Source organism: Trachurus trachurus (genome assembly GCF_905171665.1).
Source record: "Trachurus trachurus genome assembly, chromosome: 3".
In the NCBI taxonomy this organism is placed as follows: Eukaryota; Metazoa; Chordata; class Actinopteri; order Carangiformes; family Carangidae; genus Trachurus; species Trachurus trachurus.
Window position 1 is genome coordinate 5,913,624 of NC_139893.1, and position 144,179 is coordinate 6,057,802.

Sequence of the window (144,179 nt, forward strand, 5' to 3'; positions counted from 1 at the left end):
CAAACAACCCAGAGACAGCGATGTAGCATGGGCCAAGTTAAAACGAATGTAGACACTGGAGGATCTAGAATATTGCATCGACAATGAAGTGCCTCGGCAGCATGTAAGGCGGGGGGCGAGGGGCGGTGTCTCCAATATTCCTATAATTAAAACTTCCTGTAGTGGCGAGTGTGTGCATAGTGTATTCTTATGTGTGCCTCTATGTGCATTTAAAATGTGTGTTGCACAGACAGACTTGATAAATCAAAGCTGAAGTCCATATTCCCCAGTCGACCCTTGGCTGCTTCCCCAGGCTCTTGTCCCTCCTACATTCACACCCCTCCTTGGGGTACTTCTGACATGGGAGCCTCTTTTGTTGTGGGGTTGACAGGAACCCATATCATCCCCATCTGAGCCGGCACGAGTCTAGGTCTCTCATCACAAAACTGCTTGTCTGACAGCTCATCCATTCAGCCCAGCCCCACCAGGCTTTGCTCCAGTGCTCGTTGCCTCAACTGGGCCTCTATAACAAACCTCTTCAGTCTGTTGACTGTGGAAAGGAGGAAAAAAAATTTGGGGGGCATTGGAGCTGGAGCTGGAGCTGGCCAGTCTGTACTGTATGGTGCTTTGGCCTCGGGGGCTGAGCGTCGGTTCAGATGGAGAAGGGTTGGTGAGGAGTGAGGGGGCTAAGGGAGCGAGGCAGGGAAAATGAAGTAAGGCACAATGAAGAGAGATGTTACAGTCAATAAGTAACCTAATACCGCAGTGGTGGGCAGAGAAGGCATTCCTCTTCCCGGTCCCTCGTGGTTTTGCACGGCGAGCCATTTTTCAAGTTAAAAGAAGGATTTGGGTTAGATGTGGAGGCCCATGAGAGTTAATGTGGCATTTGCACCATGCACTATAGCTACCTGCTGGAAAAAAGAAAGAAAGAGAAGACAGCATGCTGAAGGGCGAATAATAAATTATCACTGTTACAGCAGGTGGATGCATAGATCCAGGGATGTCTTAATGAGTTTTAAATGTATCTGTAATTGGCTGGGAATCCAATTCAATCTGTCTTTAACACTTCATATATCATGGATATGTTGTTGGAGTAAAACAGAGTAATTAACACCTGAAGAGTTTTGCTTTAAACACGTTTAAAACTTGAATATAAAAGCTTTATTAGATGTTCAAATAAAAAAAAATAAAAAAAACATTCTTTCTATAATTGAAAATTTCTCCGTGTGTCAGTTTTGTTCAGGAGAAAGTGAGAGGATCCAACAACAATATAAATACACTTTCATTGAGAAGAATATGGGCACAGGACACCGTCTTAATCACTTAGACCTAGATACTGAGGAGCTCAACCAAAATAGCTCTGAGTTCCGCCCCGCTTATTCCCTCACGTCTGAGTGGGTGCACCGTCGCCGAATAACCTCCTCCACACTCTCATGGTGGCCAGCTACTAATACAGATGGAGGGAAATTGGATGGATAGAAAAAGAAATAGAAATAGGACAAGCTAGGCCTGAAGCAAATAAAACAGAAGTGGGAATCAATTTTGTCATCCAATTATCATTTTGGCCTGACCCCTGTGCACTCAATATCACTAGTTTCAATAATAGATTTTAAAAGAGCTTTCCCTACATCCTAATTAGAATTACTGCATATATACATAGACATAGAGATGGACATCTTATTAAATCACGAAACATTAAGTGGCATGTGTATAGAATATGGGCTGTGAAATCAGACGTACACATTTGCACAGATTCGTGTCAATTAACATTAAATTAACCCGATGTGAGTTTTTTTTCTTTTTTATTCTCGCTGAATGCACACACCCTGTTGCTTCAAAATAAGAAAACAGACTCAATATGAAGCCCACCAGTGAATTAGCATGATTAATCATAGCATGCTGGGAAATTGTTCCGCTGTAGGAAGCGTCACATGAGTGAGAATTATTCCCTCGGATGGAAAAGCTCAGCATAGTGGAAGAAAAAGTCATTTTGTCTGAATTTGCAGACAATCTGGTGCCAGAAGAGTTATGCTGATATGATCCTCAGACACTATCTGCATGATTGTATGTTAGATTAAAAGCCACCTAACATCACAGCGCATCAGAGGCCGATTTGACTTATTTTAATCTGCAGATGCAAGAAGTATTTCGGGAGGGAAACGTAGGGGAGCATTCATCAAACTGTCAGCGAATCAAACTTTCCAAAAAAACAAATCCTTTGCAGAAGTGCTGGCACAGCGTAACAGGTCGCACAGGAATTAATTGTACAGCTATAACTAATGCGATGTGTGGCGCCGGTACTCGGCATAAGTTACATGAAATGATATCACATTTTTCAGGTTTACATCAAACAGGTAACAAAACAGTATTTTATGCATATCTCCCTGTTATCTGGTATGAAAACTCACACATTAGAAGACCTGCACTTTTATTATTATTATTATTAACACTTTCCTCCAGTCTGGAGTGAGTTGGCAGCTACAGCCCTGGAATGTTAATCTTGGCTTTTTTAGAAATACAGTCACTGGATCACAGTTATTTAACATGTAAATGACTCAGAATTTATTATTCTTAATGATGCAAAAATTTTCACACTAATTTTTCACAGTATGCTGCTGCTTGGCAGTGGTTTACTGCCAGCCACCACTGGTAAACACAGAGTTGTTTGTTGGCGACATTGGATTCAGAATAAACAGATTCCCACAGTTTTTAAACTATAACAGTAAAGTGAGTTAAAATTACACAGAAACTAACCAAAACTTAAAGTTTAAAGATACTTTATACACCACAACAAACTAATAGTTATTGTAATTGGTGATTTCTGGGAGACAGAGGCAGGACTGTGAAAAACATAATCATACAAATGCATTCAGGCACAACAGGCCGAGAAAACATTGATTTATTGCATGTGAAAGCATTCCCTTTCGCTGTAGTGCAATGTGCCGACACCAGGCATGTTTGTCGAGTATCAGAGGTCGCTGACCTAAAGCCCCGGTGAACTATCAGTGACCCGTGTAGGCCTGTTTTCGTGCCCTGTGCCTCTGCTTCTACTGGACTCTGCTGAGGCAGCCAAAGACGACCTCTGCCAGCACGTTACGCAGCTCTGAGCCGCTCTCAGGATAATGGACAATTTATGCAAGGAGCCGGGCAAATACAATGGACTCACAGGCTCCTTCTTAACTCCCTCTTCCTCCCCTTCCTTTCGGACACAGACAAAAATTGATTTCCCCGTGGTCAAATCTATAACGGTCATGCATAATCTAAATTGGAGACTTGCATTTTGATTCAATAAACACGGGGACCTTTTGAAGGGTGAACTCAATTCCTCAAGGCTGTAATCCCTCGACCCTGTGACCTCTGAAACATGGAAGGCAAAGCTTGGTCATCATGCAATCACAACAGCAAAAAACAACTTCATTTCTACCACCCACTCCATCAGAAGAAGAAAGAAAGGCAGAAAGAAACCTGCCACGACAACTTTCCTCTTTCAGTAACCCGAAGGGACTCCTATACGTTCTGCCACAGCACCATTCCTCTCCAGAAAATGATGTGATTTCATGTTTCATGAAGGTTATATATCCAACTCTGCATTTTCCACCAATATCAGAAGTGTCTGTGTTGTCGTCCTCATAGCTATGCACAGTGCTCACAGTTTTACATGACGTGCATGACAATAAGTGTTTGAGTTTAGCTTTGAGGCTGTACCAAAGCAGAACAAACAGCCTGACCTTTAGCACGCTAGAATATTCAGCATTTACACTGAATATGGCTGTAGAGGTGGGGAGGTGTGTGGAGCCAAAACTTCAAACTCAAAGCAACACATCAAGCATAACTAAACATCAATGTATTTGATTCAACGAAAATCCATTTTTTTGGTTCCTTTTAAAGCTGAATTTAAGGTCTGTCTATCCAGATTTGCATGTATAATGGCATACACTGTCTAGTTTAGGATTTAATAATACACCAATAACCTTTACTGTAGTTACAACCACACATTAGTCAGTTAATGTCTTTGAAGGAAAAAAGGGCTGACCTAAATGTTGGTCTGGAGACTGTTGGTTTATTGATTATCAGGAACAAACAGCTTCATCTCACACAAATGGTAAAATACTCGGTCCTTTGTTAGTTTATTATTCTTTATTTATGTATTTGGATTCATCATTTCCGATGTCCTTGAGTATCGACGAGGACCCTCGTCAACTTATTTGTCTTCAGAGGGGGTGGGATGTGTTACATCTGCCGGGGTTGGATGGTTGCAATTCCACTACTAGAATTGATGTAATTATTTTAAGTGTGCCGGGGGAGACACTGTGCTCAGATGCAGGGCCAGGACAATGTGGCTGGGGTTAGTAATAAAACTCAAAGTAATTGTAACCGTTTCCGTAGAGACTGGTAGTAATCCATATGGGAACTTTGCACAGATTAAAGCTTTTGACCTCGGTGTGGACCCGTGTAGGGAGTCAGGACCAGCAAAGTTTCATTTAGCTGGATAAATGACAGAGGAGGGGGGGAAACACCGATTCAACTGAAAGCGATGACTTAAATTTTTATTCTTCTGCCTCTCAGAGGAAAAACGAATCCATTGCTTTTTTTTTTTTTTTTTGTCTTTTTAACAATAACGTAAAATATTTCTCTTCTGTTTCATCATACATTATTCCAACGGCTAAGAGCAGAGGGAACTCCAATTACAACCTGGAGCAGCTTATTTCCGTTTGTTATAGTAAATTATGTCAGGTTACTCCATATATGGCACAAAACTGTGCTCATACATCAACACATGAATATGAACCCCTGTAGTGTCTGACAGAGGAGGGGGTGGGGGGTTTACATACTTCAGGCGAAACGAAGGATAATAACTTATTTCCTTGACCAGAGCTTCATAATGAACCACATGTGCCTGAAATTGCTGATAAATTGCCTCAGAGACCGTTTAAAATAAAAAGAAAGAGAGAGAGAGAGAAACTCTGTGTAAATATTTAACCACTGAGCTGTTGCCTGCTTGTTTTACATGTTGACAAAAATTCAATAACTTATTTATTTCTTGTTTATTTTCCTTTTCTTTCTTTTTTTTAAAGAAAAAAACAAAAAACAAATAATTTATCCAATATAATAATGACTTTTTGTTTCACTTTAAAACACCACTTCAGTGTCTTTGTCTACTAAAGTTGTGATTATAAAAAAAGAAAAAAGTCCTAAATGTTAATTACAGATAATCTAATTGATCATGTAAGGCAACAAGACTCCATTAGTGAAATTAGCTTCACACCTGGGCCGGGCTCACACACATGATGAAGGCAGGCTGACCTACATGTTGATAAATTGGCTGTGTGTGTGTGTGTGTGTCTGCTCTTTTTTTTCTTAATTTTGTGGGACAACAACATAACTCATCCCTTCTGTTACACGTCTTTCTCTCTGGTTTTCACACTCACACGTACTTACTAGAGTTTTCTAACACTTTCATATCTTGCATGCACAGTGTGTGTGTGTGTGTTCTTGTACTTACTACGTTGTGAGGACCGGGAAGGGTTTTTAACCAACAGAGTGAGGACATTTTTTGGAAGTGAGGACGTTTTGCCCAGTCCTCACTTTTTCCAAGGGCTGCTTGAGGGTTAAGACTTTAGGTTATAATTAGGTTTAAGTTAGGTTAAGAGTAATGGTTAAGGTTAGGCATTTGTTTTGGATGGTTAAGGTTAGGGTAAGGGGCTAGGGAATACATTATGTTAATGAGTGTCCCCACAAAGATAGCATTACAAGGGTGTGTGTGTGTGTGTGTGTGTGTGTGTGTGTGTGTGTGTGTGTGTGTGTGTGTGTGTGTGTGTGTGTGTGTGTGTGTGAGACAGACAAGCTTTTGCTACATGCACTTAGCACTTGGACACAGTCAGTGGATCGGGTCAGGATTTGTTTAGTGATTATTTTATGAAGTACATCTGTGTGAAAATGTGTGAAAAATACCAGATCAGCTCATCTGGCAAAACATCTGGCACATGAAAGCCCCAGAAAGTGGACAGCTCAAAGAAAGCCAAAATGCAAACAGGCTGAGGGATAGAGAGAGGGAGAGAAGTGGATTCTGCATTTATCACCTCAGACAAAGGCTAATCTCTCTCTGATATCTTTGATAACTGAACAAACTCCAGGTGCATAAATATGCAAATGAGTTTGTCCAGCGGTCACGGCTAATACATGACCATGGAAGCAGTTACCGGTAGAGATTACATGTGCCCCACCCACCTCTGTTTTTACACCAATACAAGACACATTTATATTCCATAGCTCTCATTCGTGTTTTATTTGTAGTAATGACAATAATTCTCTTTTCATTTTTGGTCGTTTGTTATTGTCACTTTGTATTGTTACCTTTACTTTGTATGTTAATATCTTTTGTACAGAACCTGGGGGAGCTGAGTTTAGAAATAAACTTTAATAATTTACTGTTATTCCCTCCAATTTGTGCATTATGTGTGACAGAAATGTAAATATTGTGTATGTATTGTGTCTCATCCCCAGATCATTTAAAAACAAGCGGCGCCTGCAACTACAGAAGAAATCCTGCTGTGGTGTAGCGACTCGTACCGACATGCGGTATTCAGAGGAGGATTACATAACGGTGCCATGAGTGCAGATGGATGTACGGAGTAAGTAATTGATATAACAGTGCCACTCAATGACTCCACCGCCAAATCCACGGCTCCATTCTGTTTAAGCCCAAGATGCTGATGTCTGGCAGGAGTGCTCACTACTCACACTCACACCCAGTCTGATATCTCGATGACAAGATCTTCAGTCCCCAAGTATGAAACAAACGCTCCCACGCAGGTTCTGTCTGGAGCTTTGAGACGAGGCCTCGCGAGTAAAAGGGAAATTGTGTATCGTACAATGAGCTTAATAAATATTTAGACAGTGATAAATTTAAGCTTCATGTTGGAAAAAAAAGAAAGAAGAAGCAGCTAATGGGCTAAGTGCACATTTCCTGCTTTAATAAGGAGGCAGATCAACTCATGTTGAGCTGACAGTTAAACAGCTACAGACCCTGTTGGCCTTTACTGGTGACAACGTGTGAGAAGTTTAGTTTGAGATATTCAAAAATGGATAATTATCAAGAGAATGTGGTTTTTGTGTACTGTGTTGCAGAGATAAATACTTAAGTAGCCATGCCAACGGGCCTGTCGTGTCTCGTAGTAACGCTTTGCACCTCAAGAGCCATTAGCGCATCACTGGAGTCATTTAGGTTGCAGGATAGTTGGTCATTTACAAGTGGTTACTTTCTATAATTTGGTTGCAACCCAACTGCAACTGGGCACAGATTGAATAGAATATTAGATTAGAAATACATTATGATCTCATAGAGTTTGATAAGTACAGTAATGACCCATCAGACCAGCTGCTTTTTGTCTTCGCTTTAAAAGCAGCAGACAGCTTTCTAATGGACAGGAAGACGGGTCTATACTGTATAGGCCGGCGTGGTGCAAAAGAAAACTAAACAAACATAAAACAAAGTTACAGTAAAGAATGGTTTACAATGTTTTCTTTTACTTATGTATTTATATTTGTGTTGTATTAACTGGTTACACATTTGCTGCAAATAGTGGAGGAAAATGAAAAAGCAAGTGTTTCACGTATTGACTCATTGTACTGACTAAATGGGCCGATACTGTGTTGTATGCTTTCAGTAACAGAGATCTGTTTCTCTTTTACTCTTAAAATACCAAAGCGAGAGCATTATATCACTTTCCCCGTGCTCAATATCAGGAATTGACAGGAGATCAATAAGACATCCTGTTCTGCTCTCGTGCTGTTTGGAGATGGTGTCAGGATGGAGTGATGAATGACAGAAGAACAGGCTCAGCGGCAGAGAAAAATGAGCTGGACGGGGAACACGGGGGTCAACCAGGTTAATGATTTTGGCCGTGATTATTTGCAGGTGTGAATGATCTATGATTAATCATTTAGGAGCAAAGCCTGACTGACAGGAGGTGAGAAATAGCAAATCAAACCGGCGGAAAACGTTCATGAGCTCCACAAAAACCTCTGCTGAGCAAAAAAGGGGGTAAGAGAGAACGATGCAGTCAGAACAAAAGCAGGAGAATATCAGACTTCGTGGCTGGTGGTTCTGCTACATACATTTGATCCGGTTGGTTCTGGTTCCACTCTGCATTAATATGAGTGCACTAAAGAACTATTTATGACATATAAACACCCTGTCCTCATGTGTCTCCCTACACTTGATATTGGTTGATTTGTAAACAGACGTGCGTCTGACGTAGTAGCATCACCAAAGCTCTGCTAGAATTAGCTCGTTAGCAAAGTAGCGGTCTAGGAACTTAACTCTTTATGTATTTTTTTTTCTTTTCATTTTTTTTCTTTTTAATTCTAACTCTTATTCTTCTGTCTATTACCTGCCAAGGGACTGTGGATGTAAATTAGCAGGCTTGCTAACTCTGAAACGTTTACATTGGTATTTAAATACTGATGTATTGTCCCTTTCAAATACATAAATAAATAATAAAATAGGAAAATCAATTAAAGGGACAATGAGGAGTTTCTATTTGGTTATAAAAAAAAAGTCTCACGTTAATGTGGATGAATCTGCGTTACCCACACTTGTTAATGGGCCCATTTTCGATAAATATATCGTTTTGTCTCTATCGTTATTTTGTTATTATTAGTGGTGGCGGAGATGCTGGTCGAGCCGACCAGCGTTTCTTTACTTTCGGTTTCGTGGCGAGTCATGAGAATAACGCCGCCGAATCTCCGTTTATGGTCGGAACTACGACGGTATGTGATCGTCTTCGAACCTCTGACTTTTATTCTTGATGAATGAAAACATGAGTCTGTCTTGCGCCGGTCAAAGAATTTCATGATGCGCGCGGAGGCTCATGAATGTAGTGTGAAAACGCTTCGCTTTTCCAAAACTCCTCGTTGTCCCTTTAAGTTCGTGGCATTGTGGCAATGATTATTATACTGTTATGGCGTTTCATACCAGCAGCATCAACACCATCAGGCCCAATATGGAGCCTAGTTGGGATTTGGATGAACGTCCTCATCATGCGGAGGCTTTATCTTCACCGGCAGGAAAGGAGAAGACTCTGCTGCGAGTCCTGCATGGCTCCACGTTGGGAGAGAATAGTCAGGTGTTAAGTCTGTACGCTAACATCCTGTTAAAGGTACGAAAGTCCAAACCATCGAAAACAAAACAAGCTTTCACACTGCAAAAGTCTGAACCATGGTTTAGTTTGATCCAGACTAAGACCACCTCTTTTGGTTGGACCGAATTTTGTGTCTTTGGTCTTTGGAGCTTTCACACCGGTGAATTTAGGTGGTCTGGACCGAACAAGGCCGGTGTGAAAGCCCCATCTTCACTTCATACAAGTGCTGATAATTGGTTATTGGTTGTTGTTGAAGAGACATAATTACATTGTGTGTGTTGTACAAACCACACCGGATTAGTTCCCCTGCAAGTGTAAATGAGCAATCTGATTAAGATGCATGTTCTGATGCTTAATTTCCAGAATTACTCTTTAAAACAAAAATCCTCCAGCACAGCAGCCATTATATGGTCCAAAAAACATGTCTACACCATTTTATGTTTAACAAATCAACCGCATGCAAATGATCACTGAAGATACTTAACATGAATATAAAATCATTCCTACACTGAGCTACAGACGTGATTATGAATTAGCTGAACTCCCTGAACAGATGTATCAGCATGAAAATAAAAATTCCCCTGGTCCATTCCTAGGAAACTAAGCAGTGCACTCCCTGTGACATGACGAACATGTTGCACCCGCTTTCCCGTCTTGACCAAAGCAGATTACTCAAGGCCCTGACAAGAAGATGCATATATGTTTTTTTTTAAGACACACTTGAGAGCTCCGGGCAGCAGGTGTTATAGATATAGATTTATTGGCTCTGTTTAAAATGCATCTGCACGTACGTCTAGATCCAGCTGTCTGTGTGGTGCAATCAGCAGCGTATAGTTCAGGGAATACTGGTGTAACAAGGAGAATATGTGGGTACAGTTCCAGAAGGATGGCTCTGACATTGCAGTCTGCATGTGAATATATACATGTGTGTGTGTGTGTGTGTGCATCTCTATCTTTGAGAGGACTTGCGAGACATGCATACATTTGTACGTACTGATAGTATCTCTGTTAAAGACGACACCCTTACACCTGCAGTTTCATCCGACATGGAGGCTTCCTATGCAGCAGGTTGTTAAAGGATAATTACCATTTCCAATCTGGACCTTATTTCTAGCATCAAATACAATCATTTACTCACCCAGATAACTTTGGTGCCATTACAAGTCGTTCCGATGAAATTAGCTCCAGCCGAGAGCCGCGTATATCTGTATAATGTGAGTCTGCAGGGCAGCAGAATGCAGCCTCTAAATAACACATTATCTGCCGCGAAACTCGTTCATTTCACCAATATTTTGTTATGATACGCTAGCGCTATTCCCCTCTGAGTCCGGGGTTAGCTGTTATCAACATCCGGGGCCTGTAGGTTGACCTACTGACCTCTGGCCTGGATTATGTCATCTCCAACCGTGGTGGTGCGCAAATTGTCAGAACAAAATGAGCAGCTGGATGAAGTTCAGCTTCCACAGGCTTCCTCTCCTCAACCTGGACTCACTAAAGCTCCGGCTAGTTGAGATAAAAATGGACCTGAATGCCGAAGTGGAATGATTATTATCAGAATGAGCCGGGCAGCGGTCGGAGATGACATCATCCAGGTCAGAGGTTAGTAGGTCAACCTACAGACGCCGGATGTTGCTAACAGCTAACCCCGGACTCAGAGGGGAATAGCACTAGTGTATCATAACTAAATATTGGTGAAATGAACGAGTTTCGCTGTAGATAATGTGTTATTTAGAGGCTGCATTCTGCTGCCCCGAGTTCTTGCATTATTTGGATATACACGGCTCTTGGCTGGATCAAATTTCGTCGGAACGACTGACACCAAAGTTATCTGGGTGAGTAAATGATCGTATTTTATGCTAGAAATAAGGTCCAGATTGTAAAAAGCGGTAATTATCCTTTAAGATCAAGTGGGGTTAGACTGTGTGGGACGTGTGAGAGAGATGAGAGTTAACTGGCCAGTTACATGTGCACAACTAACCCAAGGACTTAAACCAACCTTGAGATTCTGAAAGTAAAATGATTTCACACACTTTTTTTTTTTTTTTTTTTTCACATGTGCTGACTACAAAAGTTGTCTCTGGAAGGGCAGGGAAGGAATTATCTAACAACTTTACTTCTGACATAATGTGAACAATTCAAATATTGGCAAGGACAAAATAAAATGTAAATACATCCATATTCAAAACGGCACCCTTGCACCAGAGATCAAATGGACTGACCCCCGGCAGGCTGAGCATGAAAGCGTTCTCACTTTTATTGCTGAAGTTTGAATGACATGGCTCCTTTGAACCTCTGAATCAAGGTGAAGAGCTGGATAATGCATTCAGTGGGTGTACCTGGAAGTGTACAGATGCAAACATTTATATGTGTGCAATGAGTGCATTTGAAAAGAAAGAGTGGGAAGAAAGCTGGCGGTTTATGTAAGGACATAAGTACGTGCACTGGACAGTATGTGTATGGTATGCGGCCATCATCTGAGAATGTAGCATTTCCCATGATACTCTTCAAAATGGTGTGGTGACATTTAAAGCAACATCTGGTATTTAATACCATGCAGAGATTATTCATCATTTCGTGGACATATTGTCCATAAGTGTCAAGGGGTAAATATGTAGATCGCTTCAGCAGTAGATGCATCAGGCAACACTCATGGGAACAACGTGATTTGCCACAAGTATTGCACAAGCTGTTTTATTGTGCCGCATTTAAATTCTTGTAATTTTATGATTATGACAAGGTCCATTTTCATAAGCCGCACATTTAATTATGGACGGGAAGGCATGGGTTTTTTCTGCCAGTGGCTCGATGTTGTGGTAAAAGCACACTGCATGAGCCTGCACCTAATCAATGCAGTGACCTCCCACCGAGCTGTTTATGTCATATGCATCTGACACAAAATCAATTGATAAAAGCGGAATTATAAAGTTGAACCAATCAGACGTTTCATTCGGAGTCGCCAGCAATTCATACACGACACGACTTGCATGAATGAGTAGCGTACTTAAAAATGATGGATAGAAAACGGAGGCAGGGAGCAACATGAAAGCCATCCAGTGTGCAGCTGTATACAGGCCAGCAGCAATGGATGATGGGAGATCATTGACTGTATATAACTCAGGTATATCATGCAAAGTTTCAACGGTGAAGCATGAATCCATCACGTCTCAGCACAGATACAGGCCTACTTTTTTTTTATTCCCAGTGGGAACATGGAATTGACTGACGACTTGGAAAACTTCATGTAAGGAATATTATAGGATATTCCTATACAGTTTTAATATGGTAATATCTTGAATTCCAGATGTGATTACAGTTAAAATTTATAGCACAAATCTGCAAAAGGCAAGCCTGTATTTCCTGCTGTTTTGTTTTTTATTTAATACATAACGAAGATTCTTCTAGTTAAAGGTCCAGTGTGTAATAATTGGCCATGTTTATTGGCAAAATCTTTTACTATACTACTACTACTATACTACTACTTACTATAAAATAAAATTTGTTTGGTTTTCGTAGCCTTATAATTCTTCTTTTATATATACATATAGCGAGTGTCGCCATCTTGCTCCGCCATGTTTGTACGGCAGCCCGAACAATAAATCCAGCCAGCCAGAGAGCACGTTTCATATGTTTCGCGTTCATACTGTAAATAGACCAATGAAGAGGAAGAATCTGAACTCTAGATATCACAGTTTTTTACACACTTTTTTACACTTACAATATCAGAGGGCCTTCATGGCAGTTTGAGTCCATCCTTGCCAGTGAATTTGAGTTGCTACAGATTGGATTTTACAGTTCTGTACTTTGAGTTTCTTTGCTAAGTTTGTCTCAAGGAGAAGCCTATCTGGACTCTCCTCTTCATTAAATGGAAGGAGAGGAGCTGATTTAATTGGCTGTGATTGATGACAGCCCCTGCCACACCCAAAGACAATTTATGTCTCTAAATCCAACCCCTTTTACAACTGTGCTGTTGCACCTCTGCCCGAGGATCTGCTGCTCATGAAATTACCCCAAATCTCTCGACATGGCCGAGTGAGCCTTTATTTGCACAGAGAGAGAGAAGGAGAGAGAGATCGTTTCTAATTTTAAAATAGATCCAGGTCTGAAAGGCTGAACTCCCAGAACAAAAAGACATCATCACCCACACACACACACACACCCATAATGAGGTAATGGGCGCTCTCATTAATTTCAGCACAGGTTGCATGTGCTTTGAAACAGTACATCCTTCAGAGGACCTGAGATAATTCAGAGCTGAACTCAGACAAGGTCAACAAGTGAAATAAGGGTTAGACTGGTTTAAATCTGCACCTGCTCTTACAGCCCCATATCTCAGAGCTCTGGACTGTAGCTCAGAATAAACGGTGCACACACGAACATCTAGACTCTGTGTGTGTGTGTGACAATGGGTGGGATTAGGAGGAATACGAAATCAGTGGGCGTGGGACGAGCTGACATCAGCCCTGACCTGTTAATTACCTGTTTTCCTTCCCTGTAACAACACTTAGCATTACAGATGTTTTTCTTAACACATGTAGACAGACCCAGACTGAATATATATACCGCATGTGGTTTATTTGTTTTCATGGTTCAAGGTGATGGCTGGGAAGCTTTGCCCACATTAAAGTGGCACTAATTATTAGCACCAGCCCACTGAACAAGGGGAAGTGAATAAGACTTAGTGCTACAAGGGATTAAAGAAAAGTAAAATTCATAGCAAGGTAAAAAAGAAAAGAAAAACTGCCACATTTTACAGCTAAACCTTGGATATTATACTGTCAGTGTGAGTTTAACACTGGAAAAGGAACAGAAATATGATTCAATCAGTGAGGTCGGGGTGAGTTTCATGACCTCTCTATCAAAAAAGTATATATCAAGGAAGAAAAATGTAAAGGCTGTGACATAATGGTTCTCAAGTAACATCTCACTTCACTAATAAATGAAAAGAAACACATCTTCCTGCAGAGCTCTTCAGATACATCACGTAAACGCATCGTGCTGAGAGAGAGGGACTGTGACATTAGTCGTGATTATAATTGGTCTCATCCTTAAAGATGATTTGACTAATTTATAACAAAACAAAATCACTTTAAACGCACATACACACATACACATACACTCAGACCTTTGAATCAAAGGAGCTGCTGTGGACATTAGTGCTCTCTCATTTTGTTTTTGTTCAGACACCATAAGCACATCAGCAACAACTACTGAGGATATTGGTTATGAAAGAAAGAAAGAAAACACTCCAAACTAAATTGTATATTAACATCCTGAAGGCAAATTCAAAGTGAGAGCAAGGCCAGAATCAAAACGAGATGTTTATACAGCCAGAATAATAAAAACAATAAATGCATGAACATCAGGTTCTTTACTTATTATAAACTGAATTCACACCTCTTAAAATCTGAACCAGTTACCTCATTAAAATGAAAAACAAACTTACTACATGTTGTATTTCTCATTAAATTTGAGAATGACATCAACTCTTTTGACATTCATCGATCAGGCAGAACATTATGAGCACTGACACGTGAGGTGAATAACACTTGATCATCGATGATGTGTTAGAAGCAGGAAAGATGGTTCAAGTGGGAGGATTTGAGCCAGTCTGACAAGGACGACCGGGTCAGAGCATCTCAACAACTGCAGCTCTGGTGGGCTGTTCCCAGTCTGCAGTGGTCCGGATTCAGGATCTATCAAAAGTTGGTCCAAGGAGGGAACAGTGGTGAACCACAGGGCCACAGGGTCATTGAGACACATGGGGAGCAGAGGCTGCATGGTTAGATCCAACAGACCGGCTAATGTTGCTCAAACTGCTGAAGAAGTTCATGCTGGTTCTGATAGAAAAGTGTCACAACACACAGAGCATCACAGTTTGTTGTGTATTTGGCAGCAATAGTTGGAACATAATACTATCACAACTTAAAGGGATAGTTCAACATGTTGGCAAATTGGCCCATAATCCCTATAGTCATAGCAGTAGGTTTGTTACCTTAAAGCGGAAGTAAGCGGAATGTTTGTGTTAATATAAGTCTTAAATAGTTATATCTTCCGACAGCAATCACTTATTTAGAGTGTTTGGTCTGAAACACGGGTCTGTCAGTCACTATGCTTTGCTGTAAGCCAAGGAGAAAACTTTCCTTGTATCCTACAACCTTTATCCAATGAGGAGAGAGAACGGCATAAAGGGGCGGTCCTCCTCCTTTGTGTGTCCAGCCAAGGGATGCACGTGAATGTGGTGACATAGGGACGAGGGCGGGGACTGCTAACTCCATCCGCTGACAGGAAGTTAGCCAAAACGACCGGATCGCTTACTTCTGCTTTAATTGTCGGTGCAAGCTATTTTTAGATCGGCGGAGCAGAGCCGTGAGCTGCTCAGAGCTACGCTATGGAGGCTCATGGGATTTCTTGGTTTCCCTCATTAAACTCATCACATACACAATCCAACAACTCCAAAACGCTCTGGTGGACAAGTTGTGACCTGCACATTCACCACGCTATGAGATAATAACAGAACATTACCAGACAGAGTTGTTGTAGAGGTAAATTCATGCAAAACCGCTGATCCAGTCGGGGGCAGTTTTTCAGCAAGCAGTCTCTATTTACCTCTAAAACAACTCTGTCTGGTAACGTTCTGTTATTATCTCATAGCGTGGTGAATGTGCAGGTCACAACTTGTCCACCAGAGCGTTTTGGAGTTGTTGGATTGTGTATTTGATGAGTTTGATGAGGGAAACTATCCCTTTAACTAACATACCATAAATGTGAATTATTACAGTTTGCTAATTTTACCATTCTTGTACTGTAGGCCATACATTTCCTCAAAGGTCAGTTTTCTGACCCTGAATCTGATCTCTTTTCCGGAGGAGCGTCTTCCTCTTGAACGTGTAAAAATCTCAGGCTGAATTTTTTTTTTTAAAGATAATCTCCATCAAATCATAGGACTGCCTTAAAATGGTGAATGCTGACATATGGTCCCTGTAAGTAGAAATAAACAGTTTTTCTTACACGTTCTTTCATTCAAAGCCTGACTTAAATAGAGAGCAACAAAATCCAAGTTTAACCATCTAACCTCAGAGATGCAGCTTTTTTAAAAAGAGAAGATTCAAGGACATTTTTACAAAGGACAGATACTGAATGTTCCTCAATAGGGTTCTGTATGAATTGCAATAAGGCCAACTGATAGACGTTAAAAAATGTCAGATACAGTGTGCATGAAAATCTCGGGGTCAAGGAAGCTCTGGAGGTAGAATAAAACTTTTTATAAAACACCAACACAATGTTAAATCTTTAAATTCATTCCAGTGGGAAAGCCACGGTTACGGGCAGACTCTGGGTCCTTCCCCTCCCGCTCCTCCTCCTCCTCCTCCTCTCCACTCTAACTAATGAGAAGCTATAAATGAGGAGGCTTGGATAGTGTTTATCTATGCGGCTCTGAGGGGGCCAAGGTGCCCTCACACACAGCAGCGTGTAGAGAGGGTGACTGCTGGGCATAATACTTCACACATCAGCTGCCTCTCACATATGGCCTGTCCTCGCCTGGCCCTGGCTCCTGCCCCATCTGCCTCCCCACCTCAGTCCCCAAAGTTTGTTTTTGTTTTTTTTCTTTCCCATTCCCAACCAGCGATTGGCTGCGTCCGAGTCCTTATTGTGTTGCCACATAAAACCCAGCCAGTGCCCTCGTCCTCATTGTCAACAAATCTGCCCATCTCCACTTAACACAGGCCACAGTCACCCCCTCCCTCCCTTTCCATCTAACCCCAATAACCTTCCCTCCGTCCCTCCATCCCTCCCCCTCCCCTGGATCTCTGGCCCGGTCCCTGCCAAGCTTGGCGCAGGGTCACATCTGGAATGGAGAATTATTGCCGCCCCTTTCCGGCCCTTCCCTCCATCTATTCACAGATGGCCTGTTGATTTTTAAGCCCTCTACTGTAGTACGCTGGTGAACGCAGCCTGTTGGCGTATAGAGGCCGGTTAATGTGTGTGTGTGTGTTTGTGTGTGTGCATGGAGCTCATCAAGTGCTGTAAAGCCCTAAAACTGTTTATAGAAAGCAGATGCAGCGATTATTACAAAAATATTTCACACTTAAGATTTGATATTGAAGGAATGATCTGCTCAGGTGGCTGGATGCTGGGATCATAAACATGCAGCCACATCAGATAACTGAGCTGGACCAGAACTGAGACGACTGATGGAGCGTGAGACTGACGAGACTGACACATTGGCTGCAGATACCTGGTGGGCGGGACGAGGTTAAAGCCCCCGACATATGTTGCTTATTTTCAAATAATGACTTTTCACTGCCGGATATTTGTGAATGTCTGTTTGTTTACTTTTGGTTTTCACACAGCTCACATTCTTTAATGCCTCGCCATATTGAATGTTTATAGTGAAACAGAAACCTCCCTGGCCCATATACCGTGTATTAGTCTCCGCTCAGTATTGATCGCATGTTATGGAAGAAGCACTGTGTACAAATAAATACTCCACCTGCACCGGTAGTATCTGCAAATGAAAGTAAGAAGAAAGTTTTTTTTTTTTTTTTTATCTATCCACAAGTCTTTTTTTCAATTCATATAATTATTATCTTGTATTACATTTGTTTTTGGTGTTGAATTTACGTAAACATTGTTGTATATGATTATTTTCCCCCCCTTATAGAGCCGGGGGTGGTATTTTCCAGCCAATTACGTGCATCAGGGATCTTTGAACAGCTGCTGGAGGCTCTCAGCTGAGGAAGGTGTTGGCGTTTACACCGAGGTGGTACAGTATGCTATGATAATAATAATAATTAAAAAAACAAATACACCAACAACAAAAGCCACAAGTAGCACGCAGCATTACCTTTGTCTTCTGCCTCTTTATTGTGGGGTTCCAGCTGTTAATGGCCACATAGATTCACAGAGTCTCCAGTTTCAACTATAAATGTCTGTGATAGAGTTAATTTACAGGAGTTTAATTTTCTGCACAGCAAAACCAGTTACTTAATATACATGAATGTGATTATGCTCCTGATGACAGTTTGCACTGCTTCAGCTACCAAACCACAAATAAAGTGCAGAAGAAGTGGATAATAGAGGGAAACTAAACACCCAGAGGCAGTGAGACGTACAGTATTATTTTAAAGAATGAAAATGAACAGACTTTTTATGCTTATTAAGTAAATATCCATTTAAACTGTGCTGTTTGTTATCTCTTCCATAAACTATGCCGTACATTTCAGGATGTTGAAATTTTGGCATTGTCTTGCCGCAGCATTTGTCTGCAAATATGAGAGGAATTCACTTTATCACATGCAACACCTGCACCATATGTCCCTGGACCCATCTACAGCCAAAAAACTATTACTTTGAAACTGCTTACAGCGGTTCTTGCTGTAAGCAATTTGGCAAATGCACACTGTCAAAATCAACACAGTGTCTAAAGCCAGAGGGGTGATAGCGCAGCCAAAGAATGACTTCCCAAATTTGGGCAACGTTTCTATCAGCTGCTTATCTTCTTGGCCAACAGAATAAAGGAAGTCTTGTTTATCAGAGGAACCTGCTAACTTCACAAACTGATGGACGATCTCTGAATCTGCAAAATCTACAAACCAAGAGATGCAGTCACTGTTCTGACGCATCCCATACAGAAATGTAACATATGGCAGATAGGCCCCTAAAGTAGGAGTAATGTTATCATGTGTTAGCAATAAGGGGATGTGTCATGATCTATTTATTTATTATTATTATTTATTTAAGTAGAAGTATGGGATGGTAATGTATTGAAACAAAAGCCAACAACAGTGGTGGGTAGCCTATACCACCACAATAATCGCCTTGTTAGAGAACAGCATGTTATGTTATAAGTACTGAAACTCAAACTCAAACTCTGAAACTCAAATTAAGTTCACCTGTAAAGGTTATAGTGCATTTTAACTGCGCCGCCCAATATCCTTAACCTTTTGTGAGTAGTGAACATCACTTCACTTCATCATCTTTCAACCTAATGGATCTCATCTCGCTCTGGTGTGCACTATGAGCTGCAAAGCCTTGTCCAAACCATTGAATTCAACACAGCTGGATTCAAATCCAAGATGTAGAACCATCTCAAAGATGAACAAAAGGAATGGACGGCACCTGAATGACCTACAGTACCTGAATGTCACAGCAAATGGTCTGAATACTTATGTTCACGGGATATTTCAGTTTTTCTTTTTTAATTAATATGCAAAACTTTCTTTGTTTGTGCTGTCATTATGGGGTGCTGAGTGTAGATTGAGGAGGGGAATTTTATATTTTGGATTTTCACGTAAAGCTGCAACACAACAAATGAAAGTGAAAAATTGAAGTGGGTCTGAATACCTTCCATACTGTAAGCATGATGAATATACGTTTTTTATAAGCATATAGTGAAAATGTAAAGGTTATATGAGACATTAACATACCTGTATGTCATTAGTATACTGACTAAATGTCACGCAGCAAATGTATCCAGGTTAACAAGTAAAAAAAAGAAAGAAAGGAATAAGTCTGTTCCAAAACTCAGCTCTTACATCCCAGACGATGCTTACTGTGACTAGACTGGAAGTGAAAATGGTGAATTTGTCAAAACATTTTTAAAGAAGCTGGTTTTGGAGGCAGAAAACATGTCATTTCTCATCATCTGCCTGCGGTTGTCACATTATTTCAGCACAATTTATTTTTTATTTTTTTTACTTAACATAAATATGCTACTTGCAGTGTTTATCCCACAGCGATGTGCAACACGCTGCACACACTGTTAGTGCTGTGGTGTTCTACAACTTTGTACATTCACTCTAAAAGTAGAACATAAGGACACTGGGAATAAGCCTCAGTAACAAAGGGGAAAATACAGATTTGCAGAGGAGACGAGTTGGCTCTCATAAAAAAAACACAGCAAGCTCCATTCACTGTAATAGAAAAATACACCAAGGTTGCAGAGATTGTAAAGAGTCAGACTTTTTAAATGTTTACCATTCAGTAGCCTTTCTGAACTCTGCTCTATTCCGTGTCACTAGGGCATAAATCCACCAAACAGAGGAAGAAGGTCACATATGTCTTCCTCTAAATGAGAAATCCCAAAAATGTGAATCCTCCTCAGTAATCATTCTTGTTGACATGGCTAATTCGTTTCGCGCTTCTTATTTCATGCATGGAGAAAAGGGGGAAACAATCCTGTTATTTTTGTGTACTCCCTCTCCAGACAAAGACACCGCGGCACACAGGAGATACAGTGTATTAATAATAGACTTTTTTAAAAATGCAAGATGTCAAATGAAGGAAAATATTAGAAAATCAGAGGGCAGTTCAGTTTCTCCATTAAGCCCCGTACATACAGTATTTCAGCTTGATTCATCTGCAGCTGACTTTTTTTTGGTGCACTTTAAACCCAAATGTTGGCCTGGGGAATTTCTGTCTGAAATCGCATTTGGCAAGCTTCCCTTAAACACCTCTCTCCCCTGATAGCTCTCTGCTGGTAGATACTGGCAGCACAGGTCTATCTATATTTAGCATCAGTGATTATCTTAGCACTACCGGCAGATGTTTTATGATGCAACGTGTGTAATGTATTCAAAAGATACAAAAATAGAGGATCATTTTTCTAATACTGACTTGTTCTGCCCCCGCAACAGGCTCAGTTATATGCTGTGCAGATGGTGAATGGTGATGAAAATATCACATAGACAAACTGAACTCTGGTCACTAGGTATAATCATGTATGGTTAGTTGAATCTGACATCTGGAGTGGGATACTGTACAGATACATTTCCTCATCTCTATCTAAAGCCATCTCAGTGTTTTTTTTCTTTTTTTTTGCCATATTGCACTGATCTCAAAAAGAAGAAACTCTGTTCCTCAGTTATCCAGACTTCACAGGGAGGTCACAGAGGTTCTGTTATTGAGCGGGCTCAGTGTGGACTACTGGTGTGTTATCTCGCTCAAAGACATTTTAAACAAGTCAGACGCTCCCAGTCACAGGGTCCTGGAGCCAGGCCTTCTATTTGAAGGGTGCTGTCCCTGCTTAAAGTGGCCTCCTGCTTATTTAATGTGATCAAGTGACAGGGGGCGAAGGAAGGAAGGAGGAAGGAAGGAAGGGAAGAAGCTGTGTGTTGAGTTTGTCATGTTAGTGCGACCGCTCCTGACAAGCTGTAGCCTTTTGCCATAGGACATCATAATGCTATAAAAAAAGAAAGAGAGAGGGAGAGAGAGATGGATTCATTAGCCGGGTTAAGGAATGCACCAGGCTGACAGTGATTCCCACACAGTCACTCTGCAGAGTGTTAGCTTGGAAATAATAGGATGATTTTAGGGAAACCCCGCCTATTTTAATCTATAAAAACAATTAAATGATGTTAAGTTATTATTATTATTATTAGCAATTTGCAGCAGACGAGCACGGATCCTTTTGTACCTTGTACCTACCTTTGTTGTAATTTTAATAATCACGGATTTATATGCTTTTTTTTTCAATAGCAGGAAAAACATTGACTTTTAACATCAAGTTAATGTAAAATAAATAAACCTTCATTAATGAATGAAGCCAAAGAATACATATTTTAGTAGTTCACCTGAAGGATGGTGTTAGTATTCTTCTGTTGTTCCATTCTTCTCTCCGTTTTTTTGTATGAAGTATATAGGTACAGTGAGGCGTCCTTGCCTTGTGAGGACCTCGTTTCCTTTCACCTGTTGTGGTTATTGTGTAGGAAAATCTGGCAGACCAATAAAAAAAGAAAGTGTAATAAAATAAGATTTCCGGTGTATTATCTGAGACTGCTTCGTACTTCAGTATATCATTATGTGTGTGTGTCAATATTAACAAGGCCACACGGTCGGTGCTACTGAAACAATGACAAACCACAGTGAGTCCATTGCTGCTTCTAGTGCACTGACAGAGTCGTCTAAGGAAAAGCCACCAATGATACAATAACTCAAGGCAGGATCTGACCAGCATATGCTCACAGCCTATATACAGTATCTAGATCAGTGGCGGTGTGTCATCAGGACAATGCTTGACCGGTTCAATCTAAAAATAGACATTGATTAGGGCGATATAAATATGATACCAAATGTTGTGGCATTGATATTGTTTTCTCCGAGCAGCGTTCAGTCTTCTGGTTGCAGGAGGGTATTTGTTCTAGCGTCACTATGACCTGCTGTATTTCTGTCATTTCAGTGGGCGTGGCCTGATGGTAAAGAGTGGTTTTCTTATCAAGCAGAGGCATCAGAAGCAGAGCATTATGGATTATTCTGACTGATGAAGAGTTGTGGTCAAGCATGTCCGTTTTATGACATGAAACACATTATGAAATGCTCGCATGTGTTGAAAATAAACATGCACACTAAAAAGCTTTCTGCAGCAGTAGCAAGGAAACTGTAGTGAGTTGTCCCACTGATCACTCAGCTCAGTATATAGTAGTAGGACAATGAGGAGAGGAGGCAGGAAAGTACAGGACTGCTGAGTGTCATTATCAGTTCATGGTTTAGATATTTTCCCTCCACGCTGCTCAAGTAATATGTTTACTGTCAGTTCAAAGGAATAATCCTAATGCGAGTTCAGTAAGATGGAGGAGGGAGTCGTTCTTGTGCGGTGCAAAATCACATGGGTTTGGAACTCGGCAGGACAAGCTGAGTTTAACCCTCCTGTTGTCCTCCTGGGTCAAGGAAGGAAGGGAAAGGGGAAGGAAAGATAGAAAGAGGGAGGGAACAAGTTGGGCCAATTGGGTCAAAAAGGAAGGAAAGGGAGGGGAAAAGATTGTGGAAAGAAGGAAGGGAAAAAGAAAGGAAAGAAAGATGGAGGGAGGGAACACTCGTTCAAGGAAGGAAGAAGAAGGAAGGAAGAAGGGAAGGAAAGAGAGATGGTGGGAAGGAACAAATTTGTTCAATGAAGGAAGAGGAAGGGGAAGAAGGGAGGAAAGAAGGAAGGGAAAAGGAAGGAAAGAAAGATGGAGGGAGGGAACAGATCTGGTCAATTGGATCAAAAGAGGAAGAAAGAAGAAGTAAGGACGAAGGAAGGAAAGAAGGAAAAAAAGACGGAAGGATGGAGGAAGGGAACAGATTGGGTCAATTTGATCCAGAAGGACAGGAGGGTAAAGACTGATAAGATCCTAGTATTTGGAGTTACCATTAGTGCAACTGGCTGCACCAGTCCACCCAGCCTTCATTTCATTTAAGTCCATCCATCCCCTTTGTCTCTGGTCTCTGAGAAAACTGACATCTTTTAGTGTATTTTCGCCTTTTATCACTGCAAATTATTTTTGAAAACTCCGGCCAGAGTGGAGATCTGGGAAAACCCCAGTTTCGTGTTTTTGTGTACATACAGGAGGAAAACAAGAGTTTTAGATCCCCGAATGTCTGTGTTGTTCGTGTCGATAAAGATCGTTATGAGAACGATCTGGTTTGTACAATGTTGTTATTGAAAACAGAGGGAGGGAAATATTTGTTTTTATTAATACCTGTGGCTACGTGTGCACATGGCCTTTCTCTCCAGTGTTGGATCTCCACCTTGCATCACATTGTTTCTTCTGTTTAGTTTGGTTTAATTTTCCATTTTGCCGTCCAACACCACCTCTCACACATCTACCCCCCAACATTACTGACTGCCCACTTCATACTGTACATTTGTGCAAACCCCCATGGATTGTAAATTGACAGGACAAGCTGTGAGTTTAAGACTGTTTGGTGACGACTGATATGAAATCTATTGGTTTCATGTTTGTATCAGTAAACAGCTGAATCCACATTGAGCTGGTGGGTTGCTGCATGAGGGGATATCTGGTTCTCCTGTAAAAGTCACTGCACGCCACTCATCTGTAATGATGACGAAACCATTAGTAAGCTACTGATGGGTGAAGCTTGTTCAAGTTCAGTGATTTAAATAGCCCTTCGTCAAAAACAAGACAGTGTGGAGAGGATGTTGCAGTGGGGGAAAAAATAAGAGACAGGAATACAAGCAAAAACAAAAAAAAAGAGTCTAATTAGATCCAATAAAACAACAACAAAGCCGACTAACCATCAGATGTATATTGTCTGGGGTACTCAGCAGCAGCCTGGTGGGTGAGTTAATCTGGCATCACTCAGCGTCTCACTTCTAAACAAAGTGAAACATTTAAAAAACACAAGCTTCGATATTTTTCAGAGGCAAACCCTGGAGGTTAGAGAAACATGCGCTGCCTGGACCGACTACAAACAACATCTCACCCTCAACCGCCACCATCAAAGTTACAGTTGAGCAAGGCACTGAACCGGCAATTGAACCCTGAGAACTGCACGGAGAGAGAGAGTGAGAGTACAGGGTTCTTACGGATCCTTAAAAAGTCTTAAAAAAGGCGTTGAATTCATTAATCTAAAAACAATTAATTGGCATTAAAATGTCTTAAATCAATTTTTCAAAAGTCTTAAAAATGTTAACACATGGTACAGTAAGTGGTATTTTATGGTTGTAATTAGTCTCAAATCTCAAAATAATTGGTAACATTCCGACATAGAGAAGTTAGTGGCGGCCGTCAACGCTAAATTTCTCACCGCCAGCTCCCGAGTCAGTGTTTTTTTTTGGGGGGGGGGACTTTTTATGCATTTATTTTGAAAGGACAGCTGGAAAGAGACACAATCCAATGTTCATGTAGCAGTCACTTTACCTTGGATCGCATGGGAGAGTGGGTAAAATTGTCGCTAACCCTATGTAATTGATGTGGTATTTTTTTTTCTTTTTTCTGCATTTGTGTTTATTATGAAGTCGGTCTTAAATTTAATTTCAAGTGGCTTTAAAAAAGTCTTAAAAAGTCTTAAATTTAACTTGGCTTAAGCTGTAGGAACGCTGGAGTAAAAAAAAACAAAAAAACAACAACACAATATTGTGCTGGGTAAGTGTGAGTGCAACACCCCGAGTGGGTGTCAGACTCTCCAGGTTTGAAGTGCCGGCTGTAGCTGCTGACGTGAGTAAATATATCTCCTACATGGACTCACCTTGTTAAATCAACATTAGCAAACCAGTTGTATTAAAAATAAAAACGAAAAGGAACAAGGAGCAGAACTGAGCTCTTCCTGGAAATCTGTCTCTGAAAATTTACTGGAGCCATGAAAGTAAATTTTATTATTCATAACATCACCTTGCCTCCATTTTTTTTTCTTTCTTTCTTGTATCATTGCGAGCATGGCAGTAGATGCGAGCCGACTACTGATTTACCTTCATTTTGCATTTGAAAGTCACAGCAATTTGTGTTATTACGACGCTGTCAGGCTGATGGAGGCAGGATTGATGGGGCCGCTGAGCTGCTCCCCAACGCTCGCACCAGAGTAGAGGTTACAGTCTTTTTCTCATCAACACCTATGACACTGTGATGAGTGGAGGCTTGTAGATGTGACTGACAACTAAATGCGGAGCCCTGCCACATACTTATATTTGGATAAGAGGCGGCATGTGACTCTAATTTCAGGAAGAAAAAAAAAACAGCGCAATCCACAAAGCGTGTGGCGAGACGTGGAAACAGAGTCGTGTGAAGAGACGAGAGGAGACGTGCTGGGAGAGAGGGAGGAGGGGAACGAGGGAGGGGAATGAGAAGTTAGCAGAAGACTGTGAAGTCAAGAGGAAGAAATAATAATCAAAAGCAGAGTGAAAATATAGGGAGAAAGAATGAAATATAGGATGAGTCTGGAGAACCAGCAGCTGCGTGGCGTGTAACTGGGATGTTCAATTACAAATACAGTTGGACCGGTCGTGTTCAGCAGCTGGTGAGCAGCAGGTACAACACAGATTTTGAAATTGTGTTCACGGATATAATATATAATAGCTCCTTTAGATGAACAACCATCTCGCTTTCGAGGGGGCCCAAGATAAAACACAAATCAAGTACAACACATACAATCTCTCAACCAGTGACGAGTCGACTGCTGGTCTTTCAAGGAGGAGAAGCTCATTTTCTGCCTACATCATAACATTTGTCCATGTATTTAAATACGTGCTGCTTGACTTGCAAAATCCGCAATTGGGACAGAACTTGAAAATCCTCTGGTACCACCACCGTTTGTTTCACAATCGCTGTCAATCAAAAAGGGATTCAGCCTTTAGACAGATCCTCCAATCCTCATCACTTTTATGCAAACTCATATTTTATGCTCTATTCTAATCTAGTTTTTTTATTTTATTATTTATGTCTATTATTTTCTTTTTTTCTTGTACTTTCTTTATTCTTTTTTCTTGCTTTTAATTGTATGTTTAACGTTTTCGGTTTTTACTATTCTGGGTTTCATTTTAATTTTTAAGAATTGTACGTTTTTATGCTATATTATGCTGTTATTTTTATTTATTTTTTCATTTCCATTTCATACTTTTACATTGAGTTGCCCTTTGGTATGAAATGCGCTATATGCCTTGCTTACATCATGCAGCAGCCCAGAGTCCAGGCCCCGCCCACTGCTCCATTCACTCGACACTGACAACATCGCAGCATTTAACCAATGACATCTAGTTTCTCTGCCGCCCCATTCAAGTCCACAGACACTGAGCTTCAACAGGTTTATACACTGAGACATTATGGGAATGTACAGTAGGAGGAGAAAATCGGGTCAGTCGACCTGTGATAAGAAGCTCTTCTGAGAGTTGAATGCATTCAAACACACTTTTAGTCAGTGAAGTGTAAACACAACAGTTCATATTTGACTATTTATTTTTTACACATTTTAGGGAAAGCAGAGCTTCCCATGAAGACCCCACAAACCCCTCTGTCCACCACACACATCCAACAACCATGATATAACATGCTGAATGTTCAATACAACATGACACAACACAACATAACAAAGCACAGACACAATACAGAAATGGATGTTATTGGAAAAATGAATAATATTTCTATAATAATTATTTCTCTTTAAAATGTGCTCACATTTGACACAGACTCATCAAAAAGTGCATAAAAACTATGAGAAAAAGCCTAAAAACGGAGGTAGTGGCAATACTTAACTCCACTTTAGGAATTAAAAGATAAACATGTTGGTCATATCTAAACTGAGCACATCTCCAAAGTGCATTAAAAAAACAAAATAGTTCCCAGTATCAGCAACAACTTGCTTCCTTTATGAATTAAAATAATCATTTTGCTCATGGCGATAAACCCAGGCACATCTCAAAGTGCATAAAGAACAAAATAGTTTCCACGCTCTGTCCTACTGTAGGAATTTCTGAAAGTTCACAAAATGTGTTTTTCTCAGGAATACGAGCCGTGCCGCTATTTGAGTTGGCCTGTCAGCTATTGTAGGACAAAAGCAGTTCAGGCCAAGACAACAAACAAACAAACATGTCCAGAAAAAGTGGGAACAGACAGCACTCATGGTGTCCCAGCAGAGCGCAGACTCCCGATTGACCATGATGAAAAAGACGGTGTAAACAAACTCAGGGGGCAGGAAGAGGTTCTTGTCCCTAAGAACTGAGAAATGATGACGGGTAGAACAGTAAGTACCTGGTGGGGAAGATTGGACTTTAGCTGCACAAAGGGAGAGTCTGATTTGGTCCAAGTAGCAACACAGTCTGAGATAGTTTTTCCATCTTTTTTTCTTCTTTTTTTTTTACACCAAACAACCCAGTCCACAGATAGGAACATAATAATCACTAAAATGGTAGTTAGCCATGGCCTTTTCAATGTCATGTTATTCATCTGCTGCAGCATCTGCTCACCAGACAAAATGCCAGAGAGAGGAGCAAACAGTGGGACTTGTGAGGAGGAGGAGGAGGAGGAGAACTGGTTGATGATGAAGATCGTCCCTCTTTGTCCACCTCCTCCTCTGTTTTGTTTACATGGTGGATTTATGCCGACGTGACCTCTATGGTTTTGGTGCAGTGAGATCTAAGCCAGCTAATCAAAGAGGACAAGCAGAGGTTACACCAGAAGGCCACGAGACATATGGTCATCATGATCCCTGCCATACAGTAGCCTACATTTCTCCCCCTTTTCATCTCTTTTCTTTGCCCCTCTCTCTCTCGCTCTCGTTCAGTCGAGTTTGGGTTGTTGTTGTTGGTTGTTTTGTTGTTGTTCGTATCACAGATCCCAGTTCCTCTGTAAAGCAGACATCAGTTGGCAGTTTATCTAACTCCCCAGCCCTCCTTCATCAAAACAGACCTCCAGCTGTCAAAGCAGACATCCTTCCAGCCGCCACACTGAGGGGAGAAGAGGTTCAGTCCGGCTCGAGTCGCTCGGCTCCTCTCCGACACATCGGGCCCCCCCACGACGAAGGAAACAGGAGCAGAGGGAGCTTTTCCTCTCTCCTGTGGCTCACAATGTGCAAAGCTAGTTATTATCAGTAGGAGGAGGTGAGGGAGCACCTCATGTGGCAAGGAGGCAACAAATGTCTCTATTTCTTCTCTACCTCTACAGCCCCGTTCCCACCGCAGGAACTTCGGGGTAATTTTACAGGGGCCGGGGCAGTTGGCTCACGTCTCCATAGCAGGAACCGCCCCCCCCAAAAGGACAATCTCCTGGAACTCTTACGGGGGCTAAACGAGTCCCTGCCTTCAGTTTCATTTTCAGTTTAGTTTATTTGAAAAGGGACAATGCACATTAAAGGGACAACGAGGAGTTTTGGAAAAGCGAAGCGTTTTCACACTACATTTATGAGCCTCCACGCGCACGACAGACTCATGTTTTCATTCATCAAGAATTAAAGTCAGAGGTTCAAAGACGATCACATACCGTCGTAGTCCCGACCATAAATGGCGATTCGGCTGCGTTATTCTCATGACTCGCCACAAAACCGAAAGTAAAGAAACGCTTGTCGGCTCGACCAGCTTTTCTGCCACCACTAATAATAACAAAATAACGATAGAGACAAAATGATATATTTATCGAAAATGGGCCCATTAACAAGTATGGGTAGCGTAGATTAATCCACATTAACGTGAGACTTTTTTGTAACCAAATAGAAACTCCTCGTTGTCCCTTTAATAAAACATTGTAAAAAAAAAAAAAAAAGACAAAATTAGTTAGCTTAAAAAGCTAGTTTTCATCATTAGTCCCTCTGCCTGATTGTAAAGGGCAACCTTTAAAAAGAGCAACAATTAAATAAAATATCACATAGCAAAGGACACATTCTTTACACATTAATAGATAAATATACATTTGGAAGACAATAACACACATTTGCGATGATACGCAGCAACATAGGCTACTCAAAGTTTACATGGCTTTCAGTGCTCACATCTTTGGGTGTCAACAAGCCAGTTTTTTGCTTTTGCTTGGAAGGAGTGATATGATGGCGATTCTCTGACTGATTGTGGAAGGTACTCTGAGCTACTCCAGACAATCCCTGGGCGGGGCTTGAGGTGTACTCGGGATGTAACGCCAACAGAGGGCGGGATGTTACGGTAACAGAAAGCGCCAAAATTCACTTTTTTTTAACTTCCTTTTTCTACACTGCCAGAAAATAAGAAAAACTGTTGCACATTGATTACGTCGCCTCAAGAGTGGGCCTTATAAAGTTCCTACTCTGCAGTGGAGAGTAGATGCATCAGCCTAGAGTAGTCAGAGTTAGAGGATGTTCCTGGAAAGTTGCCTACCTTCTAACTTTCTTTCAGTGGAAACGGGACTTCTTAGAGTTTTATTTCTCCGTGGCTCTGGATCTCCACGACCTCCTCCTCTCTGCTCCTGCTCCAGGTGAATCCGACTAATGTGACAAATAAACTCTTCTAATCCCAACAAAGCGGCCGCTGCTTTCTCTCGCGCACTCATCTGTGTTAAATCAACGGTTTTATGCAAATAAAAGTTCTTACACTTCATCCAAATAAGCAGCTACAGTATATCATGTTGTAAGCTGGACAGCTTTGAACTCGCTGTGTAAACAAGTGTCAGGCTTCATGCTGAAATGTAAACCTCCCCCAGACATTCACCTGTCAGAAGCCGGCTTTTTACCCCTAAGAGACACCTTTTCTAATGAAGTAACATCTCCTGCGGAGGGGTTTAAGTTTTTAATCAGGTGTGTGATTCACCTGCTCTATTTGAGACTACTGTGACCTTAAAGAGCTTAGCGCACCGTCATCGCTTCCCCCAGCAGAGCCTTATATACTGTACATGCAAAGCTTCACGCTGTCAGGTGTGCAAACCAGATAAATGATGTTGGTAAATGCAGCAGTTCCACGTCAGAAACACGTCAGATTTGCAGGTTCTGGTCGAAACATTTTTTAAACCGCTATCTGCAAAATAAGCCTCACGCTCCCATTTCTCCATCTCCTGCTTTGTGAGGAAGTGCATTACTAGGTTTTTTTTTTATTGGCATGGCAGTAAAAGCATTTAAACATTAACTACAATACATCAGAATATATGGGGCCTGTCAGGGTGTATGCTGTGTACGGCTGTGAAGCACATTGCCAGAGCACAGCTGTCTTGTAAGCGCTGGTAGGTTCAGTGCAGCAGAAAGACAAAGCGTCACCCTGCAGTATTTATGAACAAGTTTTAGAGGGGTGGTGCTGAGTGCTCTCCTTTGTACTCGCCAGTCTACATATCCTGGCCTACATAACCTACGTGTGACAACAAGCGGTCGTCTGTTGAGTGCTGTCGGCTCTCTAAGGGGAAGTCTTGTTTTCCTCACACATTGGCACAACGTTGGCCCTCGCTTTAATGCACCAAACAATTGATTCATTGGACTACAGGTGCTCAGGAAAAAAAAAAAACAACTCATGTCACTTCACCCAAATCACAAATAAACACTCTTTTTTTTCAGGGGTTAACCATGCACATAGTTTTGGTTGTACTTGCCAAGGTTTTGCGATCTCTGCCAGTTGAGTGTTGTGTTGCCATCCGGATACAATGGAGGTGAATGGGATTCTGTTGTGCACAAAGCATTGAGAATCACATCATAAAAAATAAACAACTGCGTCTTTATTCCAGCCGGTGTAGGCAGCAGAGGCTGTGTCAAGCTGTTTACCAACAATAATATCGTTAAAGGTTAGGTTATTCTGACTTATCACTAAATGTTTTCACGGATTAAACCATTGTAACCTAAAAAGAAAAAAAAGGATTCTGCGTTCTTATCCCGTGTCCCAGTGACACGGTCTGGGTTATAGCCTAACAGACGGAGTAACGAGATCACAGACCACATGATCCAACACAAACCTCACACTGTATTTAGGTCAACACATTGGAAAAACATAATTCTAAACGAGTTTAACCCTTTAAAATATTTGGAAATTCAAAATTTCACCCCTGAACCATTATTAGAGGCTATTAGATGAGTTTTCAATGTTTTTTTTTCCCTGCTGCAAATCAAGGTCAGTGAAGTTACCACATATGGTCCTTTACCTTTTCCAAACAGTGTATAAGAAATATTAAAAAACACACAGAATATTTATTAATACATAAAAAAAAGAAAAAGTACTAACTCTGAACTTAAATTCTCAGCTTATAACTTCTTTTGTTATATAATCTATCAAATATGGTCGCTTGGCCAGTAAAGGGTTAAATGTTTAGCACCAAACAGTGATGACAAATAGAGATGCAATATATTTTATCATATATGCATTTATAAAAAACACAAAACATATATACATTTTTTACATGCATATGTCTACTTTTCATATATGATAAAATATGTTGGTAAAATATTGACAAGCTCGATGTGTATGTGTGTGACTACAAACCAGAAAGCGATCATATACAAAGATGCATTGCATATGTACAGTATTTCTTGGCACATTTTGTATTCATATATTCAGAGTCTCTATATTCTCTGTAGGCTCGGGGCTCTTTTAATGACCCTGCCAGTCGTCATCGGGCATCAGCTTGTGGCACAGCGATCCTGGACGATGCCATCAGGAGTGGATGTGGTCTAGATACCACACAGGCCTCACAGTACCACGCCAGATGCAGCTTTGCCACCCGTGGCACCATCTCAACCTTTTGAAATTTAACGGTTCATGTACGTCGGGGCTGAACCATCTGGCCCTGCGATGACTTTTTGCATGTAAAAATGACTTTGCAGGTGATGAAATGGACAAAGGGAAGAAGGGCAGAACATGCATGATGTATCTCTATTTTCCGTTGTCTGTTGATATTTAGTAGTTTGTCTCATTATCTCTTATTTACCACAAGCTAAACAGTTTTCAGAGGTGAGGTGAGGTGAGGTGAGGTGTCTCTTACAAGAGGGAGGTTGTATTGTCACCTGATCGTGTATTTTTACACTATGTGTCTTCTTCATATCCTTCTAAGAAACTAAAGCATGACATTGAAGTTTTAAATCCTCACACCAACACATCAGATCACCGCTGTTTTGTCAGCGCCTTTCCAAAAATAACTGATGTGACTGTTGTGAAATGACTCAGATGAATATCTCGTCTGATCTTCCACATTGAGATGTAAAGATCACGGGATCCATAGTTATGAACAAGAACCAACACTACACTATTGTCGGGAGACAAAAGCTTTAATCCCCAGTGCTCACCAGTTATGGTGCCGATAGCCTGATCTGTTAAGCAGCCAATCAATAAATGGATACAATTAATCAATGAACACTAATGCACGTGCATTTGAGTCATCGGTGCTGAGTCATGTTGCAGAGTTCATGTCCTCCGATTGTGCAGCGTGACACTTTATTACAACGTGGCATCGGGCACATTGTGTCACATGAAGAGCCGATCTGAGGCGGCGCTGTCACTGTCCTTCTGCCACTCAACTGACACTTGAAAACAGGGTGTTCAGATGTTCACTGGGCTGTGTTGTTTTTTCCTTTCTTTTTTTTTAGCTGTAACACTAGCCCCAGATGCACAACACGCACATGCAGCTACACACACTCACTCCCACAGACACACAGATATGTGCACACGCTCATGTCACTGGCTGTGCTAGTCTGGGTGGTCTGGAGGAAGAGGGAGACAAAGGGAGGCAGAGAAAGAGCAGTATATCTGACGGGGGGGAAACATTAGAAGGGCATCTCTTATGTTTTCCATTAAGGTAACGGAGATGTGATGGCAGGGATGTTGGACCAGATAAGAACAGAAAGAGACATAAATGGAAATGGAGCGCTGTTTTTTTTCTTTTTTCTTCCAGATAACCTCGGGCTAGCATGATTTCACTCTGAATCCAAATGCTCATCTTGTAGCAGTGCATCAGTGTTACGCTGCCTCCTTCTTACTAAAGTTGCTGCATTTACTTTCCCATATAAGTATAATATAACGTGCTGCACATTCTCATTGAGTATATGTTGTGAGTGCAGCTTTGTGTGGTTACTCCCAGAGTCTTAATTTAAAAATGATTTTGAAATAATCTTATAAATATTTCCTTTGCTTTTATACTATATTTGCCTTGTGTATACGTACTGTACATGTCCTGTACTTACTTTGATGGACTCTATCTCTATCTCAACAACTCCACAACGCTCTGGTGGACAAGTTGTGACCTGCACATTCACCACGCTATGAGATAATAACAGAACGTTACGAGACAGAGTTGTTTTCGAGGCAAACGCAGAGACTGCTTGATGAAAAACTGCCCCAGACGGGACGCATATCAGCGGTTTTGCATGAGTCTCGTAACATTCTGTTATTATCTCATAGCATGGTGAATGTGCAGGTCACAACTTGTCCACCAGAGCGTTTTGGAGTTGTATGTATTGTGTATTTGATGAGTTTGATGAGGGAAACCAAGAATTAGCCTCCGTAGCAGCTCACGGCTCTGCTCTGCCGTTCTAAAAATAGCTTGCACCGACAATTAAAGGTAATGAACCTACTGCTATGACTATAGGGATTATGGCAATGGGCCAGTTTGCCAAAATTTTGAACTATCCCTTAAAGATTCTCCCCCTTTCCACACCGTAACATTACCTGATGAAGGTCTCAGCGACTTAAACGCTGTAACTCTTATTAAATATCAAATGCAAGCAAAGACAGTGTGCGGGAGTTTTGCTCTGTTTGTTGGCCGTTCTGGTCTCTCCTACACACCTGTCTGCCTCTGGAGATTTTTAGTGTGTGTGGTGACCCCCCCCCCCCCCCCAAGATGGAGAGAGACACAGACAGACAGACAGAGGCCAGAGCCATTGTTTGGCCAAATGAGAATTCCTTAAAGATATTTTCCTTCAGCTGTTTAAGTAAATGTCAGATAAAATTCAAACAAATCAAACACCCCAAACCGGGGACTCTTTGTGTTATGTGGCACACGTCTCTGGGGGACTGCCTGTTATTTACACCCTCTTATCCTGTCTAGGTTGGTGCTGTGTGGATGCATCGCATTCTCACTTTGTTGTGGATCAGCTTCAGACTGCTTTAACTGTCAGCCGCAGCCTTTAAATCCCTCAAGGCCCATTCTATTTGCACTAGCCATTAGCCGAGGAACAGACCTCTGTCTGTCGCTCAGCTTATTTAGCGACTCTTTGTTTGTTTTTCCCTCGCTGATTCCTATTTGATCGTTCACTCCTCATTGATGTGGACCATGTATTCATTTTTTTTTCCCCCGCTAGTGGTTCAATGTATAAGTTTGGGATGTAGTCAGGGGTTCAAAGCTCTAAAGGACGGTCTAATCGTATGCAGGCTGCACTGTCAGAGGCTTTAATTGCCTTTGCCAGCCGTGCCTCTGAGTTCAGAGAGGGGCCGACGTCCCTGTGTTCGTACTGGAGATACATAAACTTTGAAAACAAAGGGAGGAAGGCAGAGGCACGGGGCTTTGATCCGACTGAAAGTTGCCAGCTTCTGTTGTTGTACATCATCTATACTGTACCGTAGAAAAGCCTGCGGTCCAGCCAAGGCAGAGGCTTTGAAAAGGTGCCAGCAGACAAATGTCTCACAGGTTTTCACTGTGGCCAATTGACTCTCAAGGTCAAAGTGTAAGTCTTTAGTCGTCAATGTGAAGTATTGTCCTGGTGCAGGCATCTGTACAATAATACACTTCACCGCTGTCAAAAATGAACTTGAACTTAAAGATCGTCTTCCTGCCAAAACCTCCTCTTCAGTTTTTTTTATGTGGAATAAGAAAATATGTTTTTTTTTCTGATTATTGAGATCACAAAACATACAGATACTGCTTCCCAACATGGATTTACTCTAACTTCCTGTACTTACCTTGTTTTAAAGGTCAAAAATGGCCCACATCCACTAAGCTCTAAAACAAAGCAGCTTAATTGTATTTTAAACCCAAAATCTATTTTGCATTAAGCAACAACCTGTTATTCATCACACACTTTTTATGAATGCTTTGTGTTTTCCCTGTTCACACTGCGGAAAGACTCCACACCACTCACCACCACTGTTTCCTTGACCAAATTTGGGGTTATTTTTTATTATTATCACCATTCTTATATTTTGTGTGTTTGTCTTTGTGATTTACTTTTAATATGATTATTTTTACTTTTTCTATCTTTCTAGGAAAAATCATCAAATTTTAAGTTCAAGTTAGTCTTTTTTCCCCTCTGCTGTTAAATGTGATGATAGGATCATTTCTGACCCTACGACGACACAAGCTTGTGTTTGTGATGTGTGTTTGGACACAACCTGTCTGAGGACAATGGAGCTAAAGATGAGAAACACTAAACTAAAGTGGCGACACCGAATCACGTAATTGCTTGGAAATGTCATTTGTGTTCTTATTTTAACAAAGAGAGTCAATATGGCAGATAAAGAGCACGAGCTATTAAGGTAAATTTAATTATCTGCCGCACTAATTTATTTTTCCTATCATGAGATTTATCATGCAGCAAAAAGTAATTGGTGAGGGGGTGAACACGCCTGTCTGAGTGTCTGTGTATGTGTGTGTGTGTGTTTGCATGTTTCATCATGTGTTTAGATTGAACTCAGAACTGTTTATTCTGTTTACTGAGTTGCACTGACCTCACACTGGATAATGAGTCTAGAAGGATTTAAATAAGAGATTTTATCATGCTCGGATTTCTACCTCCTGTTTTCAGCCGTCAGTTCTTCAAGCTTCTGTTTAAATATAGAGAAGAAGGAGTCAAACTCAGGAGCAGCTCAGGAAATATGCCAAGGAACACTGTCAAAATGACATTGTGGAAAAACTCAGTTAATGATGGCAGAGCTAATTGATATTAGAGCGAGGGATCAATGCAGCCAAAGAGGAGAGCAGCTTCAGGAGTAAGACGTTCGTCCCCAAGGTCATATTCTGTTACTGGGATATTGACCTTCCTGTTCCCCTCTGACATTCTGTCCAAATCACATCCTGTTGTTATCACCGTGCAGCCGTTTAGACTTCTGTCTTCTTCTCTTTCAGCCAGAACATCCTCTCTGTGTGTGTGTGTGTGTGTGAGATGGCCTCGGTGGCAACTTGTCAAAGTCTAACAATAAAATCACTTGAGCAGTGACTGTCAAAGTAACTGATCCGAGCATATTACACTTGGCAACGTTACAAAATATGATGCAATAATATTGATGTTGATTGTGGTTTCTGGTGCCGTGCATGACTAATACGTGCAGTACTGTAATATGTGACCTTGATGGAGCGGCGCATTTCTGAAGAGACGGTATCCAATTTGAGTTAAAACACCAAGAGTGAAAAATGACAACAGACTAGAGACAGAATCGGTGGATAAATCTGGTTAAAAGTCCAAGTGACATTTAGTGAAAGGTCCTTTTAGCTCTTGAGTGTCTTACACACCAGACATTGGATATTTATGAATTGATTCAGCAGTGTCAGTCAGTCCTGCACTTTGCCAGGGGCACTAATCCATGTGATGGAATTCATATGTCTACTTCATATTAAGTTTCCCGTGTTGCTTATTGACCTTTTCATCTAGCATTTTCCCTTCACTGATGGTAGCTGGGCCTTTTCACAGAAACTGTCTGGAGCCATTATTCCGCTGCTTTCCATTCAGCTCCGGGTGAGAAACACTCGAACACTTAACGCTGCTGCTTCTCTCCGAGTGGAGGTGACTGTGGAAGGAAGGAGGGAGGGAAGGAGGGAGGGAGAGCGACTGAATGTGAAAGAGGTGCCGGGTACAAACAGCCACACTGCCGCCAAGTTTCCTGAATGTAAGAAACATTTGTTAATTGCTCCGTCTGTGTGTGTGTCTTCATTCATACTGGATCTATTTTTTGAGAAACAAAAGAAAAACTGTTTCTCAGGTTTCTGGTTCCTATTGACCTGGGGCCAGAGTGATATTTACAGATTTTTAATTAAACAGTATATGAGATTACAGGACGAGGTGGGGGAGGGGAGATGCCCAGCAGGGGTGATATACTCATTATTAGCATTGTAAGTGTCACAGCATGTTGTTTATCACATACTGTATGTATAGCATTAGCAACCAATATATAGTACATGCAGTGTGAAAAAAAACTTCACCAAAGCACAAAGATACGGAAGCGTATTGCATTCACTTGGGTAATTTATTTTTTGGTTTGTTTTTCAGCGTAATCATTTCTGTTTTTCTGACTATTTTTTTCTGTTTTTCGGGGTAATTTTTTTCTGACTTAAAGCCCCAGTATGTAACTTATTTGGCTTTTTATTAGCAAAAATCAAATATGTCTTTCATAAATACGTATTTCACTGAAGCCGAATCACACCCGCATACAAATGAAAGCTTTCTCGTACCTTAGAATGAGTTGTTACAAGTCGTTACAAATACACCGAACCGAGGCGGCCATGTTGCATCGCCATTTTTTACATTCAGTGGCAGCGTGACCGTAGGTAACCATGGAAACTCACCGGAGCTGTCGGTTTTCCAGGTAGCGCCTGTTAAAACTGTCACCACTGTGTAGTGTGAGGAAGGACGGAGGCACTGGTGTTGCATTCAGGTGCAGTCAGGCAGACGGCCGTCGGCAAACCAACCGGATGTCATTTTACTCCACGAGAGAAAGACGGTAAAACGTGGGTCAGGTAAACAATACGACATCACCATGACAACATATTGTCAGACCACTTGTTTACATAGACGCTTGTTTATCCTGTTACATGCAGCGTCTGTTGTCTGTCTGACGTCTGCCCGATTTCACGTGAATGCAACATCAAGAATACGTTCCGATATGCAACCGCACCGCTAGATGGGGGGAATTCCTACATATTATACCTTAACAAGATTTCAAAATCCTGCGAGAAGCTTCCACCTGCAAGTAACGTTTAACCGCTGCAGTCAAAGCTCCACTTCATCACGGATCAATGACATCTCAGATCCATGAGATACACTGATAGGGATTTTTATTCAAACTCCACTTTGGTACAGGTTTCACCATTGCTTTTTTTCATGACTGATGGCTCGAACACAAGCATCAATAAACTTTTCCCGGGGCATTTATTTTTGAAATCAGTCCTTACGTTACTTGGAGGTGAGCGTTTCATGGGATTTTGAAATCTCATTAAGACAGAAAAAAATTACCACGACAAACAGATTACTCAAGTGAATTGCAATACACTTCCATACGAAGTCACATTTTCATGGAAAAACAAAAACCTTCATCACCGTGTGATTGATCATTGTATTGTGTCATACATTGTTATTTGAGCGTGATGAATCGTGTGTGTGCATAACTTCCTCCTCTGTTTGCTGAGCAGTGATTCTTCCAGCCTAAAACACCCACTCAGGTGTCACCGTGGCCACAGATACACCGATTTTGAGTGTTTTTTTTCATCAGTGTCAGTGGCTTCAAATCAAAGTGGCCACGCATCGCTGAGTCTCCCTGATGTGAGACGTACATTCAAATTTACACCCTCAGTGTTTCTCATGTCTCATTTATACAACCACACACACACACACACACACACACACACACACACACACACACACACACACACTGGCCTTCTCTCTCTCACACACACATACACAGATTTCAATTTGCGCCTCCTACTTGAGCTCCACCACAAATGAAAGGAGGACCCTTGTCCTTTAACAATACAATATGATGAATACCTCCCCTTCTTCATGTTGAAAAGACCTCCTCTCCATTTGCCTTTTCAGCTGAGCTCGCTGCAGAGCTGCACTTGATTAAATCCTGTTAGCACAGATATGTGAATCAAGGACCTGGATTAAAATGCAGAACAAAGATTTCTTTTTTCTGTCTCCACCTCAGTTTGATAATTTCACATTGAGTTTCCCAATTTGTTGCATGTATCTGTTATTAAATGTGATAACATACTATTGCATTGCCAGGTTCTTATTATGCCTTTGCTGTGTGTTTGCTGCAGACTGTAAATAAAGGTGACAGATTTCGGAGGAGGATTTCCAGCAGGGTGTCGCCATCTTGTCGCCACCTGACTCCGCCGCTGAACTCCTGGTATGTTTACATTTTATATTTGTAGCAGCTCTTTGCACCAGTAGTACAATTAACGGTCCACACACAAGTTGCAAGACTACGACTGAGTGTGATTGACATGTACAAGAGGACAGGCTGTTATTTGCTTGAAGGTGCGTTGTCAGAAAACTCTTATACCACTGGGCCAAATGAGACGGTGCTGAACGAAGCCGCAGCGGTCCAAGAAATTGTGTTTTTTTTTCTTTTTTTTTTAAGAGAGAGTAACTCTTGTATCTTTTTAATTAATATCTGCCTTGAGGCAACTCGTTAGATACAAACAGAAAAAAAAGCCTTGTGCATACCAATAGTCTGCAAATCCAGTGCAGGGTAAAACACTCCCTCTGTGGTCAAAATGAAAATTAATTTGATCTTATTCCTCTTCAAATAATGAATAATTCTACCAATAATTTATCCTGATGTGTCTGAATGAGTTCTTTTTGGCATGGAATATGGATACTCTATTAAAATCTCAGTTGTATTTTATTTTTATTTTTTTAAATCCAGGTATTAAGATGGATCTGGAGATCAATCTTAATGAACTACAGACATGAGTCATCCATCAAATGAGTTATATTTTGACTTTTTATATAAATATAAAAAAAGGTTTTCTAAAGTTTAATCTCTTCTCAGCTCCAACAGTGGATTATGTGGAGACACAGTGCAGTTACTGATAGTCCTGAGTGAGCATTAAGAAAAAAAAAGTGCAGTCTGGGAAATGACTAACTTTAATCCTTAGACAGCAGTATGGCTGATTGATGCGTGAAGTCACCAAGGCACGCAGCCATATGTACTTCTACAATTAAACAGTGATGATGGAATAGTTTACTGAGATAAACGTAATGGTGTATCATTAGTTTCCATGCTCTGTCATTCTGTATCGGGAAGAAAAAAAAACAGTGTAAAAAAGGGGACATTAAAAAGCCATTTCAAAGCAAAGCGCTAATACGTTAAGTAACAGTCAGCTCTTTAAAGTTTGGGGAACTATTCCTCATGAAGAACCAAAAAACAATGTGAGGGAGGTCACATCTGCTGCTATCAGTGTACGTTCCACCAACAAATAGCCATAAATTAGGAATTCAACAACCCAGATCTGGACTGAGCGAGCAGGAAGCAAACAGAATATCTGTCTAACCACAGGCCGCTGCTGAAGAGACTTCAAATTGGCCCGTGAATGCGAATCTAGCTGAAGGCTGGAGTGCTACATCTTATCTGAGGAAAATTAGTATACATAATTTCAAGCACCAATTTATTTGCCTGTGAGCCATTAGAGGGGGGAGAAGAAAAAGAAAAAACCCAGAGCATGAACAGTGATCCTTTGTGTGGTGGAAATATGAACTAATGTGATGAAGAATCCTTTTTGCCTGAAGCAAGAAAATCTGAAGTCAGGGTGTGTGTGTGTTTATATGTGTGTGTGTGTGTGTGCTTGAGTTTGAGGTGCATGCATATGTGTATTTAACACCGGGGAGGGCAATTGAAAAAAAGCCCATTTCTATCTTTTTCCCCCCCAAAGTAAGCTGGCACAGGGAAAGTAAACAATACAATCCTATTTGACAAGGCAAAAATTGGCTGTGCAGATGCTGGAGAGGACACAAAATACCGGGTGTGCAGGGTTATCTCCTGGGATATGAGAAATCAAATCAAATCCATGACTGGCTTATTCCTCAACCAACTCAACAAAAAAAAAAAAGGACAAGAGCAAACGTTATTAGTAATTGTTTTTTTTTTTTTTTTATTATTATTATTATTTTATCTTTTCATCTTTTTTCAGATAGATCACAATGAACACAGCCTTTAGACAATAGCAGTTGAAATAATCCATACAAATGAATGTCCCTGGTCTTTTTCACCAGTTGCCCGTTGTAGCGTGGAGCCCTATGTTATCAGTGTGGGCTGGAGGGAGGGGGCCGGGGCGGGGGTGGGAGGTGGTAGGGTGGGGCGACACTGACAAAACATTGGGTGCTTGTTTTAACTAACCAAAATGCCATGTTGTCTCAATATGTGTGTGTGTGTGTGTGTGTGTGAAGCAGTGCTGCCCTACAAAGGCAAAGTGCAGTATCCAATCAAAAGTGGCCGAAATGGCATATTCTCTTCAATCTGGTAGAATTTGATATTGGTACTGCTAAAATTTCTTGAGTTATTGGACTTTTTATTTTGCTGTCCATCCAAAAAAGCACTGTGAAACCAAGGCAAAGTGCAGTATCTGCAAAGAGTACTCCTACGTACATCCTATAATTTACTCTATAATTCCATTGGAGTAAAACCAAGACAAAGTGCCTTACAGTATCTGCAGCTAATACCAAGCCAAAGTGCAGCATCTGCCATAAAACGGTCAACATTAATTTTTTGTCAGAAAGACAAACTACAAAATGCATTTAATTCAGTCCATCTTTATCTAATCAATTATAGACTTGGTAGTTATTCATGATTTGATGCTTAAACCTGACAATGAAAAACACAGAAAGCTGTTGTTCTCAGTTCTGCAGATACTGCACTTTGCCTTTGTAGGACAGAGTGGCTGTCTTGAGTCTGTGTGTGTGTGTACACCTGCATCCGTGTGAGTCAGAGACCAGAGGCGGTTTCTCCACATTCAGAGCGGCCCGCGGGTCGTAATCACTTGGTTTTTAAAAAACTCAACCGGTCTCAAGTGGGCGCAAAGAAAATAACCCACTCTAGATCTGAGTAATGCACTGCCAACAGTGTGTGATGCCAACAGTGTTTAATTAGACAATAATGAGAGGCTTTACATTATTATGCTCAATCTCCAGCTACAGTATGTGTTGACCTCAGCAGCAGCAGCAGCAGCAGCAGCGGCAGCGGCCTTAAACAGCAAATAGCCTGAGAGGGGGGGTGGGTGGTGGGACGGAGGGTAGTTGGGGGGGTTGGGGTTGGGTTGGGGGGGGGCATGGCTTTAAAGAACACCTTCCATCCACTGGACCCACAGCTCGTTTCCTGCCCAACAGTATGTGAGTGTGCAGTCGACAGTGTGGGGGCCAGTGGAGGACCAATCAGAGGGGACAGCACTTTAAAAAGGTGCCTCAATCCTGGGGGGGGGGGGGGGGGACCTCTGCTCTTTGTTTTAATTAATGGCTGAATGAAAGAGAGAAAGAGAGAGAGAGAGAGTAAGAGAAGGATAGAGAGAAGGATAGAGAGGGAAGCAGCACAGCAACGGAGCTTTAAAGTGAGTTGGGATTGAATCTATTGTACACATGTAATAGAAATTAGATAAGAAGAAAGGAATTGTTTTGTCAAACAATGAGGCCATGAAAGCGAATCAAGCACATGCAAACACGCGCACGGTGAAGAGAGGAGGCTTGATCCGCCATGAAGACTGAGCACAATGAGATAAAAAGAAAATAAACCATGAAGACGAGTGTGAAAGTGTCACATTTGTCTGGGTAGTATTTTTGCCCTCTCTCTCTCTCCCTCTCTGTCTCTGTCTCTCAGCCTTTACTTCACCTTTAAGAGGCGATGCGTTTAAATAAAAAGGCAGTGTGTTGCTGAAGTGCCTGGGTGTTTTTTTTTCTTCCTGTGTGCACATGTATAAGCTTTTTATTTTATTTTTCCTAAGGATCACAGTTGCAGCGCACACTTTGAACGGCACATTTTTTAACTGTTTGTACTTTTTGTGTGATGTGAATGTCACACCTGCTTGATTTATCCAGATATTTAGAGAGAGATAACAACAACAGCAGGAAAAAAAAAGAAGAAGAAGAAATCTAATTTAAAAATAACCATAAATATTTTCCTTTTCCTTTCTGTCAAATCCTCCCAGCTCTCTCTCTCTTTCTCTGTCTCTCTCTGTCTCTATAAAAACAGCCTCTGCCATCTCCCAGGAAAAGAGCATGGGTAAACTGAAACCAAATTCTTTTACAGACGAAAAGAGCGGAGAAAAGGCAACAGTTACTTTGCTCCTCAGAGGCGGAAAAAGCAAACAGCCGGAGAGCAGGAAAAGAAAGCAAATGAATAGTGATATTAAAAAAAAATAAAAAAGCAGGTAAGAGGAACCACAGAGTGAGGAAATGACAGCAGGACATCTGAGCATGTAACTCAATCACTGAAACACATCAGCAGAATAGTAACAATAATGATAATAAAATGTTTTATACGCTCAGATCCACTTTATACAGTAAATACAGCATGTGTATGTAAGTCACTGTTCCCTCTCATGGCTGCATCTCACATAGATTTGGTGATTGTGGTCACATTTTATTTTCCAAAACACACCTCGGTCTAGTAGAGCCTACGTACTGTCCTGCACTTTTTTTTTTCTTTTTCTTTTTTAACCGTCCAGAGAGTATTAGAAAAAGCACCTCCCGTTATTATTATTATTATTTCAGTAGTGGCCGAAATGTGCCAAAATTTTCAAAAATAAATGTCTATCATTTTCTTTTTTTCTTAAGAAAGCCTGAATGTGAAGACACTTGGTTATATAAACCGTCTACCTAAACAGCTAACACATCAAATCCAAAGGAACTTCAGATAGAATTTCAGATGTCAAGTTTCCCACCCGCAAAGTATGAAGAGTACTAACACGTATCGAGAAGGAAAGAAGGAAGGAAGGAAGAAGGGAAGGAAGGAAGGAAGGAAGGAAGGAGTACATACAGAAACAACACAGACTGCTGAGAAAGAACCTCTTTTTGGTCCTTTATAGAAAATGCACATTCTGGTGGACCAGGGCTTTAGAAGCAGTCACAAGCTCCACAGATACAACAAGCTCTCCGCAGAGACAGTAAGGCAGTTTTATGATCACCAAGGAAACCACTCTTATGTTCCATATGGCAGGTTTCTTTTTTTTTGGAAAGAAAGTAAAAACATAATAATGAACACAAAGTACGCATACTAGTTATTGTTAAAGAAAATAGCTGCCCTGTAAAAATCTGCTCAGTAAAAATATTTCAAACTGTTTTTTTTTTCCGTGTGGTTGTTGCTTTTTGTCGTCGGGTTTTGAATTGTATTCTCGATCAGCTGGCTCATTAAGCTTTCATCAGTTATTGTTTGCGATCCAGCTGGATCTCTGGGTAAAAAGAGGCGACATCTCAAAAGCACTGAAGCCAGCCTGCAAAGATGCAGAATAGAGAGGAGAAGAACAAAAAAAAGACCAACCAAAAAACCCAAACTAAAGCAAACTCACAGAGTTCGACAGCTACTAAGGCAACTTTTGCCAAATACAATATAAGCCCATGTATATTGCAACACAACTATATATTAATTTAATAAAATACACAATATAGCTTTTGTACACATAACAATTTGGCTCAAATGCACAGAAATTGCAGTAAAATCAATAAAAATATGTCAATTTTTTGATGTAAACACATCTAAATTGGATACATTTACACATATAATGATATTATGTATAGTGATAATGTGAAGGGACATTTTCTTGTTTATTCATATTTTTGGATATTTGTCTTCGAAACAATGGCGACGGTGTCCTGCTCTTCACCTTCCACTCCAGGACACCGTCCGCTGAGATTCCTCATTTCTTCTTTTTTTCTTATAAAATGTATAAATATTTTGTTAATATTTGGACACTATACATGGATTCATACATATAGTCATCTATATCATCATATAGATATCATCTTTTCACAGTTGAGGAAAAATGTCCCTTTTTATACAACTTGTGATTGCCTTAAGGCAGAGTCACACACATGATAAATCACTGTACACAAGGGACTGAAAGCTGATGATGTACATGTAAGACAATTACACAGATGGCCAGTTGTGTGTAAGCATTAGTGTGTGTGTGTGTGTGTGTGTGTTTGCATGTGAGCGTGTCAGCATGTGTATGCGTAAAAGTGTAGTGCACGTGTCTAAACGCGGTGCGTGCAGCTACACTGTTCAGCAATATGAACATTTAAATAGAGGTGTGAGAGAGACACAACTTACACATGTGGCTACATATGACAGGTGAAAACATGGTTACACTGTTCAGTAATTCTCCTTCAGCGAAACTCCCCCCCAACCCGCTGGCCCCCCCGCCCGCCACAGTCCAGGATCAACCCCTGTGAACATAGCCCTGATTAACCATCTCTCTTCATGTTCAACCACATGATCCGTCACACGTCCAACTCCCACAGTAAAGTCAGAAAAGATAAGGTTGTTTTGTGTATTTTGGTCTTCCACTGTCCCGAATAGATTAGAATTTGTTTCTGTTTTCCGCAATCGATTGTCATGTCTGACCATGAGTAGTCCTTTTTCATTCAGTTTCTATGGCCGTCACACACAACAGAAATCCATCTACACACACGTAGGATATGTAGGATTTCACAAGAGACCATGAACGACACACTTATGAGCTGGTGGGCACTTAGATAATAGCTTGCGAGGTTGCCAGCGGCATAAGCCTCTGCAATTTGCTTAAGAATCCAAAACAAAAAGGAGTTTATAAATTCTGCAGAATTCAGATGTTTGTTACACAGTTTCTTTTTTTTCGTTGGTAGGGATCTCAGCACCCAAACCGGTGCCAAATGACGGACATATTAAATGTTCCCATCGTCCGTCCGTGTCGGTGCTTCTCAACAACAAGTAGAGTGAAAAGAGCTCCTGTCGGACTCAGGAGAGCCGTTCGTTCAACTTTGTTTTGTTTTGGTGACAGTTTTGGTACGAGAGTTGATGGAGCAGCCTCCTGTTCCTCTCTCTACCTTCCCTACTGATTTGTGTGTCTGTCCTCCGTGTCACTTCCTGAGCGTGCCGGTGGCCTCACTTCCTCTGCAGTCCTGCAATAGTTTGTCGATGTCTCTCACCACCTGGTCGGCGTCCATCCCGTCGCGGCTCCCGTCGGGCTCCACCTGCTCCAGGACACACTCCATTTCACCTGTTGCCTCTTGGCTGATCCTGGACCGGGCCTCGGCCAGCACCTTGGCCACCGGGTCGCAGGGAGGCAGCGGCGGGTAGCAGCCCCCCTGCTCTCTGCTCTGTTTGGTGGGCGACAGGTACTGGCCGTCGGGAGGCCCGTAGTGGCCGGAGCAGGTGGCGGGAGGGGGTTTGCCCTCGGCTCCGTCGGCCGGACTTTTGACAGCGGAGCACGGGGACGAGGTGGAGCAGCCCTTGGTGGGGCTGCCGGAGGCCGAGGGAACCTCCTGCAGCAGCGGGCTGAGGGCGCGCTTGGCCTTCAGGTAGGGCTTGACGTTGGCCACCAGGATGGTGTGGTCGCGCCTCTCTTTGCCGAACGTGCAGAACGTCTTCTTGCCGTTGGGGTTGACGGTCTCGTAGGTCTCCGTCTCGGGCACCGTCTCCATCCCCGCCGGCACGAACATGTTGTTGCGGTAGTCGATGCCCTCCGCCTGGTTTCCTCCAGCGGGGAACTGGGGCATCCAGCAGCGGTCGGAGTGGCCCAGGACTCGGCACTCCTCCGTGCAGTTCACGCAATCCTCATCTGCAGACGGAGAGAAAAGGAGAAGAAAGCGATATGCATGTCAGTTGTGTGCACAGAACAGAGTTCAGAGTTCAAAGTTCTTTTTATTGTCCCTGTTGGGAAATTGATTTGCAGCCAGGAGGTCCAAAACACATAAAAACATCCAATACCCATAAATACACATAAAACACACACAGAACAATCAGCATCTGTTACGAACAACAGCACATACAGCAGCACATAGTGGGCAGAGTAATTCATTTTCAAGTGCATTCAAGACAGCTGTCAGTTATCTCATTATTTAACACTATTCAACATTATAATAGCAGAAGGAACAAATGAAGCCCTATATATCTATTTGTCCTGATAGAAGGCACCCTTAACCTCTGACCTGAAGGTAACAGTTCAACCTCGGTCTGAAGGGGGTTAGGGTTATTATCTACGCACTCCTGAATGGACGTGGCCTTTTTGATCACCTGCCTTTTATAAAGGTCTATGAGATGGGCTGATGCCTCCTCCCAGAAATCTTACTGGCCACGTTGATGAGGCTACCCAGCCTGTTTTTGTTAGCTACAGTCAAATTTCCAAACCAGGCAATGATGCAAAATGTTAAAACAGATTCAATAAAACTTCTATAAAATAGAGTCATCATCTCAGCGGACACATTAAAAGAGCTAATTTTCCTCAGAAAATAAAGACGTTGTTGAACTTTTTTTTATTGTTGGTCAAAACAGAGCTTCTTATCAAGAACCACTCAAAAATATTTATAGCTGTCCACAATCTCTGTACCATTGATGCTGGTGAGGAGAGTACAGGACTTTCTGAAGCTGATTAACATATCTTTAGTCTTAGTCACATTCAGCTGTAGAAAAGACTCATCACACCAGCAAACAACATCATCAACCACACACAGGTCCATGTTGAAGGAGTAAAAGGAGGATAACACAATCATGGTACTATTATGAAAATGAACTGTACAAAGAGTTGGGGCCCAAAGTTAGAGAAGTGGAGCCAAGTGAGACGAAGGAGGGGAAGAGCCAGCGCAGGATGTCCCGCTCCAAAACACACGTAAAAATACATGCACGCATGCACGCACGCATAGACACGAGCACAAGCGCACACCTTTCCAAAGGGACTGGGGGACACCTGCTAGCATTTTCCAAAGCTCTGATCAAGGGGATGGCAGAGCATACAGAAGGGATGGAGAGGGAGCGAGAGAAAAACAACAACAGTTGAGGTTTGGCAAAGGCACAGTGCCGTTATCATAAATTCATGTCAGTGGGCTTTGAAGCCCTCCCTAGACAGAGAGGCTGTGCCAAATGGCTTGTGCTTCTTCCCTGTGTGTTTGTGCCTGTTTATTTGCAGGCTCCTTGTTGTTGTGTGTGCACGCATGTGTGTATAAGTGTGAATGTGATTGTGAGTGTGTGTGTTCCCCCTCTTTCATCTCTATTCAGAAGGATGCACACTCTGGCTGATTATGGGAGTACTCATGCCTGTGTCAAATGGATCCAGAACTTGGTTAAAAAAAAAAAAAAAAATCATAAAATAAATAAAAAAAGAGGAGCACTTTTTTTTTCTTCCTCTTGGGCGTGAAGTGAAGTATAAAAAAAACAAAAAAACAGCATCTGTTGTCCCACAAATGGAATTTTTCCATTGGTCGCGTGGGATGAAACCAAGTAGACAAACACAATCCTGACTGTAGAGACGACACAAAAGATTTCATTGTTCAATTGACAGAGCAAATATATATAGGTGCATCTGACTTAATTAGAATATCACGGAAAGCTAATTTATTTCAGTAGTTCAATTCAAATAGGGAAACTCATACAGTATATTATATAGAGATTCATTACACACAGACGGAAATATTATACTGTATGTCTTTATATCTTGTAATTATAATGATTAGGCCTATGGATTACATTTGATGAAAACCTAAAATTCTGTATCTCAACAGTTAGAAGATTGTGGAAAAGTTCAGTATTGTAACTTAATGGTGTCACACTCAAACCAACTAATTAACTCAAAGGTTTCCTGAGCCTTCACATGGTCTTTTTTAAAAATCTTTTTGCACATCAGTGACGCTGACAGTCCACATTACATATTTTAAGTGATCAGATTCAGTCTACGTGTTTCCATAATGCATGTATCTTATCCAGAATCGCATTTAAAACCACCTCCATATGTGGTTTGAATCAAGTTTGTAAAACTCAGATCTGATCTCAGGTTTCTGGCTGTTCAGACTGTCAAAAAATCTAGATACAATCTGGATTTGCTAAAAATCCCATTAGGAGTGGCAGTGTGGACGAGGCCTTAGTCTGGTCCAGTAGGTTGCACTATCATGGGGGAAGACCGCTGACCTCCATGATATTCTAATTTATGGAGCTGCACCTGTATATATAGATAGATACACTGGATATAGGCTCATATCAACTTAAAAACACAGATTTAGTTTCCTGACTTTTATTTTTTACGACTGCAAAATGGTCTGAAATGTCTGATTTGCACATGACACATCTCCATCTGCTGCCTTCACCTCCTTCCATCAATCACTTCATTTGTCAGGGAGAAGTGTAACCTTCCCCAGGCGCAGGTTAGACAAACTCATGAATGCACAACACAGGAGACCCCTCCCCACCCCCACCCCTCCCTCGCCGCCCCACCAGTAGAATCCAAAGGTCGCTGGCACAGGCCTCTAAACAAATGCAGCAGCTAAGGCTGATTTGCATATTGGTTTTTGGAGACGTGTGATGCATCTCAGTCTGCCTGTGGAGCCCAACGCTGCAGACGAACGCCACGCTTCCTATTTCCTACGGAAGACTTTGCTGGTTAGCAGAAATAGACAAACAGTCACAGAACTGAGGCGGCTTTCTTTGTTAAGAGGAATTAGGCGAGTCTATTCATAGGAGCTTAATTTCTGCTGTATTGATGTTTTTGTGTAGCCCAATGCAAAGTGTCAGTAACACAAGTGGCGCACGGTAATATTTGAACGGAGCAGTCAAATCCATACTTTTATAATTAACAGGAGAAAACAGCTCGTTGGTACCTTCCAGTGTTAATGGTTTAAAAAGCTTCATTCCTCATGATGAATCCTCGTCGTCCTCGTCGTATATTGAGCACGGGATGAAAAACACATTTTAAATCAGGGTAATTTATCTTTCCTGTGACAAGCCCCCTGTGGTTTGAAGTCTGAAACCAAAGTCAGTAGGTGGTAATTTAGAGAAAAATTGTTAACACGGGGATTGAAAATGTTCTCTCGTTTTTTTTTAAAAAAAGCCAGCGATTAGAAGGAGAACGAGGCCACAGAGAGCTCGACTTTCTACCATCGTTCTCAACCAAATGTGAGAAGACAACAACATTACTGTTAGGAGCTGTAAAGCCCACCCCATCAATTCCATTATGGGATGCGTGGACTTTTACAGCAGCGGCCAGAGTGCTGCTTTAAAGACCACAAACTTGGGACTAATACAATCTTTTCGTTGATGCGAACGAGCCGAGCAGAGTGGATGTGCTTGAGTGCACTTGGCCAGGCTGCCTCTGCACCGGGCTGCGGGTCAACAGCAGCAACAACAGCAGCCGACACTCCGGAGAGACCGTCCTCCTAAGCTGGAGAGATGAGCTTTAAAATGTTTGAAGAAGACTAAACAGACGCTGGCAAACAACTATAGAGTCTGGCTGAGGAAGTGGAGGGAGGCCAGTCCTGCTTTTAACTGGCGTGAGAACCGACCGACGCGCGGGACGACACGTCAGAGCGCCGAGATCGATGATTTGGTCGAGGATGTCGTGCATAAATAATACAAACCTGAATACGGTTTCCAACCAGAACATGCTATTACTGTAATCCATCACCGAGCCACACAAAAAAAAAAACGTCCTGTATGTAACTGAGCTTTAACAGCCAGACAACCGCTGCCTTTCACACACAGCCAGCCCTTTAGCATGCGTTCCAGACACACACACAATTAACTTGGCCCCTACAACGTCTTCATGCTCTCAGAGGTGATTGTCCATTCGCCGCCGCGTGCATATTAAAGCATAAATAATCCATGCAGACATATTTCCCTCTATTTAGTCGGAGGAAACCTGTGATAGATTATTCATGTCTCAGCCGCACGTTCAACCTTGAGGCGCTCTCCTAATATCTATGGCTAACAATATGACATATGAGAGCAAGGGTGACATTCATATCTCTCTCTCTCCCTCCCTCTCCAGCTCTCTTATGGGATGGGCAACAGAAACCTCCACCAAGGACACATTTGCCTGCGATGATTTGGCTACTGTGGGTCGGCTCAGGCGCTTCCTCTCTCAGCGTGTGCACGGTCCAGGATAAATTACACTGATAGATGCACTAACAACCACTCCTCACATGTTGATTCATCTCATACGGAGCAACAACAACTCTCTCTAATAATCTGCCTTTAGGGGAGACACTACAGGTGAATACGGTAAAAAATTTAAATAACAGATATCACCATGAAACTTCCCAAGTTTATCACTTACATTAAGGCAAATATTTTTTGTATTACAAGTTGGGTCAAATTGTATGTTTAAATATGTAAATGAGGCAATATCTGATGAAATATGCGCTAATTTGTAATATATAAATCATATGTTTACGATTTGGTTGCAGATACAATGGAAATGACCATTTTTGGAGCCTACATAATAGTTCAGGAGAAAGAGAGCTTTACAATGATACCTGACATCACATGGGTCAGATAATAGGCACAGCACAGTACTGTATGTCACAGTAGCATGCTAACTTTTGGCGAATTTAGGAAAAATCTACCAACGAAAGAGACAAAATGAAGTAAAATAACCACCTTAATGTGGATGTTCTACCATTTATTTTGACTTTACTGCGAGAATACATGTTAAGGAATAAAAATAGCCCCAAATCTCATTGATCAGTGCATGAAAAAACTGTGTTTTTGCCTGTAGTGTCTCGCCTTTATTCATTATTTGTGGACACACGGTGAATCAATAAGTAAAAAGAATCATGTTTCCAAACTATATGTTGTCAATTTACTCATAAGGTGCATGGGATTATTTTTATTTTCAGACATCTTTGCAACATCGGTGCTTTTATGAAAATCAAATCCTCATGATATCTTGTACTTTAAGATATCAATCTGTGTTTGCAACAGGGACAACCTTTTTTATCTCGCCGTGTTCACTCTTCTATCACGTTTGCATCTCAAGTGCTGATACTGTAAAAAATTCTCCTTAAATCTAATCTTATACGCGGATCTTGTGAAGAGGACAGTGTGTGTTTTTATAACCACCACGGTCCCGAACCAAATGGGAACAAATAGAAAAAGGCAGGAAAATGAGGCGATGATATGCAGCGAGCGCTTTAGATTACCCGACATAAAGCATGACGGAAACATCGCAGATATCAGAGCGAAAAGAATAGATTCAGATTCAGTAACAAGTCTCTGTGAACTCTGCTCTGACTCAGCTGATGTCGGCTGTGGGTGTGAACCTGCTCGTCACCTCTTTTGTTATGGGAACCAACAGCAACCTCTGACATCTTGCAACCTACAGTATTTGGATTGTGCAGTCACGTTGCTGCTGACATACATTTGCTTTTTACATTTAAAACACAGTCTCCAGACTCTTCTCCAGCGCTCACACTCAGCTCTGTGGATGTAGCTCTGTTCAATGCACGGCGACTATCCATACTCTGCCCAGTATGGATGGAGGCGCTGTTCCTGTTTGTGTCTTCGCAGCCCTCCCTGTTGCAGACACTTGACTTAAATCCCATCTGATTGAAATCAGATGTTGATTACACATCTATTTCCAACAAAAAAGTTTAATTAACTCTGCACACTCTTTTGTACTTGTGAGGGCTTTTCTTAACAGTGCGCAGCCGGAGCCTATCTTATACCTCTGGCAGGGTTAATTGCCTTGCTTTAGGGCAGAATAGCATGACTGGGTAACAATGAGCTAGATAGGACAGCTATGTAGCTGCCAGTTATCTTAAGTGCTAAGAGCACTTGAAACAGATATAAAAGTATCAAAGCTGCTCTAAGAAACCCTTTGAGCAACAGCAAAAGGACACACAGAGTCACAGCAACGTTTATCATTTCAGAAAGATCCTTAATTCAGAAACGCTGCGAGAAAGAAGTGACTGATCCCAGTTCAGTGTGTTGTATATTATATATATTGACAGCAGCCGGGGTGAGTCAGGTCAGTGGAGGTGAGGAGATGCGCGGGGGTCTAACCGTTTGCCTATTCACTTCAATGGGGACAGTGAGACGTTTGTTAATTACTGTCTAAGCCAATGGGGTGAGCTTATCTAAAACCCAGTCCCTAAACGTGACTCTGAGACGTTTTTAGAGGCAGTCCTTGCAGATTAAATTATGAATCATTTGAATGAATAATTTCAATGATGAATTCTATTTAAAAACAGACGAGTGTTGAAAACACACCGTGTAATGACTGATGATTCAAAAAAAGCGACAGAGGAACTCGATTCAAACTCTACAAACGTATACATATGTGTTTATTTATGCTTGGCAGTTAATATGCTTGGATGAGTTCATTCATATTATGAACCTTTTAACCAACGACTGAAAAAGAGCAGCTTTAACAGCGACGAACTGCAAATTCATCAACGAGGCGAGCGCACAATAAAAAAAAAAGAACAAACAGCTCTTGAGGACGTAGCGCACTGAGCCATTGTTGTGCAGATTAAACTATTATTGGCATCTCGTTTCTCTAACTACGCTCCACCATGCAACTGCAGACGCAGGAGAAAATACACAAACAAAGCATTGTGGGTAGTGGTGCCACATACCTGCACACACACAATATCCAGTATCACACCTTTTTGCCTCAGATGATTAACAGCCCAGTGTCCACTGTAAAATGTCAAGATGGAATGAGGTTGATATTAAAAAACTCCAATAACCCGAAGAGGTCAGAAATAAATGTTCAAGGGAAAAAAAAAAAGCCATGGCGCAGTAAAACCCAGTGGACGACTAAATTGTGTGTTCTGCTGTCATTTAGCAGCTGACCATAAACAGACACGTTTTATCGCCACATCAGTATCATGAACATGGGGAGTGTTTCTTCTTCTTCTTTTTCCACTGAGCCAAAAAATGAGATTATAGAAAAATGCCCCTCTGTTCTGCCTCCAGGAGAAAACTCCGTACTTTACTAAGTGAACACTATAAAGCCCCAGTGTGTAACTTATTTGGCTTTTTATTAGCAAAAATCAAATATTGCTTTCATAAATACGTATATATCAGTGAAGTCGAATACATAAGTGGGCGACGCACCGAACCGAGGCGGCCATGTTGCATCACCGTTTTTTATACGTTCAGTGTCAACGTGACCGTAGGTAACCACGGAAACTCACCGGAGCTGTCGGCTCGGGGAGAAAGTTTTCCAGGTAGCGCCTGTTAAAACTGTCACCACTGTGTAGTGTGAGGAAGGACGGCGGCACTGGTGTTGCATTCAGGTGCAGTCGGGCAGACGGCCGACCAAGGATGTCATTTTACTCGAGAAAGACGGCAAAATGTGGGTCGGGTAAACAATATGACATCACCATGACAACATATTGTCACGCCTGTATTGTTTTGCCTCGTGCTGACGGACCACTTGTTTATCCTGTTACATGCAGCGTATGTTGTCTGTCTGACGTCTGCCCGATTTCAGGTGAATGCAACTTAAAAACACAGATTTTCTTGCATCAAGAATACGTTCCGATATGCAACCGCACCGCTAGCTGGGGGTAATTCCTACACATTATACCTTTAATAAATGGGGGCAACAGGCCACAAGCCACATGAAGTCAGGCCCATACCTCCCTCACCAAACACACACAGTCTAATAAAAAGTAAACTGCGAGTTGTTTTTGCTCCACTCCTCAATTTTAATGTTTCAAAACTTCCATGGTGGAGAGCTCTCGTTGTGGTGCGTGAACGAATGACGACGCGCACCGAAACCTGGGAGTGTAAAAAGTGTGTCTGTGTATCAGTGTGTGTCATAAAGCATGGTGTGATTTCCCTAAACACCCTTTTCTCCCTCCAGACACCTGCCCCCCCTGGCCCTACATGCCCATCCCTCCTCGCTTTATTACCCAGCCCTGTGATTAATGTCCCTCTGTCACACACTGTGCTTCCTGGGTGAGGAGGGAGGGGGAGGAACTGCACACACACACACGCACACACATGCACATATATACACACATACATACGCACACATGGTCCTGATAGCAAAGCAACAGCAGTGCTCCAAAAATAAAATTCAAGAAAGTAAAAAGCTTCAGACAACAGAACAATTTAGCAGCGATGGTGAATGGCTTTACCCTGCTGCACACCTGGGTAGTGATTAGACGGCTCTATGAGCAACTACAAGCTGCTAGAGAATGAGTGGAGATAATGTGTGTGTGTCTGTGTGTGTGTTGAGGTTGTGTTGTGGCGAGTATCTCCCCCTACCCACCCAAGGTGGACAGGAGGAATGGCAGCTGACAAATTGTGCAGAGCATCTGTGACAGACCATGACTGCACCTGTTCACCTGAGGGAGCTCTCAGTGTGTGTTTATATCTGTGTGCGTGTGTGTGTGTGCGTTACTGTGTTTTTTAATCTCCTCGCCTACTGTTGTCTCACCCAGCTGATCCATGCACAAACCCCCCCCTCCTCCTCCTCCTCCTCCTCCCCTCCCCACGCCGCCGACACTCTCAGCCAATCAGGGTGACTAAATATTTGAACTGCGCAGATGAGAGAGTCTCCACTGTGGCTGAGCCTAATGTTTAGTAAATATCTCCTGACTTCTCAGGTTGCCCCTGTCTCTGACAAACAACTGCAGCTCCAGATAGGATTTCTGAAACTTTCAGGGAGCTTTCAGAAAGTCTTCAGGAATCAGTTTCCAGGGTCAATATGGAGGCTAATTTAACTTGACTTCTCTTGTGTTTGGGTCACCAGTGAGCCGTTTTCAGGTTTTGAATGCATAAAAGTACCACATCGATTTGTTTATTGCATCAAGGCTTTTTGACTTTGTCAGGAACCTCTATTTGAACAAAATAAAACCAAAAATGTTTTTTCACAAAACTCTAAAATGCTCTGGTTGTAACGATAACTGCAGATAACAATAATGAGAGTTAAAACTGAAATCATAAGTGCAAAACCAACCTTTTCATGGATAAGGAGGCCGAACAACGTAACCAAAAGATGAGAAACAAATGGGATGATAAATAATTGTTTTAGTGTGTTTTACAGCTGATTTGAGACTCGGGTCAAAACCGACCCTAACACCATAGATGGTAGCAGAAAGCTGACAAGAGGAAGGTTCAATTGAAGCCAAGGGGTATACTGACAAAAAAAGGCCCAGAGGCCCACACCAACAATATTAAAACCAATATTTGCATGGATAATGAAGCCTAATAATGTAACCAAGAGAAGAAAAACAAATTGGATGAAAAAAAAAAAGTTTTTGTGCTGATTTAAAACACCATAGATGGTAGCAGAAAGCTGACACAACATGAAAGATATACAAAAAAAAGTGAATATGGTATCAATTGCTGAGATGGATCAGATCAAGGTCCACTGCAGAGTTCAGGGTGTTATATTAAATCAATCATTTCAGATAAAGATCCAGTCAGTTTCTATCCCTTTCTCCTTACACTGCATTGTTATGGTGGAAATGACCGCATAACTCAAGCGTGCACATAGTGCTGCAGCCGATACTGTAACGGCTCTAAAACAGAGAGCGGCGCTGGAAAGCAGGTTGTTGTCAACAGTTGGTCTGTTTTGCCAACATCATTTCAAGAGGCTGTGCAATGCAATAGTATTTCCACAAAACTGCTGTTTTGGTTTAGTCATCACAGTTTGCTGTGGGACCTGCATTTTATACCGGCCCGCTGTTCCGCTTGAAGCCGAACAGTAAAAACGGCCTCGGTGAGGGGGGATTTTAAAGGGTAATTCAGCGTAAACTCACAATTTAAATACAGGTAATACCCGAGTCATGAGAGGGCTGCAACCTCTATAAAAATATATAAATAATGTAACATCATGAAAAATGATTTAATGATATTATTCTCCGGCTCTATTGTGAGCATGTTTGTGTGTTGAGGGAGTAGATTGGCATTGTTTTGTGCGGTTGGTGGCTTAGCACAAGGAGAAGGATATTTTTTTCCCCCCAGTGTTAATAGCTTTTATCACAGTGGGAGGCAAAAAGAATATCGACGCGTAGCAGGCGAAGCTTGGCAGCGGCGGCGGAGCTGCCTGGTGGCTGGAGATGCCGACGCTGAATCAAGGACGTATATCTCAGGATCAAACACGTCCTCTCTTCAGGCGTCCCTTCACAAAACTGCAGGCCCCCTTCTGTCAGCTAATGCCCGAGCTAAGTTGTTCAAAGAAGACCCAGAGGAGAGAGTATTTATGCATAGGAGAGACAGAGAGAGGGGGGATAAAAACCCAGGAGGAGGAGGAGGAGGAAGAGGTGTATAAGCTCATATTCAAACAAACACACAAAGCCTGATCAATGAGGAGCAAAAAGGAGGGGTTGTGCAACGGCACAGCGCTGTGGGTGGGTGGGTAGAAAGGTCTGTGGGCTGTGGAGACGAGGGGCATCTCCAGCGCCAGGTTGATGTCCTCAAACAGCTCTTTGCCTTTAACACAAAGCCGCGCTGAGGGCCCTGAAGAGCGCCGTGTGGTCCTTATAAATACAAATTTGTTTGCGACTGACCTATCTGGTTATATAAAGGCTGCAGCATGTGAGTGCATGTTTGTGTGTTTGCTTGTTCGTGTCTGAATGCAGCAGAAAGGAATGTGCACTTAGGCTCTGGCAGTGTCAGTGTGTCTGCAACTTGAGGGCGTATTGATTGTTTTTTAATGAACCTCATTTAAAGATCCTCCATTAAAATATGGATAGCTTTTCCTCGGCTTCTGTGTGTGTTTTTGCATTGCGCGACGCATGCAGACTCGCCATTCAACAGCTGTTGCCGGCGTGCTATAATCTGACTCATCACAAGGTTCCCGTGAGCTTCAATTGGCAGTCAAGGTCTCCAAGGCCTTGAGACAACTGTCAGGAAAAAGAAAGAAATAAAAGACAACAGGGGCAAAAAAAATCTCACCGTTTCTCTGTTATCTGTTGACGATCAGAATGAACTCAGAGTCAGGAGAAAAAAAAACAGAAAAAAAAACACACGCACAACCTCTACAAACAGGTTCAACAGTGATCAACGGCCATGGGAACGTTTCCAAGGCCAAAAAGTGCTGAGAACAGGCAAAGTGATGTTTATCTGTAACTCCATCTGTGATGTGTGACAACAGAAACAAAAATTCCCAGTGCTGCTGCTTCTGAGCAACCTTTTCAAGCCGGTTCCTCACTGAGGTGCAGACACAGAAGAAACAGAGAGGAGGAAAAAAACAAAAACCCAATATCAGACTAAACTATTTTTACATTCTTTTCTTTCTGTTGGTGTGAGAACGTATAGTATAGCAGCTCGGAGCTGTGGCTCGGTTCACAGAGGCACTCAATAAATATTGCAAGGTCAGCCGAGGAGGATCCTATCAAAAGACCCGAGCCTGTTTCCCAACCTGTGACTTAAGGCCTTGTATAATTCACATTTCCTGCAGCTATAAGCTCACTCTCCTCGACTCTCTGTGTTCTAAGTGTCTAATGGTGGAGCGATTTTAGCAGAGCAGCCACAGGCGAGCGATTAGATATAGATGTCTGAGAGGAACGGCCCTGATGTCAGCACGCTATTTATACCCATCAAACAATTAACACAGAAAGGCTTTACCTGGGAAGAGAGTATGGTAATGATTACAGTAACAGTAATAATACAACTGATACTCTAGTTTGTGATCTATATTTTACAACTGTTAGGTGAATGTACATTCATTCGCTGCATTTCTATACATATATATGTTGCTGTAAATATATAAAAGCTAAAACCTGCAATAGTACAGATGTATTGTTACATATGATCTCTTAAAGGGACAACGAGGAGTTTTGGAAAAGCGAAGCGTTTTCACACTACATTTATGAGCCGCAGCGCGCACCGTAAAATTCTTTTGACCGGCGCAAGACGGACTCATGTTTTCATTCATCAAGAATTAAAGTCAGAGGTTCAAAGAGGTTCACATACCGTCGTAGTTCCGACCATAAACGGCGATTCAGCTGCGTTATTCTCATGACTCGTTGCGAAACCGAAAGTAAAAAACGCTGGTCGGCTCGACCAGCATCTCCGCCACCACTAATAATAACAAAATAACGATAGAGACAGAACGATATATTTATCGAAAATGGGCCCATTAACAAGTGTGGGTAGCGGAGATTCATCCACATTAACGTGAGACTTTTTTATAACCGAATAGAAACTCCTCGTTGTCCCTTTAAATATTATATTTTTATTTATTATTTACACAAATACTGTACTCTAAGAAATGTACATCTAACACTACAGGGGCTTCACACCAACCTTGTTTGGTCTGGACGTTCAGACTTTTCTGTTTGATCCAAACAAAAAAAGGTGTGAAAGTTGAACTTGAAATTTAGTCTAACCAAAAGAGGTGGTATCGTTTTGGACCAAACTAAACCATGGGTCAAATGTTTTCAGTGTGAAAGTTTTTTTCCCCAATGGTTTGGACTTTGGTACCTTTAATAGGAAGTTGCAGTGATTTGCCTAAACACATTAGCCAGGGCTCGCAGCAAAACTCACAGTCGTCTCGTCGTCTAAAGCCTCCGCATGACGAGGATGTTTATCCGAATCTATAGGCTTGCATATTGGGCAATGTGTTGATGCTGCTGGTTGCAATGACATAACAGTATAATTATCGTTGCCACAATGCCACAAACTTGTTCATTCATTCTCTTAGATCGCTGCTTTGTTAACCAGCTAATCTGAGGAGAGCTCTGGTGACTCACGTCTGTTTACAAACCAATCAATGTCAAATAGGGAGATGCAACATACGTAGGTGATGAGGACAGGATGTCAATATGTCATAAAAAGTTATTTGGTCTGTTCGCTGAGTGAAACCAGAACCAACCGGATCAGATGAGTAGCAAAAACCTGAAAGTTCAACATCTTGGTTTGGACTTTCAGGTGTGAAAACCTTTATCAACTTGTTTTTGTGCATTTACAATGGAAAGTCACATTGCTGATTTGATTGTAGTTTGGAAAATGAAATAAAATAAAATAAGAAAAAACCTCCATATCTGAGATATTGCGTAAAAGCCCCACTTCAGCATTCCCTCTCAGCTTGTCTCTACATGATATGTAAACAATGTTATTTTGCCATAAATAAAACATGATCATTTTCCCGCATTCACTGAGGAATACGTGCTCTCCAGAGATTACAGCCTAAGCTGACCGGTGGAGAAAAAAAAACGAAGAAAATATGCATATTTACCAGTGATAAAGTGGCGCACGGAGACAAACACATACAACCCATACATACAAAACACAGCATGCACATATTGTATAAGTCTTACTGATGCAAACACTGCGCTGCGTCCAAATATTGAACATATAAGAAGAAGGAAGAACAGCAAACACAACAAGTCTGCCGCACAGTCCAATTTTACATTATAGGATTAAACCGTGTTGTCTGAGACACACGTGTGTTGCCACGGGCGACAAAGAGATGCAGAAAAGCCACAGGTCAATAGTATCGTGCTACCTTTACCTGGAGAGAGACATGGAGGGTGGCACAAAGGGTGGCAAGGAGACAAGAAGGGGACTTATTAGAAGATGAGGCGAGAAGCGTGGTGAATCAGTGGCTAATCCTCCGTTTCCTCTAAGCCTGTGTAATTAGGACATGGGGGATTGCACCGTGACAGGGGATGCTTCTGGACCGCCTTGCTTTTTTCTTTTTTTTTTCTTCTTTCCTCTTTCTTTCCCCTCTCTTTTTTCTCTTTTGTTTATTTCTTCCCTCTTTAGCTTTTGGGTTTATGGCAGTTTGTCATCTAAATATAGCGAGCCCCTGTGTGTGTGTGTCTTCTCTTTAGTGTGTGCGCAACGCAGCATGTTCACTCATAAGCAACATAAACAGACACAGCAGGTCTGCAGCCATGTTTTATTCTACTCACTACTACTTACTGTTTGCAGATAGGAGTGAGAGTGCACTTCTTTTTTTGTTTTTTTTTAGGAGGGAAGGTCTTTTTTTTTGCTGCTTTGCTCGCTGCATGAGACTCTTAGATCGTATTTGGGTATATTTGTGGGAATCAAATGGGCTGTGTCAGTAAAACAGCCCCACATGCACACACACCGAAAAAGAAGAAACAGTGTGTTTGAATGGTGCCCCTTACTGATCAGAGCACAGCACGGACCAGACATCAGAGCAGAGACCATGAGAGACTGATCAGCATCCTCCTGTCTGTTAATAGCCTTAATCTAGTTCCTTCCCCACCACAGTCAGCAAAGGAAAACTTGCCTTGGCCCATTTAGAAAGATAGTGAGAAAGAAAGTGAGAAAGAAAGAGAGAGAGAGGCAGAGAGAGAGAGGCAGAGAGAGAGAGAAGGGGGCAGGGAATTAAAGAAAAATTAAGCCGAGAGAATCTATGAGTCACCAGCTCATTACAGAAATCCTGTTTCTATCCACGGAGAAAACAGGTTTAAAACACCCTATTAAAGGAAGAATGAAGGGAAACCTTTTGTTGCTAATTCACAGAGGGTCGTCTTTTGAAGTGCTTCACTCCACCATATTTTTACATTTTAACCATGCTCCTTTTTTAATGATGCTATTTCCAACTCTCTCCATTTGTGGGATCTTTTCTTTTAAAAAAAAAACCTGATTGGATTTCAGAGCCGTGGTCGTTTCTCTCTCCCCCCGCCCCCCTCTTCGCCCCAATAAACTGCTTGAACAACAACGAGGATAAACATGACACATCGTGGAGGCTTTATTCAGAAGTCCATACAATAACAAGACATCACGCAATTCTGTCACATTTTCTGAATTAAATCACGTTCTCTTATTGTCTCCCTCTCTCTGTTTGTCGCTCTGCTTCTGAACAAAGGGATTTGAACAACTCAGGGTGTCATGGCTTTGTGCAACTAATCATTCCCATGTGTACTGCTTTAGCAGGATTAGGGAAAGTGCTTCTGATTCTCCGTCTCCACAGAACCATCACAGTTATACCAACAACAACAACAACACCAGCAGCAACACATAAACACACTATAAACAACAGATATAACTGCTGCACCCAGCGCTCTGTGGTTTCCGAGGTGAGACTCCAGGAAATTAATCAAGGGCGACCGAAATTATCAAATATCACACGAAAAAAGGAAACTTGAGTCAGCGTCACACTGATCCGACAGCTCGCTGCCTCCAACAATACCGTCCTTTCAGCGGCCGAAACACATCAAACTTAATAAAGACGGCGAAGGTGGGTGTCGAGAGGCTTGACATTCAAGCCTAATGCAATAAAGACAAGTGGCCGAGGCCGGGGAGAATGAATTGGTCATGGCTGCGTTATGAGAAATGTTTTCAGATGTCAAAAAGATGACAGACAACATGATAAATGCCTTTTATGAACTCAATGCCTCCAGTCTGCACTCCACACTTTACACTATTATGACAAGTTGCTGCTTGGTTTTTCTATATTTCCCTTTAGGAAAATATTATTTATTATTACAGATACAGAGAACTTTATTTATCCCAGAAGAGCAAATTCAGTTTCCTCAGTCTATTGGCATACAACCATTCACATGACAAATAAGCTCAAAGTGTCAGAGGAAGTGTGATATGGCCTATGAGAACGAGTGCAGTTAAAATAACACAGGAAACAGAGTAAAGGCTAAAATAACTACATGAAATAGGGAAAAATATAAAAATCTTTATTATAGGGTACTTTGTTGCTGTTGTTGAATGACAATAAACTTCCAAAGAAACAATTTAGAAGTCCACATAAGATGCAGGAAGTCAAACAACCACAAACCCTTAAACACAACTGATGCATCATTATTAATGCAGATTCATTTCTGCAGAATAGGATGAGACCACCAACAGGACTTTATGGAGTAAAGCTCTAACCACACACAAGTCTGAGTCTGAGTCTGCTGCTGCTGCTGCTGCTGCTGCTGCTGCTGCTGCTGCTGCTGCTGCTGCTGCTGCTGCTGCTGCTGCTGCTGCTGCGCAACTGATGCAAACTAATCACACAAGTCCAAGAGAAGAGGCTCCTGGCTGCTGGTAATTTCCCGGGGAATCAGTGTGCAGGATCTGTTGTGTTCCTCTCTCCTCTCTTCACATTAATTCAGTGACAGAGCTTAAACACGTTCACCTGATATGACACCAGTCAGATGTTTTCAAACAGCCGGCTCTGACAGGCCCGGCCTGCTTACTAATGTGAGCAACATATTTTCATTTTTCTTTCCTCTTTGGTTCACTAGAGCACGTGGAGTGCAACACTTTGACTGAGGATATTATCATTAATGAGATATTAAAGTTTTTTCTTCGATAAACCGACCGTGTGAATAAACAGGGATATCACTGCTAAGGCACAGTATAAATAGTAGAGTTCAACTATCTTGTGCTGGGATACTATTTTGGAGGATCAAACCATCGAATGAAATATTATCGTGACTCTGTAACAACAGAGTGCTGCTCTCAGCTTCACTGTGGTAAATCTCCCAAAGAAAAGTGAAGACACAACATCTGTAAATCTGATCTGCCGTGCCCCACAGCAGCAGCAGCAGCAGCAGCTTTAAATCCATCTTTCTAGTGCATGTACTCATGAGCAATAAGAAAACTGTACACTTTAGCATGTCGGCATTTGATCAATTGTGCCAATGACCAGCAGTGTACCTCCCCTAAGGATATTGGCAGTTGTTGAACAGAGGCTAAGTGGAAAGGTGGAGGGAGGAAGGTTGAGTCGATGGTGTTGGCTTTCTCAGCCCCAGGGCCTAACACATTTAGAGAGCTAACTGACACACTTTGGATGTATTAGCCACAGTGAGCTCTGCCAACCTCTCCTCCATTTCTTCTGTGCCTCCTCCTCCTCCTCCTCCTGCTGCTTCCTCTTCTTCTTCTCCCTCCAATCGCCGTCTGTCTGTCACTACAATCTCCTCTCCCCCAAGAAGACCCAGGGACATGCCTTGTGTTTCAGCACCATTGCTTTAGCATTGATGTTCCTCTGTGCCCCAGCCAAATTGCTGTTTGCAGTCTAGACACTGGTTGCTCTGCGTCTCCGTGTGGGTAAACACACGCGCACGCCTAACGCTCTCACTCGTCTGTTTATAAGTATGATTAGATTAAAAGAAACTGACGGAAATGCAATAAAGGTCTATTAGTCTACCCGTCGGGGGGGATAATCATTTCAAATAGAAATGTGTTTTCCATCTCACTATCTAATTTATACTTTCTTTGCCTCTCCATCTCTTTCACTCCCGAGACTAGTGGGTTATATGAGCACGAGACTTTAAAATAGGTCGGGTTCAAGTCTAGGCCACTGCAATACAAACACTAATAAATAGAAATATACAAAAACAGATATACCTGGTTCTTCAGAGAGAAAACCCACCGACTAGAGGACCCCGCCTCTCTCTCTCTCACTCTGACAAATGTATGCATTGAATTTGAAGGTGAGAAAAACAACTCTCCTCCATCCATGCTGCCCCATTCGATGTGGTGGTTTAAGATTAGGGTCAAAGATTAGAAAGCTTACACAAGATAAGAATGGGATTAAAAGAGCTCAGAGATGTAAAATTACAGATCAGAGAACTGGTGGAAACACACCTGAATTGTAAACAAACTCATAACAACACAGCAGCCACCTGTCCTGCTGGACAATCCTGGCATCATTGGTGGTGGTGGGGTGTGAAGGAGGGAGAGGGGGAAGGAGGGAAGGAGGGGGGTAGAAAACAAAACAATGCATTCCTGACGAGAGAAAAGGGGAAGTGGATATTATGGAAGCAGCATCCAATATTCCAGAGAGGGATTCAGCTCACATCAAAGGCTGCCTCTGCAGTAAGTCTGTTAGATTTGGGATTAATGGACTCCAGAGGGGCCTGGACACACACACACGCAGGCACAGACACACACTCACAAACACTTAGAAACACACGCACGCACACACACACACACACACACACAAAATCCACTACCACAATTCCGCCTGATAAGATTCACAACCCCGGCTAGCAAAGCACTGCAGTGCAGAGTCTATCTATTCTAGTAACTCTCTACAGTAGAGTCTCTATACTGCAGTATGATGATACAGTGTTACAACATGTTGTAACGTCGGTCGAGGCTGTTTGAGGGATTTCTTCATATTATGGGATGTTTAGGGCGCTTCGACGAACGCTTCGACCGCTCAGGTGCAGGATTTCCATGAATGCAGCGCGGCCTCTTTCTTTCCAGTCATGTCTGCCTCTGATTGTTTAGACAAGTTCTTTATTTTGCTTGTCAAATTACTGAGCACATGCCCACAGACACACGCACGCACACACACATGCACATGCACAGTCACATGCATGCATGCACACAACTGTAAGGTGCCTCCAAGCTCCAACGAGTTCATGCAAATTACAAAAAAAGCCAATTCGGGTGGCGAGGCTCAGCTGTCCTCTGCTGCGTTTTGAGGAAAGCAAACGACAAAACGGTGGAAACTCACAATAAATCTATTTTGTTTAATCTCGACAGACAGAGAGACAGCCTAATCCCAACCCTGGCTGTCTTTCCACCTCAATGCCCCGGACTCTACCCCCACCGCCCCCCCCATCCCCTGCCCCCTGGGCTAAAACCACAGGTGCAGGCAAATGCAAACCACTGGGTGGAAAATGCTCGTTGACAGCATTCTGGTGGGTTTTGCGATTGGTCAGTGAACAATGAGGGAGTTTCCTGAACCACTTGTCGTGCTGATGGAACAGCTGGACACCAACACCAGACACGGATAAGGGTGGGAAGAGACCATGCGGAACAACAGGGAACTTAAAACTAAAATGAGATTCAACAGAGCTTAAGCCCCGCTGTCATTTCACAAACAGTTTGAGAGTCACGAGGCAAAGAAAAAAAAAAAAAAAAAAAAGCACACAAAGATCACAAACAAACCAAATGAATCAAAGCTCTTTGCGAGAAATTACACTTTTCGGATTGAAATGCTTTGATTACATTTCACACTGTAAATGTCTCTTATGGAATGAGCATCAACGGGATCTGTCTAATTTTACAGCCACTTGAAAATTGCTGTATATTAATTCATATTTGAACAGAAGTGGTCATAATTTAGCATCTCAAAGGAGGAAAAAAAAAAAAAAAGAGGAAGATGGTGGCAATCACCTGTTGTTGGATATGTCTTGAATTCTGATGTGGTTGCCTGGATACAGTAACAGCAAGTGTGCATTCTCCATCAGTGTATGTGCACTAATTCGCCGGTTTTGCTCTGCTATTGTCTGCCTCTTCTAGCACTCACAGAAAAGAAATCCCACCAACCAGTCAGTCAGTCAGTCAGTCAGTCAGTGAGCTGCGAGCGCACCCGGACCGCCTTCTCATCCACATGATCATCCTGAGCAGCATTATCACAATCTAGGGAACTAGATTATCCCCAGGCTCAAAAACTTCATCCTCTTTGATCCCCACTTGGGGAGGGATGAGAGGCAGCGCAGCCATGCAGGGGGACCGACCGTCACCCAGATTCCCCCACTTGTTAATCAAGGCAGATTTTGATCACCTTCGGGGACAGATGGACAACTGTTTTCAAAACATCACCACAGAACGGGAATTACTGCTCTCCAGGATCGTTCCTTTCCACAGTAACAACCCCCACAATGTCTATTTCCTCCCGTCGTAATCACTGCAATGTTGATTTCCTAACACGCAGCTGCAGACATTTCAGTTAATTTGTGTAGTATAATTGTATAGTGCCTCACAAAAAAAATGCATATATACAGTACAGTATGGGAGTTAAATGCACAGGCTGATCCACTGAGAGGTTCTCTCCTCCTTCAGAAGCTGTTACTGAGAAACCTACACATCTGCCTCTCCGTGGTCTGAATTCCAATAGTGTGTGTGTATGTGTGTGTGTTTATGTGTGTTTGTGTAAACCAGAAGCGAGGTGCAAATACCCATCAGGACTGTATGAACACCCATCGCATTTAGCTGTTTACACTGCGAGCCTTCTAAATCTCCATAATAGATCTTTGTTGTGGTACGAGGTGGGATGGCGAGGTCAGCTGTTAATTGGCTGCTGGTAATTACAGATGCATCTTAAGCTTGCTGACATTGTCTATGGGACTTTGGAGACCCCGCCTTTGCAACTAATGCACCGCAGAGATTACCGCAATGCACAGGGAAAAAAAAAAAAAATCACACAACTCTCATGCACGCATAATGAAGCAGTGGTTAAGACTTCGACTGTCGGTTTAACTTAATGGGCTTTATATTCTTTGCTATACTGTATAATGCATCAATTTTTTTTGCACATTGTTTCCCCCACTAATGTTCCAGCTCGTCGTTCCTCCAACTCCTCCATCCTTTGCCAGTAGCCATGAGGGTGTTGTTCCCTCCGTGGGGGCTGCTATCCCCAGTGCGCAGGGACAATAGCAGCCACCCAATTAAAGCTGTGTTGGCCTCACAATTCCTCAAGGTATTGCCATGTGACAGTTTAATTAACCAAGCCCCTTATCTTAATTTAGCAGGATCAAAAAGTAACAAACTGAGGTTATCAGAGAAAAACACTCCCAGTCACCATCCGCGCATACTCGCACGCACACACTCGCTCTCTCCCTCTCGCTCTCAATCTCCGTCAGCGCGGGCGAAGCTATATAATACACGGCGCCACAAGTGTAAGCGACATATTTGATGACATTCATACAGCTGTGTGTTGCCATCTGCGCAGATACCGCACCGAGCCCTATTTATGGTGAAAAACGCTCCCACACATATTTATTACAGCTGTGGAGGTCAGATTAATGACGGTCTTTTAATGCCCTCGCAGTGTGTGTGAGTTTGTATCTCAGAGTGTGTGTGTGTGTGCATACATGTGACTGGGTTCAAGCTCGTCTCTCTTTTGAATTTGAACCGGTGTCTCTGTGACTGCAGGGGGCCAGGCACAATGCTACTTAAGCCAATCTCCCATGGAGCCTGCCTGCTGTCCCACCCCTTCATCCATCCATCCATCCATCCGTCCATCCATCCATCCATCCATCCATTCATGAGCTCTTTCTTCTCAACTGGTTGTGGTGTTTCGTCCTGTCTCCGCTGTCTCTTTGATTTTCCCTGTTTTCAATCCACCCCTTTTACATGTATTTCATACATTTAAGCCAAACTGACATGTACCATTTCTTATGTCCTGTTTTTTTTTGTTTGTTTTTTTTCTGCTTTCCCGACATTTCCGATCATCCCATTCACTGTCATCGCATAAACCACATCCCCTCTCTCTTTGTTTTAGTGTTTCCTCTTCTTCAAATACTCCATTATCTGTAGCACTGCAGGCAGTGGATGAAAGGACATTACTAGTTATGGTTGAACAGAGAAGAAGTCCTGATGCCTTGGACAGGCCAGGGCCCATTTATCTCTCTGGTTCCTGATGCAGTGTAACATGGGGAAATAATGCCCCAGGGCACCACAAATATTCATTCACATCAGCCGAGGAAACAGCCTGGACAAAACGGGGGCCCTTCACTTCCATCTAACTGATTCAATGGAAGTCGTGCAGAATTCACCGTCTAGGGAAATGTTTTACAATGCATTTCATTTGCACACAATCAAAGCTGACCAATTTCCCCCCCACACATTTGCTTTGTCGCAGCCCGCACACGATTGATCAAACAATCTGTCACCTCTGTGTTTCTTTTTTTTTTTTGGTAATTAATAACAGAGCTGCATTCAATATAATAAAACTGGCCGCAATCTAAGGCGAAACGTATGAATTAGTGAGCTGATTGTGGCCGTTCCACCAAATCCATACAGAAACATGTCAATATAACTGCATGCTAACTGATGCTATTTGAGATGTTTCTTTAATTTACTGCCACGAGCTCTTGGAAAATGCATTTATTGTGGTCTGAAAGAGATTCACTTCAATGTGGCTTGACTGGACTTTAAGAAACCTGGATCTGTTTTTGAATCTCAGTGCTTTCAAATCCATTATCCAATTATATGTGTCAGTTCTGTTTGATGGGAAATTAAGACATCTTGTTTAAAAGAAGCACTGTTTTTATTCCACTCAGCAGCATAGGCTACTAATCCATAGAGGCTCTAGTGAGCAGAGGAGGTACAGGGCATTCATTAACCCTGCCTGTGCTTTTTACTTGTTCTTTTTTTCCCCCTATTGCTGCAAGGAAAAAATGTCTTAGCTCCTCAGTGGGGGGGTTGTGCTTCTGCTGCTGCTGTAGCTGCAGCTGCAGAAACTCAAGCAAAGACAACACAGTGGAAATAATATTAATTATATTATATCATTCAACAAATATCAACTCAATAAACTGCTGCATGCCCAGTGCGCTCAACACTGCCTGAGGGTAAAATGGTAGCACTGCCAGAGGTTAGAGAAACTGACGGGTCACAGAATCGGGTGCAGCACCAGTGGCAGCTGAGGTGGAGCACATGGGATTCTGTTTTCCGCTGTGCTTAACCTTTAAAGTCGCAAAGATGCCGCTTGTACGAAAGCATTTGTGGACGGAAAAAATGTTCAGCACAGGCTTCCCTCTCAGGTGATCGAAAAATGTTCTCACTGCTCTGATGTGATGGACGGTCGATGTTTATCTATGCAAAGCTCTCGTCAGTGCAATCTTTCTCACACTCACTGCTGCATTTTTGCTGTTGTCTGCTGTGACGTGAGGTTTATTTGTCCAGCGTGTCCCATCATGCACAGTGTGATATGCTTGAATAGGAACTCTTTTTTTCTTTTGAAATTGCCTGAAGCGCCACAAACAAGAAGCAGAAAGAGGGGGAAAAAAAGTACAATTGCGAATTGAAATATTTGATAAAGGAGTTTTGATAAGTTCCCAAAGTGCCTATGATATCAATTTCAGTCTAAAAAAACTATCTCTATAAAGGAGACAACATTATTACTAATGGCAGCGCTGCATTGCCTGCTACAGTACAATACCAACAGAATCTACAAGGACTGCAGAGAGACTGACTCCATTAACTTATCTTTTCTACCAGAAATCAAGTATTTTTTTGCCTTTTAAAGACAGAAAATTGTGACTAATATCAATAAATAAACTAATTCATTCTTATTGGCTGAATTATGACTAAACCAAGCAGCTCTTAAGACTTTATCTCAGTTTGTTTACAGCTTCAAAGCTGTAACTCTTTTACTTGATAAACTGCTTAAACATCATCAACATCTGAAAGTGCTCTTCAGTGAACAGTGCTTAGAGAGATGAGAATGATCATGTGCACGACTGAAAACTGATAGGGAGGAAGTAGAAGAGGCTATCAAAGCATATGTAAAAGAGTGTGGTTAATGTGTAGAATTACATCCGAAGCACGCACGCTCACACACACACACACACACGCACACACACATGGACGCCCCGGCTGTCCACGGGCAGAGGACAGATGGCTGTGGAGTGGCTCTGATCCAGGAAGTGACGATGTTCTGTATCATTATAATCTGCTCCGTAGTATCCTCCCTACTGCTGTGCTGGACAACATGTTTCACCCACTGAGAGCAGATCCTGGAACAGCTCTTCTGCTGCTCTGTCACACATACTCTTAGAGAGACGCTGTGCTGCAAGAGCTCCTTTGTTTAACCTCTTTTTAAAAACTTTGGGGGGGTAACAATGGTCGTTTCACACCGTGCAACTCTGAAGTTCGCATGCATTTTCTTAAAGGGACATTGTGTAACTTCTCCTGTTATCCATGTTTTTATGTTCAGTGGCAGCGTGACGGTAGGAAACCACGGGAACTCAGCGGAGACACCGGAGCTGTCGGCTCAGATCGAGGTGGCGTCTGTGAAAAGTCACCGTGGTAACACAGTGAGGAGGAACGGAGCGTTACACTGATGCTGCATTCACCTGCAGTCGGGCAGACGGCCGTCGCTAACAAACCAGATGTCATTTTAGTCACAGAAGTCGAGAGAAAGCAGGTAAAACGTGGGTCAGGTAAGCAATACGACATCGCCATGACAACATAGTGTTTGTAGCGGCTGTCGTCCATCTGCCGTCTGCCCAATTTCACATGAATGCAGCATGAAAAATACGATTGAGTTGCTTGCGATATACAACTGCAACGCTAGATGGGAGTAATTCCTACACAATGTACCTTTAAAGTAGCAGCAAGGAAATGTACAAAAGTGTGAGAGGAAAGCAGCAGCATGTTCTAAAACACATGCACTCTGCAAGCCCTTTACAAATCAGTCTTGGGGTTGCTCACAGGAGCTATTACTGTCAATCTCCAACACACACACACACACGCACACACAGAGAGAGAGACACACACACACACACAGACACACAGAGAGAGACACAAGGCTGGAAAGCTGTGATTCACCATCCGGCTTGTTTGTTGTTTTCAGCAGAAACTCACATGGTACCACCCATGAGATGAGAAAACAGGAAAAAAAAAAACACTGCAGCCATGTCTCCTCTCTCTGAATCAAGCACCAGATCCATTATCTTAAAAATACATCAGCATCCAAAGATATGATAACAACCTAATTGTATGTACTGTAATCACAAATTTAACTAAGCTTTTCAATGAGAGGCTAATGCCTGGAGGAGAGAAAAAAACAAAACGTCAGAAAAAAAATGTAGGCTGCCCTGCCATGGGGCTCAGCCACAAAATGTTAATTAATTTCATTTATAGCACAGACGCCACATCTACAAGGTTGTTGTTCATGTGATTACAAAGAGAACAACTGGGAGCAGAAACAATCGTCTGCCACGATGATGGAGCTGATAAATGCACCGGATTTTCTCTCTGCTCTTTCTCTGCTGCTGCTGCTGCTGCTGCTGCTGCTTTGGGGGAATATATCTCACATGTGTTTACAGCTAGCGTCTCTGTGCATGTATAAAGTGTAAACATGAAATATGCAAACTAATCAAACCGCCCCGGCTTCAGTTTCTGACTTCTATTGCACACAAATGAGCTATAAAAAAACAAACAAACCCCACTTCATCTGCAGGTGAGGCCTCTGGCAAGAACAATGACAAAGACGTCTGCAGCCAGCCACCATGTTCAGCTTTTACATACCAAACATCTATAAACTCTGCTGTCCGGAGGAAAATTATTCAACAAAAAAGAAATTATAATAATAACATCGCTGAGGTTTCACTGGGCTGGACCGGACTTGACAGTGGATGAAACTTACAATATGGTTGAAGAGCGATTAACTTTAAATCTCCATGACTCTGGACTAATCCTCACACTCAACGCGCCTACATTTTTTAATGGGCCTTGAATAACATTCCCACAGCATTTAATAGCTTTGTGTGTTTTTCACTGTCTAATATGAGAGTGCACACACTTGGATTAATACCCTGTAATGTTCTCATTATGGAGCAGTGTGAGGAGAGTGAGCAGGGCAGCAGGACGAGCACTCTCCATGCAGAAGTTGCGTCCAATCACGTAATGATGAGAGGATTGTAAAAGATGGTGGTGATCTGAGTGAAATAAGAAGTTTTTCTTTCTTTTTTTTTTTTTTTTTTAACTCATTGCTTCCATAAACATGCCATAATTATTCACCGTGGCGACCAGAGTGAGGAGATAATGTCAGAGATTTATGGGCCGAGTGGTAAGAGTTACAGATACTCATCAATCCCCTCCAACGCTGTGGTGCCACAGTGCTTGAGATAGGCTTCACTGGCTGAATGAGGATCAGGGGGGTGAGCCGCCATGCAGGCGAGCAGGGGGGGTTAGAGGTGGAAATCACACACCCCACAGCAAATAAAGCCCGGCCCAACTATCACACACACACACACTCAGGAGAAGAGGAAGAAGAAGGACACAAGAATGGACGTTACCCTTCACGAGGCACAATCATAACAATGGAATTTAATAAAACTTGGTGTATTAAAGAAAATAGACTAATCCCTTTAAATCTTCCATAATGAGAGAGAAGAAATCCTAAGACTGTGATATTTCCCCTCCCTTCACCCCACAAGATTTTAGGCTTTCCACAGGATTCCACTAGCTTAGCCGCAAATCGCCTCACTGCTGTGCAATACTGCCATATCCTCAAAGAATAGGGGTGAACACATGATCTGGCACATGTGTATGGGCACACATGCACACACACACACACACACACACACACACACACATACACATACACACTCCCACAAATCTTATTTGACTTTGAGTGATGCATCCTGGAGAAGTCCAGATTGCTGATGGTTCTCATTTTCCCCACCAGGAAAGTAGCTGGTGATGTTGCCATGAATCAGACTATCAGCCCAGCCAGGGACAGGCCATGGAGAGCTGAGAAGATGAGGAGCAGGGGGGAAGATGAAAGGCTCCGAGACAAATCCTCTCTGTCCGATGGCTCACACAAACAGTGAGAAGAAACATGAGCATCTGGCTGCTGTTTTCAGACGGGTTTTTTTTCTAATCTTCTCCACCTTCCCCGAGGCCACGCGACAGACTCCTGGATAAGTTCTTTAAAGTGCTCTGAGATTAGGACATGGCGTGTGAAGTTTCATAAAGAGAGACTAAAGAAATGATCAATTTAAAAAAAATAAATGATTAACTGACGAAAGTAGTGAATGAGCAACGAGGTGTGGGAGCAAAGAGTAGCTCACACTGATGCTCTGTGGAGTGACACACATGGAAGAACCAGTGTAAACAAACTGTGAAGGCCTCAATTAATCATGTTTAAACAGACAGATGTGATAACATCACATGAAACCATGACTCCTCCATATGCTACCTGTTTAGAGTAATGTTTGTAAACCGACTAATTACAATGCTCATAAATGAAGCTTCTCTCTCCGAGCAGATGTTTGTCCATTAACCTGCAGAACAATTACTCCAGCACCGTGTGAAGAATCACACATTAGCAAAGCTGCGTCTGCACAAGAGGCTTTGTCCTCACAGAGGCTTCAAACATACTTAATAAACATTGTTGCTCATCCATGGAGGAATGAAGATACAATTCTTGATGATTCTATTTTCTTTTAGCATTTTTAAAATCAATAATACGTAAATTTGTTATATATATAAAGGATTGTACTGACCTCTTCTGCACTACTACGTTAATCAGACAGAGACGGGTTTAGGAGTATCCACAAACTGTTTTTTTTTTTGTTTGTTTTTTAACAGTTTATGTGATTAGTTTTGGAACCCTAAAACCATATTTTTTGAAAATGGGGCAATTATACATCTCAAAATGGCACCCTAATGTTTGCATGTAGACAACTAATATGCAGCTTTTGTGAAATGATGATGTCATAGCCTCTCTAACCTATAGCCTGAGCCGCTACAAGACGTCATGTAACAACAACAATAATGGTGGACGACTGAAAAATGATAATCAGCAGTGTGTTTTCTTGCTAAGTTTATGTTTATAAGTCAAAATAAAGGCAGATGTCACAGAAATGTGATTTTATCTACATACAGGGCACCAAAAATACTATTTACAGGAATATGATTCTGCCTTTTGGTCACATGGGACATCTGCTGATGCAATACTGGACATTTCCTCATGGGAATAATAAAGGAATATGTTATTTTTTGTAATGTCATGTTAGCATCACTTGTCTTATCTTAATAGAACATACAACATCACACTTCAGACGGATCTATAGGAGACTTTCTCCTTCCTCATAGCAACAGTTTTGTTTTTATGTTTTCATCCGGAGTGTAAGTGCAGCTGCTTGTCCATAAATCTCTCAGTGGCTTAGGCAACAAAATACTTCTCCCATGTCTTTTACCATATGAACAGTTTTTTGGCCTCTCAGGTCTCAGGATGGTGGTCGTCTGCTGCTGCTAACTGTTCCCTGAGTGTAGAGTGAAACATGGACAAGCAGCTGTTACTTACTGAGCACCGCAGGGATGGAACAAGCTTCCAGTGGATATTAGACGTGTCCCAATTCAAGTCACATTTACATCCAGGTTGGGAACGTTTATCTTTCCTTCGACTGCTCCTTAAATCTCAAAGCAATACATCTTTATTCTCCTGCATTTATGTCTCTGGTCTTGCCTCTTTAATTTCCTCTCTATTGTTTAAATTTGCATTTTGATGTTTTTTTATGTTGTTTTCCTTTTCCTTTAATGTTTTTAATGCATTATGTAAATCACTTAGAGTTACCTTTGTGTATGAAATGTGCTGTCTGCATTACCTCGCCTTCACTTGATGAAATGTCTAAAAGTCAGTGTGTGTCTGTCCACAGGAAGTGGCTGAGTCATGTTTTGGCTCCGTCACATCTCTACTTTGGATAAAACTGCCCAGTGGCGATGTCTCAGAAGAAGTGAGTCTTTCAGGAGCCAGATGATTTTGTGTCGCTTTGTTTATTTGTTTCCAGGATTCAATAGAGTCGTGTCTGAACTCGGTGCTTCTCTCTTCCTCTGTCTCTCTCTCTTTCTTTCTTTCACCGGCTTCAAACTGAAAACTTTACATTGTAAACAATTATTTAGCCCCGAAAAAGGGAACTTGCATGAAAATGACTGTTGTGAAACAATCAAAGATACAAACTTGTGCGTCAGACGGTGATGAACTACCACTAAAACCGTTCACTTACAGGAAGCAGCACTGGGGTTTAGATACTTTCTGTGTTTCCAGTGCACTAATCATAAACTGAAGTGGCTTAGTCTCTTTTTCTGTAAAGCTGCAATCATTTGGCCACAATACAAGCTCAATATTTCATTCAGAGGACTTAAAGGGAATAGTAAATACATGTATCCATACACTCTAAATGGTATAAGCATGGGTTATTTACTGAAACCACCATTGCTGTACAGTAATTGCACCATTTGGCACAAAACTGACATACCATGTTGTCAATAGTGAACTCACAACATGCTGATCGTTCTGTATGTTGAATACAAAACTCAGAAGCAAAAACACATCACACCGATTATATGCATCCAGCCACCACCACGGAAAATGTGTCTGCATTTATCTGTCCATGAAAAATGAATGATGTTGAATGGGATGCCCTTTTCCAACAGTCAGATAAAGGTTTATTGAAGGCCAGAGTGAGCAGGATAGAGGTTGCCATGGCTACAAGTGTGAAAAGGGCATCTGATCTGACTTCTGACCAGTCAATTAATCTTACAATTGCATTTTTTTTTTAATCAAAGGTTCACTCATAATTCAAAATTAACTGTGGTGAATGAAGAGGGGGGAAAGGAAGGGGGAGAGACTGAGATTGTGAAGACTTGTAAGACTTCAGAAAAGTATAATAATGCTTAAGAGTCTTAAGATTAAGACTGCCACCAGGGAGGATGGGTGAATATTTAATACAGATTAAAGTCTGAATATTTAGTTTGTTTGGGCTCGCTGTGGACTAGGAAGGAAAAAAAAGAAGGAAAAAACTATTATTCAGCAAAACAACACATAAAAGACTTAATTTTCTCATGTTTTACAGATGAATAAATGTAAAGTCACGGCCTTGTTTCGCTTGGAAGTGTCACAATAATTCCAGAGAGGACTCGAAAATCCATTACATGGAATTGGTTTTCAAAATATTTATTGTGCAAATTATTTTGGCTACTGTTTTTAATTGGAAATGCTAATGATAAAAAAACAAAAAACAACAATGGTGGTGAAATTCATCAGTGCTTTGTCTTAAAAGGAATAAATGGGCTCTTATGGGCTCTCGTTGTTCCCTGCGGCACATTCACATGAGACACTTAGCGAGGCATCCATGTGATGTCGTCATGTCAACGGGACTTCAGCGGCGGCATATTAGACGTGACACATTCATGCAGGATAAAGGATGTCAGTTATGTGAATAAATACGTAACGGCTAAAATATCAACTTAAGCCGCAGAAAAAAATGAAAGATTAACACTGAAGCATCCTGCAAAATCCTTTAGATCAAAAATACTTCTGACTCTTAATGGCTTTACGTTGAAGATTCATATAGAAACAAGGACTTAAGTCTTTTGTTGTCGTTGTTTTTAGCTTTAAGGATTGTGTTGTGAGTCAAATACATAAACCACACTGTGCCAAAACACGACACAACCTCAGTATACCTCGTTGTGTGGCTCGGGTCTGTTGAGATGGAGATAAACCTCACGTGTAATAATAACTCTCTCTCTCTTTAAAATCTCACATTTGATATATAAAGTGTAGATGCAGCTGCGTTCACGGGACTCAGAGACGCCCTCAGCCTCATAAATTACTGAACACACCAGCAAAAAGGGGGGGGGGGGGGTGAGCTGCATATAAATATAGGGTTGGCGAGCAACAATTAAACACACTGCCGACATCATCATTTATTTGTGTACAGCAAATAAGTGTATGTGTGTATTTAGACAAATGTTTTGGATGTGCCAAGAGTTGTGTCTATGTAGAATCATGTGTGCAAGAGGCGACTGACAAAAGCCAAAGCATGACATTTCCCTTGTTTAAGCTATTCACAAAGCTGGTTGGGGGGGTGAGGGAGAGGGAGGAGGAGAGGGGAGGGGGGAGGGGGGATGTGGGTGAGTGGGTTTCTATCACTCTGCCACAAATAACAGAGAAAAGTCAATTTCATTGTCTTCCAGTGTGCTGTGTGAGAGGAGCGCGGCTCATGCTGTCTCTCCTCCACTGTACCCGAGCTGTCCTTGTAGTATCATACCCACCTCCCACTTACCCCCCCCTACTCCCCCTTCCTCCCCCTCCTCCCACCCTCTGTCCCACTCAGGCCTCGCGCTTTAAAACAAGGCAGGAGGTGGTTTGATTATCACACTCGCGATCGCAGCTAATTAGGATAGGTCAGCTGGTGCAGCCGCACAGTATCCGTCCCACCACGCTCTTCCTCCTCCTCCTCTTCCATCATCCCTCTCTCCCTCTCCCTCTCTCTCTCTTTCTCCCTTCCCTTGGACAGCTCTATCAGTGGGTACCATCTCTCTACACCACTGCTGCCTGTCTGTTCGTGATAGCGACTATGGCATTCGTCTCCACAGAGGCGAGCGATGTGCTGCCAGCCACTCCGCCGGAGCCAGACAAGCCGGTATCAGCGTCTGCTGCAGGCGCATTGGAGCATCAATTAATCGCCTTTTTAAAACTGGCAAAAAAAGAAAAGAAAAAAAAAAAGCATTTGATATACTTAAGCTTAATTAATACATTGCTACCAATTTTCCAGGCCTAATTAATCAATTTGCGTCTGGTCCCTGGTGCGAAGATGTCCAGATTATGTCTAGAAGGAAACTGAACCGAACATCAGAGGAGAAGATGAATAACATCCATGGAAATAAGGAGCTGCATGTTTGTTCTACCGACGAGAGAATTAATAAAGAAACCGCGCGGAAAATAGAGTAGTAAAAGGGAAAAGAGGGAGCAAAAAAAACATGGCGGTACAAATCTGAAACAAATCAGAGAGAGACACTCACTTGTGTCGACACTGTGGGCTACAACCTAGTGGCTATAAAGGCCAAGAACTGAAACAGGGTCGAGGATTGATTGGGACTTGAACTACATGCTTTGTGCACTTGTAGTTCTGTTTATACTGAGCCAGTGAATGAGGCCGCAGTGTCCTGGCAGGAAAGCAGAGAGCTACAGAGAGTAATTGGGAGGGCTATGCTTGGAGAGGAACAGAGGACTTAAGATGGGATGAAGGAGGGAAACAGGGAGGGGGGAGGGAGGGTGTTGAGAGAGAGACCTATGAAGTAGATGCTAAGTGCTGAGATGTGAAGAAAATAAGCCTGGAGGAAAACGACCCCCAGGGACACTGACCAATGACGAGCTCCATTTTCTTTTCTTTTTCTTTTCTTTTTTTCATTTGATAAAAGACGTACCTGTGTGCTTTGTTGTTGCACAGGGACCTTCAGATGTCTGGATGCCATGCTGCACATCACAGTTTTGTCTATTCATGTTGTTTTTCTCTTCTTGAAAAAGGCAGTAGACTAGAGTGCAGACCATAATATTGTTATCTAATGTAAACATCAGCTCAACCTGAGGCACATGCTTCCTGCTGGGATATTGGGATATATATATATTTTAAAAGTTAATAAAGATGCCCGCTGGAAGAGTGCCAGAGCGATGTTCACCACGCCTCGCTCCTCATCGCTGCTCCTGCACCATGCCTTGGCCTCCTGCCCCCGACCCCTCCCCCCTCTGCTCAGCTCAGACCACATGTTATTGGCTAAACACAGCCAGCTGCAGCCGGTTAACTGTCTAATCTCACATCAATCGATTTCCCCCCTCCAAACAAGGGTAAGGTGGAGAAGTGGAACGAAAGTCATAGAGAAACACAGCAGAGTGAGAGTGTGATGGGAGTGAACGGGAGGACAGCGATAAGTGGAGGGGGGAGGAAGAGGGGAGGAACGTGGGCAGGTTATAGCCTTTCTCTGAGTTTCCAGAGTCTGTGCAAGTGTGTGTGTGTGTGTGTTTGTCTGTGGGTGCTACCTCTTATTGAAGGTCATCAGATGGACAGGAACTGATGAGAAACAAAGGTGTAACTAGGGATCTTATCTTTGGGTGGGCATTTGGATTATTTGGGTGGGTAACAACAAAAATGTTGAGGGGGGGTGGGGTAAAATTTAGATATATATTTTATGATGAGCATTAGTATGATGAACTACAGTAGAGAGGAAAACCCTTCGCCAAATTTTGCAAACTACAGTGACTAGCAACAAATCAGCTGGCTAGCTAGCTGACAAGTCGATAAACCAACAGCCACCAAATGAGCTGGAAACTTAAAAAAGAACCACACAGTTTGCAGAACGTGCAAACTCCACTGTCAAACTAAATAAAACTACTAATACAGCCTATAAGAACCAGATAAAAGAATGAAGGTATTAACAGTTTAATTGGATTGACAAGAGCAGCTAGCTACAGATAGGCATGTAATTCACTAAACCGTGTTGGCGAAGTGTGTGAAGAAGTGTTGTGGTTTGGTGATAATGTAAAGGAGTAGCACATCCACACCTCTAAAATGGCTAATAGGAAAGCAGTGCATATTTTGATGACAACACTGTGATGAAAAGTGTGACAGAAAGTGTGACTGCACAGTAAAGTGAAATTTGAAGTGTGCAGATATCTTACATCTGGCCAATGAAACCCTTGTTTCTCCAGCACCTCACTAATCCTGAGCTGGATTGAGCAGAAGTCTCACCAGAAAGAAAGAAATAGAAAAAAAAGCTATAATGGTGATTTATGAGTGAGTTTTTATTGGATGGGCAAGGCCCCTCCCAGCCCACCTGTAGACACGCCCCTGAGTAGAAGACGCTACACAACAGGTTTCATTGTAGCAGGTCACATCCCAAAAACCACTGCTACCCCGAGACGCTGCCACTGCGAGCTCCTCCCTGATCTCATGTGTGTTGTGAGTATAAATGTGATTCTTTCTTCCAGTCCCTCATGGACAATTAAATGGGAACATTTTCAAAATGAGAAACATATGGAGCTTTTTAATTGGCCAATTTCTCTTGCCAACGTGTGTGGCTGTTTTTCATTCTAAAAACCAATGGAAAGGAAAAAAAAAAGCTATCTAGTCACACATGCATATTACAGCACAGAGTGTTGCACAAATTGTCATTGTCCTTCCGCGTGGAGTAAAACAGCCCTTCTGTTCCCGGGATTAATAGCATCATTACAAAGAATCCATGTTCTGTACACAGCGCTGTACTTCTGGATCCACTCACTGAGATACATACATCTCAGTGTCTGTGTTTCTGTTTCGTCACGCAGGTAATGGCCCCTCACCAGGATAACACGACTGGTTAAAGCTGCACCACACCTGCTTTTTTCCCCCGTTTACTTTTCTCCATATACCTATGTGTAATCTTTTACTTCCTTGCCTTTCCCTTACCCTGCACTAATCATGGGAGGTGGCAAGGGGTAAAGGAGGGAGGACTGCAACAACTCACATCTGGGGAGTTATTGTTCTACACATGTCATGTGTAATCTGCCCGACCCACAGCGCTTAGAATAATTATTCATATTTAATCACCACAGTACGAAGCTACATCGCCTGCCGCTCACTAAGTCATTTTCCATGTTCCATTATCAAAGTTTCAGAGACGGGTGCTCAGGGAAGGGGGACTAAATGGAGAGGCTGAAGTAGTTGGGCTTATAAAAACATAATGGGCTTGTCTGCTTTGATAAACTGAGGACGTGTATAGAATGCACACTCACTCACACCCTCACACACACACACACACACATACACCACACACACTTTAAATGTGAAAAGTGCAAAGGGAACAAAGCAGAAGACGGGGGGGTGAAGTAGCCAAGTATAAGTTTGGATTGCGTGTTTCAGGGAAGAGAGGAGCTCGATCCTTAATACAAACAACTGCAGCAGAGAAAACAGCTTGATGGTGTGTTGGTTTGCATGTAGCAAATATTGGCTGCTGTTTCATGCCTCTTTTTTTTAGGTATTTAAATGTCCCAGCGAGGACTCACCTTGCTCCAGAGGCGGCGGCTTCACGCCCGTGGCCTTCAGCTTGAGGGCCTCTTTTGCAGACATATCACAGCAGGAGCCTTTGTTGGTGTCCTGGTCACTGTCGGCCTGATCGCTGTCGCCATGACCACTGTCTCTGAGGCTCGCTCGCTCCGGGTCTTTAAAAGTGGAACTGCTACAGAAAGACACAAAAAAAAACAAAAAAAAAAAAACAAAGCATGGCTGAGAATTTGAAGGAGGCTTTCATTTTATTTTATTTGTAGTGGAATTTCAAAGACAGAATCAAAACATCGATGTGCCACAAAGAGAGAGACTCCTGTGTGTGAATCTATGTCATGCACTATGGAAAATACTGTAAGTGACCATTTAAAACCCAATTAAACGTACACGGCCTTCAGCCTCTCAGGCAACGACTCAGTACACTTAATTGTCAGTTTAGTTACTATTGGTGCAGCATTGTGTCGGAGCTATTGGAGAAACGAAAACAAAGGTCTGAGATGTAGTGACGGTTATAGATCCGAAGCTCTTACCTTTGAACAAACTGTTGTCTGCTACCCATATAATTAGGCTCAGTGGGGAAATTGTCCGTCTGCGGAGAGGAGAGAGAGAAAGAGAAAAAAAAAGTATGTAGCGAGCTTTACAGAAATGAGTCCTGCTGTGAAACAAGATCTCCTTGTGACATATGATTAATTATGCAAGAAAAAAGAGATGAGGTGAAGGAGGGAGTACGAGCACAGCACAACACAACACAACACAACACCGGGGGGATGTGAGTTCTATATTGTTTAGGGTAGAGCATTTCATCAAGCACATAAAGCAGTCTAATTAGCCTTTCGGGGGTAAACTGCAGAGCTGAACATCAAATCCAGGCGGACGGCACATAATCAATAACGGCTGGGACAATAGTCTTAGCATTGGAAAACTTTGCAGTTATCGTATTGTGGTGTCAACGGAAACATGCAGTAACCCAATTTACCACAACACATGTTACAGAAATTAAAATACAATTTAGAGGAAATCGTCTCTGACACTTCCTTTTTCCATTTTTAGATGCACGGGAGAAATCGTTTGAGTGGAACCGGAGCTTTGTATATGTGTGTTGTTGAACTATCTGCTGTTTATTTGCTGTGCAGCTACCTGATCATACACAGGGGGGCTTCATGCTACGTGGATCAATACTCTCTCACACACAGACACACTAACACGGTACAGTCCTGCATGCAGGCACGCAAACAAAGAGTATGGCACACATGACAAAAGACAGTATATAATGGAAGAGTGGTATAAGGGTATAAATCCCTGTGCTTTATAAACTGCACACACACTCATCAGTCATCAGTATTGTATGCAGCAGTGCATTACACACCGGATCAATCACATTGGCAATGCAAAAGTACTCTGTCTCCCTCCCTCCCTCCCAGTCTGTCTGGCTGTTGTTAATTATATCAAAGTATGGTATATGAGCGTTTTTAATCAGTGGGATAAAAAGGTCACCGTGATCCCAGAATGCTTTGTGGCATTTACAGAAATACCTGCCAACCTTAAAGGTATAATGTGTAGGAATTACCCCCATCTAGCAGTGCGGTTGCATATCGGAACGTATTCTTGATGTTGCATTCACGTGAAATCGGGCAGATGTCAGACAGACAACAGACGCTGCATGTAACAGGATAAACAAGCGTCTATGTAAACAAGTGGTCCGCCAGCACGAGGCAAAACAATACAGGCGTTGTCATGGTGATGTCGTATTGTTTACCTGACCCATGTTTTACAGTCTTTCTCTCGTCAAGTAAAATGACATCCGGTTGGTTTGCCGACGGCCGTCTGCCTGACTGCACCTGAATGCAACATCAGTGCCTCCGTCCTTCCTCACACTAGCTCCGGTGAGTTTCCGTGGTTACCTACGGTCACGCTGCCACTCAACGTAAAAAATGGCGATGCAACATGGCCGCCTCGGTTCGGTGCGTCGCCCACTTATGTATTTGTAACGACTTGTAACAACTCATTCTAAGGTACCAGAAAGCTTTCATTTGTATGCGGATGTGATTCCACTTCAGTGAAATACGTATTTATGAAAGCAATGTTTAATTTTTGCTAATAAAAAGCCAAAATAAGTTACATACTGGGGCTTTAATTATATCAAAGTATGGTATATGAGGGTTTTTAATCAGCGGGATAAAAAGGTCACCCTGATCCCAGAATGATTTGTGGCATTTACAGAAATACCTGCCAAACTTAACTCAGAACGAACACAAGTAAAGGTAAGAAGTGATCAAAATGTACCGACGCCGGGAACACAGGAGAAGAAACCTGACTGAAAATTTATATACAAGAAAGAATATCTCAAAGTCCCAGTCAGACGGAGCCGGAGACGGGCTTGGAAACAAAATACCTTCATGAGAAATAGCTTTCATACCGCGTTTGAGGTATTCATCATAGTAACACAAATAATTACCCTATGTAGTGCACAACTCTGTCTTGAATCGAGAGCAGTAAAATGTCATGCTTAGTGAGTAATGTCTCCTTGTGCCAGGGTTTTTCACATGCACAGCTTGACTCGCAGTCAATAGAGTATTTCAATGTCATCCGTGCTCCGCGGTGGCTCGCTATGAAAAAGGGTGTGTGTGAAGGTCAGACAGGCCACCTCAGTTCTCTGACCTTCCATGCTTTTGCCAACACCTTTATCTCTACCTAAACATTGTATTCCACCTCAGCCCTCACCAAGATTAAAAGAAAACACCCACAGAATATATCAAAGGCTGGAATCTGTCCACAGAGCAAGAGAAGAATGAATGTTTGAAAGCGTTTGGCATTGAAATGATAACAGCCAGAGTTTTTCAAAAAAAAAAAAAAAAAAAAAAGGGGGCGGAAGATGGAAGTCTTTATATTGATGTGCCCCTTCTGTACTTTTATGACCAGGGACTCATCCTTGGACATGCTATTCAATCAACTCGGCCCCATCAGCATTGAATGTGATCAGGATGAAAAGACATTAGCCTACCAGAGAATGATTTTCTTAGCTTGTTATATTGGCTGTGTATATACTTTCTGCAGCTATGTGCACATGGAGCATACATCTGAATACCGAATCCTTGTGAGCAGGGCCCCTTTCTATATTACAACAGACTGAAAAAAGTTCATCTTTTGTGTACGGTCTTCTTCATATTGATTAAATAAAGTAAGAAACTGTGGCGACGGTCTGCTGTGCTTTAGGGTGAAACATTTCTTTGCTTTGATCGAGTGTTAAAATGTAAAGAAACTACCGAATCCCATAAAATAGTATTTGTGATGGTAGGTTTTTCTTTCACCACAAAAGGGAAAAATAAAACATGTCACACTTAAAGTAGCATGTGCTCCCCCTCCCTCCTTCCCCCTTCTCCTCGATGCCAATAAAAAGCACATTACACCACTTCATAGAAACCTCTTTCCTGCCAATTAAGAGTTCAGGCTGATCTTAAGCCTGCATCTCTTCCTGTCTGTCTATACCACCCAGCCCTTTCACTACAATGGGCCACTTTCCAATTAATGGATCGATAACGGCCAGTGAGCTGCTTTGTACTCAGCCAGTCAGACCCAGCAATGAATACAGGATAATTTGGGAGGGGGGGCGGGGGGGATGTTAAATATTGGATAGATGTCCAGTAATTCTATTATAATAATTATTACACACTGTATTCTACAGTACATAAATTCATTTAGCATCATCATCAAGTATCATTGAGTATTTCATGTTGCATGCTGGTACTAGTTGTCCACCCACTATAAAGAAGCTTCATTTATCTTTTATTATAAACCAAATTCATTCATAGACAATCTTTATTTTAGTATTCTTACATAAAAAAAATGATGTATTTTCTCTTCCTGTGAAACAAATTCAGATGTTTGATGACTCATCCTGATTTTCTAATCTATCTAATTAGAATCAGTTTCTCGAATTGTTACGTTCCTCCTCAAACTATGAATTCTGACAGTGGCAACCTTGATGTTGGACCTGCTAGCTATAGTTTGAGAGTTTGGGCTGTAGCTGGATTTTCTGCCCCATCATTGTTCACTGTGGACTCATGAGCCTGTGTCCCTCCCCTCCCTCCCCTGCTAGCATCACTGCTACCTTCAGCTAGAGGCTCAAACATACAGAAACTTCTTCATCATCCATATCATCATCATCATCATCTTCCTCCGTTTCATCCTCCACCAGACTCATCTGTTTCCTACTGTCCAATCCCACAAGTGGTTAGTTTCCACACACTGTATTGGCTACAAGAAGTCAATCAATAGTCCCTATACCGTACCAGTTTGTTTCTAATGGACATGTGTGTGTGATCATGTGGAACTGACTGGCTTCATTCAGAGAGACGTTTCATGATGTCTCTAAGTGAACTGAAGTGAAGTGAACTCTTCTGTAACGTTTGTACATTTGACCTTTAAGCTTTATTGACCTAAAATACGAGTCTTTGACCTTAAAGGTTCAGATGAAACCACTGAGCACACACAGTGAATACGAGATGAATCCAAAAAGGTTCAGCGGATGTTTAGTTTGGATTTGTTACAGTTTACACGTGGTTGAATTGTGCTGAATGATCCGTTGTATGTGATCCATGCAGCAAGGCCACAGAGGTCAGAGGGACAGCGTGCACAGTGAGGCTGAGTAAGTGTAAAAAGCTGCACACTATTGTGTATTCCCATTGAGGAGCTCAGACTGACTGAGCAGACAGGCGGCCGATTGAGACAAATGGGACAAGCGTATTGGAGTGCTGTTCTACTCTCAGGTCTTGTTGGTGCCTTTTGGGGCGCTGTTTATTTCTGTGGTGGCTATGAGTGTGTGTATTTGAGGCTTTCTGAGTGTGTGTGTGTGTGTCTGATGTCTTGGGTAGGGGTAGCGAACGAGGACAAATTGCAGCTTCTCTTTCACACATCATTGGACAACTCTCTTTTATTCACAGGAACAACAGTACACCCCCCCCCTCCCCTTCTCCCTCCTTCCCTCTACCTACCCTGCTAGGTATGATACATGCATTTGTCCTTTACTGTCTTCCAAAAATACACATAGCGCATTTGTGCGTGTCTGCGTGAGCGCTTTGTGTTTCGTCACGTCAGAGAGGATGTGTGTGAGTCAGTCCAAACCCGCCATCTTTTTGTGCGCAAGCCAAAAAGATCTGGAATGTAATTTTTAATTTGATAAACTATGTCTGTGTTGTGTGCTTTAATGTGTGTGTATCTGTGTTGTGTGTGTGTGTGTGAGATGGGACGTCAGCACCGAGGGAACGCTGGTTTACTCCTCTTGGAAAACTGTCAAAGTAGCTCAGCAACAGCCAAGTGGGAAGAGCGGGTAAAGGATAAAACAGAGAGAAATTGAGGTTACGGGAAAGAAAACACAGCGGTGAAGGAGGATGCGGAAAAAAAAAAAAAAAAAAAAGAGGCAGCAACTGAAGCTGAGAACAGAGAAAGGAAGAGAGTGAGAGTACGATAAAGAAAGTAAGGGGAAAAGGGGTGGAGAGCCTAAACAATAATTAGACAGTATCGATTACCTAGTGGCTGTGGAGCAATTGTAAGTGATCAAATCTAATTAGCCGGCCCTATACATCTTCCTGGAGATAACAGACCAATCAATCAATGGGCTTAAGTGAACTTAAAGCCATCAAAGTCTCCTGCTCGCTAAATATCTCGCAGTATCTTCCAAATAACTTGGGAGAGGTCTGGTCCAAATGAAATTTAGACGAGTAAGGAAGTGCCACTGATGGTCGTAAAAGGAGACGAGACAGATCTCGTCCACGCCGAGGTCTTATCGGCCCATCTGAAGACATGTTTCTGGATTTCAAGGTGACACGGTAGCGCTTTATTAGGGACACTACACTAATACTTTTGGATCAGGGCTGTTTACAATTACTAATTGAGATGGGCCAGATTTTCAAACTAAGACATTTATCTGGGATGGACATGTTCAGCGGCTGGTAATGTTTAATTTGGTCACATTTGACAAAACAAAAAAAATATGAGAAGCAACTGAATGTAATTGTTCAAATCATTGACCTGACGAAAAGCCAGTGGCTCTTTTATGTAGCCCTTGAATAAATATATTTTCTATTTCGGGAAAAGACAGTGTTGCAACGAGTTCTCTTTTTTGCCACTTTTGACACAGGCTCATCAAAAAGTGCATGATAAAAAGCTTTAACCGAACAGAGGCAATACTTAACTCCACTTTTGAAATAAAAAATGAACATGTTGGTCATATCTAAACCTAGGCAAAGTGCATGAAAACACAAAATAGTGCTCAGTATTAGCAAAAACTTGCTTCCCTTATGAATTACAATAAACATTTTGCTCATATCTAAACCCAGGCACACCTCAAAGTGCATGAAGAACATAACATATTATGGTCTGTACAACGATATAATGTGGTTTTCTCTGCTTTTCTTGCAGGACCACGGACCCGGCCACTCCAAGGTCACCAGTTCTGGTCCCTTTGCTCTCGACGCAGCTTCAGTGTTTCTGTTTCATGACATTGACGAGATACTGGAAATCTTTCTGAGACTCTGATGACACGACTTCATCACATAAGGTAGCCGCCAATCTCCTGTGTTGCCTCATCACATCTCCTGGTTCAAAGAACTCATTGTCATGTTCGTTTAAACCCAGTTTGAGATGAGCTTCGCTTTGTGACACGGTGTGTTAGCATGCAGGAAGTACATGGTCAACCGTGGACACAATAGGACGGATGTGGGTGGTGACAACACTCAGACAGGCTGTGGCATTCAAACAGTGATCTATTGATATACAAGGGTCCAAATGAAATTACCCCCCACACCATAATACCACCACCACCAGTAGCACCAGCTTGGACTGTTGACACCAGGCAGGTTGGGTCCATGGATTCATGCTGCTGAAGCCAAATTCTGACTTTACCATCTGCTGCCTCAGCAGAAATCCAGATTAATCGGACCAGGCGTCGTCTTTTTTTTGTTTTTTTTTCCCCCTCAGTCGTCAACTGTCCAGTTTTGGACACTCAGAGCCAAATGCAGCGTCATACATCTATTTTCTGCTGACAGGCGCTGAACCTGACGAAGTCTTTCTGCTGCTGTAGCTCATCCTCCTCAAAGTTTGACGTGTTTTGCATCCTGAGAAGCTTTTCTGATAATCACGGTGGTGAAGAGCGGCTTTCTGACTCACCATCGTCTCCCTGTCTGCTCCAACCAGTCGGACTTCTCTCCACTGAACTTCCTCTAACTCGACGGCTGCAGAACAGGCTCTCGTTTATTGTTTTTTCGCACCATGAAAACTCTAGAGATTGAACGAGCATGAAAATCCTCATGGAAATCAACGGTTTACAAAATTCTATAACCATCTGGTACCAACTATGATGCCAATGATGATGTTATATGTTCATAAGAAATAACGTTGACAACATGTTACATTATCATATTAGTGTATCGTATTTCGACAATTGCTTTTGAGCTCCAAATTGTTAACTAACTCAAACACATCACACTTTATTTTATATAAAGTAAAGCCTTTTATATAAAGCCTGGTCCTTTATTTTATATAATGTGCGCTGGGGGAGGTTGTGTTTGTGGACAGTGGTAGCAAATAGCTGTTAAAATTGAAACCTGTGAAAAAATACAGCTGTATAGATGATGAGAGGCGAAGCACACTGATGCATAGAGTTAAGGAAAAAAAGACACAGAGGTGTTTCTTTTCACAAGTAAGGGAGCGTTCACACCTAGTCTGTTGGATTATTCACCTGAATCTTACAGCTGCTTCTGGACTCCTTTAGTTCTGTCTGACAGTCAGGATCTAAGGCCCACAAGCAAATGTGCTGTTCTTCACAATAAATTAAAAGAAATTCTGTGTTTCGCTGTTTCCAGCTGCACCGAAAAACACAGCTACTGAACCCCGACCCCCAAAGCATGATGGGTATTCAACTGTGAATTTTGTGCAGAGTTACAACCCCTCATTATCTAAATATGTTGGGATGCATCATCTCCTGTTGCTCTGGATCTGCACAGCATTAAGCCATGATGCAGTCTTGACTGACTTCCTCTGCTCTTCATCTGGCCAGTCAGAAGAAGAGGAAGAAGAAGCCTTTGCAGTATGATTTGCTGCTGTGAGTCACCTGCATGAACTGTGTTGATTTTCCTCTAAACTACCATGTTTGTCACAGGCATGGCAGGTTACTGTAACTGTCACATGACTGAGTGAGCCATCACCACACGTGACTTATGTTTAAAGCCTCAGTATAAAGAAACATAAAGCCTCAACAGACTTGATGTATGTGCAATACTTGCATCTTTTCTGCCAGAATGAAATGATTTGTTTATTTATGTTTCGGTTGGGTTGTTTTTTTTTTGGACTAACAAGAAATATTTCATGTCTGCAGAAAAGGAAGGATGGATCACAATGAACCAGTGAGTGAAACATAATACGATAACGATAATATACCATGACTATAGAAGAATATATTGATCATTTGTCCAACTTAAAGCACATTTCTTCTCTTGTCTCCATATCTTATTGTGCTAAACAAATCGACTTAAAGCTGCATGTGTTGTCTCTGCCGCTGCCTTGCGATGTTGCTGCTGCTGTGTATGTGTATATGTGTGTTTTTAACGGCATTACTATTCGGCTTGTTGTGAAATTGCTGGTTTATTATAAAGCTGGTGACTCCGCCAGCTCTAATCCAACTCAATATTCTCATATTGTTAATCACAGTGTGCCATAATGCATAATTCTTAACATAACTGCATTCCTATTTTTTGTGTTCATGTTCATTTTGTGGGGAATAGGGTTTTTCTTCTCATTCATTAACTAGGGCTAAGTAGCACTTTGGAGGCGTTTATATACCATTGCATAAACAGCATGACCTCTCGCATTTTCACTGCTCACCAGCAACGGCACAATATTCATAATTAATATGCACCCACTCACATTGATTGCCTATTATTTTAGTTGACCATGCACCGTCATTAGAGTTGCCTATTAGGAGCCCAGAGGAAAGTGTCAAGTCATCTCAGTGGCACAACTTTTTTTTTTTTTTTGACCATAATGATCAATGCATGAAAAACAAAAGAGGGTAAAACAAGAGAAGATGGATGATGCAAAAGACCAAAGGAGGTCCTGCTTCTGTCTTTTCATTTAAAACTAAACAAAAAAAACAAAACAATATATATTTCAAAGCTGGTGTCCTTCAACCTCTGCGGGTAGCACTACCTTATTATTCCTTTATTTGAGCAGTGGCCCGAGTGGGCGCAATTTTCTCTTCTGTCTACAAATGACTACTCTGGTCGCATTTTTAAGATCCTTATGTACAAGAGGGACATCTGCAGAGTTCAACATCTAAAGAGACTAACAGTGTGCTTTTTCTTTTTTCTTCTTAGATATCCAAAAAGACCTGTTTTAGTCGAGCACACTCATCCTTTATAATAATGTTTGTCATTTAATTTTGGAGACTAAATTACCCTAAAAAGAGCATGAAGAGAAAACACACACAGAGGGATAAAAACAAAGGCTGAACCAGAGGGATGGTCAACAAAGCGTTGTTAAACTCCAATCTTAAGCCTGTCATTATCATCTTGAGAATCAACTCGCGTAGAAAATAATAAAATGCGGACCACCTGAGACAGAGCTCAGCCTTGAACTTGAATACACACACACACATACACACACAAATACCATTTAAGGTGCTGGAGATCTTACAGTCTAGTCTATTTTATGATGCATGAAAATCAAATGACGGGCTAAACTAAATCCTGCATTACACAAAAATGTCTCAAAAGGCTTGTCTTAATAGGCATATAGTAATACAGAATAATCTGTTTACCACAAATTACAAAAATATATAATCTGTTTTTAACTTCTGTGCATGTAATTGATTTATTAATGGGGCCCGGGAATTGGAATTAAGCTATTATTGAATAAATCATCGTTATCTAACTAAAAAGAAAGAACATTACCCACAAACCGATATGATGTTGACCAACATCCCCTCGGGTGAAGATTACAATAAGCTGACACATTGGATGCACACAACTGAGGCTCTATACCGCAGCAAACTGTCAACATCCTTTTTCTAATGCTAAATGGGAGGTATACAGAAACCAATCTGGCTGCAGCTCGACTCACAATGCACCTGTAGAAATCAAATAAACCAGAATTCAAGATGAGCATCCAGTCAATGGACCCCACAGCTTTGTTGTTATTATTCATTTTAACCAAGGCCCTGTCAAAATCCAAGCAGACTTTCTTCTTAGAGAGCAGATTGATTTTAACATATCTTTTTACGTGAATGGAACCAGAATGCAAATGAGCTACTGCTTAAATACAACAACAAACCGAGCAGAAAAATAATGTTTCAATAAGTTTGAGACATCCAGTCAGGGTCGTTGTATAGGGAAGAAAGGTGATAATAATTCTAGGGGCCCAGCACCCAGTAGGGCCCACAAAAAAACCCCAGTAGTCTAATCTTTGTATGACTGATTTATTCTGCATAAGAACCTGACTAATACTCATAGTAATGCTGCATTAGTATCAAAACTAAGTAGGGTAAATAAAAAATGATAATACATACGCAGTCTAAGAAAAAAAAAGTGGAAAAGTTAGGGGGTAGGGGCCCACTTTAGTATTCTTTAAGGGGGCCCAGAATTTCTAGCAACGGCCCTGCATCCAGTAGTCAGATATGTGTTTGTACAGTACGTGCAACAAGTGGTGTCGTCCTGATTGAACAGGTTATTACCAGTTGAAGGTGGAACAGGACGACTTTGCCACATCTGCAGAGCCAGCACTGTTGTTGCTGCTGTAATGATATGATCTTCATAATTAGATTTTTACTGCAGTTTTGTTTATTTTTTAACCACAGATTTTTTTATATTGAAAAAAAAAAAAGTAAACATAAACCTTACTGTACATGTTGACTAGCCGGTGTTGTATTTATCTATAGGCACTGGAGTGTCACTGAGACACCATGTGAGTGGGAAAGTCAATCAACAAAATTAATTCCAGTTTCATAACCTTGGCACCGGCACAATTCCTATAACAAGCTGCAAACTACTTTCAAATGGAGTGAATTTATACGACCGACCTTGATGTTTTGAAACTTAGTGAAACGTCTGCTACAGTCCTCTGCTACCAGAGTGTGTGTGTGTGTGTGTGTGTGTGTGTGTGTGTGTGTGTGTGTGTGTGTGTGTGTGTGTGTGTGTGTGTGTGTGTGTGTGTGTGTGTGTGTGTTCAGGTGACGTCTCAGAGAAGTAAGTGGAGTAAGTGAGTTTGTCTTTGGAGTAAAGTGAACTGTCTTTTATGACTATTTGACAGTGGAAAGCAGCAACATGTGCATCTATGGACACAAACTCTTTCAGCTGCAGAAGATGCAGGAAAATAGAAACAAGTAAAATTGTTATCCATAGACAATGATCACACTAAATAAGACTGTTTTTCTGTTTTGAATAAGTTGGAGATGCTGTTATAGTCTTAAACTTTCCGTATTGCTATTTTAACCTTCTACAACGCACAGGATGCACCTCAATTGCATTGCTATGTAAATGGCAACAACAATGAAGCATCTATTCTATTCTATTCTATAGCTGTGTCTCAATTCAGGGGCTACATCCTTTGGAGGACACATTTGAAAGCCGATGACGTCCCAGTGTCACAACAAGCTGTCACAATTCAAAGGATCCTCCATACGCGGCCTTCTCTCACACCTATCCTTCGCGACCTCCCATATCCCAAGATTCTTCGCCTGCTGTTAATTATTAGCACTTGGCATGCTAGCTATTGGAAAGTCGCGGCGGGTCCGTGCTGTAGCCAGCCGCGCTCTGCGGCCGGCTTGGAGGCGTGGTCGCCCACTGAGCAGGACTCGGAGCTTCCACTTTCAAATGTTTAACGTTGGGACTTTGATTACGTTTGGATGTCGTGTATAGGCTGAGTCCCCTGAAGGATCCAGCACTGAATTGGGACACAACTTATACATGAGTATACTGAAGGCTGAGACTGTGTGATCATGTGTGGCAGCAGCAGCCTCCACTTCAGGCAGAACTCATTAAATAGGGATGGAAAAATAAAAAAAACAATCTCAATCTTTTAGACACAGACAGAATCTGACATGAACTGGAATTTATTTTCCAAAAAGCTGCTTCATGATCTCAAAAGGCCAAGAAGACCTCTCTCTCTCCTCTTCCTCCACCTCCTGATCTTCCTCCCTGTTACATTCTCCTTTGCAACATGACTTTTGTGTGTCTCCGGTTCCAACATGTACGACTGTTAACGATTCGACTGCTCTGACAACAATCCAGCAGCCGGTTCAGTCACACCTGCCATCTCCAAAAGCCGGCGCAGAGGAAACCTTTGTGCCGCGAAGAGGAGGGGCGACACAAGACAGCGCGTTTGTTCTCCTATCAACACAATCCACATCTATGGCAGTTTAGCCCCAGGAGTACAGTAAGTGATAAATGTAGCTTTTGGCATAGATATTTATTCCAACACACAAGAAAAAAACCCTAACGCAGCAGTTTGCCAGCTCTCCTAAAATAACTGCTGATTTACCCTCTCTACTTGAGATGTAGACACGTTTAACCAGCTGGACTGGGTATACACACACACACACACACATACACACAGCTGGGACCGGTCTGATCTTTGATTAAGGAAAACAGGTGGAAAAAGAAGAAGAATATGAGACATGATGTTGAATGACTGAAACACCTTTGAAACTGTGATGGGGGAAAAAAAGAAAGAAAGTAAAAAGTGCAGTATGTGATCTTGGTGTCTGAAGCACTAATCATTCAGGACTCGCTCATCAATAGGTCCAACAGCTTTGCTGTTAACTGAAATCTTGAGTCAGCACTGACCTTGCTTCACCCACATTAGTCCAAAGCCAAGTCAGCCCAAAAATCCAAAGCTGTTACAGGCCAATCATACTTTACCCATGAAGACAGACACACAGGCAGCTACACACACACACACACACACACACACACACACACACAACATTTTAAAGCTATAGCTCTGACAGCTCGGTAAATGTGTTTGTTTGCCACTTTGTTGAAAGTTAGTTCAGCATTGGTGCCACTCTCACGTCTGTGTGTTAAATATGAACCTTATGGTGACGACAGGAGTCAGGACTCCAGAAAAATCACTACCAAGAAAGAGTCGGACACTTAAAGGGATAGTTCAACATTTTGGCAAATTGGCACATTGCCATAATCTCTATAGTCATAGGTCGTTTTTGAGGCAAATGCAGAGACTGCTTGCTGGAAAACTGCCCCTGATGGTAATGTGCATCAGCGGTTTATAAATTAATTTACCTCTAAAACAACTGTTTCTGGTAACATTCTGGGTCACAACTTGTCCACCAGAGCATTTTGGAGTTGTTGGATTGTGTATTTGATGAGGGAAACCAAAAAATCCCATTAGCCTCCATAGCGTAGCTCTGAGCAGCTCGCGGCTCTGCTCCGCCGTTCTAAAAATAGCTTGCACTGACAAATAAAGGTAACAAACTCACTCCTAAGACTACAGCGATTATGGCAATGGGCCAATTCGCCAAAATGTTGAACTATCCCTTTAAACCTCCATAAAACCAGCATGCTGTGTTTATATATTGTGATTCAACAGAGAGCTTTAGGCAGAGCCAGGCTAGGTTTCCCCACCGGTCCCAGTTTGTATGCTAAGCTAAGCTAAGCAGGTTCTGTGCAGAGCGATGAGAGCGTTAAAGAGCTGTTAAATGTTCTCATCCAAGTTTCAGCAAGAAAGGAAATAGCATGTTACAGGGTTTCCCCTCATCAGACGATGTTTTTTTTTTTTTTTTTTTAACAAATAAGTAGAAATTACTTTAGAGTTGAACAATATGATCAAACGAATGCCAACACAAAAACACATCAACTAAACCCTGTTATCCAGCACAACGAATCAAATTTGACTAACGAGAAACAAGGATTTTTATACGATAGTCCTGCAGGAACCATCCACAACATGTTGTCTAGTTAGCGGGTTAACAGGAGCAAAGCTGAAAGCTTGTGAACAAAAACATTAAAAGAAAAAAAATTATTCCGTTTGAATTGATGAAGGGAAGAGCCGTGCCGTAGATGAAAGAATCTGAGATATTTCCCCAAAGCCCAGAACCAAGGCCAGGCACAGATATAGACAAAAACACACACATGCACACAAACACAGACACACAAAATGCACCGTGCACATATGTATGTGTTATATCAGTGCACTTACACACACCTGGGTTCTCCCCTCCCGGACACACACAGACACACACACACAGCAGATGGACTATGCCTAGCTTCACTTCAAGGTGACCTATCTCGTGTATATGTATCGGGTCAGTGGTGATGAGTTATCTGAGCAGAGGAGGGGCCGGGAGAGAGGAGGAGGAGGAGGAGGAGGAGTGGAAGACAGGAAGGATACTGTCCATACACCTAGGTAAAAAAGAAAAACTGACAAAAACAGCTTTAGGATAATGCTCCGCTGTCAAAGTGTTGGACGCCACTTCCTCTCCGTCTCTTTTAAGTGCGTCTATGGTGCATTAAGAATCTGTCAGAGCAGCTTTAGCATTAATCAGCCTGCCCACTGAAGAAACAATCACACATAATCTCAGGCTCTAAGCCCTGCTGACCTTCTCTTCAAATGCACAGATAAACTCCCTTTCAAAGCTCAGTCAGTTAAAGACACACATAGGCCCGGGCTCTGGCGGTTCGTAATTTTATTTCACCCTTCTCCACCCCTCCCTTCTCTCTCTCTCTCTTGTAGTCTATCTGATTGGTTCCTCCCACAGCAGCAGCAGCAGCACCCATGTTTCTCCACCTGGGAGTACACTGACTCAGTATGTCAACGTGACCTCAAAGAGGACGCATTTCAGACAGCGTGTGCGGGCAGAGGGGCCGTTTTACCCCATCAATCTGTAGAGGAGAGGGGGAAGGAGAGGAGGAGGAGGAGGAGGAGAGGAAGAGGAGAGGAGAGGAGCAGAATACACAAGTTCCATTCATCATTTCAGCAGTGTTGAGAGTGTATAAATAGCGAGATCTGTTCAGAGTTATCATTGAGCCAACGCTTCCATCGTGGTACTTCATTTATTAAGACTGTGCAGAGATCAATACGGCAGACATATACACTCTGTACTGTTGACAAGATAATCTCATCATTATGAATTTGGCTCGGGTCGTCAGTAACATGAGCAATTGCAACGCTTATCTGAGATGACAAGAGCACAGAGAAAGAGAGGGAATCCAAAAAGGGGGGCAAGAAGTGGGGAAGTGAAGAAGAGCGAGAGAGAGGGGGAGACAGTCTTTTTTTTTTATTACGCTAAACAATGCTCAGAGATAATGAAATACAGTATTTCAGTACCAAACGGAGCAAAAATCAATAAGATATGGAGCAAAGCAGCAATTGATCTGAATGCTAAAGGCCCCAAAAAGATTCCTCTCCAAGACATGAACCCAGCGAGGGGCCGATCGAGTACGTCTGTGGTACAATGGGAAAAGATGAGACGGGGGCCCGAGTATACCGCTTTCAATATGCCATTAGCACTCGGCGACGTCGCTGCTTCCCCCCGAAGAGCAGACACAGTCAAAACGTCTGACAACAAATCTTGTGCGCCCACCACTTAGTGGGGCCTTTTGTTTAGGAAATAACATCTGAGAGTGCCGACTCATTCACCTTCTGTTTCCACAAACATGTAGCAGCCACTGCAAAACACAGTGGCTGTCAATTCCCCTCAGACACATGCAGGGCTTTAGACATGGGAGTCCGATTTCAAACTGTGCTGCAGAAATAAACCGGGAGCAGAGGAGACAGTGGGATCTCTGCTATTAGAGCGTTGGACTTTCTCACGTCGCTGTGTGTTGCAAAATAGTCTGCAAATTGCAAAAGCAAATTGTTATTTCCGAAATGAGTCGCCGTAATAAACTCCAGTGGGTTTTTTTTTTGCGAGGGGAGGAGAAACTCGATTTACGGCGGCTTGTTTTGACGTGTGCTTAGGTGAAATCAGAGCTAATGAGATGGCATTCACGGTATATCCCTCTGATCAATTAATCACATTACTGATGAAGCCGAAGAAGTGCTGAACTGAAGACGGCAAGGACGAGGAGAGAGGGAGAGAGAGAGAGAGAGGGGGATTCAGGGTTGAGAGGGATAAATCATTTCTCTTATACTAATGAGATAGAAGGTGAGAACAGATTCACATAACTCATTCTTTGAGCTGCGTGTTGTTGCTACAGCACATGCCTAGGGGGCACAGTGAAGGAAGATGTGGAAGAAATAAAAGCTCTCTGAGGTTGGACCGGTGCCAAGACACAGCAGAGCCAGTTCCACTTTGTTTGACTTTGAAAGTGTTTGAATTACAGCAAGGAGACCGAGCTGCTGGCAGTTCAAAGAATACATCTCCACGCCATGTACGCCTGTGTGCTGTGCATCTCGGTGCGCATTACGATGAGGTCACTCCTATCAGTAACCGTCTATCTCAGATCGGGCCCTCCATCCCCCCCGCTGCTCAGAAATGTTAAGTCTAAAGACCCCAGGAGGGATCTAAGGGCCCACAGGGGGCAGACGGCCGCTTCAGGGAAGACCATTTCAATCTGAGGGAACCAGCGAGACCGGTGCTTCAGAGCACAGCTGGTGGTAGCACAGGTGCATGTGTGCATGTGCACGTCCAAACACACACGCTTTGTCAGAGAGCCATGGCAGATGAATCTTAGCTTCCTCGACCGGGAAGGTTATGTTTTCTTCTCTTGTTTTGTGACCTCATTGATGCTTGGTTGGCTCCTCTTGCCTGAGTTGTTTGAGCACAATGGCAGCGGCACAGAGGTAAATGTTTTAGACTCCACCACCGGGAGAATGCAAAGGATTTCTTGTAAATTCACAACAACCGTCTTCTTTTTTCCTATGCAGAATAGCTCCTATTGATATTAAAGAGAAAACACATTACGGTTAAAAGGGTTGTTTGGTGGAAGAAGCTCAGATCCATCTGGTGTGGGCGGGCACTTACATGCAACATAACTCACAGTATCAGCATAGTCAGGAAAAGGAGAGACACGCTGTCAAACAAGCAGCCACAATAAACAAAAAATGACTGACAACACGAGTAACAGCAGCCGTGCTCTCTGCAGCCGTGTAACGACAGGAAAGAAAAGTAATTACTAAGTCTGATAGGTCCTGATCTGGAACCGTCTCTCTATGAAGGTAAACTAAGCTCAACAGCGGCGCTGGCTCCTGAACAGACGACATGACATGACAAAATGACAAGATATTTTGAAGCAGTGTCAGCGAATTAAGCAGAAGGAGGCCTGCAATAGTCCACAACCCCATTTATCACACACACCCACAGACTGAAACACACAAAAAGTCTGGAGTGAACATCCACTGACATTCCCCAGTCTTATTATCGTGCCCATGTCATCTCCAATAGGCTGCTTCCTATTGAACCAAGCAAATTGGTTTAATGTGTCCGGCCAATCTGGCCATCACGGAGGTCAACTTGTGTTCTCATATCCTGTCTGCAGCGGCACAAAAAAACAAAATTCCTTTGTTGCCCTGCATTGTCAGATGGGGAGGTCTGTTAAAATAATGAAATTATGCAGCACAGTTAAGTGCTGTGTCCACATGAATGCACAACAGCTGGGTGAAAGGATTTCCAGAGGCTGACCAGGAAGACAATACCCCACATACATAAATTATTGACTCCAGTCATCCATCTATTCATCTATGTACATCCACCTTCTTCTGTCCACAGCTCGACTCTGCTGGGGTTGTTATAAGTTACAGGGAGAAACTGTGTCTACTCTTGGGTATAGTCAGGGCCCACGTTTATATTCAATTATTTAGAAGGGTGACTTGGATTTTTGAGAACTTAGCTATAAATTAAACATTAACTTCCACAGCTGCTTCCATTCCCAAACTAATTTCCTACTAGTACTTATAATATGTATCTGCACACGAACTATTAGTTGTTTAAATTTTGAATTGCACTGACCAGAGCACATTTTCTTCACTTCTCCTTGTAAAACATAAACTTTGCATTGGTGTTACAGTGTTAAAAGAGAGCGGAGAAGAACGGGATATGTAGGAGATTAGTACAGTAATTTCTACTCGAGTTGCCTCACATTGTAAACAGAGCCAGGGTAAAAAAAAAAAAAAAAAAAGTAAATGAATGCTCCAATTCTGCTTATACCAGAAAATAAGCAGCTTCTGTTTCCACTCACTGTGCTCTACCCTCCTCCTCCTCCTCCCCCCGTGTTCACAAATATGTAGCATGAGACCTCTGATGTTTATCGTGACATCTTCCACTTTCCGCTGATTTGTTAAATGTTATGATTTATTAATGAAAAGGTTGCAAATATAGCTGCTGTTTTTTTTTTTTTTTTGTGCTGTGTGTTGCACCGCGCCGCTTCAAAACGCACCGACACATCCAGCCGGTGCCTTCAACACCACCACAGCTAAAACAGCAGCGATGGCAGCTAATAAAAAACGAAAATGACTCAACGACAAAAACTTCTATGTTTTGTTTTAATAGAGATAACATAATTTACTGTTGTTCCCTGGAGCGACATTCTGTGGTCTGACTTCACTTCCTCTCACTTGTATCTATCATGGGCGCTTGGGGGAGATGAAGAAAAATAAAACTGCCTATTAATAATTCAGAATTTCGGCATGTAGTGTTGTGTACAGTAGTAGCAGGTTTATTTGAGGAAATATGAAGATACACCCTAAGGCGAGCTGATAATTTTTTTTTTCTTAACGTACTGGCAAGCTCAAATAAAATAAATCTGGCCTAGTGGCCCAGCAGAACTCAACTGGGGGACAAAAGTACACAAATTACAAATGGCCTCTTGAACCGCCTCTCATTCATGTAAATGACTGTTGGTGCATCTGGCCGCTGAGCTGCCCAATCCCGTCAGCGAGACGGCTTCAGTACATATACAGGTTTACCAAACTCATTCCATGGAAAGCTCCAGAGGGAAGTTATCTAAAGATGATGGGGGAGAGGGAGAGGGAGAGAGAAATGAAATAAAGAGCGCTTTTCTATTCATTGCTTCAGTGGCCAGTGAAGTGTGGGAGCAATTTCAATACAATATACAACGGAGGCTTTGATAAGACTTTGCAGTAGAATCCTTAAAAACAGCCCAAGCCTGGTTGCATATGCATCTGTGTGTGTTTGTGTGGTGTGCACACGTGTATATAAGTGTGTGCGTGTGCACGTGTGTGTTACTTTGAAGGAAGGGTGTTTCAAGGTTCGGACAAATGCAAGATTGTCACACTCATAAAAGGAGAGGGGCTCTGTCATGGAGTCTGCCAGCTAAAGGCTTAAATCACATGCCTGGAATGCACAATGACGTTACGCCCCCGCACGTACACACGTACACACACACACAAGGACACACAAATACACCACAATCTCCCTAAATTATGCAGACTAAGACCATTCCTGGAAGCATCCACTTTCAACATCTGCTCCAGCTACATTGTTGGCATACATATGCTCAACCTAAACAGATGAAAAGGAGTGAAAAATTCATCTCATATATTGTTCACACGCTGCTTAAATGATCACTATCAAACCTCTCAGCTTGTGTTTTTGTTTTGTTTTTGTTTTTTTCGTCCAGTATCCTATAAATTCACTACAGGTTTATTGCTGCCAGTCATTTGAAGAAACCACTCAGAAACCTTGGTTTACCAGAAATCGTTACAAGAGAAAACCTGCCAGGTCTTTCTAATTCATATGCAGAGAAACTGAGCAGATTTATAAATACCATGGATACATTGCTTGCTTGGCAAATCCACTGCATGTCACTCAAAATGCTTGTCAGACAGGCATTTCCAGGAAACTATTCAGGCTTAAATGTTTGTTAAACATGTGTGTCTAACATTTTTCTTATTATTATTATCATCATTCTTATTAGAGCACTAGGATTTTCCATATCAAGTGACAATGTCAAGTCAGCAGACACTGGAGCCCCTTTTCTCCTTGACACCCTCCTCTCAATGCCACACAACACAAGGCAGAATGCCGCCACCTAAAGGCAGCTTTTATAGCCTTCCAGACCCCCTCTGCCTCTGTACCACCTGCACCTTATTAACACGGATCGTGTCCCACCGAGACGCGACTGTTTAATTAGAGTTTCATGGCGAATCAAATTACAACACTCAAAACTTATCAAAACAAATCAATATGATAAATTATGGGCCATTTAAAAAGCGAATGACATGGGGTTCTTTTGAATGTTCGACAACAAATGGAGGAGAAGGAGGAGGAAGAGGAGAGTCCCTGCAACAAGGCAGCGAGACAGCGGCAGAGAAACTTATGAAGCAGTCAGTGGGTCAGAGTCTGGCACAGCTGCAGAAGCTGAAAACACAATGTGGGACAAAATCCTAAAATGTATTCAAAGACAGAGTGGGCGCAGGCTCACTCTTTGGAGCGAATTACTGAAATCCTTTCTTCCAGAGCATTGAGGAATTTTGCAGCAGATTGGTTTTAACCTTGATTCCACACTAAGTAATTCCCTTCAACGCCTTAAGCGGAATTAGGCATCATTACGTATCATCCATCTCCTTATCCCAGGAATTCTCTTTACAAATGAAATGAAGCTCTCCACTGGGCCGGGTGCTGGCACGGCGGTGACAATGATAAGGCCAGCAGAGCTCTGCTGATATGTTCATATTATTCCCCTCTCCCAGCTAGAGACCGAACCCAGTCTGTCTGCCAGTGCGCCACTATAAAACATCATTAGAGACCAGCAGCAGTGTGTGGAGGGAGACTGGGAGTTGCAGGCGGCTACAGTAGGTGCAGAGGAAGACAGCAGCACTAAGGTGCCCTTGTGAAAGTGACTGAGCAGGCGATATATGCTCTGCCGCTTTATCAATCTCTTTATTTATTTTTCCTATTCAACCTCTCCTCTCGTGGCAACTGTAGTGACAGATGGGCCGAGAGGCCTTGGGATCGATGGACGGGGAATTCTGTCTTTGTTTCCTGACATTTTTCCCATAGCCACTCTGCTCTGACTCAGGTTACTTACTGTCCACACGAACGGAGGGAGGAGGTGGAAGCAGGCAGGAGGGAGGAAAGTGATACGCTTCTGTACAGCTTCTGAGGAAACTTAATGCCTCAGGCCATCTCCCTCTACACAGGTTTCTGTTGAATAATACAATAGAGCACCCTGCTCGCCTGATGCGTTGAGGGGACCCTCTGTAAACAAGACACTAAGGAATGTGTTGTTGCTGCTCTTGCTTGTTTTTCCCTTTGACAGTCCGAAAGAGGAGGGGAGGGGGGGGTGAAGAGAGAAAGGAAGTGCTTGAAATGGATGTGCAACAGCCTCACACAGTCTTAATTTATCATCACTGCATAGGCAGAGAAACAGCCTGCAGAATGGATCAGCAATTATTCTGTCCCTCTGATTAGGAAGCCTTAACGGTCTTTGAGCTGACCTTTGCCCTATGCAGCTGGCTCATAATAGAAGCAGAGCAGAGACACAGAGTGGGAACAACAGACAGTGGCCTTCCTCCCTGGTGGGAACACGTCACATCTGATCACAGTCATCGTCACATCCATGTCCAGTGCAAATAGCTGGCTAGAAAAGACAGCAGTGAGTCCAATCAAGACACTAATAGTCACAGTTCACGGGGATGTAACTGCACGAATACTCATTCTCCTATTCTACCAAATAGTACAAGGCCACTGGCAGAGAGAGTGATAAAAATAAAACTCACTGAGCATCTCTTTCTCTCTGCTCTGTCAAATTACATCACCAGCAAAACATTTTTATTTATTAACAATAGGTAAATGTGAGGAAAAGAGTTCACTTTGCTACAACTGCCCATTATCCCTAGTGTTACATACCACCGTCTTAAGCAGGCCTTAATCCTCGTCTGACACGACAGACTTTTAATGGGCTTAAGGCCAAAGACACAGAGAAGTTATCACGTTAGAGGCTTATACACCCAAGTACTCCACACAAAGACGTATAAAGAAGCCGTGAAAATAAGTACAATCTGCTAATCTCTAGGAATTAAAATCGCTAGAATTAACCACAAAGCGACCGAATTGGCGGAGTGATGTGTAATGAACGGTGGCGTAAGGCAGTAAACAAGCACCTGCCATCGTTTGGAGTCACTCAGCCCTAATGATGTGGCATTACAGCTGCAACTGCTATTGCATGCAGGTACATTTATATACCTTAAAGTGTGTTTTCAAAATATATATTGTCATCGGATTAGGACATGCAAATGTCTGTGTGATAATTGGATAGTTTCAAATGGAAACTGCTTAAGACTGAGCCACAGGCTAAACTGTTTCCTCCACAGGAATGAAATGACAGTGACTGAGTGATTTATGAACATTTTTTTTTTTTTTTTTTACAGGAAAATAGATTTCAAAAGCCTGTCGTGACATATTTCAAGCACAACTGATTTGTGTTGATGTCACTGCCTGTGTTCTATGAGAGCACCAGAATGACTGTTTAATCCTTCTAATGCTCGCCCCCCCTCCCTTCGCTCTGTGCTCCTGGGCTTCTCTGCCTCTGCCTGTCCTTGTCTTCTTTTTCCTTTCATTTTACAAGCGTTGATATAGGACATAGGAGGAGGAGGAGGAGGGAGGGGGGGGGGCTTTCTGAAGATAGTGACGTGAAAACGGTGGCACAACAGTGAGGGAGAAGAGTGCAATTTCTCTTACCTGTATGATGGACATGCGGTTAGTAGGTGTGTCTGTAGTGCTGGTGACTGGGCCTGTGAAGCTGGTGTGGCATCCCACGTGGCCTTGGGGCACGCTGAGGTTATTGGCAGTGGGCTTGAGGTACATGACCTCTGACCTTGGTGAGCTGAGTGGCAGGCGTGTCTGGTAGTCAAAGTACATGGGAGAGGTGGCCAAGGAAGGGCTGCTTACCACATTCATCACATTCATGGCATCCCGCTCCTCCACCTCGCTCTGCACCAGCATGATGTCGTTCTTGTTAATCTTCTTCTTCTTGCCTTTCCCCAGCTGCGGGTGCGAGTATTCTGCAATACGACAGTTATACGTTCGGATCTCCTTGTTTTCTCGCTTGCACTTGATCGCTATGGTCACCATGGCAGCGAGAAGCATGATGGACACGATGCTGAGAGTCACAATAAGAGGCAGGGACATGTCCCAGTTCTGACTGTCCTTTGTGCGTGGCAGTCCATCAGGGGGACGCCCGTTAGACGCCTTGACGATGAGTCTGGCGGCGGCGGTGAGCGTCGGCTTGCCGTGGTCCGACACTCGGATGATCAGCTCCACCATGGGGCTCACGTCGTCCCAGAACGGGTGCACTGTTCGCACCTCCCCGGTCACAGGGTCGATCTCAAACAGGTGGTCCTCATTGCCGTCTGAGATCTCATATGTGAGCCTCCCACTCTCGCCATAGTCGTTGTCCACTGCCCTCACCGTGGTGACGATGTAGCCGACACCGACGTTGCGCGGCACGTGGATTTCAGCTGTGTCGTTTAGGAGTAAGGGCAGAACTATGACGGGGATGTTGTCGTTGACGTCCAGGACGCTGATGCGCACTGTGGCGTTGCTCTCCAGATGTGGAGATCCAGCATCTCTAGCAAGAACCTTAAAGTCAAAGTACTTGATTTGCTCATAGTTAAAGGATCTCACAGCGTAGATGGCTCCATTCGCAGCGTTCACATTAACATAAGTGTTGACATCACCCCCACTCACATTGGAGTTTACGATGCTGTAGTAAACTGTGCCGTTCTGGCCGAGGTCTGGGTCATGAGCCAGAACTGAACCCAAGTATTCCCCAGGGATGTTGTTCTCGGGAATCTGAAGAAGATAGACTGCCTTGGTAAAACGAGGAACGTTGTCGTTCTCATCCAGAATCTTTACGGTGAAGGATTTCGTAGAGTTTAGAGGGGGAATGCCGTTGTCTTTGGCGACGATGGTGACGTTGTACTCGTCCTGCACCTCTCTGTCCAAGGGCCTATCTGTCACCACCGTGTAGAAGTTGTCATAGTTTTCCTCGAGTTTAAAAGGGACGTTACCAAGCACTCTACATTGAAGTTGTCCATTCCTGCCCGAGTCCTTGTCTGTGACACGGACCAGAGCAATGACAGTGCCTGGGGGCGCTGCCTCGCTGATGGCTCCCTGTCTCACAGACACAAAGCCTATAGATGGCCAGTTATCATTCCTGTCAAGCACTTTCACAGTGACTTTACAATGGCCTGGGATTGGATTGGGACCTAGATCCTTTGCCTGGATGTCAATCTCAATAACCGGACTCTCTTCGTAGTCAATTTCCCCCTGAATCTTTATGACCCCTGTTCTGGAATCTATGGAAAACAGCTCCCGGATCCTCTCTGGAGCATAGCCACTAAAAGAATAGACTACTTGTCCATTGTTGCCCTCATCAGGATCAGTGGCATTTAAATCAATAAGGACTTTACCAGGAGGTGAGTTTTCAGGAATTTCCACAACGTATGAGGGCTGGTCAAACACAGGGCTGTTGTCGTTGGAATCGATAACTTTAACATTAATCTGCATGGTACCTGACCTGGTATATTCCCCCCCATCCGTGGCTGACAGGATAAGGGTGTGATGGCTTCGTTCTTCTCGGTCCAGTGGTCGTTGAATAACTAATTCTGGGAATTTTGTCCCGTCCCCGCGGGATTTTACTTCCAAGGAAAACAGATTGTAGTCATCGCGTGTTATTTGATAGGTTTTCAGCCCATTTTCTCCGGCATCTGGGTCATGCGCGCTGGTCAAGGGAAAGCGCGTCCCCGGCACAGCGTTTTCAGAAATGTCAATATCAATCTGATCTGAGGGGAAAGTGGGTGAGTTGTCGTTAATGTCCTGAATATCTATTTTGATCATGCAGATCTCCTTGTCATTGGCAAACACTTCCATGGAGAGCTGGCACTTGGGATTCCTCTTGCACAATGTTTCCCTGTCAATGCGCTGCTTGGTGTACAGCAGTCCGCTTTGGGGGTCCACGTCGATGAGATGCGGAGCCGAGTTCTCCAGCACCCTGAAGTTAGCCTTCTTACCCTGTCCTTGCCCAGTCTGTTCGAGTCCGAGTCTGGCATCTTTGGCAATGTTCCCAATCACTGTCCCCGGACCCTGCTCCTCTGGGACAGAGTAATTCAAGTTTTTCAATGTCAGGGCTTGAGCCCATAAGAGGAGGAAAAAGAAAATAGAAAGATACATCCCCACTCCGTAGAGAGCTGCAGTAATCTGTGTTGTCTTTTATGCCTCCGTTGACCTGTTGATATTCTGTTCAAATTTGGTATTTCTATTATTCGGGATCAAAAAAAGAGTTCTGTTCATCATGTGAGGCCTTGGATTATGTCTTTATGGATTGTCTTTGCTCTGTCTCTCTCTTCCTCTGCCTCTTCCAGCAATCTGTGGTGCTGAACACCTAATTTATATTCAGCTGAGTGCCCAGACTCATCTGAGCAGTAGTCGCGATCCAGTCTCCAAACAGAATAGTCATTGTAAGTGTTCACTCATACCACCTAAGAAGGAGGGGTGGGGAGGTGGGGAGGTGGGGAGAGAAAAGAAAAAATATATGTTTATCATAATGTATAAGAGTGAAATGGTCAGCCAAAGAAAAACAGAGCACGCTACACAAGCCATTCTACCAGGAAGAAATCAGATCCACCGCTGAGCCAAAAATGAAACAGGGCTCATGTGTAATTCATCGCCACAATTATGGGGGAAGCTTGTCAATTAGTTAACCTTGGGAAGACACTCGGCGCAGCCCTGATACACAGGGAAATAATGATTCCGCTTGTAGCTTATTTACCACATGTATTATCATAAACACAGGACTGAGGATGCAGTTCTTAATCTATCTCTAATGTGCAATGCATGCATGCACGACCTGACCCTGGCATGATAATGGGCCATTCACACATTAGGAGAACGGTGACTGAAAACTGTAATAGGGCAACTTTAATAATCTGGAAACACTGCAGGCGTACAAATGAGGATGTCCTATTGTGGGGGGCGGCTATTTGAGTTAAGTGTGTATAAAAATGAGCCTCTTACAAGCATTAACAAATCCGCATAATCCGGATATTTAAAATGAGCCTTATAAAAAAATGTTCTGAAATGAGCTGCCAACATCTCAGCACAGTCGTGTGATTCTCTCCCTGCTTCTGCTGCTGCTGCTGCTCTCCGTCTCTCCCTGCTCTCTCTTTCTCTCCCTCTAGCTGCAACGTTCAACGGAGAAGCTGTTGCATCCGCATGGACACGGACTGGTAGTGAAAAAAGAATCGTGTGGAAATGAGAAACGGAGGGTCTAACGGGAAAAAAGGAGAACCAAAAAAAAAAAAAAAAAACTGAACTTACCTGAAAACTGTTGCAATAGTCCGAGAAATAGAAGTGGGAAAAAATGAAATTAAAATAAAATCAAAATACTCAGTTCCAGCAAGGCTCAGAGAGAGTTTCATCCCCCTGACCACTTCACCAACGTTAGGCTACCACCCGTATCCTCCGTCTCCCTTCTGTGCCGTGCAAAAACCCCCACAAGCTTCCGTACACGCAGGCTACAGTGCAGCGCAGTGGAAATAAAAAAAAAGTGCTCCAGAAAAGTATGACTGTAATGTCAATGAGCTGAAGTCCTATCCGCTGTCTGATTAGGATGCAGCGGCTCGCCTTCTGCCTGCAGTGAGTCACCACCGAAGGAAAACTGTTCTCAGAAATACTCTATAAGGGGACAAAACAGAAGAAAAAGAAAAAAAGAAGAAAGAAAAAAAATCCAGATGTGTAACAAGGTTGATCCAGAGTGGGTTTTTTTAAAAGACAACCAGTGGTTTTCCTCCCCGTCCGAGTCCGACACATCGCTGGGTGACTGTTCCCCGTAGTGGCATTTTTTTGTCCTTGTCCTCCGTCCGTCCCCACACACACGCACGCACACACACCCGTCAAAGTCCACACAGCACAGGGAGAGAGGGAGAGAGAGACAGCTGCTGGAGAGGTGGTCAGCAACAACGCCGCATTCTGCTCCAAGACTCTCGGCAGCTGCTGTCAGGGAGAAAAGGTGGTGATTTTCTCTTCAATATATACTGCACAGTCGTTATTTAGTATTTCCCGCACGTAACACAGCCCTAAGCACAACGAGCGCTTCCTCTCACTGACTGAACTCCGGACACCGCATGGTGCATTAAACATTGTCGCTGCTCCTCCGGCGGCCAATGAATTTGAAGAGGTGGGGAAGAGAAGGAGGGATTCAAAAGCCGCTTTGGATGCAGACCACAGATGATTGGTGGCTCGCAGTTCACCGGTGGCGCATCTGTTTTTTTCAAATATCACACTTCATTGTTGTTTACAAAAAAGGAAACCGTGCGTTGAACACGCTCCGCTATGAGACGTGCACGGAGGAGAGAAAGAGAGAGAGAGAGAGGGAGGTAGGGGAGGGGCGAGGGGGGTTACTGAGGTGGTTTGAAATTTTCAGTTAAGTCGTTTGTCAAAAAAGGGCAAACAATGAGATTTGAAACTCAACGGAAATGAATTCATTATAACGGGACTGACTTTTATTCTGAAAGTCACATAAACGTGACAAGATGTGTCTCATGGAAAAGAGCAACGTTATTTTCTATTTATAGACACAGTGTTGATTTGAAGTTGCATTGTTACTTGGATTGTAGCAGACTGTATCATATTAATATAATGATGAACAGCAGGAATTGCATTAAGCAGTTGCATGTAATTAAAAGCAGAACTGGTTCCCTTGGAAATGATGTGATTGAAAAATTAGTAGAGATCTGAAGCTGATGAAGAGATTCTGCCGTTTCCTTTTTAGGACAATCTCTCACAATCACAGTTTGAAACCGACAAATTTCATCTTGTCTGTTTATTCCAGTTCCTGTTCCACAGTTCCTCCATTTCTCGTTTCTAAGATTATGTGATGGAAAACATAATTGCTTCATGTTCTGAAGTGTTTGTCAGAACAAACAAAGAATTTGAAGACGTCACCTCAGATTTTTTATGGATATATAAATGTGTTTTATCATTTCCTTGTTTTTTGTTTTTTTTCGTGCACCAAGCAATCAACGGAGAAAGTGATCAACAGATCAATCGACAATCAAAGTGATCTGGTTGCAGTTCATTACTGGGAGTGAAGGGAAAGACACTGGATGGATGCCAAGTGCACTGGGGTCAATGGAGGAATAAAGAAAACATGCAAAACAACTATAAAAAGCTTTTTGCAATGTTATCACCGAGCCACCATGCTGTTCACATCTCTATTGTTTAGCTTTTAAGGATCTGACAAATATCAGATCGTGGCCTTTTTAACTTTCATTGTCACTCGGCTGCTGCTTTGTCATGGACCTGCAGCTTTTTTCTTTTCTTTTTTTTTTCCAGAGTTTAACCATGCCCTTCATTTGGTATTGCTCTTTCAACATGTCAGCTTTGTTCAGTTTAATCTTGTCGTCCGTCCATGTATAAACATGGGTCTCAACCTCTTTGACTTTGCCACTGACCTTTAACTGTCATTGTCAGAATCATTCGTTAGTCAGATGGCGACTGAAGCTCATTATGAAACAGCAGGTTTGATGTACTAATGTCAAGATGTTGATAACTGATGAAGGTAAATGTCACATCACTGTCTCTATCTGCATACTCTGTGTGTGTGTGTGTGTGTGTGTCTGTGTGTGATGCATCTTTTCACTTTGTATGCCTGCCTCTGAAGTCTTCAATGTTATGTGGTCATTCCCCAAATTATCCGGCCCAAGACGAATTGCCGAGTATCATGGGTAATTTTCTAAATATGATTAGCAACATGTGTGGAAAATAATTGGAAAATAATTCAATCTGCTTTTGGGTGAAGTTGAATCATCCATTTTCTGGGAACCACATTGTTCCCTCTGCAGTTTTTTTTTTTCAAAATAATTCATCCAAAATAACAAGTTTACATTTTTTTCCCTCTTCTTCTCCACTTTAACCATGAAATGCTACACACCGAGCTTAAACAATGCCTGGAAAATCACCTGCCTTGATGAAATGTCACCAGTGCTGCCAGAGATAAACCCAGCCATTAGCAGCTTTCTTCATTAGCCCAATTAAATGGCCCTCAGGAAATGCACTGACAGAAAGCGTATTTGGAATGGGCTGCTGGTGAACAGCTGCATTAAAACACTATTCCGTAAATTAAATTTCAATCTAATGGTGATGGCCTTTCTTCAGGTGGTAATAACAGAGAGAAGGCCTCTTCCTGCCTCTACACTATTTAACCCATTTTTTGAATTCTCTCTTCCTCCTCTCCTTCTTCTTCTCCTCCTCCGCCCTTGGAGCAATAAAAGATGGCACTCCCTTTCGCCATAAAGACATTTAAACCGTGAAGATGGACCATGTGGAGTCTGAGAGTAAGCTTTCTCTCTACAACCTCTGTCAGGAAGAAGAGAAAAATCAGAGCTGACTTTCACACATGGAGAGCTTCTCCAGCAGCAACCTGTCACCTCTTTCACCGCTGCTTTTTACCTGCCTGCTGTTTGTCTCCCACATAAATTTTTCCGTGTTGCCGTCTGAATCCGTGCCTCTCTTCTCCTTCACGCCGTTCGGCTGTTCAGCCGTGTTAGAGGCAGAGTGGGCGTAGCATCTTATTGTTTACTTCACTTTACTGTGGTTCGGCAGTAAAGCTGCTTCCCAACACAGTTTGACTAACTCTTTGTCTTTGCCTATGATACTACTATGAAAGCTGAGACAGTAGCATTGATGATATTTTTAAGGAGTCGTGTTCCTTTCATTCTTGAAAGACCCTCAGCCCTTATCTGCGCTGTAGTTGCAGCACCCAAGTATAATGTAGCCTGACTGCACGATGCTATTAATATTAATCCCTCTCCTACAGGTGACCTGCATATGACTCGCTTTACTGAAAGTTAGTTCAACCTGCATTTGAACCCATATACTGTTTATTTGATTATTTAGCATCTAAAAGGGGCTGTAAGTCCCACGGTTTAATACCAAACTACATTATTAAACTGTAAACAACAGCATCACAAAGAATGAGTTAACTTTAAATTAGTCTTCCCTTTACCTCTTGCTCTGTGTTTAAATATAGAAACTGGTCTTCTTTATTTTGGTGTATCTTGCTTAATGCCATCCCCCCCCCACTTTGCAGGTGGTAAACAGAGATTCATTTAAAGTCTGCATTCACAGAGAGAAGCATCATACTGTGAATCTAAGAATGTGGATAAAGGTGAACACCATCAGACATCTGGAAAGAGAGTGGTGACTGCAACTGTGTTTTCAAGGTATTAAGCTAGAACATAGATAATGAAAATAACAATTTGGGACCTTTATGCTTTAATAACTGCAATAAAAAATAGTCATATTGACCAAACTTATGTCCATGTCACAGGTAAATATCCATGCAGGTCAGTTGTCAGTACACTGGTCCACTCACACTGCCCATATAGAGTAAGTACCAGTCAACATGGTCTGTCCATGGGAATCTACAAATCTATGCAGCCTCTTGTTCTCTTCTGTTCCAGCCCTGTGTCTTTTTAAACATGTGTCTATGTTGATTTCTAATTTCTAATTACATGAGCTGTGGGTGATGAATGTTTCCTCAACAGATTTTCCCCATTAGATCGGATGGATGTGTTTAATGCTCAGGTAGAGCCTCTATCTCTTTACATACCTGATGCTGTTTGTGTTTCTGTCAAGCAAATGTTCAGTGTTTCGAGAAACATTTCCTCATCGCTGCTCACTGTGCAGCTGATGTTGCCTCATCACAGTCTCCGCTGCTGGTTTGTGAGCTTTTGTGGGTGGAGGGCATGACCTTGGATTACCTCTGTGAAAGGGGCTTTGTTTATTTTTTTGGAGATATTTATAAGTCGACCTAGTTATAACACTACTGTGAGGAAGAAGAAGAAGAATTCTTGTCATGCATACATGCTTTTTTTTTTTTTTTCCACAAGCACATTGCACAGATCTGGAGTCATCGAGTTGGATCCAATACATTAGAGCTTTCAGGATTCTTTCAGTGGAGGGATGCTGCTCTCCTCTGACAGAAAACCAACCTGAGATGAATTGCAATCACCTATTACAGCTTCTGAGCAACACCTATAGTGCACATGAAGAGCAAAACCTCATTTGGGCAGCTGAAACTGGACACGGGGAAAGCGTTGCGGTAATGAGAGGCGTGTCTGTGGTTTTCACACAACGTCTTCTTCTCACCTTGAGGTGCTAAATAATTACCTCTGCCTCTCACCTGCAGAGCCAGGTGTCTTGCTGAGACAAGGCAAAGAGACCAACGTCTATAACCCTGGCATGGGCGGTCTTTAAAATCTCAGACTTACATTAAAGAAAGTTCCTCAACACTTTCATACAGTTTCAAAACTCTATTAAAGGAATCAAACTGAGCAGCCACTGGTTCAGGCTCCGGCTGTTTCCGCCCTTTGTTTGCAGTCATTTTCCTTTGTTTACTAATATTACAGAGATTAATTAAAGCAACCAACAGAAGTGTTTATTAGGCAGCATAAAGGGCTTACCAAATGACAGAAGAGGCCACCTGAGAGACAATACACACACAATACCTTTTCATCAACACTTATTAGCAAGATGTCTTTTTTTATTCCCATTAACATGACAATTTGGAACCACTCAGTCTAATAACGGTTCATGTTCCCTCGTTCATTGTGCAATTTGAGCGATGCACCCCAAGGTATTGCTTTACACAATTTCATGAGCATCACCTGATTCAATTGTTTGCACTTGTGAACCACTGAGTTCAAACCATCTGGCAGATAACAAACAACTTGTGAAGTTTTACACAGCGGTTTCCAAATAATGTGCGTGTCATGCTGACATCCCCAGCAGCATACAAAACCTTCTCAAGCTGAAACCTACCACCCTTTTTTTTTTTCTCCAGGTCGTCAATTTTACCGATGGCACCAAATAATAAACAAAATGATAAGTTCACAACACTTGTCATGTCATCTTAGCCTCTCTGCTTCAAAACATTAAATTAAAAAAGAAAAAAGTGAAGAGCTGACCCTTTCACTCTCCAAATTAATGGAGACTGCATGGAAAACAACTTCAAATTTCTAGGTACACAAACAACAACATCACCCGGTCTGCTAGCACCACCGCCATCGTTAACAAATGCCAGCAATGCCTGCACTTTCTGAGAAATAAGAAGGAGCTGTTTGCAGGGAAAACTTCTCACAGCCTTCTATCTATCGCTCCTCCATAGAGGTATAGTTACATATCACAGAGCACAAAAAAAAAAATCACTGGCTGCCCTCTTCCCTCCCTGGACGACATTGCAAACACCCACTGCTTCACCAGAGGCATCGACATCATCATCAGCATCATCATTGGTTGACCTGTTGAACCTCTGGCAGGTGTTTCAGGTCAAAACCTGCACCAATGAACTCAAAACCACCTTTTTTTCCACATGCAATCATCACTTTTAACACCAACACATCCCAAGATGAAAAGCATTGATAGTTGCAAACCTTTATTGTCATTGTATTTGGGATATAATGACAATAAAGGCTTTCTATTTTATTCTACTCTAAAAAAAAACATGAGCTACATTAATACAATGCAAGCTACTATCAAAACTCATTACCACTTGTGAAAGACTTGCTTGGATAAAATGATACACATCTGCACACTTGAGCTGCAACAAGACAACAAAAAACAACTTGTGTGTTGTCATCTTTTATAACTTGACAATGCAACACAAACTTGTGTTTAAAGCACCATCCAAGCAGCAAATATCACAAAAATTACAACAAGAAATCCAATGCTTCAGGATGGTATCAGGTCAGCAGACTCTTGTTTGCAGTGGGATCACCAGCAGCCCTTTTTTTGAAATGATACTGAACAATGTCTAGACTGCTCAGGCATTTGTCCAGACTCGCTCACTCCCGTGTTACATCTAATTCATCGGTTTGTGTGATAAAACACAGAAATAAGAACATGGACTAGTTTGCATCAAAATAGGTCAAAGAGATTTCCTACAGAGGAAGTAGAACCATATAGGTCACTGCATTATTTCTGGAAAATCAGAAAGAACAAGTGTTGTAGGATTGTTGAAAATTACCAACCAATTTTTATATAGGTGACCTAGTAGAGTGTCTATATTTGTCCTGCATTGGGCTTACTGTATGTGGAAGGAAGGAGTGGATTTGTATCTCTCTCACTTTCACATCTCAGCTCACTTTATCTGGACTTAATAGTCTTTACTCTCTCTCTCTCTCTCTCTGTGTCGACATGGCTGCCTGTCTGTGTTAGCTTCACCGCGTCTGTCAAGGCAACGAAAACACAAAACACTGTACACATTTGCATTTTAAAAAACCATTCATTCAAACTGCATGGTGTTTTCTGGTACTATCTCAAGGCCTTGTTTTGGAGATCTGCCGTATAAGGACTCGCCGTGGTGTCTGACATCAAACGACTATTCTTAATGAATCCCCAAATGAACTCCTAATTGAGCTGTTTTACCCGACGACGCGTCTGAGCAGCATTGTCATTTCGATTTCAAAAGATTGGGGGGGGGGGGGGGGGGGGTGTAAACAGGATTTGAGATTTCCTCTTTGGTGTTTGGCATGACTTGGACTCAAGTAGGCCAGCTCAGTTTGTCTTGTCTAAGGCGATTTTGACTCTAGGGATGGTTTCAGTCCCACCCTCAGTAGCTGAGCGTCTCTGTCTCTTCCTCTTTATCTCCCTTTTCCACCCCGACCCTCCCTCCCTTCCTCCTCCTCCTCCTCCTCCTCAGCTGCTATCTTCCTTCTCTCTGTCCGTCCACTACACCAACCAACTCCTCCTCCTCCTCCTCCTCCGTCTCCTTCCTCCTCTGTGCCCTCTGTCTCAGACACCCTGTAGCAAACAGGTGTATCTGTCTCTCTCCTGATGAGTTTATTACTCTGAAGTGTCTCCATGGTCCCCTCGGACCCCCCGCTTCCTAATACGCTTAGCCCTCGCAGCTTATGTCAGCCAGAGTGGGTGGTCTGATAACGCTCCACTTGATCAAGCCATTCACATCCAGGTCCATCTGGTCCACAGTCACTTCGGTCAGCTTTGGATGTCAGGGAGTCGACACGCAGACAGACAACACCCACACGGAGTAACCTTCCTCCACCCATTAAAGGTGATGGGAGTGACACTGCAGTGCGGTGCCACAGTGACCGGCTTCCAGGACCTCTTTTTTTTTTTCTTTTTTTTTTTTTCCTATCGCTTTTTTTTTTTCCCCCTCCTGAACTTGTATGGAGATTAATGCAGAGTGACTCAGCTTGGTTCCTCCAACACATCAAGCTGCTGTTCTCTCAAGAGGAAGCAGGAAGAAGTTTATTGCAAATACAGCTGAAGGACTGAACTCTCAAAAACACATTTCACATTTTATCACATGTAGGCCTACAAAGGGGTTAAGTTTTGATATATATTCATTTAAATCTGAAAACGCATCCTTAAAATACAAATCTAAACCTCAAAGTATCCTGGAAAGAGAAGAGGTGATGATTTTCTTTCTTTTCTTTTTTTGTGCTCATCAGCAACTTCAGTATTTTTAAATTAAACCTGCATTAACTGAGATTACAGCTTCTCCCGGCAGCAGAAACACATTTTAAACACCACACTGATATACTATCCTCCATTACAGTCATGAGGTAAACGTGTTAGCGACCAATTGCCTATTTAAAAAGACTTGCAAATATGAAGCAGCAGCATTAGCATTCACTGGGAGTTGTATGTTTTGTGGCCGGCTCCGGTCTCGTTTCCACCAACTCTTTGGGGAAATATCTGGATATTTAGCTGCTAAATACTTCACTGTGTTTACAAGATAGTCTGCTGGTCGGACGTGACGTACAGTGAGTCTTTCTTTTTGCCTGAAAACAGCCACCTGCTTACTGCATCTGGACAACATGATGAGAGTGAAGCTAGAAACAGTAAAGCTGAGGGTGATTGGATTTTTCTTTTCGGCTGTAATCAATATGAAAATAGCTTTAAGGTATTCAGAAAAGAAAAATGAATTTGAGCCCACTATGGGTCTTAAAATTAGTGTAATCACTTGCGCAAAATTCTATCTTTGAGTAAATCCAGGTTGAAAATGGGGTAGTTTTTTTGCATTGGATAATGCAGGCGCAGAAATGCATCATGTTGCTCACAATTCACCAGCCAATGATATCAGGATCTGTCATCCATAAATCAAACGTCTGAGACAAACGAGGAGACTCGTCCACCACCACTGACACAAACTCTCCTCCGTCCCTCCTCCACTCTCCTCCTCCAGATCCCTGCGCTCCATCACTTAGTCTCGCTAGCAAGCTATAACGTAGCAAGCCTACTAGCTAACAGTTAAACACACTCACACATACACACACCGAGCTCGGTCCCGCTCCAAGCATTGAGTATCCCGCCCGCTCGATAACGACCAATCAAATTTGTTTTCCTTGCTCGGGTAAACTCGTGCGGCAACCAAGGGGGCAGTTGTCGGTCTGAGAAGTGAAGCTCACTTCCGCGTTCAAAAAATTGCAATCCCCTCGGCTTCCTCTGGGGGCTGGTGTCAGAAAGCAGCATTCTCCATAGACCCCCATGTTAAAATCGCCGACTTTACATCCTCAATAAACATGATCAAAGCCTGGTGTCAGAACGTTTTTTGGTCTCAATTGATAGTTTCTACCCCCGCACACACTCTGAGGGGGGTGAATTTGTTTTTAACTCTACCGTTTTACTGTTATTAGGTTAAAACTCTGGCCAATTAGGGAGCGGAAACGTTGAGTGACAGGTCCGAGCAGGTCCGGAGACAGGCTGCTTCGAGGCCAGTGGGCGGGTTCTCGGCCGGCCAATGCAACATGGCGCTGTTCAGGCCGCCATATTTGAGTCACAAAAACGACTCCCCAAAACCAATGGGTGACGTCACGGATGCTACGTCCATTCTTTTTACAGTCTATGGCGGCAACTCATGGAAGGAGGCGCGGCAAACAGGACAAACGGCCAATTCTGAACACCTTTAAAACCACGTAACATGTGATACATTACAAGGCATCAGCAACACGTGTCAGAATATGACATTGCAAGGTTTCTGAAGCTTCACAATGAACCGCATTTATCTACAGTCACGGAGAGATGTAGTAAGTCTCTTCATTCATGCCGCCTTCCTCTGCTGTTTCTCATTCAATGAATAGTTGCTTATATAAATAACAACAAGCCAACACATGGAGCTACTGAGTAATCCACAGCGGCTCTGATCCTGGACAGCAGAGGCGAAACAGGAGGTACATTTTTGTGTTTCCCCATCAACCTCCCGCCCACCTCGTTCCCTTCCTCTCTCACCTCCGTCTTCTCCTTGCAAACACATGCACCCCATCCCCACCTCCCGCTCACCTATACCCTCCCTCCCTCCATCCTCCTCCACCCCACCTTCCCACCAGGAGATATCAAAGGGGTTGAATGCAAAACAAAGACTCCAACCCATCCCCATAGAGCGATGCAGTGCCTGCGCTTAGATGTGTATCACGCTGAAGTGTGAGTGCAGCAGCAGCAGCAGCAGCAGCAGCAGCAGCAGCAGCAGCAGCAGCACCCGATTCCCTCAGTCTTTGTAGACTCTCGGGGGCCTTGAAGTATGCATATGGGTTGTGTTCGTCATCCGTTGATGTACACAACAGCAGGAGACAACCTTCTGACGCTGTGAAGTGCCTACAGGTGTTACTCACAATGATGTTCAACATGCAAAATAAGAGACTGAGGCGCTCGCATTTCGCATTTCCCACAAACATCTGAGTTATTTACAGAGTGTTATTCACTGGAGACAGAGCTGCCGGTGAGTGGTTTGAGTAGAAATGGCTGATTTACATTGATATGTCGTATTCAATTTCCATTGTCCACTTCAAGTGTGTATGTCCTTATGCACAAGAAAAATAAATAAGTCCTTTCTACTTTTCTATACTTTATACTACACCCTGGTCGTCCATGGAAACCACATCCACATATTCTTTTTTTACCTCCTGTCCTTGCAGAAGATGCAAACAGCTCTTACTGTCTTTTTTTCCCTCCTTTTAGTTCTGTAGAAAATGCATCAACAACTTGCTAAATGAATATGTTCAGCCTGTTTAACCTTTAATGGTACAAAGTATTATAAACAGGACATCCACATCTACTAATAGGACTAGGGTGGGAAACACATTAGTACCATCTAGTGGTGAGTTCAGAAGAGCCTTTCTGTCTCATTATGTAGAGTCACATGTTTTTTATTTTTCATTTACATACATTAAACATAATTTTTCTATCTATCTATCTATCTATCTATCTATCTATCTATCTATCTATCTATCTATCTATCTATCTACATTTGATTGTATAAGCTGACATGCTGTCACTGTGCCGTGCAGATGAAGTGCTCCAACTGATTAACAGAAATCTCAAACCTAGAGCTAATTAGTCGATAATAAAGAATTATGAATGTCAAGTAAATTATGAATTCACTCCCAGTATGTTCATGTAATTAACTCCAAATGTGTCCCTTTAAAAAAAAAAACCCTTTACCTGTGTGAAAGTGCCAGTGCTTCACGTTATATATAATACATCAGCCCATTTGCCAGAGTGTCTATACACCACTAATAAGGCTCGCTTATGTAAGTCACGACTCCTCTCCACCATCTAAATCGAAGACATCAATGTGCATAAACCAGCCTCTCCATGTGCATACCATGGTGTTATCACCCTGTGATTTTTTAATTGGTATCAATCATAAGTGTGGATGTTTCCATGTAGAAAAATGGGAGTCTCATCCATTTGAGATGTCCAGGCTATTGTTTGGTTCTGTATCTATGAGAGTTAAACTGGAAGCAGCAGTGCACTGAAGTTCACTGAGGTAAATATTGAATCAGTCTGGCCTCATGTTAAACCACCGTCTTACTCCCTCTGGGATGTATTTGGTTTTGCGGCATCCATATTTAATTGCACGTTCGCTGTTTGAAGAATTAACCCAGCCAAACAAGTACCTATTAATTAATGTAGGAGACTTCATGTCAAATCTAAATGCCTGGAAGTCCAGATTGCAAGAATAAATGTGCCATTTATCTGCATAATGGAGTTAATTATTGTGGTCAGGGTATTGATATGATTCTAATTGTGGTATGGCACAGGCTGTTCTTGTGGGAGTTTTGCATTTGTTGAATACACAATGATCCGACTGGTGCCACCGTTTTCTTTTGTAGCCTGGTAACTTTGAGGGGCAAATTTGTCCTTGTTTGTATCTGCAAAGATAATCCACCTTTCAGATATTATTCATGTTATTAGGCAAATAGAGCACATACAATACATAATAAGTATCTTAACATTTGATTGTTTAAAGATCCGTAAGGGTTCAGTTCTGTGATGTTTCCTATTTCCTATTTCTAGTTGATAAGAAAAACTTCACTTTGATTTCTTTTCTAGGAGTTTTTTTTTTTTTTTAAATATGAACCAAAGGACAGATTGTTGTGCTGAAATGAGCGGTCTATTTTTTTTTTTTTTTTTTTCCAGAGATAAAAATAAAGCCCTCCAAATGTCAGCGATACACAGTGGTGTTCTGGTATTTGTAGAAGAGAGGAAAGTGTCAGAGGTCTTCTGCCACTGGTTTTTATGTCAGCATCCAAGTGCTTTAACAGATGGCTTCGTCGAGCTTGTTGCTCAGAGGATTTACATTTTTACTGTTGTGTAACCGGGCTCCTATTCAAAAGTAACAGCATTTTGTATTTCATTTACCCTTTTCACCCCCAGAAAACAGGTGTATTGCGACTTTAGAAGGAGCAATCTGCCGAAGAATGACTAACCAACTGTATTTCTGAAACCAATTGACGACTCAACTGTCAACTGTCTGCATGCCTTTAATGTCATTTTCAGTTTACTTATATCTTTTGCCATGTCTCATTGTGTTTGTCCTGAATCTTTCTTCAATTTTCTCTTTCACAAAATAGGAAAACTAAAAAAGATTGTATTACATATTTCTAGAACCTCATTAATTTAATGTTGAACTTCTAACCTCAAAAATAATAATATTAAAAGTTAATTTGAATCCTGTGTGTTTTTGAATGTTTAATATGAATATAATTCAGGAACTAAATGTCTAAAGAACTGAATATGAAGGTTTATGTTATTGTACTGTTTCTCCTTTGATACCTAAGAGTTATATGATCACCAATGAAGCATAAAATAAATATTTTTCCACTGTCGTCTTTTTTCTTCTAGTCTCCATTCTCTTCCATTCCCTGTTCTGTAAGGCCTGTGGTGAAGGTCAAGCTAAAAGCATGAGTAAACACAGTAATTTATGGACACTGCATGTAATTGTAGTCTTCTGCTAGGACACAAGGAAGAAGGAGGCATGAAATCGCAGCGTGATATTTTTGGGAGTCTTATTAGGGACCCACATGGAAACAGTAGGCAACAAAGAGAGACAAGAGAAAGAGCACGGTCTGTATATCAATAGCTGAAAATCAATCATGCTGTAACTTCTGCCTTGATTATTATTATTATTATTATTATTATTAATAATAATAATATTATTTAGCCTCAATCTGCTGCAACGTGAAGCAGGGGGAATAAATCAAATGTTTTGCTGGATTAGAGACGAAACAACCTTCAAAACACACACCTCCTCTGATGTCGCTCCAAGCTTATAAAAAACAGAAAGACAAAAAACCAAAAAAGAAGCAAGTGTTCACCGCCACAGACACTAAATACACTTAAGTAACTTAGACAATGAATCAGAGGAGAGTTGATGGATACGAGGGCTTCACCTGCGTCACAAGTGTGTGATTCACTCCGGCCATTTGTTAAATTTTAGTCAGATTCTGTTATTGCCTCTGTTGACTTTACAGTTGAAGAGTTGGTTTAGGTTTATTTATTTAGCACACATTTATATTCAATGGTGCAAGGAGGGAACAAAGCTGATTGGCTTCCACCCCTGTCACTAATTACGACAAAACAAATTTATATGGCTAACAAATGAACATGGAGGAAAAAAGGAGATAAAGTGCATACATAATCAACGTTATATGAGCAAAAATTAGGAGATCAGTAACAAATAGAGACAATGGAAATAAGGTACACAAGACTCATAGATTGAAATCATAAAAAAGACAGAGTAAGGATGTGGGATATGGAGAGAGCGGGAAATTCAAGAAAAGTTAGCTGCTTTTTAAAGAGTGAATAGGAAGATATGGATCTTAGCGAAGGAAGTTGGTTTAGACTGTGTGGACTGGAGAACTCTCCATGGTGCTGATCTCAAAAAGCTGAGTTTAACCAGAGGCTGCTTTGTCTCACCAGTAAAATACCATGCAATAACACACTGTGTCTCTAATCATCGTCTTCCCCTGTTGATATTCTCCCATTAATATTTTCTGGTCTTGACTTCACTCCTAAAGCCAGAGAGCGACTGTGACTGCCGAGGTCAAGGTAGAGCAGTTACACTGTGTGGTCTTGTTGGCTGCAGACAGTGTTTATGCTTTTGCCAGGGTAACACATTTGTTGAGCATATCTCCTGCTTCTAATTGCTCTGGTGTCCTTAGTGCATTCATGCATGCCAGCTGTGGCAAGCAGCTTTCTCATCTTTACCAAACTGAAGAATGAAGATCTTTATAATACGAGGAAAGTTATTCAGAATAATAGAAGTTTGTCTGTAATCAGTGCTGATATTCTTACTGCTCTTTCTAAGAATAAAAGTGGTGCCATGTTGTCAGAAGAACCCCATAAAACTTTTTAAAGACGAAGTCAGGGTGAATAGCCAAAGAAGATATATGCTTTTATAGATAAGTATCTCATATTTCACAAGCTGCTTTTACAATAAAGTTGAGGGTGAGTATTGAGGATAAGTTGGAATTAATTAGGAAACCTATTAGGCTAAGTTGTACCAGAAAAGAATAAAAATCACAGAAGAGAAAATGAGACTGTAGGATCGGAGGCTCCTTAATGTTTCAAAACTGCAAAACCTAAAAGTCCTAAAGGTTTGAGCCACAACAAAGTTGAAGTAAATCTGAACACCAACACAGCAACAAAACATGAAGCAGTGATTCAGAGTGGCTGATTTCTTCTTCTTTTTTTAAATGAAACAATCTACTGAGATTTTTATGGGACCTCTGTAGTAGTGCACCTTGAATTGTTACATGTTATCACACTAGCAACAGTTCAGAGTGGCAATAGAAACAGAAAAGGCGATTTTACAGAACAGGAAAAACACTGTAATTGTTGTCAACACAAATCCTTTTCTCTAACTGGAACATTTCATAATTCCATCCGCTTAGAAAAACATATTCACCTGCGTTTTCCAGTGCTTTTCCCTCTGATTCCTCATTACATGATGATGGCAACAACATCTAATCAACATAATCGATCACACTTGATAGTTAAAAAGTCAACACAATTGCTGGAGAACTTGAAGAATTTGATTTTAACAATGTTAATGATCATTATAACATAATGTTAATACTGAGATAAACTCATACTTGAAGAATCAAGAATCCTTGGCTATGCAAAAATTCAAAAAGTCTTTTTTTTTTTTTTGTAATTCTGTTGATCTTTCTCTCTGCATCCGTCTATTCTGATGGTCTGCCAGACAGTTCCTTAGCAACTGAAAACACACATTATCCTTCGACAGCACCATTCCCTCACACTCCCACCCCAGCATCTCTGTTTCCCCAGGTCTTCCGCTAAAGAGGCAGAAAATGAGTTTCCTCTTTGATGTTGGGAGCATAATGCAAGCAGCGCCACGACGACTGTATACCACGGTGGTAATGGAGAACAAAGCCCAAGGAGGTGAGCGCAAGTGCGACCCTTGACTTTTCAATCCTCCTTTGCCTTTTCTTAATACTACCACCTACAATCACTATCACTTCTCATTAAAGGGCACTTCCCATTAGAGTGAGTCAGTCCATCTGAGTCTCTGGCCACAAGTCCAGGGTTATTCTCCATCAGTACCAGGCTGTATTCATTATACCTCCTCTTCTGCTTCACACTTTCCTATATTCAGAGTAATATCCTTGAAAAGGGCTGTAACATTCTAACAGAAAATGTGGTTTTGTCTATATTGAGAGGGGGTTTTGGATTAGTAAAGCCTCACAATCAACGGTAAAGCATCTGTCTATTGATTAAAACTCAAGGTCTGATTCAGGTGAAGATGGGTTGAAAAGTCTTTGGTGCCTTTTATGAAACTTTTCTGCCACTTGAATCAGAGACACAACAGATGCTTTAGAGCAATAATCCAGAAATATTCTACACAGATGGTCCTAAAAACCAATCACAGGAAAACTTCAGGTTGGTGCCAAATAACACCTTTGTAATCATTTTGATCATATAATGCAAAACACATATTGATAAGTTTCACTACAAAGCATAGGACAAACAAATTCACAGTCTCCATATGAAAAAAATAGTATAACATATGTATGTGGGTGGGTATAATAAGTCAGGAAAACAAGAAACAAAATGGAGAGAAAACAATATACACCAAATTGCATCAATCAAATTCTATTTTTTCTGTTTCCATGTGAATGTAGGATATTTCAGTATTTTCAAATTACAGTTTAAGAAAGAAAAATCTACTCAAATCTGCCGCAAGCATTTATCTCCGAAGGGCCTGCAAGGTTGGGAACTGTTTTTATAAAGAAGATTATAGGCTACTGAAAATCTGATCCCAGAGAATCTCACTCAAAAACGTGAAAAAAACACAAAACAGTTAGGCTATGTTTGTTTTGTTATGGTTTTTGGTATTTGCCATTTAAATCTAAAATACATGAAAATACCATTAGCCTACCGTTGCCGCTTACTCTAAAGCTGTGTCAAGTACCACTAATACGTTTCCACCTCACAAGACTTATCTCGTTTGTGAGACAATCCACCTGAAAATATTTGCCAATCGGCTTTAGTATTTTAAATACTGAAGCAGATTTAATGGATCTTACCTAAAGACCCAAACCCACAGTCACTCGGTTGCCAGTTTGTCTTTTGTCGTTTCCTGTGTTTTATGGAGTGTAAATCTTCTCTTATTTGGCACAATGTCTGGGCATGTAGTGGGTCCACAACAGAAGAAGAGTGAACACACAAACACACACTCTTCCGTTCTTGTCCATACTCAATGGGGTCAATGCAAGAGCAAACTCAGTGCACCAATCTAAACTGGACGGGTGTATATGACAGAGATGAAAACAAGAGAGCAGGGTAAATGGGGACCTTGGCTGATTTATAGCGTCTCTTCTCTGGATGAGAGGCCAGGTGTTTGGATGGCAGTAATCCCCGTCTCTCTCTGTCTCTCTATCAGCCAAAAGCAGAAGAGCTCTGCTGCAAAGATGGCCTCTTGGCCCAACTAGGCCTCGATTGGATTAACGTTGCTTTTAAAAAGAATTACTGGTGTTATCGGGTTCTGTGCCGGCGTTGGTTAGTGATTCATTTTCTTGAACCTGTGACAACTTTAGTTTTATCCTTTGTCTTACCAGACACTCTGAACTAAAATAGACTTGCTTCATGGAATTCAGCGCTTTCAAAGGTTGACACGTATAACACCCCCTAGTGATTTTCACAGAATAGAATAAAGTCAATAGACGACTTAGCATCGTTTCTATATCACTTATCCATCGCTGTGACAGTTTTGAAAGACCCCATGTTGGGTGAGTCTGCCTGGACCCAGAATTTAAAAAAATGATACTGTGACAAACTGCCCCCGCATTACAGAACCACAGTTAATGAACAATATATACAGTACAGTGTAAGTTGTTGCATTATTTTTGCTATGACCATATGGAAAATGATAAGGACATGGAGGAAATTGAGCTGTATATTACCATATTTCAAGTTGCTCCATGGGTTTTACCCCTCAAAAGCGCTTTTACATAAGTGCACCATGAAACTGTCTCACATTTATTTTGGTCTTGTGAATTCATGCATGAACTCTAGAAAGACATTAATGCCTTTATAAATCAACAATCAACAATACATTTCTTTATCAAGAATCTAATGTAGCTTGTTGCCAAATTTCACATCCACAAATGCAAATTTTCAAACAAGAAGTGACGTTTCGTAAATAAAAACGAAGCAGTGTTTATTTTTATTTTTTTTTGTTTTTTTTGTAGCTACTTTTAACCAATGTGTTTCTGTGGGGTTTTTTTTTATTTATTTTTTTAATAAAGGGTTTTTGTTTGTTTGTTTGTTTTGCCTTTAGTGAAGTGTTTGAAATAAATAACCCTAACCCTAAATATTTGTGTTTTCTGCTGACTTACCCCTCACACTCACTTTTGACGTTGAAGCATGTGATGGCCGTATACCGACGCGGCGGCGGCGTCAGGTAGGAGGCGTTTGGTCCACGCAAGAAAAAAAATGGCGTCCGGCCCCAACGAGAAAGAGAAGGAGAGAGAGCAGGACGGCCGGACACCTGTCGGCCCAACACGGCCAGATGCGCGCGTCAAAGTCCGCGGTTTTACCGGCGCTTCCTCTGTTGGATTATCACTTTGCTGACGGACCAACATCCGAGGGAAAGGAAACTTTACTTCGCCCTGTCCACTGGTGGAGCCCACGGGAGAAAGACCTCCGACACGGGAGAACAGCTGCGTTACTGTGAGGAGCTGCGGCAGGTTGTGTTTCCGGTTTGTGTGGATGGACTTAAGGTGAGCGCCTTTTTTTCTTCTTTTTTTCTGTCAAACCAACGTTGTTTGGACAGAGATCAAAGGAGGGAGTTGCCATTTAGCTGTTTGAAGACCAGAGTGGATTTAATCTGTTCATTTGAATTGACAGACATTAAAGGAGGAACAATTTAATCATAAATCACTCACTTAGCCTATCATATTAATTTGAAATAGACCTACTAATCTAACTGACCACAACAGTACAGCCAGAATATTCAAATTTTAGAATTTTATTTGCAGCCTGCAAATCATGTTCATGTTTTGATGTTGTGTTTTGGCCTGTTGCGCCACCCACCGCTCTCTCCCAATCACAGTGTCAGTAGCATTTCGGCCTCTGGGTTGCCAGTTAAGCTACTGTACCACTGAGCTGCAGCTACGGCTGGGGGATAAAACAATCTCCAATTGAGACTGCGATAAACTGTCCCAAAAAACTGTTGATCGATTTCGATTATCGGCTATGGTCATATTTGACGTCATGCATAAATGTGTAGAGGTATAAAATGGCGGTTTTTGACAGTAAAGCATGTAGTCGTTGTCCATGCATTCTTGGATATAACAATATTTCCTTGATATCACATGGCAGAAAAGCAGCCTGTTACTCTACCGTCTGATAGCCTACACCGCGTCCTGTCGTGAGCATATAGTTTGTTTGAGCTGCAGCAGCTGCAGCTAAAGCTAAAGGAAAGAATTACAAAGTCAAAGTTAGAAAAGAGGGAGGAAATGTGGTTAAAATGGTCTCATATGGTCTCAAAAGTCTCATATGTTGGCTCATCTACGGCATGAAGAATATGCACTAAGGCTCTTGTAGATGCAGGGTTACTGTGTGTGTGTGTGTGTGTGTGTGTGTGTGTGTGTGTGTGTGTGTGTGTGTGTGTGTGTGTGTGTGTGTGTGCCAGCACTGCGCACACACAGACACACACACACGGGGCATAGCGTCAGAGTGGTGAAGTGAAACAATAACCTGCAGATCACCTGAGTTGTTCACTGTGAGTCTTTGAGCAGTAAAACAGAGTAAAAACCTAAATATTCATCAACAACCTGTTCAACCTACAGAAACGTGAACATGGAGATATTTTGCTGTGATAATAGATGTACTAGCGGTGCTGTTGCTTCATCCCTCTCACTAATGCAGCCTACTTATTATAGAGAGGCATGGTCATCTTTACTTTGAGCCTGTAGAGACTGTGTGTGTGAGTCTCAGGGTACCATAGCCACAAAGCTGGAGAAGGGCAGAGGTTAGCGTGTAGCTGTCTGTCTGGCAACCTGGAGTCTGGGGGCGAGGGGAGGGGAGGGGAAACAACTGGCTGTAGTGTTTTGAATTTGACTGCAGCAACAGTTTTGGTTACAGTCTTACATTACAGCTCCTTTAATGCTGACTGTGGCCTGCATGAATTGAAGTTGTTTATTTTCAGCAGAGAAGCAAAGAGAGTGTCAGGGACTTTTGAGAGTTTCTTTTGAAAAGGGTTAGAGAATAAACAGTGAACCAAGCAACACATTAAACTCTCAGCATCAAAATATCTCTTTTTCTATTTCTATCAATTTCTTTCTTCTTCCGTTCCGAGGTTAGCGTGCTGACTATCTACAGTAGCTCATGTCGGTTTGCCCGGTCGACCCATCTTGTCACTTTTAGACAGTGAGTTGCCGTAGCGTCCAGTCTGTCCTGAAGTAGTAGCACATCTATAATCTCTTGTCCTGTAAATGTTACAGTAAGTTCACTCCCTTATAGAACAAAAATATGGAGATATGGTTTTTTTTTATAATATTTATGTTTTTTATTACACTATAAATTCAGAAATTGGTCCAATGATTACGTCCTTGCATGATTTGCCAAGTTTGTGCTATAGAATAATAACAAGTACACTTGATTATTTTTAACGTGGCCCACCCTTTCCACAAGAGAGCAGCTAATCAGTTTCTTGGATTTTCTTTTAAGTGCAGTGTCATATTATCAGTATGTGTCCTACGGTGACATTCATGTCTTCCCTTGATAATGGCTTGGTGGCTGACTCCGAGCACGGAAATGGTTTAGTTGTATCAGTGGAGATTTCTTATTTATTACCTTTCTGCTTCTCATGTCACTGACTTTGATTACAATGTTTGGACAGCATTTATCTAACTGGATCCACAGAAGACACATAAGGAATTTGTCTAAATTTACTAATGTTTATCTTTATATCAGCTACTGATTATTAAATAAAACTTGAATACGGTTAGAACTGTGTTCGGTGGAGTCGCACAGTCCATATTATGTGACTCACTGTGGGTGGAAAAGTGTTTGTGGACTCCAGCTACATTTACCAGACATTTTATCAGACAGACAGGATCCTGAGAAACGTTTCATCCTCAGTCTGTCATTGACTTTGATAGCTGAGCATTTCAAGAATCTGCACCAGTCTGCGTAACATCTAAAGTCATCTTGATAATGTCCCTGTTGTTCATCATCCTCAATTACAGCGATGATTAATGTTAAATGAGGTTTGCAGAAGTGAAATGGATAACATGGAAATGGCATTCCTTGTTCCGAATATTTGGGCAAATAGTTTCAATAACAAGAAATAGTTTAATAAGTAAGCGTGATATTTCTGATTCGAAATGCAACTCATACTCGGGGAAATGTCATCGCTTTTGGACTTTAAAGGAATCTATTAAATGAAATATCCAGTGGGCATTCAAGTCATGCAAACTGCAGTGTGAAAAGGTTTAAGACAATATAATCTATGGCTGGTATGAAGGAAAACAACTTTTATGCGCGAGTGTAATGAATACTTATGAGATGTCCAATGGCAACTGAAAAAAAATAGCGTGGTTTTCCACAGCTATACCTGAGACACAGAGGACCTGACTTTGCAAGGGCAAAGTCAGTAATCCTGTCACATGCTGATTGGTTCGAATGCATCTGAATGACAGCGCTCACCTCATCAGGTATAAGTTCATGTTTGTGTGCACTCCACTTGAGTCTGAGTTGCATTCTAAAGAAAGCTCGATGTTCACATTAGCATCCCCCATGGAGCCCCGGCAGAGACATCCTGGTCATTAGCATGCAGCTCTCACTCTCACCTCCCTGCGCTCAAACTGACTGACAATTATAAACAGGAGGTAATTTTCCATCGGTACAACAACGTACATAGGTTTACTTCAAATCTATTCAGTGTTTGCGTGTGTTTTGGTCGCCCATAGTACTCAGAGCTATTATCTTTAACGAACGACTTTGTGTTCTCATTTAAACGAAACAAATCATACGGTGTTCTGTTATTGGTGTGGAAAAAAGTCTAACTACTGATGGAGTATAATAGATAAATGGTGACTTTTTTGCCTTCTGGGTTGTTGGCTGTTCATTTGAAGAATAGAATAAATTATTTATATTTCTGATAATTAACTGTTAGACATAACAGACAATAGAATTAGTGGCAAATAAGGGCATGTACTAATAAGGCTGGAGTGGCTCATAACTGTACAGAGATGAGAGTTGGCTAGTGTGTATGTGTGTGTTTGGGGTGTAAAACACACCAACAGTATAAACTGTGAAACATTTTAACCGGGGAAAAAAAAAAAAAAAAAAAATTGAAGGTGAAAATCCTCTCACATCCGGCAGCTCCCACTGAGTTCCTGTTTCACGGGCGGTGGTGACATCATTGCTGTTGTTGTGTACACTTACGGTCTTGATCAAGCTGTGGGGAACTTTTTCTTTTTTCATGAATGTTCTCGTGTGGAAGTTGCAGTTAGTGAATTTGTGAACTGTGGCTTATTGAGAGTGTAAATGAATGAGGCATTTTCTTGTTTTGTACTGTGCTGCACTTTACATTACTGTTAACCTTTAATACGAAATGTTGAGATCTATTATGACTTGTAAATAGAAAGATACCAAGGCTTGTGCAATTAATTTCTATATATTTTCTGTTACTGATTTGATCATGTAGCATTAGATACGAGGATATGAGGACCTCATAGTTGTTCATTAGTTCAGCATTGTAATAGGTTGAATGATAAGCACTTAACTAAGGTTAATGTAGCATTATGAGACAGTGGGCCAAACTGGCCGCTGGGTAATAATAAAATAGGTTCAATTGCATAATGATTGAAATTGTGGCTGATATCAGGTTAATTCATACACTCATTTTCCTTTAGACTGCAAGAAGGGATTGTGCTTTATTGCATTCAGCATCGTCTTTGATCTGATTCTGTGGCTATTGACACAGACCTGTAATGTTTCTAAAGGCCTGTTATATTTTACATAATCTACATTGGACCAATTTTCACCACACAACAATTGTATGTGGTCACAGAGCAATTGGTGCTCAGTCTTTTCTGTAACATGAACTGTAAGAAATTTCTTTAAGAAAGATGCTGAGATGACTTTTAAAAATGCCCTGCCAGATGTAATTTCCTCAAGCAATTGAGGATTTATTTGCCCAAATAAATTGCAATGTCTGATACATTAAATGTAAATGAGCTTCTTAATTTGAAAAAAAAAAGTGTTTCGAATGTTGATTTGAGGAAGAAAGAAAAGGGACATGTTACAAGTAACGTTGATTCAGCTGTAGTCTGTGTTAAAGGAGGGGAAATTGTGTTGCATTGTGTTCACGCATTTCATTAGAAACACCTGTACACCTGCTATTCAGGCAAATATCCAATCAGCCATGTCGTGCAGCATTACAATTTACACAGTCATGCAGATAAAGGTCAGAAGCTTCAGTTAATGTTTATATCAGACATACAAATGGGGTAAAAATGTGATGATGCTATGGGATTGTTGGTACCAGAGTATGTTAACCTTGCAATAATCCATTTTTCTATCTTGGTAACCCATCTAATCCATTGGTTTTAAACCAATCAGCATCCATGAGAGTGGAACTACAAACAGCTGTGGACAAGTGACTGTCTGAATTTCCGTAAAAGGACCTTTCATGCGTTGATTTTCCCTTTAAAAATAGCAAAAAAAATTTTTTAAAAATCATTGAATAGAGTGCTAACCAGCTATCGTAGCTCTTCAGAATGCAGCTTGTTGTTGTATTGTGTTTCCTCTTTGGTGCCATCCTTACCACATCATACAGTATGATCGACAGATGGTTCACTCCAATCACCTGCCAATATTTTTTGAAAGCGGCAGCCTTTTTCCAGTTTCCAATGAAGGCCTCCCTGATGGTTCCGTGTATCAAACCATCTGGCGCATCATGTTAAGACAACTGCGGATCTCCTGGGATAGTTCACGTGCAAATATCTTCACTCACGGCCGAGCAAAATATGAAAAAACATCCAGTGAGCAGCAGTTCTGCAGACAGAAAGGCTTTTGTTGCTGAGGGAGGTCAAATGAGAATGTCTGGTTGGAGCTGATAGAAACACGCATGGCCACTTTTTTCAAAATGTGGGGAGCATCTCCGAACACTTCAAACACTGAGGTGGGTGAGCTATGAAAAGCAGACGACTAAGACCGTTTCCAAGAGCAGAAACCTGAGGTTGCAGTTGAAAACTGGAAAAAAATACTTGATGTGGTTTGATGAATCTGGATTTCTGCTGAGGCAACAGATGGTTGGGTCAGAACTTGGCATAAACAAAATGAAATCACAGACTCAACCTTGACTTGAGTCTAGAGTCCTGGCTGGTGGTGGTGTAGTGGCAGACTCCAGCCTCTTTAATACCAATCAATCATGGTTTGAATGCCAAAGTATAGTTGCTGCCCAAAGAGCATAGTATCTCTGTATGCCCAAAATTTACCATCGTCCAACGGCTACTTCCACCTATCGTCATCTCAAACTGGTTTCATGAACTTGACGATGAGTTATATGACTTCTTCTTGTGATGAGATCAGAATCACTTAGGATGTGGTAGAGCAGCAGGTTGGCAGGTTGTGCAGCTGACGAATCTGCAGAAATATGGTCAGGATGGACACACCAGCAGTGAATGCTTCTAACATCTTGTGCAAAGAACTGAGGATGGGCAAAGAGAGGCCGTGTATGTCACCATTTGTTAGAAAAACTGGAGGGCATAGGTCTGTTTGTTAAAGAAAGACTTGTGAATGAAATTATTCTTTGCATGTTCCTCATTGTCTCCATCAGAGCAGACATGTGTTTTTGTGGGAGCTGGCTTGGGAGACAGTACAGTGCATGAATAGAAATAATTATTGATGTTCTCACCTTGTTATGTAACAATTATACTGAAAGTGGAAGTACTTATATGACACAGAAGTTGTGATTAGCATTTTTTTTTTAAATATACTGTAGATGCAGCTACTAGCTCATTCAATTGCTAATGCATTCACCACAAGAGAACGGCACTTGAAAATAATCTAAAGGTTTTTTTGTTGTTGTTGCAGCTCAGATGAAACACTAAGAGCATTCTCCTCTGCACCAAATGACCCTAAACATAAACAAGAGCAACTGAGTGCCTCTCTCATCCGGACATTTTTACCTACAAACGGTACATAATATGGAAGTAATGGCCACTTATTGTGACACAATCACATTTACATGTGTTTTCTGAATCATTTGATCTGTGTGAATTTTGAACACACTTTCTTTGCATTAGAATAAAATCGATAGATTATCTGCAACATTTAAAAGTAGAGTGAATTTAGCTTCTTTCATCTATAAGATTTCCATAATATATGTTGATAAATACTATTACATTATGAAGCAATATGTGTTTTATACACTGTTGAAAAATATCTCAGTTAATTTCAATTGAGTAAGTGAAAACAGATCTTTGTTTTACAATGTCATGTCATAGTATTTGCTTAAATTTGAAAACATTGGGACCCAGTGGAGAGAAGCTATAGGACCGGAGTCATGTGGACCCTCCCCTAGTAACCAGTCAGGCGCTGGGCTGCAGCACAGCTCACAGTGCTTGGGATGGAAAAAGTCAAATCTGATTGACTTAGAAATTATAATGAAATGGTAATAGGTGTGATTTGTAGGCTGGTTAATGATGTTGTGCTTTTCAATGCATCTTGCGTAGTAAGGCGCACGCGTCTAATCAAAATTGGTCTTAATTGAATGTAGAGAATGTAAAATTCATGATTAAAAATAAACACTAAAGAATACTGGTTGTCGAATTAATAGTGAGCTCTGAGGCAGCTGCCTCTTTGTTGACATGTTGGTGCAAAGTGCTGGATATAGAGGAATAGATTTTTCTCTCCTGGAGGCTCACAGTAGTTGTGAACCTTTTGCAGCAGGGCTTTTTGGAGAGAGCTGCCATTGTTAATTGGAAAATGGGTTGAGGTGGAAGATACCACAAAAAAAAAGCAGCAGCACCAAGGTCCATGGAGGTATTAAAGCTTAACACGGGCATAATTCTGATTTTGGCTTATCGCCATTGTCGGCTTACAGTACAGCAGCTGAAAAAACAGTGGTAACTTTCACATATCAACACCTTACCACTTGGTGAGATGCCATTCTTGTTTTAGAGCCATATTACAGCAAAGCAAAGAGGCAAAGTGGCTCCTTTATATGATAAAAACTGACACTTTACAGGTACTGTTGTCGCCCCATGTTGCGCTTTAAATGGCCATCCAATATAATTGTTGTACATGTTTACATGAGGCTGTTTTGAACATATAAACCACAACCAGCCCCTCCACTATACCAACTGCCACCTCCTCAAATTAATCCACTGAGCTTGCGCATGACCTGAATCAAAACATTGTACAAGGTGCCTTTATTAAACAGCTTGTTACTCAGTCAAAACAATTAGGGCCGTGCATTACAGAAGTGGTATCCTGGCAACTGGGTATGCGAAGTGCAGAAATAGAAAGAGACAAGAGAGAGAAGGGCCCGTACATGCTGCCATAACTGATTTGTTAAATTTGACTTCATGCCTGTTGATCTGCTTATTTATCTTGTATTGATGCTGTCTGCAATAAGGTAAGGCCGCAGGAAGTTTGTGCTGAGACTGAGACTGATGGTTTGTGTCCAAGTTGCAAAGCAGAGCCGTGACTGTGAGTCCAACCCACAGGCTCCAGATAGAGCCGAGCGGTGCTGCAGGGACTTGCTACAGAAGATAATTTTGACAGTGGCTGGAGGGCTTTTCCCTACTGTTATTTAGTATTCCCACCACATACACACACACCAGTGCATGTGCATGTGCATGTGGAGCCACTACTTCTTTCCAATTCTCGCTTTCACACACACACACGCAGTGAGTGACACACCTCCCATCATCTCTCTGTGCTTTCTAGGAGAAGAGATTGGTTTCTTTTTTGATGTGGAGTGAGCCCCTGACAATGAAGTGTAATTAGGCTGCACACTTTGCGCTACCATTTGAATTGTGCTGTGCAGCTAAAAGCTTAGAGAACACATATGCCCGCGGATTACAATAAAACATAAGACAAACACTCACAGAAATTATTATTTACTTTTTGCAGGGATATTTTGGTAACCGACACAAAGAAACACCACTCTTGTCTTTTGTCAGTTTTGTGACTGTCCTATCTTGAGATGCCATGATTATTTTTCTTTAAATGTACACAACTCCTTTAGGCTAAACAATGCTGTTTTTTTTAAATACATAAATGGATGGCATGCTCATGAAATGGAAGAAGAATTGTGCGCTAAACAACATTATTTGGCCATTAATTAGATTATTCTTGTGTTTTGACCTTTACCAAAGGGTTAAAATAGATTAAATTTATATTAGGAGGTTAATGGACAATGTCTTTATTGCTAAACTAAATGAAAACACATTAAAAACGACACCCACAGATGTAATGGTGCACAAGCACTCAACATGTGCGCGCGCACACACACACACACACTAGCTGCTCTTAGATACACATCATTAGGCAGAGCAGGTTTTAAAGTGGCAGTTTAGGATGACTTGTCACTCACTCTGCTGCCTCCACCTTGCTACACTCGGGGCTGCCAGGCCGCTATAACGACAGGAGCAGCGGCGCCCGGCACCACTCCATGCTAACAGCTAAGCAGAACATAAGGTGACATTGACACAGTCATTGCACCAGCTCCGGTCCTACCCATGACGTCAGTGTCCTTCGACAGAGAGCACACAGGATGGGGGCTGTAGCTGAATCATGTGATCAGCCATCCCTATCCCTATTTGTCAGCGTCTTGGCTGTAACGCTTCTACCTGTATATTAGGATTGGGAGGAGGAGTGTGAGGGGATGGGTGTGTTTGATGCATGAGAGCAGCGTACGACAAGAACCATCCAAAGACAGAATGAGAGAGACGGCGACAGTAAAGGAGGGAGAGGGAGAGTGTTGTCTGGATGCAGCACCTGGAGTAGAGTACGGAGGTTCTCTGCCATCAGTCATGAAGCATCCATAAAGCATGCAGAGATAAGGTTAAACAGCATTTAAAGCACATGGTTATAAATGGTTGACCATGACCTTAAAGTCTCAAGGGAGGAATAGGAGAAAAAAAATGAAGCAGAGAGAAAGGAGCGAGAGGTAGAAATCCAAAGTAATGAATGTAAAAACACAGAAAAGGACAAGAAAAAGGACAGAAATGAGAGAATGTAAAAGTGTGATATAAAAGGAGGTTAAAGACATCCTGTCCAGAGTGAGGCTCAGTGCAAAAAAGAAAGTGTCAACGTGATGATACCGTACATATAGAGGTTAATGGAGAGCATGAGGAAGAACAGGAACAGAGGTTTAGAGAAATGAAAAGGCAGTTGACTTTGTTCTGTTACTCCTGTTGCGTTTCCTCAACGCAGGAAAATAAATGAATATGACAAGAATGTGACCCCCGCAGGGCCGCCACACTTCTCATGTGTTTTCAACAACAACAACCAAAAAAAAAAAACCGTGCATCACTGAATTAATCAAAGTGAGATAATGAATATCATCGAACCGCTTTGCACAAAAGAGAGAGAAAAAAAAAGAAATTCTCCTTTCAAAACCTCTGATCCTCAACAACTTCCTGTGCTCTCCCTCGTCTCTGTTGAGGTTGTGAGAGCAAGTAATTATTTTTAATGTATGCACACAGTGAAATTTTTTATTTGTTTTGGAGTTATGTTCAACACTCACCTCTGTCGTGATGCATTTTAAACAAACAGATTTGCTTAGCGTTGCGGCGTACCTCTGCTCCCCGTTTTCCACCTGTATGTGCTGTCACCGAGTCAAATACAATGTCAGATCTAATTGAGTTGCGAAGCTGTTTTTCGCAAACTGTTACAACTGGAGGGTGGTGGTGGCATGCTTGTCAATAAAACTCCATTAAAATGAACACATCATAATTACTGCCTCTATTATCCTTCAAGATCTAGGACAGAGGCACCCCCTTGAAATTGGCTGACTAACTACTCCATATGTGCGCGGCCAATAGAAGTAATTGTCCTTGTGTGTCGCTGTGACATGTAAACAGAGTCATATCAGAGTTTGTCACTAAAACAATCAATTTCAAGGTGCTCCCGACCAACAACAGTCCTATTGGCAATTATTGGTGGAGCACAGAGAACGGGCGCAAACATTATTAACCAACTGCTGCACGGTAAGAAACAACACAGCCGCGTGTTTATGGATCGACTCCAGCTAAGATGAGTTTCACAATTAACGTCAAAATGGGATTCATTTTCGTTCGTTCCCGTTGATTGTAGTGCAGCACCTGTTGTTTACCATGCATGCAGAAAAGATTTATCATCAAACTAAATAGCCCTGTGATCGGTAAACAATGGCAGTTGTCTGGGCTGGTTCAAACAAACCCCTGTTCCACAATCACTCGATGAAACCGGATCCTTTATGGGACACATCATGTTTGATAAACAAGTAAAAAAAGAAAAAGAAAAAAAAAAGTGGACTCTTTTCAGATATGGCATTTGCTGCAATCTTGCCACATCTATAAGCTGCTTGAGCGGATTTGATTTATTCACCATCTTAACTTGTGAGTGGCTGTGGCTTAGTTGCACCACTCCTGTTGCTATACACATACACACACACACACATACACACACAAAAGAAGAGATTAAGAGACTAATGCTTTTAGAACAAAGTGGAGCTGCCGGTCTGTTGTGAGATTTGACACTATGCTTTTTTTTAAATCTGCAGAAATGAAGAGCTTACAGAGGTAAGGATGTAGTAATGCTCTCATCTCCTAAAGGAATTAACAGTCCTCATGATGAAGGGGAAAATGAATCTTTGATTAATAGTTTGGATAGGGGTATGCACAGATGTAGATAGCATCTTTCTAATCTCTTCTTGTGATGTGTTACTCCCCCCCCCACACACACACTTTTTTCTCTCCTCCTTGTGTGCACAGAATAGCATGAAAAGGCAAAGATGGATTGTCCGATGTTTGAGGAGAGATTGTTCTGGAAGCCAGCTGTGAAACTGGGAGGATGCCCTGCATAAGTTACATACTCAGATCAGACCTCTAAGCTTGCCAAGAAAAAGATGAAGTCCAATCCCTGTTCTTCCATCGCCTCCATAAAGATCAGATTATAGTTTCTTGATATTGAGTGTTCGTTCTTTTCTTTTGCTTTAAACAGAATCTTACTTTAAAGTTTTATCTTCACACATTGACCTTTCAACCACAGATTTTTTTTTCTTCGTGTTGCATCGCTGTTCTTCATTATCCCCTCGCATTGACCCAGACTGTGAAACATTAATGTCTGGATGTTTTCAGGCGCTAATATGACATAAATGTTCAATCTTTGTTGAATATTCCCTCCACTTATCCGTGCTTTAGATAATCTTTTCATATAATCAAATGAAAAAAGGAAACTGACTTTTCCGGGGGAGGAGAAGAAAAAAAAAACATCATCATTTCAAAACTAAAGGCTTTTGCAAACACAGAAGTATTTGTACGAGTTTCTCGTCGTGTTGAGGAATTACTATAATTGTGTCACGGTGGTGCCAAGCCAGCAGAGGTTCCAGTTGTCTGCCTTAAACTTTAATTTCGTCCGGCTTCGGTTTCCAGAAAATGTAATACAGCAAGGGATGGAAAAACCTGCCTTATTCCTTGCTGATATTTCCATTATTGATCAGGCTTAGTTTGATTAATCCTGGTTTGAAGGCTGGCCAAACTGGTGTAAACAGAATGACTCATCAATACTCACTCGTCATCAATAGCTTAATAACTCTTAGAGGCTTCAGGGTTTGATCCATCTGAGGCCTTTTGCACTTCTTGCTATTATTCACTGTGATCTCTCTCTCTCTTTCTCTCTCTGTATTTATCTTGCTCTCTCACCCTGTAGGCACTACTGACTACACACATACAGTACTGCATAGATTTTAGGTATTGTTCTCTGTGTAGCTAAAGGCTCCCCTCAAGTTAGATTTTTGTTAATGATCTAATTAATCAGTTAAAGTTGCCATATTTAACGCTTTTCCTATATTTGAAGTTTTTATATCGACAAGATATATATTTATGCTTTTAAGAAGCAAAAAACATCTCAAACCTCTACAACAGGTCACTTAGCCGCCAAGGGTCTGAGCCTTGTTTCTGATCGACTCATCAGGAATTAAATATCATATTTTAGGTTAAATAAGTAAATGGCAGATTTTAGATAATAATAAATAATTATTCTTATTTATACAGCACTTTTTGAGCAAAAGCTCAAAGGTTCAAGTCAAACAATAAAAAACATTATCGCGCACAAATGCAACATAGAAGTTAAGTGCATAGGAAAGCACAAAAACACACGTACATGTTACACTTAGCTCAAAATGAAAGAAGCATAAACATTGAATCGAGGTACCGGTAGGTTTAGTTTGGCATCAAGCCTCAGAGTAGCTACTGCTTTGTTTTGTTGTGACATCACATGTTACAGAAACCCTATCGGCTCATTTTAAGCTCCAGTTTCTGAAAGCAGCGTGTATGAATTTCTTTTAGAGCTTTGATGTGTTCACAGTCTTACAGTAAAGTAGAACCTGGACCTGCTCTATTATTAAACATGATATGGCAATGTCATAATGGGACCTTTAATAAACACAAGCTACTGTACATAGCAAAAAAAAACATTTATTTCTCTGTGCTATTAGTCTTTTCAGCTCCATGTCATTATCCATTTGTTTGGAGGTACATTTGCTATTGATCATCTGCACACCAGCGCAAAACTGAATACTTTCAACATGGTGTGCACTGTTTATAATTGGTGTTCAAAGACGAAGCAGGAGCAGGGCTGTGTTTGTGTTTGTGTGCATGTTTGTGTTGGTGTGTACATACAGTGGTTCAGTAAATGGGTGGCCGAGTGATGGGAGCTCATCAGCTGAATGATAATCTAATTACTGCTCCAGACTAAGATAGATGGAGCCATGTAGCAAAGCACACATCTTTGTGAGATTTAATTTGCGCCGCAAAAGCTACACAAATAATTTAGGACCATGCGAGAGATATGAATTTTGATGCATGTATATTAGTTATCGCGGCTCTCAAATGGGGTCTGTTACATAATTCACGGCATGCCAGCTTGTCGAGACAAACTGAGAGTCTGTCGAAACAAACTGAGAGACAAATTGAGTGCTGTTACTGCAGGATCTGATTAAAAGCAAAGGAGAGCGACATTTTGAGGGTTATTGATGTGTGGTGACAGATGTGATGGCTGCCAGTGACGGATCCCAATCCCCCACCTCTGCTTTTTGAGTCCAGCCTAAGTTAATTTGTTATCTAGCCTTTTTTTCCATCCAACAAAGATGGAACATTAGACAGAGATTTCACAATGACTGAGGGAGACTGAGGTAAAATCATATTGGTAGGAGTGCATACTGCATGATCAAATCAATGCTGATTTTTGGAGACAGACGTGACGGTGGCGGTACTGTCAGCTTTCTGAGAGAGCTGACAGTATTTCCATAACATCTGACCCCTGGAAAGAGATGCTGCATGTTCCTTCTCCCAGATATGCTATGGCGAATTGCAATCTGTCAGCTGAAGGACTCAACGGTCTAATAATTGGATTTTTTCTAAATAAATTGTAACCCAGTGAGGTCATTTTAATCAATCCTTGTAATTACAAATTACAAATCACTGTGTGCCAAGGGAGCTTTGTGACATGGCTGCTGTAAAATGATTCCCAGGCACTGACTGGATCAGCTCCTGCACTTTCTCACCGCCGCCACGGTGGAAAATAAATGCTTTAGAACGGGTTTTTGAGCCTTGTAATTTATGGAGTTCACTCCTTAGGTCCTTTTGCTCAAATTAATTAAATTAGATGTGCCTTTAATGAGAATGTTAATATGTTGTAATACTCTGAGTCTGATGCCATAGTTTTCTCTGCTCAACAAGTATAAGAAAAACCTGAGAATATAAATGCAATGGTCAATAGACTGATGCATGAAAAATCCAATGCATGCATATAAAGTCCTTGATGAAGAAAAATCTTTCTAGTTTTACTTTACTTGCTTGCCTCACTTTTATTAGTGTAGAATTATCTCTTCAGCCACTTCGGTCTCAAATAACAAGTTTTCAAAAGTTTAGCAGGTGATTTATTTGAAAAATGCCATAATTTGTGTTAAATAGGAACCATGCAAGTCCCATCACTTTTTGGCTGTTTTGGTCACATTTTTCTCCTCAGAGCGCCCCCTACAGTTTTGTGTTGCTGTCATAAAGACTCACTAACCCTCCTCCCTGTCATGTGCATTTGTTTTCAACAAAGCTGACAAGAAGGCAATCCGTGGAGTGTTATTTACCGAGGTGGGTAGCTTTAACAAGGGATTATGGATTACCATGTGTCTTTATGTCATAGTGCTGTAAAGCAGTCCATGTTTTTGGCGAGACAAGATCTGGGACACCGGGTCGGAGGCAATGATCTTGCAGGGTTGGTTTTGGGCTAAGAGACGCAAAGTGGAAGGAAGAGAGCCTCCATTCTCCCTGGAACAAGTCATTTAACCATCACAATAACTCTGAAACTGTTTAATTAAAGTGCAATTCTTGCATTGTTCCTCTTTAAAGGTACATTGTGTAGGAATTACTCCCATCTAGGGTTGCGGTTGTATATCGCAAGCAACTCAATCAATCATATTTTTCATGCTGCATTCACGTGAAATCGGGCAGACGGCAGATGGACGACAGCCGCTGCAGGTAACGGCATAAACAAGCCTCTCTGTAAACAGGTGGTCCGTCAGCAGGAGGCAAAACAATACACGTGACAATATGTTGTCATGGCGATGTCGTATTGTTTACCTGACCCACGTTTTACCGGCTTTCTCTGGACTTCTGTGACTAAAATGACATCTGGTTTGTTAGCGACGGCCGTCTGCCCGACTGCAGGTGAATGCAGCATCAGTGTAACGCTCCATTCCTCCTCACTGCGTTACCATGGTGACTTTACACAGACGCCACCTCGACCTGAGCCGACAGCTCCGGTGTCTCCGCTGAATTTCCGTGGTTTCCTACCATCACGCTGCCACTGAACGTTAAAACATGGCGACACCACATGGCAGCCAGCACCGAGCTTACCCGCTCCATGGAGATATGAATGATATGAACGGCAAATTCAGAGCTGAAAGGAACACTTCAGTTTGTTGATGGGGGGGATTACTGGTTAATGAAAAACAGACTTTTGAATGAAATAATCGATTTCCGTGAATAGATAACAGGAGAAGTTACACAATGTCCCTTTACTGTAACTTAAAATCAAAAGTCTAGCAGTATGAGAGTTATAAGAACTAACGAAATGCAAGTGTAACATGTGAATTTTCCACCTTTTTAAACATATGATTGCATATTATAATGTTATATTCATTACACAGAGTCCACAGTTAGTTACGAAGTCCGAGCTGCACAAGAAGGCAGGGGTAAGTCCTCGAGAGCAGTGGAGTAAAACAAGTAGCAATAAGGCCGACAAATGAACCACCAACACTTCAAGTCGTGTTTACAAGCAGCGCAGATTGGAAGATATAGAGCAGTTGTTTTTTGGCACAAAAAACCAATTGTATTTTTCAAATGATTTCTATGGCGTACAAGGTTCAGTTCACAAGAGGTCTTGTACACCAGCAAGTTCTAGTGACAGGTGAATGGAATCAAAACTCCACAGAGCGAACAGGAACAAGGAACTCAGCACACCGGCTCACACCCGCCGTCCTGTTGCTTTCAGTTTGCAGAGCGCCGGATAAAAGTGAAGCAGGTGCTGTGAGTTTGTACGAAGGAGGAGGAGGAGGAGGAGGAGGAGGAGGAGATGGGAAAGAAGCTGGAGGAGCGTTTGGCAAGGACGAGCTTGTACCCAAACAATTTGTAGCCTGACCCAGAGAAGAGTCTCATCGTTAGACGGAGAGTGTGAAAACATGTTTCACTGCCAGGAAACACATCAGGTTATTGATACTGTGTATTTGTACTGTGTATGGGGACACAGCTGGTTACTGATGGATGGATGGATGGATGGATAAATAGATACAGTATATATATATAAATGGATGAATGGGTAGATAGATGGATGAATAGATAGATACAGTATAAATGGATGGATGGATCGATAGATATATAGATGGATAGAAGGTTGCATAGATAGGTGGAGATTGATAGATCAGATGATGGATGGATAGATAGATAGATAGATAGATAGATAGATAGATAGATAGATAGATAGATAGATAGATAGATAGATAGATACATACATACATACATACATACATACATACATACATACATACATACATACATACATAGATGCATAGATAGATACATAGATGCATAGATAGGTGGAGATTGATAGATCGGATGATAGATAGATAGATAGATAGATAGATAGATAGATAGATAGATAGATAGATAGATAGATAGATAGATAGAGCTCTTCAGGTGTTCAGAGGTCAGGTGAGTGTGTGATTGCCTGCCGAACTCCAGGTCGTCACAGATTCATCGTCTTGCTGTTTTTCAACACATTCTCTCTCTCTCTTTCTTGCAGCATATTATTTCTTCAACAACAGCTCTTTTCTTCCAATTTTCCTCCTCTTTACCTCACCCCTCTCTTTTCTCTGTTCTCCACATCCCTGCCATTTTAATCCCGTCATTGGAATCAACTGTGTTCTGAAAGTGTCTTGTTGACAGGGCTCAGAGAGTATGAATGTGTGGAGACAACTGCTCATCTGCTGTCCTTCGCATATCCACCGCTCATCTCCCTCTCCTCCTCCCCTCCTCCCCTCCTCCCCGTGCCGCTCCATCCCCTCCATTTCTGTGTTGACAGAAGCCCATTTTAGATGGAGTGTCCTTTTGCGTCACGTACCTTTCTCATCAGCAAGAACGAGTTTTTTCACATATCCTACAAGGCCCTCTCAATCTCAGATTTATTGTCAGTGTGGAGGCTGAAGTTGACTGCTTCCTCCCTGTGATGTATTTTCATTGATGCCCTGACACTCTGCAGTGTAGAGATGAGCTTTTACCATCAATAAAACACACTTTTTTTGTTGCTGTAGACGCTGGGGTCGCCAAGTGTGTGAAACAAGATGTTGTTTTTGAGATTTGAGTAAAGAGGTAGTTAGGAGGAATCATTATTTATATCTGAACAGACTGTTTTAGGACTTTCCCCCCTCTTTCTCCAGCAGCAGAAGCACAAATGTGATTTACACTATCGAGAGTGTGTGTGTGTCGTCTTCCTCTCAGTTCAGCCTAAATGTCTTTCATGTTGCCTCTCTTCGTGTTTTGAATACTTTGCTTTCATTTTGTCTCCTGGCGTCTCCCCCTCCACGCCCCCTTCCATTGAGTCCTCACCTCTTCTTTCGTGTCCATTTGACGGCTGTGTCCTTCACCTTGCCCTCATCCAGTGAGCCAATCAATAGACACTCAGTAAGGCCAAGCATCACACTTTTAATGATTTCCTCCTTCCTTTGGATTTGGTTTCACGTGCATGTAGAAATTCATGCACGCTGCTGTAGAGTAGCTATTTACCCAGCAGCATTCTGTGAGTTAATTTAGATCTCAAATGGGTTATATAAACATTAATAGACATTATTTCCCTCCTCATATTATTTCAGTCTGTTTGTATCTACAGATATACTTTTATCATCTGGATCTGACATACCCTCCAATGACTCATTAAATCATTAATTAACCTGTTCTATAGTTTATTAAAAAATGATATTGTTTTCATCGTTGAAATTATCTTCCTGGTGTGCATATTCCTGATAAATGACCCATAACCCTAATTAAAATGCATAATGCATGCTCCCCAGATGTTAATCCCAGAATCTCACTGATCAAATCTTGCACCAGACCGCTTTAAGTCGTCCTTTGAATAAACTCTGAGGTGAATTGGGTTCAGTCCAAGGAAATGTTGTTCCATCCTGTTTGTAATCTGAAGTGTTGTTGCATTTTGTTAAATGATGTTGCGTTCTCAGGGCCACCCTAAAGTATAGCCTGACAACATTTAACAAGTTTAGCTTTCACAACACAAGACGCACGGAGGTGTGGAGATAAATTCCCGAGAACTGATCAAGTCGAGTCGATTCGGATACATATTAGGCCCCATCAGTTCTTCTGAACCGAAGCATCGCATCAACCTTGAGTAGACCTAGATATTATGAAATTGAGCATCATTCAGTAACTGCATGGTCTGTGTCTCAAATGCACTCAGAAACTTTGGTAGCAGGTTCAATCAGAAGCAATTTGAGCGAGTGGTACATTTGTCGACAATCAGAGGAGCAAAACTGTCGGATGGTAAACGCAGCTTAAGGTTTG

The 144,179-nt window shown here is 42.0% G+C and overlaps 2 protein-coding genes across 2 annotated transcripts in view; both read right to left on the reverse strand.

Moving 5' to 3' along the window:
- Positions 1-45,321: 45,321 nt before the first annotated feature.
- Positions 45,322-106,227, reverse strand: pcdh17 (protocadherin 17; the record flags this gene model as incomplete). Its single annotated transcript, XM_083998585.1, has 4 exons — positions 45,322-46,711; positions 81,089-81,261; positions 81,617-81,675; positions 103,735-106,227. The coding sequence occupies 4 exons, from the start codon at positions 106,225-106,227 to the stop codon at positions 46,011-46,013; spliced, it is 3,426 nt and encodes a 1,141-aa protein (XP_083854711.1). The 3' UTR covers positions 45,322-46,010.
- Positions 106,228-120,523: 14,296 nt separating this feature from the next.
- LOC311007904 (F-box/LRR-repeat protein 3-like) overlaps positions 120,524-144,179 on the reverse strand; it is a 354,496-nt gene continuing 330,840 nt past the window's right edge. The window contains exon 7 of the transcript XR_014596442.1: positions 120,524-120,533. The gene's annotated coding sequence lies outside the window, so the exon portion shown is untranslated. The remainder of the gene's footprint in view (positions 120,534-144,179) is intronic.